The sequence below is a fragment of the Oncorhynchus nerka genome, linkage group LG10 (assembly GCF_034236695.1).
Source record: "Oncorhynchus nerka isolate Pitt River linkage group LG10, Oner_Uvic_2.0, whole genome shotgun sequence".
Classification (NCBI taxonomy): Eukaryota; Metazoa; Chordata; class Actinopteri; order Salmoniformes; family Salmonidae; genus Oncorhynchus; species Oncorhynchus nerka.
Window position 1 is genome coordinate 8,663,302 of NC_088405.1, and position 121,896 is coordinate 8,785,197.

General features: G+C 43.4%; 2 protein-coding genes, 1 long non-coding RNA gene and 2 pseudogenes across 6 annotated transcripts; 2 read left to right on the forward strand and 3 right to left on the reverse strand.

The window, feature by feature from the left end:
* Positions 1 to 29,633: 29,633 nt before the first annotated feature.
* LOC115115424 (E3 ubiquitin-protein ligase TRIM39) lies at positions 29,634 to 35,871 on the reverse strand. The gene is made up of 7 exons (XM_065022961.1): positions 35,457 to 35,871; positions 34,225 to 34,320; positions 32,115 to 32,348; positions 31,992 to 32,014; positions 31,473 to 31,591; positions 30,704 to 30,964; positions 29,634 to 30,233 (listed from the first exon to the last, which is right to left on the reverse strand). Exons 1-7 carry the CDS (start codon positions 35,868 to 35,870, stop codon positions 29,959 to 29,961), a joined length of 1,422 nt encoding a protein of 473 aa, XP_064879033.1. The 5' UTR covers position 35,871; the 3' UTR covers positions 29,634 to 29,958.
* A 260-nt stretch (positions 35,872 to 36,131) lies between these two features.
* LOC115120058 (cytochrome P450 4F3) lies at positions 36,132 to 71,518 on the reverse strand. Of its 4 annotated transcripts, XM_065022960.1 has the most exons (14): positions 71,309 to 71,346; positions 69,832 to 70,069; positions 68,011 to 68,155; positions 64,213 to 64,266; positions 63,516 to 63,643; positions 62,383 to 62,504; positions 56,612 to 56,758; positions 56,240 to 56,448; positions 55,347 to 55,476; positions 51,038 to 51,171; positions 48,522 to 48,586; positions 48,324 to 48,406; positions 48,050 to 48,143; positions 36,132 to 36,217 (listed from the first exon to the last, which is right to left on the reverse strand). In XM_065022960.1, the coding sequence occupies exons 1-14, from the start codon at positions 71,329 to 71,331 to the stop codon at positions 36,209 to 36,211; spliced, it is 1,581 nt and encodes a 526-aa protein (XP_064879032.1). In that variant the 5' UTR covers positions 71,332 to 71,346; the 3' UTR covers positions 36,132 to 36,208. The 4 variants fall into 4 exon arrangements, with proteins under 4 accessions (XP_064879032.1, XP_064879031.1, XP_064879029.1 ...); XM_065022959.1 differs by lacking the exons at positions 36,132 to 36,217; positions 71,309 to 71,346 and adding an exon at positions 71,413 to 71,518 and having other exon boundaries at positions 45,912 to 48,143; XM_065022957.1 differs by lacking the exon at positions 36,132 to 36,217 and having other exon boundaries at positions 45,912 to 48,143.
* A 7,152-nt stretch (positions 71,519 to 78,670) lies between these two features.
* LOC115127137 (myosin heavy chain, fast skeletal muscle-like) lies at positions 78,671 to 99,585 on the reverse strand (annotated as a pseudogene).
* Positions 99,586 to 113,896: 14,311 nt separating this feature from the next.
* Positions 113,897 to 114,359, forward strand: LOC135573546 (uncharacterized). The gene is made up of 3 exons (XR_010464775.1): positions 113,897 to 113,962; positions 114,046 to 114,132; positions 114,248 to 114,359. It is a non-coding gene; the product is annotated as an uncharacterized LOC135573546 (long non-coding RNA).
* A 946-nt stretch (positions 114,360 to 115,305) lies between these two features.
* On the forward strand, positions 115,306 to 121,038 carry LOC135573614 (myosin heavy chain, fast skeletal muscle-like; annotated as a pseudogene).
* Positions 121,039 to 121,896: the final 858 nt, after the last annotated feature.

The following is a 121,896-nucleotide window of genomic DNA, read 5'->3' on the forward strand; positions in this document are numbered from 1 at the left end:
GAAAGGTTTCACATCCTCCATCACTCTGCTCTGAAAGGTTACACACCCTCCATCACTCTGCTCTGCTCTGAAAGGTTACACACCCTCCATCACTCTGCTCTGAAATGTTACACACCCTCCCTCACTCTGCTCTGCTCTGAAACGGTCCCTCCAACCCTCCCTCACTCTGCTGAAAGGTTACACACCCTCCCTCACTCTGCTCTGAAAGGTTACACACCCTCCCTCACTCTGCTCTGAAAAGGTTACACACCCTCCATCACTCTTCTCTCCTCACTCTGCTCTGAAAGGTTACACACCCTCCCTCACTCTGCTCTGAAAGGTTACACACCCTCCATCACTCCCATCACTCTGCTCTGAAAGGTTACACACCCTCCATCTGCTCTCCTCTGCTCTGAAAGGTTACACACCTTCCATCACTCTGCTCTGAAAGGTTACACACCCTCCATCACTCACTCTGCTCTGAAAGGTTACACACCCCCATCACTCCCTACTGCTCTGAAAGGTTACACACCCTCCTCACTCTGCTCTGCTCTGAAAGGTTACACACCCTCCCTCACTCACTCTGCTCTGAAAGGTTACACACCCTCCATCACTCACTCTGCTCTGAAAGGTTACACACTCCTCACTCTGAAAGGTACTCTGCTCTGAAAGGTTACACACCCTCCCTCACTCTGCTCTCTGAAAGGTTACACACCTCCCTCACTCTGCTCTGAAAGGTTACACACCCTCCCTCACTCTGCTCTGCTCTGAAAGGTTACACACCCTCCATCACTCTGCTCTGAAAGGTTACACACCCTCCATCACTCTGCTCTGAAAGGTTACACACCTCCCTCACTCTGCTCTGAAAGGTTACACACCTCCCTCACTCTGCTCTGAAAGGTTACACACCCCACACTCTGCTCTGAAAAGGTTACACACCTCCCATCACTCTGCTCTGAAAGGTTACACACCCTCCATCACCTCTGCTCTGAAAGGTTACTGCTCCCTCTGCTCTGAAATGTTACACACCTCCCTCACTCTGCTCTGAAAGGTTACACACCTCCCTCACTCTGCTCTGAAAGGTTACACACCCTCCATCACTCTGCTCTGAAAGGTTACACACCCTCCATCACTCTGCTCTGAAAGGTCACTCTCCCTCACTCTGCTCTGAAAGGTTACACACCCTCCATCACTCTGCTCTGAAAGGTTACACACCCTCCCTCACTCTGCTCTGAAAGGTTACACACCCTCCATCACTCTGCTCTGAAAGGTTACACACTCCATCACTCTACTCTGCTCTGAAAGGTTACACACCCTCTCTCCCTCTGCTCTGGACCTCCCTCACTCTGCTCTGAAAGGTTACACACCCTCCTCACTCTGCTCTGAAAGGTTACACACCCTCCATCACTCTGCTCTGAAAGGTTTCCATCACTCTGCTCCATCACTCTGCTCTGAAAGGTTACACTGAAACTCTGCTTGAAAGGTTACACACCCTCTCTCCCTCTGCTCTGAAAGGTACCCTCCTCACTCTGCTCTGAAAGGTTACACACCCTCTCTCCCTCTGCTCTGAAAGGTACCTCCTCACTCTGCTCTGAAAGGTTACACACCCCTCCCTCACTCTGCTCTGAAAGGTTACACACCTCCCTCACTCTGCTCTGAAAGGTTACACACCCTCCATCACTCTGCTCTGAAAGGTTACACCCTCCATCACTCTGCTCTGAAAGGTTTCACATCCTCCATCACTCTGCTCTGAAAGGTTACACACCCTCCATCACTCTACTGCTCTGAAAGGTTACACACCCTCCATCACTCTGTTCTGCTCTGAAAGGTTACACCTCTTCCATCACTCTGCTCTGAAAGGTTACACACCCTCCATCACTCTACTCTGCTCTGAAAGGTTACACACCTGCTCTGAAAGGTCCCTCCTCACTCTGCTCTGAAAGTTACACACTCCTCCTCACTCCATCACTCTGCTCTGAAAGGTTACTGCTCACTCTGCTCTGAAAGGTTACACACCTCCATCACTCTGCTCTGAAAGGTTACACACCCTCCCTCACTCTGCTCTGAAAGGTTACACACCCTCCTCACTCTGCTCTGAAAGGTTACACACGTTCCCCTCACTCTGCTCTGAAAGGTTACACACCCTCCCTCACTCTGCTCTGAAAGGTTACACACCCTCACCTCCCTCTCTGCTCTGAAAGGTTACACACCATCACTCTGCTCTGAAAGGTTACATCCCTCCCACTCTGCTCTGAAAGGTTACACACCCTCCCTCACTCTGCTCTGAAAGGTTACCCTCCCTCACTCTGCTCTGAAAGGTTACACACCCCATCCTCCATCACTCCCTCCTGCTCTGAAAAGGTTACACCCTCCCTGAAAGGTCACACCCGCTCCTCTCTGCTTGAAAGGTTACACACCCTCCCTCACTCTGCTCTGTTACACACCCTCCATCACTCTGCTCTACTGCTCTCTGAAAGGTTACACACCCTCCATCACTCTCTGCTCTGAAAGGTCCCCCTCCCTCACTCTGCTCTGAAAGGTTACACACCCTCCCTCACTCTGCTCTGAAAGGTTACACACCCGCCCTCACTCTGCTCTGCTCTAAAAGGTTACACACCCTCCATCACTCTGCTCTGAAAGGTTTCACATCCTCCATCACTCTGCTCTGAAAGGTTTCACATCCTCCATCACTCTGCTCTGAAAGGTTACACACCCTCCATCAATCTACTCTGCTCTGAAAGGTTACACACCCTCCATCACTCTACTCTGCTCTGAAAGGTTACACACCCTCCATCACTCTACTCTGCTCTGAAAGGTTACACACACTCCATCACTCTACTCTGCTCTGAAATGTTACACACCCTCCCTCACTCTGCTCTGCTCTGAAATGTTACACCCTCCCTCCCTCACTCTGCGAAAGGTACCACTCCTCACTCTGCTCTGAAAGGTTACACACCCTCCATCCTCCCTCTGCTCTGAAAGGTTACACACCCCACCTCTGCTCTGAAAGGTTACCTCCCACTCTGCTCTGAAGGTTTACACTCTGCTCTGCTCTAAAGGTTACACACCTCCATCACTCTGCTCTGAAAGGTTACACACCCTCCCTCACTCTGCTCTGAAAGGTTACATCCATCACTCTGCTCTGAAAGGTTACACACCCTCCATCACTCTGCTCTGAAATGGTTACACACCCTCCATCACTCTGCTCTGAAAGGTTTGCACACCATCACTGCTCTGAAAGGTTACACACCCTCCATCACTCTACTGCTCTGAAAGGTTACAACCCCATCTCTCCTCTGCTCTGAAAGGTACACCTCCTCACTCTGCTCTGAAAGGTTACATCCTCTCACTCTGCTCTGAAAGGTACCCCTCCTCACTCTGCTCTGAAAGGTTACCATCCTCCATCACTCTGCTCTGAAACTCTGGTTACACACCCTCCATCACTCTGCTCTGAAAGGTTACACACCCTCCCTCCTCTGCTCTGAAAGGTTACTCCTCCTCACTCTGCTCTGAAAGTGAAACCCCCTCACTCTGCTCTGAAAGGTTACACACCCTCCTCACTCTGCTCTGAAAAGGTTACACACCCTCCATCACTCTGAAAGGTTACACACCCTCCATCACTCTGCTCTGAAAGGTTACACACCCTCCCTCACTCTGCTCTGAAAGGTTACACACCCTCCATCACTCTGCTCTGAAAGGTTACACACCCTCCATCACTCTACTCTGCTCTGAAAGGTTACACCCTCCACTCACTCTGCTCTGAAATGTTACACACCCTCCTCACTCTGCTCTGAAAGGTTACACACCTCCTCTGCTCTGAAAGGTCACTCTGCTCTGAAAGGTTACACACCCTCCCTCACTCTGCTCTGCTCCTAAAAGGTTACACACCTCCATCACTCTGCTCTGAAAGGTTACACACCCTCCATCACTCTGCTCTGAAAGGTTACACACCTCCATCACTCTGCTCTGAAAGGTTACACACCCTCCTCACTCTGCTCTGAAAGGTTACACACCCTCCACTCAAAGGTTCTGCTCACTCTCTGAAAGGTTACACACCCTCCATCACTGAAGGTTACGCTCCTCACTTTCAAAGGTTACACACCATCACTCTGCTCTGAAAGGTTCCACCCTCCCTCACTCTGCTCTGAAAGGTTACACATCCTCCATCACTGCTCTGAAAGGTTACACACCTCCTCACTCTGCTCTGAAAGGTTACACATCCTCCCTCACTCTGCTCTGAAAGCTCCTCACTCTGCTCTGAAATGTTACACACCTCCATCATCACTCTGCTCTGAAAGGTTACACACCCTCCCTCCTCTGCTCTGAAAGGTTACCCTCCCTCACTCTGCTCTGAAAGGTTACACATCCTCCATCACTCTGCTCTGAAAGGTTACACACCCGCCCATCACTCTGCTCTGCTCTAAAGGTTACACACCCTCCATCTGCTCTGAAAGGTTCACATCCTCCATCTGCTGCTCTGAAAGGTTTCACACCTCCTCCATCACTCTGCTCTGAAAGGTTACACACCTCCATCACTCTGCTCTGAAAGGTTACACACCCTCCATCACTCTGCTCTGAAAGGTTACACACCCTCCCTCTGCTCTGAAAGGTTACACACTCCATCACTCTGCTCTGAAAGGTTACACACACTCCATCACTCTACTCTGCTCTGCACTCTCCCTCTGAAAGGTTACACACTCCATCCTCTCCTCACTCTGCTCTGCTCTGAAAGGTTACACACCTCCCTCCCTCTGCTCTGAAAGGTACCTCCCTCACTCTGCTCTGAAAGGTTACACACCCTCCCTCACTCTGCTCTGAAAAGGTTACACACCCTCCATCACTCTGCTCTGAAAGGTTACACACCTCCATCACTCTGCTCTGAAAGGTACATCCTCCATCACTCTGCTCTGAAAGGTTACACACCCTCCATCACTCTACTCTGCTCTGAAAGGTTACACCCTCCACTCCCTCTGCTCTGAAAGGTTACACACTGCTGCTCTGCTCTGAAAGGTTACACACCCTCCATCACTCTGCTCTGAAAGGTTACACACCCTCCATCACTCTCTCTGCTCTGAAAGGTTACACACCCTCCCTCCTCTGCTCTGAAAGGTACCCCTCCTCACTCTGCTTTGAAGGTTTACACCCTCACTCTGCTCTGAAAAGGTTACAAACCCTCCATCACTCTGCTCTGAAAGGTTACACACCTCCCTCACTCTGCTCTGAAAGGTTACATCCTCCATCACTCTGCTCTGAAAGGTGCTCTGCTCTGAAAGGTTACACACCCTCCCTCACTCTGCTCTGAAAGGTTACCACCTCCCTCACTCTGCTCTGAAAGGTTACCCTCCCTCACTCTGCTCTGCTCCATCACTCTGAAAGGTTACACACCCTCCATCACTCTGCTCTGAAAGGTTACACACCCTCCATCACTCTGCTCTGAAAGGTTACACACCTCCATCACTCTGCTCTGAAAGGTTACACACCCTCCATCACTCTGCTCTGCTCTGAAAGGTTACACACCCTCCCTCACTCTGCTCTGCTCTGAAATGTTACACACGTTCCATCACTCTGCTCTGAAAGGTTACACACCCTCCTCCCTCTGCTCTGAAAGGTACCCCTCCCTCACTCTGCTCTGAAAGGTTACACACCCTCCATCACTCTGCTCTGAAAGGTTTCACCCTCCTCACTCTGCTCTGAAAGGTTACACACCCTCCATCACTCTACTCTGCTCTGAAAGGTTACACACCCTCCCTCCTCTGAAAGGTACCTCCCTCACTCTGCTCTGAAAGGTTACACACGCTCCCTCACTCTGCTCTGAAAGGTGCTCTCTGCTCTGCTCTAAAAGCTCTGCTCTGAAAGGTTACACACCCTCCATCACTCTGCTCTGAAAGGTTTCACATCCTCCATCACTCTGCTCTGAAAGGTTACACCCTCCATCACTCTACTCTGCTCTGAAAGGTTACACACCCTCCATCACTCTACTCTGCTCTGAAAGGTTACACACCCTCCCTCACTCTGCTCTGAAAGGTTACACACCCTCCTCCTCTGCTGCTCTGAAAGGTTACACACCCGCCCTCACTCTGCTCTGCTCTGAAAGGTTACACACCTCCATCACTCTGCTCTGAGGTTTCACATCCATCATCACTCTGCTCTGAAAGGTTACACATCCTCCATCACTCTACTCTGAAAGGTTACACACCTCTGCTCTCTGCTCTGAAAGGTTACACACCTCCATCACTCTGCTCTGCTCTGAAAGGTTACACACCTCCTCACTCTGCTCTGAAATTTACACCCCCTCTGCTCTGAAAAGGTTACAAACCCTCCTCCTCTGCTGCTCACTCTGCTTGAAAGGTTACACACCCTCCTCTGCTCTGCTCTGAAAAGGTTACACACCCTCCATCACTCTGCTCTGAAAGGTTACACACCCTCCATCAAAGGTCTGCACACCCTCCATCTCTGCTCTGAAAGGTTTGACCCTCCATCACTCTGCTCTGAAAGGTTACACACCTCCATCCTCTGCTCTGAAAGGTTACACACCCTCCATCACTCACTCTGCTCTGAAAGGTTACACACCTCCTCACTCTGCTCTGAAAGGTTACACACCCTCCATCCCTCTGCTCTGAAAAGGTTACACACCCTCCATCACTCTACTCTGCTCTGAAAGGTTACACACCCTCCATCCTCTGCTCTGAAAGGTTACACACCCTCCATCACTCTGCCTCTGCTCTGAAAGGTTACACACCCTCCATCACTCTGCTCTGAAAGGTTACACACCTCCCTCACTCCTCTGCTCTGAAAGGTTACCCTCCATCACTCTGCTCTGAAAGGTTACACACCCTCCATCACTCTGCTCTGAAAAGGTTACACCCTCCATCACTCTGCTCTGAAAGGTTACACACCCTCCCTCACTCTGCTCTGAAAGGTTACACACATCCTCCATCTCTGCTCTGAAAGGTTACACACCCTGCTCCTCTGCTCTGAAAAGGTTACACACCTCCTCACTCTGCTCTGAAAGGTTCCTCCCTCACTCTGCTCTGAAAAGGTTACACACCCCCCTCACTCTGCTCTGAAAGGTTACACACCCTCCTCACTCTGCTCTGAAAGGTTACACACCCTCCATCACTCTGCTCTGAAAGGTTACACACCTCCCTCCTCTGCTCTGAAAGGTACACCCATCACTCTGCTCTGAAAGGTTACACCCCCCATCTGCTCTGAAAAGGTACTCTGCTCTGCTCTGAAAGGTTACACACCCTCCCTCCCTCTGCTCTGAAAGGTACCCTCCCTCACTCTGCTCTGAAAGGTTACACACCCTCCATCACTCTGCTCTGAACACACCCTCCCTCACTCTGCTCTGGAAAGGTTACACACCCTCCATCACTCTGCTCTGAAAGGTTACACACCTCCCTCACTCTGCTCTGCTCTGCTCCCTCACTCTGCTCTGAAAGGTTACACACCTCCCTCACTCTGCTCTAAAGGTTACCTCCCTCACTCTGCTCTGAAAGGTTACACACCTCCATCACTCTGCTCTGAAAAAGGTTACACACCCTCCCATCACTCTGCTCTGAAAGGTTACACACCCTCCATCACTCTGCTCTGAAAGGTTACACACCCTCCATCACTCTGCTCTGAAAGGTTACACACCCTCCATCACTGCTTGCTCTGAAAGGTTACACACCCCCCTCACTCTGCTCTGAAAGGTTACTCCCATCACTCTGCTCTGAAAGGTTCTCACCCTCCATCCTCCTACTCTGCTCTGAAAGGTTACACACCCTCCCTCACTCTGCTGCTGGTTACACCTCTCCATCACTCTGCTCTGAAAGGTTACACACCCTCCCTCACTCTGCTCTGAAAGGTTACACACCCTCCTCCTCTACTCTGCTCTGAAAGGTTACCACTCCATCACTCTGCTCTGAAAGGTTACACACCTCCATCACTCTGCTCTGAAAGGTTACACACCCTCCATCACTCTGCTCTGAAAGGTTACACACCTCCATCACTCTGCTCTGAAAGGTTACACACCCTCCATCACTCTGTTCTGCTCTGAAAGGTTACACACCCTCCTCACTCTACTCTGCTCTGAAAGGTTACACACCCTCCCTCACTCTGCTCTGAAAGGTTACACACCCTCCCTCACTCTACTCTGGCTCTGAAAGGTTACACCCCTCCCTCCTCTGCTCTGCTCTGAAAGGTTACACCCTCACCTCTGCTCTGAAAGGCTCCCTCACTCTGCTCTGAAAAGGTTACACACCTCCATCACTCTGCTCTGAAAGGTTACACTCACTCTGCTCTGAAAGGTTACACACGTTCCATCACTCTGCTCTGAAAGGTTACCCTCCCACTCAATCTGCTCTGAAAGGTTACACACCTCTCCCTCACTCTGCTCTGAAATGTTACACACCCTCCCTCACTCTGCTCTGAAAGGTTACACACGTCCATCACTCTACTCTGAAAGGTTACACCCCTCCATCACTCTGCTCTGAAAGGTTACACATCTTCCATCACTGCTCTGACCCTCCCTCACTCTGCTCTGAAAGGTTACACCCTCCCTCCCTCTGCTCTGAAAGGTACCCTCCCTCACTCTGCTCTGAAAGGTTACACACCTCCCTCACTCTGCTCTGCTCTGAAAGGTTACACACCCTCCATCACTCTGCTCTGAAAGGTTACACCCCTCCATCACTCTGCTCTGAAAGGTTTCACATCCTCCATGACTCTGCTCTGAAAGGTTACACACCTCCATCACTCTACTCTGCTCTGAAAGGTTACACACCCTCCATCACTCTGCTCTGCTCTGAAAGGTTACAAGGTCTTCCATCACTCTGCTCTGAAAAGGTTACACACCCTCCATCACTCTGCTCTGAAAAGGTTACTATGCTCTGAAACCCTCCCTCACTCTCTGCTCTGAAAGGTTACACTCCCTCACTCTGCTCTGAAAGGTTACACCCTCCCTCACTCTGCTCTGAAAGGTTACACACCCCTCCATCTGCTCTGAAAGATACCCTCCTCACTCTGCTCTGAAAGGTTACACATCCTCCATCCCACTCTGCTCTGAAAGGTACCCTCCCTCACTCTGCTCTGAAAGGTTACACACCCCACTCTACTCTGCTCTGAAAGGTTACACCTCCCTCCCTCTGCTCTGAAAGTTACACCTCCCTCACTCTGCTCTGAAAGGTTACACCTCCCTCACTCTGCTCTGCTCTGAAAGGTTACACACCCTCCATCACTCTCTGCATCACACCCTCCCTCCTCTGCTCTGAAAGGTTACACACCCTCCCTCACTCTGCTCTGCTCTGAAAGGTTACACACCCTCCATCACTCTGCTCTGAAAGGTTACCCTCCCTCACTCTGCTCTGAAAAGGTTACTCCTCCATCACTCTGCTTGAAAGGTTACCTCCCTCACTCTGCTCTGAAAGGTTACACACCTCCATCACTCTGCTCTGAAAGGTTACTCCCTCACTCTGCTCTGAAAGGTTACACCCTCCCTCACCTCTCACTCTGAAAGGTTACACACCCTCCCTCACTCTGCTCTGAAAGGTTACACACCCTCCATCACTCTACTCTGCTCTGAACCCTCCCTCACTCTGTCTGAAAGGTTACACCCTCCTCACTCTGCTCTGAAAGGTTACACACCTCCATCACTCTGCTCTGAAAGGTTACACCCTCCCTCCATCACTCTGCTCTGAAAGGTTACACCCTCCTCTCCTCACTCTGCTCTGAAAGGTTACACACTCCTCTCACTCCCTCCTCACTCTGCTCTGAAAAGGTTACACACTCTGAAAGGTTACACCCTCCCTCACTCTGCTCTGAAAGGTTACACCCTCCATCACTCTGCTCTGAAAGGTTACACACCCATCCCTCTACTCTGCTCTGAAAGGTTACACACCCTCCTCACTCTGAAAGGTTACACACCCCTCCATCACTCTGCTCTGAAAAGGTTACACACCCTCCATCCCTCTGCTTGAAAAGGTTACACTCTGAAAGGTTACTCCCTCCTCTGCTCTGAAAGGTTACACACCCATCCTCTGCTCTGAAAGGTTACACACCCTCCATCACTCTGCTCTGAAAGGTTACACACCCTCCATCACTCTGCTCTGAAAGGTTACCCTCCATCACTCTGCTCTGAAAGGTTACACACCCTCCATCACTCTACTCTGCTCCTCCCTCACTCTGCTCTGCTCTGAAAGGTTACACACCCTCCCTCACTCTGCTCTGAAAGGTTACACACCCTCCATCACTCTACTCTGCTCTGAAAGGTTACACACCCTCCCTCACTCTGCTCTGAAAGGTTACCCTCCCTCACTCTGCTCTGAAAGGTTACACACTCCTCTCCCTCTGCTCACTCTGCTCCTGAAAGGTTACACACCCTCCATCACTCTGCTCTCACATACTCTGCTCTGAAAGGTTACACACCCTCCCTCACTCTGCTCTGAAAGGTTACACACCCTCCCTCACTGCTCTGAAATGTTACACCCTCCCTCCTGCTCTGAAAGGTTACACACCCTCCCTCACTCTGCTCTGAAAGGTTACACACCCTCCCTCACTCTGCTCTGAAAGGTTACACACCCTCCTCTGCTCTGAAAGGTCACTCTGCTCTGAAAGGTTACACACCCCCCTCACTCTGCTCTGAAAGGTTACACACCCTCCTCACTCACTCTGCTCTGAAAGGTTACACACCCTCCATCACTCTACTCTGCTCTGGTTACACACCCTCCATCACTCTACTCTGCTCTGAAAGGTTACACATCCCTCCCTCACTCTGCTCTGAAAGGTTACACACCCTCCATCACTCTGCTCTGAAAGGTTACACACCCTCCATCACTCCTGCTCTGAAAGGTTACACACCCTCCATCACTCTGAAAGGTTACACACCCTCCATCACTCTGCTCTGAAAGGTTACACACCCTCCATCAATCTGCTCTGAAAGGTTACACACCTCTGCTCTGAAAGGTTACACACCCTCCCTCTGCTCTGAAAGGTTACACACCCTCCCTCACTCTGCTCTGAAAGGTCACTCCCTCACTCTGCTCTGAAAGGTTACACACCCTCCATCACTCTGCTCTGAAAGGTTACACACCCTCCTCTGCTCACACCCTCTACTCTGCTCTGAAAGGTTTCACATCCTCCATCACTCTGCTCTGAAAGGTTACACACCCTCCATCACTCTACTCTGCTCTGAAAGGTTACACACCCTCCATCACTCTACTCTGCTCTGAAAGGTTACACACCTCCATCACTCTACTCTGCTCTGAAAGGTTACACACCCTCCATCACTCTGCTCTGAAAGGTTACACACCCTCCATCACTCTACTCTGCTCTGAAAGGTTACACACCCTCCCTCCCTCTGCTCTGAAAGGTTACCCTCCCTCTGCTCTGAAAGGTTACTCTCACTCTGCTCTGAAAGGTTACACACCCTCCCTCACTCTGCTCTGAAAGGTTACACCCTCCATCACTCTGCTCTGAAAACCACACACCCTCCATCACTCTACTCTGCTCTGAAAGGTTACACACCCTCCCTCCCTCTGCTCTGAACAGGTGAAGGTTACCCTCCATCACTCTGCTCTGAACATTGTTACACACCCTCCCTCACTCTGCTCTGCTCTAAAGGTTACACACCCTCCATCATCTATCTGCTCTGAAAGGTATACAAAGCACACTCCCTCACCTCTGAAAACATACAATCCCTCACATCTGCTACTCTGCTCTGAAAGGTTACACACCCTCCCTCCCTCTGCTCTGAAAGGTTACCTCCTCACTCTGCTCTGAATGTTTACATCAATAATCTCTCTGCTCTGAAAGGTTACACACCCTCCATCATTATCTCTGCTCTGAAAGGTTAATGATCCCTCACTCTGCCTAGATTAGACTCTGCTCTGAAAGGTTACACCATCCTCCATGAAGAGGTTACAGTCTCTTATCTATTTAAATTGAAAGGTTACACACCCTCCATCACTCTACTCTGCTCTGAAAGGTTACACACCTCCATCACTCTATTCTGCTCCTGAAAGGTTACACATCCTCCATCACTTAGCTCTGAAAGGTTACACACCCTCCTCCCAGACTGCTCTAATTATCTATTCACTCTGCTCTGAAAGGTTACACACCCTCCACTGAAATGTTACACACCCTCCATCTGCTTGCTAGAACCCAGAGAGAAAGGTTACACACCCTCCCTCACTCTGCTCTGAAAGGTTACACACCCTCCATAATCTACTCTGCTCTGAAAGGTTCACACCCTTAGAACCTCACTCTGCTCTGAAAGGTTAGAACACGGAGAGAGAGAGTCATAATTACTCTGCTCTGAAAGGTTACACACCTCCCTCCCTCTGCTCTGAAAGGTACCCTCCCTCACTCTGCTCTGAAAGGTTACACACCCATCCTCACTCTGCTCTGAAAGGTTACACACCCTCCCTCCCTCTGCTCTGAAAGGTACCCTCCTCACTCTGCTCTGAAAGGTTACACACCCTCATCCCTCACTCTGCTCTGAAAGGTTACACACCCTCCCTCACTCTGCTCTGCTCTGAAAAGGTTACACACCCTCCATCACACCCTCCATCACTCTGCTCTGAAAGGTTACACACCCTCCATTACTCTACTCTTCTGAAATGTTACACACCTCTCACTCTACTCTGAATTGAAAAGGTTACACACCCTCCATCACTCTACTCTGCTCTGAAAGGTTACACACCCTCCATCACTCTACTCTGCTCTGAAATGTTACACACCCTCCATCACTCTGCTCTGCTCTGAAAGGTTACACACCCTCCATCACTCTACTCTGCTCTGAAATTTTACACACCCTCCATCAATCTGCTCTGAAAGGTTACACATCCTCCATCACTCTGCTCTGAAAGGTTACACATCTTCGCTCACTCTGCTCTGAAAGGTTACACACCGTCCCTCACTCTGCTCTGAAAGGTTACACACCCTCCCTAACTCTGCTCTGAAAGGTTACACACCCTCCCTCACTCTGCTCTGAAATGTTACACACCCTCCCTCACTCTGCTCTGAAAGGTTACACACCCTCCATCACTCTGCTCTGAAATGTTACACATCCTCCATCACTCTGCTCTGAAAGGTTACACACCCTCCCTCACTCTGCTCTGAAAGGTTACACACCATCCATCACTCTACTCTGCTCTGAAAGGTTACACACCCGCCATCACTCTGCTCTGAAAAGTTACACATCCTCCCTCACTCTGCTCTGAAAGGTTACACACCCTCCATCACTCTACTCTGCCCTGAAAGGTTACACACCCTCCCTCACTCTGCTCTGAAAGGTTACACACCCTCCCTCACTCTGCTCTGAAAGTTTACACACCCTCCCTCACTCTGCTCTGAAAGGTTACACACCCTCCCTCCCTCTGCTCTGAAAGGTTACACCCCCCCCCTCCCTCTGCTCTGAAAGGTTACACCCCCCTCCCTCTGCTCTGAAAGGTTACACACCCTCCCTCACTCTTCTCTGAAAGGTTACACACCCTCCCTCACTCTGCTCTGAAAACCACTGACACGAAACCACAACAGATCCAATTGCTTTATATGTCTTTATGTTCGTTCATATGGACAAGCTGTGGACAGGTGATAGGTTTTAAAACAGTTGTATGTTTCATGTTAACATTGCTACAGTACTTTAGACCTGCCTAACTACAATCATGTGTTTGTGCAAAGATTCTCCTGAAAGCATGGGACAGGCAAACAATACAGTGTATATCAAACGTTACAAAAGCATTTTATACTGTACCCTGTCACAGAAAACATATAATGCATCACATTGCTACTGTTAAATGAACTTCGTGCAAATCGCATGGAGGTCATACAAGCCCTGCATTCATACCCTCTAATGTAAAGACTAAAGGTATTTTATAGCATGTTTACATTGCTGCACAAGTCAATAATGATCTATTTAAATTAGAACACAGAGAGAGTCAGTAATTATCTAGTTAGATTATAACACAGAGAGAGAGTCAGTAATTATCTATTTAAATTAGAACACGGAGAGTGAGAGAGAGTCAGTAATTATCTATTTAGATTAGAACCCAGAGAGAGAGAGTCAGTAATTATTAGAACACAGAGAGAGTCAGTTTCTATTTAGATTAGAACACAGAGAGAGAGAGTCAGTAATTATCTATTTAGATTAGAACACAGAGAGAGAGAGTCAGTAATTATCTATTTAGATTAGAACACAGAGAGAGAGTCAGTAATTATCTATTTAGATTAGAACACAGAGAGAGAGTCAGTAATTATCTATTTAGATTAGAACACGGAGAGTGAGAGTCAGTAATGATCTATTTAGATTAGAACCCAGAGAGAGAGAGTCAGTAATGATCTATTTAGATTAGAACACAGAGAGTGAGAGTCAGTAATGATCTATTTAAATTAGAACCCAGAGAGAGAGTCAGTAATGATCTATTTAAATTAGAACCCAGAGAGAGAGTCAGTAATTATCTATTTAAATTAGAACACAGAGAGAGAGAGTCAGTAATTATCTATTTAGATTAGAACACAGAGAGAGAGAGTCAGTAATTATCTATTTAGATTAGAACACAGAGAGAGAGTCAGTAATTATCTATTTAGATTAGAACACAGAGAGAGAGAGTCAGTAATTATCTATTTAGATTAGAACACCAGAGAGAGAGCCGTTATCTATTTAAATTAGAGAGAGAGTCAGTAATTATCTATTTAGATTAGAACACAGAGAGAGAGAGAGTAATTATCTATTTAGATTAGAACACAGAGAGAGAGAGTCAGTAATTATCTATTTAGATTAGAACACAGAGAGAGAGAGTCAGTAATTATCTATTTAGATTAGAACACAGAGAGAGAGTCAGTAATTATCTATTTAGATTAGAACCCAGAGAGAGAGTCAGTAATTATCTATTTAGATTAGAACACGGAGAGTGAGAGTCAGTAATTATCTATTTAGATTAGAACCCAGAGAGAGAGAGTCAGTAATTATCTAGTTAGATTAGAACACAGAGAGAGAGTCAGTAATTATCTATTTAAATTAGAACACGGAGAGAGAGAGAGTCAGTAATTATCTAGTTAGATTAGAACACAGAGAGAGAGAGTCAGTAATTATCTATTTAGATTAGAACACAGAGAGAGAGAGAGTCAGTAATTATCTATTTAAATTAGAACACAGAGAGAGAGTCAGTAATTATCTAGTTAGATTAGAACACAGAGAGAGAGTCAGTAATTATCTATTTAGATTAGAACACAGAGAGAGAGAGAGTCAGTAATTATCTATTTAAATTAGAACACAGAGAGAGTGAGTAATTATCTAGTTAGATTAGAACACAGAGAGAGAGTCAGTAATTGTCTATTTAGATTAGAACACAGAGAGAGAGTCAGTAATTATATATTTAGATTAGAACACAGAGAGAGAGAGTCAGTAATTATATATTTAGATTAGAACACAGAGAGAGAGTCAGTAATTATCTATTTAGATTAGAACCCACAGAGAGAGAGTCAGTAATTATCTATTTAGATTAGAACCCAGAGAGAGAGAGTCAGTAATTATCTATTTAGATTAGAACACAGAGAGAAAGAGTCAGTAATTATCTATTTAGATTAGAACACAGAGAGAGTCAGTAATTATCTATTTAGATTAGAACACAGAGAGAGTCAGTAATTATCTATTTAGATTAGAACCCAGAGAGAGAGAGTCAGTAATGATCTATTTAGATTAGAACACAGAGAGAGAGAGTCAGTAATGATCTATTTAGATTAGAACCCAGAGAGAGAGTCAGTAATTATCTATTTAGATTAGAACACAGAGAGAGAGAGAGTCAGTAATGATCTATTTAGATTAGAACACAGAGAGAGAGAGTCAGTAATTATCTATTTAGATTAGAACCCAGAGAGAGAGAGTCAGTAATTATCTATTTAGATTAGAACACAGAGAGAGTCAGTAATTATCTATTTAGATTAGAACACAGAGAGAGAGAGTCAGTAATTATCTATTTAGATTAGAACACAGAGAGAGAGAGTCAGTAATTATCTATTTAGATTAGAACACAGAGAGAGAGTCAGTAATGATCTATTTAGATTAGAACACAGAGAGAGAGAGTCAGTAATTATCTATTTAGATTAGAACACAGAGAGAGTCAGTAGATCTATTTAGATTAGAACCAGAGAGAGTCAGTAATGATCTATTTAGATTAGAACACAGAGAGAGAGAGTCAGTAATTATCTATTTAGATTAGAACACAGAGAGAGAGAGTCAGTAATGATCTATTTAGATTAGAACACAGAGAGAGTCAGTAATTATCTATTTAGATTAGAACACAGAGAGAGTCAGTAATTATCTATTTAGATTAGAACACAGAGAGAGTCAGTAATTATCTATTTAGATTAGAACACAGAGAGAGAGAGAGAACACAGAGAGAGTCAGTAATTATCTATTTAGATTAGAACACAGAGAGAGAGTCAGTAATTATCTATTTAGATTAGAACACGGAGAGAGAGAGTCAGTAATTATCTATTTAGATTAGAACACAGAGAGAGAGAGTCAGTAATTATCTATTTAGATTAGAACACAGAGAGAGTCAGTAATGATCTATTTAGATTAGAACACATAGAGAGTCAGTAATGATCTATTTAGATTAGAACACATAGAGAGTCAGTAATGATCTATTTAGATTAGAACACAGAGAGAGTCAGTAATTATCTATTTAGATTAGAACACAGAGAGAGAGTCAGTAATTATCTATTTAGATTAGAACACAGAGAGAGAGTCAGTAATGATCTATTTAGATTAGAACACAGAGAGAGAGAGTCAGTAATTATCTATTTAGATTAGAACACAGAGAGAGAGTCAGTAATTATCTATTTAGATTAGAACACAGAGAGAGAGAGTCAGTAATTATCTATTTAGATTAGAACACAGAGAGAGAGAGTCAGTAATGATCTATTTAACCCAGAGAGAAAGTACAGATTAGAACCCAGAGAGAGAGTCAGTAATTATCTATTTAAATTAGAACACAGAGAGAGAGTCAGTAATTATCTATTTAGATTAGAACACGGAGAGAGAGAGAGTCAGTAATGATCTATTTAGATTAGAACCCAGAGAGAGAGTCAGTAATTATCTAGTTAGATTAGAACACAGAGAGAGAGAGTCAGTAATGATCTATTTAGATTAGAACCCAGAGAGAGAGAGTCAGTAATTATCTAGTTAGATTAGAACACAGAGAGAGAGAGTCAGTAATGATCTATTTAGATTAGAACACAGAGAGAGAGTAATTATCTAGAGATCACAGAGTCAGTAATTATCTATTTAGATTAGAACACAGAGAGAGAGAGTCAGTAATGATCTATTTAGATTAGAACCCAGAGAGAGAGAGTCAGTAATTATCTAGTTAGATTAGAACACAGAGAGAGAGAGTCAGTAATGATCTATTTAGATTAGAACCCAGAGAGAGAGAGTCAGTAATGATCTATTTAGATTAGAACCCAGAGAGAGAGAGTCAGTAATTATCTATTTAGATTAGAACACGGAGAGAGAGAGAGTCAGTAATTATCTATTTAGATTAGAACACAGAGAGAGTCAGTAATGATCTATTTCAATTAGAACCCAGAGAGAGAGTCAGTAATTATCTAGTTAGATTAGAACACAGAGAGAGAGTCAGTAATTATCTATTTAGATTAGAACACAGAGAGAGAGAGTCAGTAATGATCTATTTAGATTAGAACACAGAGAGAGTCAGTAATTATCTATTTAGATTAGAACAGAGAGAGTCAGTAATTATCTATTTAGATTAGAACACAGAGAGAGTCAGTAATTATCTATTTAGATTAGAACACAGAGAGAGTCAGTAATTATCTATTTAGATTAGAACACACAGAGAGAGAGTCAGTAATTATCTATTTAGATTAGAACACAGAGAGAGTCAGTAATTATCTATTTAGATTAGAACACAGAGAGAGTCAGTAATTATCTATTTAGATTAGAACACAGAGAGAGAGTCAGTAATTATCTATTTAGATTAGAACACGGAGAGAGAGAGTCAGTTATGATCTATTTAGATTAGAACACAGAGAGAGAGAGTCAGTAATTGTCAATTTAAATTAGAACACAGAGAGAGAGAGTCAGTAATTATCTATTTAGATTAGAACCCAGAGAGAGAGAGTCAGTAATGATCTATTTAGATTAGAAAACAGAGAGAGAGAGTCAGTAATGATCTAGTTAGATTAGAAAACAGAGAGAGAGAGTCAGTAATTATCTATTTAAATTAGAACACAGAGAGAGAGTCAGTAATGATCTATTTAGATTAGAAAACAGAGAGAGAGAGTCAGTAATTATCTATTTAAATTAGAACCCAGAGAGAGAGTCAGTAATGATCTATTTAGATTAGAACACAGAGAGAGAGAGTCAGTAATGATCTATTTAGATTAGAACCCAGAGAGAGAGTCAGTAATTATCTATTTAGATTAGAACACAGAGAGAGAGAGTCAGTAATTATCTATTTAGATTAGAACACAGAGAGAGAGTCAGTAATTATCTATTTAGATTAGAACACAGAGAGAGAGAGTCAGTAATTATCTATTTAGATTAGAACACAGAGAGAGAGAGTCAGTAATTATCTATTTAGATTAGAACACAGAGAGAGTCAGTAATTATCTATTTAGATTAGAACACACAGAGAGAGAGTCAGTAATTATCTATTTAGATTAGAACACAGAGAGAGAGAGTCAGTAATTATCTATTTAAATTAGAACACAGAGAGAGTCAGTAATGATCTAGTTAGATTAGAAAACAGAGAGAGAGAGTCAGTAATTATCTATTTAAATTAGAACCCAGAGAGAGAGAGTCAGTAATTATCTATTTAGATTAGAACACAGAGAGAGAGAGTCAGTAATTATCTATTTAAATTAGAACACAGAGATAGAAAGTCAGTAATTATCTATTTAAATTAGAACACAGAGAGAGTCAGTAATGATCTATTTAGATTAGAACACAGAGAGAGAGAGTCAGTAATTATCTATTTAAATTAGAACACAGAGAGAGAAAGTCAGTAATTATCTATTTAGATTAGAACCCAGAGAGAGAGAGTCAGTAATGATCTATTTAGATTAGAACACACAGAGAGAGAGAGTCAGTAATTATCTATTTAAATTAGAACCCAGAGAGAGAGAGTCAGTTATGATCTATTTAGATTAGAACACAGAGAGAGAGAGAGTCAGTAATTATCTATTTAGATTAGAACACAGAGAGAGAGAGTCAGTAATTATCTATTTAGATTAGAACACGGAGAGAGAGTCAGTAATTATCTATTTAAATTAGAACCCAGAGAGAGAGAGTCAGTAATTATCTATTTAGATTAGAACACAGAGAGAGAGAGAGTCAGTAATGATCTATTTAGATTAGAACCCAGAGAGAGAGTCAGTAATTATCTATTTAGATTAGAACCCAGAGAGAGAGTCAGTAATTATCTATTTAGATTAGAACCGGAGAGAGAGAGAGTCAGTAATGATCTATTTAGATTAGAACACAGAGAGAGAGAGTCAGTAATTATCTATTTAGATTAGAACCCAGAGAGAGAGAGAGTCAGTAATGATCTATTTAGATTAGAACACGGAGAGAGAGAGTCAGTAATTATCTATTTAGATTAGAACCCAGAGAGAGAGAGTCAGTAATGATCTATTTAGATTAGAACCCAGAGAGAGAGAGTAATGATCTATTTAGATTAGAACACGGAGAGAGAGAGTCAGTAATGATCTATTTAGATTAGAACACAGAGAGAGAGAGTCAGTAATGATCTATTTAGATTAGAACACAGAGAGAGAGAGTCAGTTATGATCTATTTAGATTAGAACACGGAGAGAGAGAGTCAGTAATGATCTATTTAGATTAGAACACAGAGAGAGAGAGTCAGTTATGATCTATTTAGATTAGAACACAGAGAGAGAGTCAGTAATTATCTATTTAGATTAGAACAGAGAGAGAGAGTCAGTTATGATCTATTTAGATTAGAACACAGAGAGAGAGTCAGTAATGATCTATTTAGATTAGAACACAGAGAGAGAGAGTCAGTAATGATCTATTTAGATTAGAACACGGAGAGAGAGAGTCAGTAATGATCTATTTAGATTAGAACACAGAGAGAGAGAGTCAGTAATGATCTATTTAGATTAGAACACAGAGAGAGAGAGTCAGTAATGATCTATTTAGATTAGAACACAGAGAGAGAGTCAGTAATGATCTATTTAGATTAGAACACAGAGAGAGAGAGTCAGTAATGATCTATTTAGATTAGAACACAGAGAGAGAGAGTCAGTAATTATCTATTTAGATTAGAACACAGAGAGAGAGAGTCAGTAATGATCTATTTAGATTAGAACACAGAGAGAGAGAGTCAGTTATGATCTATTTAGATTAGAACACAGAGAGAGTCAGTAATGATCTATTTAGATTAGAACCCAGAGAGAGAGTCAGTAATTATCTATTTAGATTAGAACACAGAGAGAGAGAGTCAGTAATGATCTATTTAGATTAGAACACGGAGAGAGAGAGAGTCAGTAATGATCTATTTAGATTAGAACACGGAGAGAGAGAGTCAGTAGTAATGATCTATTTAGATTAGAACCCAGAGAGAGAGAGAGTCAGTAATTATCTATTTAGATTAGAACCCAGAGAGAGAGAGTCAGTAAATATCTATTTAGATTAGAACACGGAGAGAGAGAGAGTCAGTAAATATCTATTTAGATTAGAACACGGAGAGAGAGAGTCAGTAAATATCTATTTAGATTAGAACACAGAGAGAGTCAGTAATGATCTATTTAGATTAGAACCCAGAGAGAGAGAGAGTCAGTAATTATCTATTTAGATTAGAACCCAGAGAGAGAGAGAGTCAGTAATTATCTATTTAGATTAGAACACAGAGAGAGTCAGTAATGATCTATTTAGATTAGAACCCAGAGAGAGAGAGAGTCAGTAATTATCTATTTAGATTAGAACACGGAGAGAGAGAGAGAGTCAGTAAATATCTATTTAGATTAGAACACGGAGAGAGAGAGTCAGTAAATATCTATTTAGATTAGAACACGGAGAGAGAGAGAGTCAGTAATTATCTATTTAGATTAGAACCCAGAGAGAGAGTCAGTAATTATCTATTTAGATTAGAACCCAGAGAGAGAGTCAGTAAATATCTATTTAGATTAGAACACGGAGAGAGAGAGTCAGTAATTATCTATTTAGATTAGAACCCAGAGAGAGAGTCAGTAAATATCTATTTAGATTAGAACACGGAGAGAGAGAGAGTCCGTAATGATCTATTTAGATTAGAACCCAGAGAGAGTGTCCGTAATGATCTATTTAGATTAGAACCCAGAGAGAGAGAGTCCGTAATTATCTATTTAGATTAGAACCCAGAGAGAGAGTCAGTAAATATCTATTTAGATTAGAACACGGAGAGAGAGAGAGTCAGTAATTATCTATTTAGATTAGAACCCAGAGAGAGAGTCCGTAATGATCTATTTAGATTAGAACCCAGAGAGAGAGAGTCCGTAATTATCTATTTAGATTAGAACCCAGAGAGAGAGTCAGTAAATATCTATTTAGATTAGAACACGGAGAGAGAGAGAGTCAGTAATTATCTAGTTAGATTAGAACACAGAGAGAGAGAGTCAGTAATGATCTATTTAGATTAGAACACAGAGAGAGTCAGTAATGATCTATTTCAATTAGAACCCAGAGAGAGAGTCCGTAATTATCTATTTAGATTAGAACACGGAGAGAGAGAGAGTCAGTAATGATCTATTTAGATTAGAACACAGAGAGAGAGAGAGTCAGTAATTATCTATTTATATTAGAACCCAGAGAGAGAGAGAGTCAGTAATGATCTATTTAGATTAGAACCCAGAGAGAGAGAGTCAGTAATGATCTAGTTAGATTAGAACACAGAGAGAGAGAGTCAGTAATGATCTATTTCAATTAGAACACAGAGAGAGAGAGTCAGTAATGATCTATTTAGATTAGAACACACAGAGAGAGAGAGTCAGTAATGATCTAGTTAGATTAGAACACAGAGAGAGAGAGTCAGTAATGATCTATTTCAATTAGAACACAGAGAGAGAGAGTCGGTAATGATCTATTTAGATTAGAACACAGAGAGAGAGAGTCAGTAATTATCTATTTAGATTAGAACACAGAGAGAGAGAGAGTCAGTAATGATCTATTTAGATTAGAACACAGAGAGAGAGTCAGTAATGATCTAGTTAGATTAGAACACAGAGAGAGAGAGTCAGTAATTATCTATTTAGATTAGAACACACAGAGAGAGAGAGTCAGTAATGATCTATTTAGATTAGAACACAGAGAGAGAGTCAGTAAATATCTATTTAGATTAGAACACAGAGAGAGTCAGTAATGATCTATTTAGATTAGAACCCAGAGAGAGAGAGAGTCAGTAATTATCTATTTAGATTAGAACCCAGAGAGAGAGAGTCAGTAATTATCTATTTAGATTAGAACACAGAGAGAGTCAGTAATGATCTATTTAGATTAGAACCCAGAGAGAGAGAGAGTCAGTAATTATCTATTTAGATTAGAACACGGAGAGAGAGAGAGAGTCAGTAAATATCTATTTAGATTAGAACACGGAGAGAGAGAGTCAGTAAATATCTATTTAGATTAGAACACGGAGAGAGAGAGTCAGTAATTATCTATTTAGATTAGAACCCAGAGAGAGAGTCAGTAATTATCTATTTAGATTAGAACCCAGAGAGAGAGTCAGTAAATATCTATTTAGATTAGAACACAGAGAGAGAGTCAGTAATTATCTATTTAGATTAGAACCCAGAGAGAGAGTCAGTAAATATCTATTTAGATTAGAACACGGAGAGAGAGAGAGTCCGTAATGATCTATTTAGATTAGAACCCAGAGAGAGTGTCCGTAATGATCTATTTAGATTAGAACCCAGAGAGAGAGAGTCCGTAATTATCTATTTAGATTAGAACCCAGAGAGAGAGTCAGTAAATATCTATTTAGATTAGAACACGGAGAGAGAGAGTCAGTAATTATCTATTTAGATTAGAACCCAGAGAGAGAGTCCGTAATGATCTATTTAGATTAGAACCCAGAGAGAGAGAGTCAGTAATTATCTATTTAGATTAGAACCCAGAGAGAGAGTCAGTAAATATCTATTTAGATTAGAACACGGAGAGAGAGAGAGTCAGTAATTATCTAGTTAGATTAGAACACAGAGAGAGAGAGTCAGTAATGATCTATTTAGATTAGAACACAGAGAGAGTCAGTAATGATCTATTTCAATTAGAACCCAGAGAGAGAGTCCGTAATTATCTATTTAGATTAGAACACGGAGAGAGAGAGAGTCAGTAATGATCTATTTAGATTAGAACACAGAGAGAGAGAGAGTCAGTAATTATCTATTTATATTAGAACCCAGAGAGAGAGAGAGTCAGTAATGATCTATTTAGATTAGAACCCAGAGAGAGAGAGTCAGTAATGATCTAGTTAGATTAGAACACAGAGAGAGAGAGTCAGTAATGATCTATTTCAATTAGAACACAGAGAGAGAGAGTCAGTAATGATCTATTTAGATTAGAACACACAGAGAGAGAGAGTCAGTAATGATCTAGTTAGATTAGAACACAGAGAGAGAGAGTCAGTAATGATCTATTTCAATTAGAACACAGAGAGAGAGAGTCGGTAATGATCTATTTAGATTAGAACACAGAGAGAGAGAGTCAGTAATTATCTATTTAGATTAGAACACAGAGAGAGAGTCAGTAATGATCTAGTTAGATTAGAACACAGAGAGAGAGAGTCAGTAATTATCTATTTAGATTAGAACACAGAGAGAGAGAGAGTCAGTAATGATCTATTTAGATTAGAACACAGAGAGAGAGTCAGTAATGATCTATTTAGATTAGAACACAGAGAGAGAGAGTCAGTAATGATCTAGTTAGATTAGAACACAGAGAGAGAGAGTCAGTAATGATCTATTTCAATTAGAACACAGAGAGAGAGAGTCAGTAATGATCTATTTAGATTAGAACACAGAGAGAGAGTGTCAGTAATTATCTATTTAGATTAGAACACGGAGAGAGAGAGAGTCAGTAATGATCTAGTTAGATTAGAACACAGAGAGAGAGAGTCAGTAATTATCTATTTAGATTAGAACACAGAGAGAGAGAGAGTCAGTAATTATCTATTTAGATTAGAACACAGAGAGAGTCAGTAATGATCTATTTCAATTAGAACCCAGAGAGAGAGTCCGTAATTATCTAGTTAGATTAGAACACAGAGAGAGAGAGAGAGTCAGTAATGATCTATTTAGATTAGAACACAGAGAGAGAGAGAGTCAGTAATTATCTATTTAGATTAGAACACAGAGAGAGAGAGAGTCAGTAATTATCTATTTAGATTAGAACACAGAGAGAGAGAGTCAGTAATGATCTATTTAGATTAGAACCCAGAGAGAGAGAGAGAGTCAGTAATGATCTATTTAGATTAGAACACAGAGAGAGAGAGAGTCAGTAATTATCTATTTAGATTAGAACACAGAGAGAGAGAATCAGTAATTATCTATTTAGATTAGAACACAGAGAGAGAGAGAGTCAGTAATTATCTATTTAGATTAGAACACGGAGAGAGAGAGAGTCAGTAATTATCTATTTAGATTAGAACACAGAGAGAGTCAGTAATGATCTATTTCAATTAGAACCCAGAGAGAGAGTCCGTAATTATCTAGTTAGATTAGAACACACAGAGAGAGAGAGAGTCAGTAATGATCTATTTAGATTAGAACACAGAGAGAGAGAGAGTCAGTAATTATCTATTTAGATTAGAACACAGAGAGAGAGAGAGTCAGTAATTATCTATTTAGATTAGAACACAGAGAGAGAGAGTCAGTAATGATCTATTTAGATTAGAACCCAGAGAGAGAGAGAGTCAGTAATGATCTATTTAGATTAGAACACAGAGAGAGAGAGAGTCAGTAATTATCTATTTAGATTAGAACACAGAGAGAGAGTCAGTAATTATCTATTTAGATTAGAACACAGAGAGAGAGAGAGTCAGTAATTATCTATTTAGATTAGAACACGGAGAGAGAGAGAGTCAGTAATTATCTATTTAGATTAGAACACAGAGAGAGTCAGTAATGATCTATTTCAATTAGAACCCAGAGAGAGAGTCCGTAATTATCTAGTTAGATTAGAACACAGAGAGAGAGAGTCAGTAATTATCTATTTAGATTAGAACACGGAGAGAGAGAGAGTCAGTAATTATCTATTTAGATTAGAACACAGAGAGAGTCAGTAATGATCTATTTAAATTAGAACACAGAGAGAGAGAGAGTCAGTAATTATCTATTTAGATTAGAACACAGAGAGAGAGAGTCAGTAATTATCTATTTAGATTAGAACACGGAGAGAGAGAGAGAGTCAGTAATTATCTATTTAGATTAGAACACAGAGAGAGTCAGTAATGATCTATTTAAATTAGAACACAGAGAGAGAGAGTCAGTAATTATCTATTTAGATTAGAACACAAAGAGAGAGAGTCAGTAATGATCTATTTAGATTAGAACCCAGAGAGAGAGAGAGTCAGTAATTATCTATTTAGATTAGAACACAGAGAGAGAGAGTCAGTAATGATCTATTTAGATTAGAACACGGAGAGAGAGAGAGTCAGTAATGATCTATTTAGATTAGAACACGGAGAGAGAGAGAGTCAGTAATGATCTATTTAGATTAGAACCCAGAGAGAGAGTCAGTAATTATCTATTTAGATTAGAACACAGAGAGAGTCAGTAATTATCTATTTAGATTAGAACACAGAGAGAGAGTCAGTAATGATCTATTTAGATTAGAACCCAGAGAGAGAGAGAGTCAGTAATTATCTATTTAGATTAGAACCCAGAGAGAGAGAGTCAGTAAATATCTATTTAGATTAGAACACGGAGAGAGAGAGAGTCAGTAAATATCTATTTAGATTAGAACACGGAGAGAGAGAGTCAGTAAATATCTATTTAGATTAGAACACAGAGAGAGTCAGTAATGATCTATTTAGATTAGAACCCAGAGAGAGAGAGAGTCAGTAATTATCTATTTAGATTAGAACCCAGAGAGAGAGTCAGTAAATATCTATTTAGATTAGAACACGGAGAGAGAGAGTCAGTAATTATCTATTTAGATTAGAACCCAGAGAGAGAGTCAGTAAATATCTATTTAGATTAGAACACGGAGAGAGAGAGAGTCCGTAATGATCTATTTAGATTAGAACCCAGAGAGAGTGTCCGTAATGATCTATTTAGATTAGAACCCAGAGAGAGAGAGTCCGTAATTATCTATTTAGATTAGAACCCAGAGAGAGAGTCAGTAAATATCTATTTAGATTAGAACACGGGGAGAGAGAGAGTCAGTAATTATCTATTTAGATTAGAACACAGAGAGAGAGAGTCAGTAATGATCTATTTAGATTAGAACCCAGAGAGAGAGAGTCAGTAATGATCTATTTAGATTAGAACCCAGAGAGAGAGTCAGTAATTATCTATTTAGATTAGAACCCAGAGAGAGAGTCAGTAAATATCTATTTAGATTAGAACACGGAGAGAGAGAGAGTCAGTAATGATCTATTTAGATTAGAACCCAGAGAGAGTCAGTAATGATCTATTTAGATTAGAACCCAGAGAGAGAGAGTCCGTAATTATCTATTTAGATTAGAACCCAGAGAGAGTCAGTAAATATCTATTTAGATTAGAACACAGAGAGAGAGAGAGTCAGTAATTATCTATTTAGATTAGAACACAGAGAGAGAGAGTCAGTAATGATCTATTTAGATTAGAACCCAGAGAGAGAGTCAGTAATGATCTATTTAAATTAGAACCCAGAGAGAGAGAGTCAGTAATTATCTATTTAGATTAGAACACAGAGAGAGAGAGTCAGTAATTATCTATTTAGATTAGAACACAGAGAGAGAGAGTCAGTAATGATCTATTTAGATTAGAACACAGAGAGAGAGTAATGATCTAGTTAATTAGAACCAATGATCTATTTCTATTTAGATTAGAACACAGAGAGAGAGAGTCAGTAATTATCTATTTAGATTAGAACACAGAGAGAGAGAGAGTCAGTAATTATCTATTTAGATTAGAACACAGAGAGAGAGAGTCAGTAATTATCTATTTAGATTAGAACCCAGAGAGAGAGAGTCAGTAATGATCTATTTAGATTAGAACACAGAGAGAGAGAGTCAGTAATTATCTATTTAGATTAGAACACAGAGAGAGAGAGTCAGTAATGATCTATTTAGATTAGAACACAGAGAGAGAGAGTCAGTAATTATCTATTTAGATTAGAACACAGAGAGAGAGAGTCAGTAATTATCTATTTAGATTAGAACACAGAGAGAGAGAGTCAGTAATTATCTATTTAGATTAGAACACAGAGAGAGAGTCAGTAATGATCTATTTAGATTAGAACACAGAGAGAGAGAGTCAGTAATGATCTATTTAAATTAGAACCCAGAGAGAGAGTCAGTAATTATCTATTTAGATTAGAACACAGAGAGAGAGAGTCAGTAATTATCTATTTAGATTAGAACACAGAGAGAGAGAGTCAGTAATTATCTAGTTAGATTAGAACACAGAGAGAGAGAGTCAGTAATTATCTATTTAGATTAGAACACAGAGAGAGAGAGTCAGTAATTATCTATTTAGATTAGAACACAGAGAGAGAGAGATCTAGTTAGATTAGAACCCAGAGAGAGAGTCAGTAATTATCTATTTAGATTAGAACACAGAGAGAGAGAGAGTCAGTAATGATCTATTTAGATTAGAACACAGAGAGAGAGAGTCAGTAATTATCTATTTAGATTAGAACACAGAGAGAGAGAGTCAGTAATGATCTATTTAGATTAGAACACAGAGAGAGAGAGTCAGTAATGATCTATTTAGATTAGAACACAGAGAGAGAGAGAGTCAGTAATGATCTATTTAGATTAGAACACAGAGAGAGAGAGTCAGTAATTATCTATTTAGATTAGAACACAGAGAGAGAGAGAGAGTAATTATCTATTTAGATTAGAACACAGAGAGAGAGAGAGTCAGTAATTATCTATTTAGATTAGAACACAGAGAGAGAGAGTCAGTAATTATCTATTTAGATTAGAACACAGAGAGAGAGAGTCAGTAATTATCTATTTAGATTAGAACACAGAGAGAGAGAGAGTCAGTAATTATCTATTTAGATTAGAACACAGAGAGAGAGAGAGTCAGTAATTATCTATTTAGATTAGAACACAGAGAGAGAGAGTCAGTAATGATCTATTTAGATTAGAACACAGAGAGAGAGAGTCAGTAATGATCTATTTAGATTAGAACACAGAGAGAGAGAGAGTCAGTAATGATCTATTTAGATTAGAACACAGAGAGAGAGAGTCATGTAATTTCAATTAGATCTAATTTCTAGATTAGAACACAGAGAGAGAGAGTCAGTAATTATCTATTTAGATTAGAACACAGAGAGAGAGAGTCAGTAATGATCTATTTAGATTAGAACACAGAGAGAGTCAGTAATTATCTATTTAGATTAGAACACAGAGAGAGAGAGAGTCAGTAATTATCTATTTAGATTAGAACACAGAGAGAGAGAGAGTCAGTAATTATCTATTTAGATTAGAACACAGAGAGAGAGAGAGTCAGTAATTATCTATTTAGATTAGAACACAGAGAGAGAGAGAGAACACAGAGAGAGAGAGTCAGTAATTATCTATTTAGATTAGAACACAGAGAGAGAGAGAGTCAGTAATGATCTATTTAGATTAGAACCCAGAGAGAGAGAGAGTCAGTAATTATCTATTTAGATTAGAACACGGAGAGAGAGAGAGTCAGTAATTATCTATTTCAATTAGAACACAGAGAGAGAGTCAGTAATGATCTATTTCAATTAGAACCCAGAGAGAGAGTCAGTAATGATCTATTTAGATTAGAACACGGAGAGAGAGAGAGTCAGTAATTATCTATTTAAATTAGAACACAGAGAGAGAGAGAGTCAGTAATTATCTAGTTAGATTAGAACACAGAGAGAGAGTCAGTAATTATCTATTTAGATTAGAACACGGAGAGAGAGAGAGTCAGTAATTGTCTATTTAAATTAGAACACAGAGAGAGAGAGTCAGTAATTATCTATTTAGATTAGAACACAGAGAGAGAGAGTCAGTAATTATCTATTTAAATTAGAACACAGAGAGAGAGTCAGTAATGATCTATTTAAATTAGAACACAGAGAGAGTCAGTAATTATCTAGTTAGATTAGAACACAGAGAGAGAGAGTCAGTAATTATATATTTAGATTAGAACACAGAGAGAGAATCAGTAATTATCCATTTAGATTAGAACACAGAGAGAGAGAGAGTCAGTAATTATCTATTTAAATTAGAACACAGAGAGAGAGAGTCAGTAATGATCTATTTAAATTAGAACACAGAGAGAGAGAGAGTCAGTAATTATCTATTTAGATTAGAACACAGCGAGAGTCAGTAATGATCTATTTAGATTAGAACCCAGAGAGAGAGAGTCAGTAATTATCTATTTAGATTAGAACACGGAGAGAGAGAGTCAGTAATTATCTATTTAAATTAGAACACAGAGAGAGAGTCAGTAATGATCTATTTAAATTAGAACACAGAGAGAGAGAGTCAGTAATTATCCATTTAGATTAGAACACAGCGAGAGTCAGTAATTATCTATTTAAATTAGAACACAGCGAGAGAGAGTCAGTAATGATCTATTTAAATTAGAACACAGAGAGAGAGAATCAGTAATTATCTATTTAAATTAGAACACAAAGAGACAGAAAACAGTCAGGTAGCTGCATAAAAAAAGTGACTATTTCAAAATGCCTTTGCTGCAGTAAAGGTGCATCCACTTTAAAGCTAATGTTTTTACCTGTTCTGCAGCAACAGCTTTTTAATGTCCCTTAACTATAGGTTTACCAAATCAGCTCTTAATGAATGAACCAAGCTACTCCGCTGAAACTGACACCTTCCCTGCTGAGATCCTCAGAGGATGCCTCTTGCAGGTGTTGGAGAAGTAAGGGAACACTCTCTGGGTGAACTTGTGTTGGAACTTGTAGATGAGCGTGTTGTCTGAGGCATCGGAGAAGATCACCCTGCCTCTGTCCCAGTCCAGCTGCACTCTGACCTCCTGGGGCCTTCTCTTCAGGACCAGGGGGGTGGCGGTGGCCGTGCGGGCGCGGTATTCACCTCCATAGTAGGAGATGGTCCACAGGCCCCTCTCTAGAATAGAATGCAATAGAATAGAATGGAATAGAATAGAATGCAATAAAATAGAATGGAATAGAATGGAATGCAATAAAATAGAATTGAATAGAATGGAATAGAATGGAATAGAGTAGAATGGAATAGAATAGAATGGAATAGAATAGAATAGAATGGAATAGAGTAGAATGGAATAGAATAGAATGGAATAGAATAGAATAGATTATACATGTATTTTATTTATTTAACCTTTATTTAACTAGGCAAGTTAGTTAAGAACAAATTCTTATTTACAATGACGGCCTACTTCAGCCAAACCAATAGATACTTTATTGTCCATTTGAGAAAAGGTTTCTTTTTGCAGAAGTTAACCGCCACACATTCACAACGATTGGCACAGGGTCAGCCACAGAGCAGCGCCTCTGGACAGAGAGTTGTTTTTGTGTTGTTGAAGTTATGTGCCTTGCTCAATGCCACAATGGCAGTACCTGGGCTCGGGGTGAACCACTCCTTCCTCGAGACTGTCTCCCGTGCCACGCCCACGGCCCACTCGCTGTTCACGCCCACCTCCACGTCCCAGGTGTGTCGTCCGGAGTTGAAGCCCTCGGAACCCAGGACACACTCATAGTAACAGAACCTCTCTGGGTTGTCAGGGAGTCGCTCCTCCTCCTCTGTGTACCGCAGGCTGGTCAGATCATCAGACAGAGACAGGCAGACATTAGCCGTGTTGGGGTCCAGAGTCACAGGAGCTGGATGTGAGGGGAGGGAGGAGAGAGAGAGACAGAGACATTAGTCGTGTTGGGGTCCAGAGTCACAGGAGCTGGATGTGAGGGGAGGGGAGGGAGGAGAGAGAGAGACAGGCAGACATTAGCCGTGTTGGGGTCCAGAGTCACAGGAGCTGGATGTGAGGAGAGAGAGAGAGAGAGAGAGAGAGAGAGAGAGAGAGAGAGAGAGAGAGAGAGAGAGACAGAGGGAGAGAATGATTGATTGAGACAGAGAGAGAGAGAATGATTGATTGAGACAGAGAGAGAGAGAGAGAGAATGATTGATTCAGAGAGAGAGAGAGAGAATGATTGATTGATGATTGATTGAGACAGAGAGATGATTGAGACAGAGAGAGAGAGAGAATTATTGATTGAGACAGAGAGAGAGAGAATGATTGATTGAGACAGAGAGTACATTGAGTTATCATTCCTACTGTACTCAAAACACATTATCTGCACATGTATTGTGGTCTTATGGTCTCCCTCTACTCACTGTATGTAATGAAGTCCTGCATCCTCTCCCAGACTCTGTAGTTGAGACAGCCCAGGTGTTTGGCCACGTCCAGCAGAGCTCCTGTCACCTCCTCTGGCTCCTGTACTGTCACCTGAGTCCTGTCAGAAGAAGGTTCATGTGTCAACAGGTTTACAAAATGTATAATCGCTTGTGACAGACAGACAGAGGTAGCCCATGCGAAATTTGGTTATACGTGAGATTTGGTTGTAGCTGAGATTAGGTTCAAAATTAGATTAGGTTGTAGCTGAGATTAGGTTGTAGGTGAGATTAGGTTGTTGGTGAGATTAGGTTATAGGTGAGATTAGGTTATAGGTGAGATGAGGTTATAGGTGCTGAGATTAGGTTATAGGTGAGATTAGGTTATAGGTGAGATTAGGTTAGAGGTGAGATGAGGTTATAGGTGAGATTAGGTTAGAGGTGAGATTAGGTTAGAGGTTATAGGTGCTGAGATTACAAGATGCACAACTATGAAGGAAAAGAATAGAGCAACACACCCACCTCTCAGAGGTCCTCTTGAAGTTCTAATGGAAAATATGACGTCTTACTTGAAAGGCAAACGATAATATCCTTATATTACAACCTCTTTTCATACCGTGATCTCGTTCTCTGATGAGTCCGTACCTTGAGGAAGGTTATGTCATCACCAGTGTCCATGGCCTCCGCCGTCACCTCAATGGCCTCAGATAGAGAGTTGATCTGGTCTGTTGTTCTGTCTATCCTGTCCCTCACCCCCTGGGTCTTCTCCTGCTCCTCTTCCTTCAGAGCAGAGATCACAGCAGCTTCCTCGTCTCGGAGGAACTGGTGCAGCTTCTCAAACTGCTGCTGGACCAGGCGCTCGGTCTGCTGTGCCTGGCTCTGCAGGGGTAAACGGGGATAGGGGACGACGGGATAAAGAAGGAATGAAAGGAGGAGATGTAGGAGATGGAGGGAATATCAGAATCCCAATGACATCTCTATCAATACTTTAGCAGTTTATCAAGTGGGATTAGGAGCTCAGGAACTGATGTCAATGATAATGTACTGGATCTACTGTCTGATATCAATGATAATGTACTTCGACTGGATCTACTGTCTGATATCAATGATAATGTACTTCGACTGGATCTATTGTCTGATATCAATGATAATGTACTTCGACTAGATCTACTGTCTGATATCAATGATAATGTACTTCGACTAGATCTACTGTCTGATATCAATGATAATGTACTTCGACTGGATCTATTGTCTGATATCAATGATAATGTACTTCGACTGGATCTACTGTCTGATATCAACGATAATGTACTTCTACTGTATGATATTGATAATGTACTTTGACTGAATCTACTGTTTTAACATCAATCCCAGTTATTGTGCTGTTACCATTTCACAGTCCTGATGGGAGTATATTTGATCAATGGTACGACACAGAACTAGTCACATTCAAACCCAGAAATTATCCATCGTTCTGTCTATCGGATGGATCTGACGCCTTCTGACCCCTCCTAACCTTGATGTGTTCAGCCTGACCCCTCCTAACCTTGATGTGTTCAGCCCTTCTGACCCCTCCTAACCTTGATGTGTTCAGCCTGACCCCTCCTAACCTTGATGTGTTTAGCTGACCCCTCCTAACCTTGATGTGTTCAGCTGACCCCTCCTAACCTTGATGTGTTCAGCCTGACCCCTCCTAACCTTTATGTGTTCATCCCTTCTGACCCCTCCTAACCTTGATGTGTTCAGCCCTTCTGACCCCTCCTAACCTTGATGTGTTCAGCCTGACCCCTCCTAACCTTGATGTGTTCAGCCTGACCCCTCCTAACCTTGATGTGTTCAGCCTGACCCCTCCTAACCTTGATGTGTTCAGCTGACCCCTCCTAACCTTGATGTGTTCAGCCTGACCCCTCCTAACCTTGATGTGTTCAGCCTGACCCCTCCTAACCTTGATGTGTTCAGCCTTTTGACCCCTCCTAACCTTGATGTGTTCAGCCTGACCCCTCCTAACCTTGATGTGTTCAGCTGACCCCTCCTAACCTTGATGTGTTCAGCTGACCCCTCCTAACCTTGATGTGTTCAGCTGACCCCTCCTAACCTTGATGTGTTCAGCTGACCCCTCCTAACCTTGATGTGTTCAGCCTGACCCCTCCTAACCTTTATGTGTTCATCCCTTCTGACCCCTCCTAACCTTGATGTGTTCAGCCCTTCTGACCCCTCCTAACCTTGATGTGTTCAGCCTGACCCCTCCTAACCTTGATGTGTTCAGCCCCTTGATGTGTTCAGCTGACCCCTCCTAACCTTGATGTGTTCAGCCTGACCCCTCCTAACCTTGATGTGTTCAGCCTGACCCCTCCTAACCTTGATGTGTTCAGCCTTTTGACCCCTCCTAACCTTGATGTGTTCAGCCTGACCCCTCCTAACCTTGATGTGTTCAGCTGACCCCTCCTAACCTTGATGTGTTCAGCTGACCCCTCCTAACCTTGATGTGTTCAGCTGACCCCTCCTAACCTTGATGTGTTCAGCTGACCCCTCCTAACCTTGATGTGTTCAGCTGACCCCTCCTAACCTTGATGTGTTCAGCCTGACCCCTCCTAACCTTGATGTGTTCAGCCCTTCTGACCCCTCCTAACCTTGATGTGTTCAGCTGACCCCTCCTAACCTTGATGTGTTCAGCCCTTCTGACCCCTCCTAACCTTGGTGTGTTCAGCCTTTTGACCCCTCCTAACCTTGATGTGTTCAGCTGACCCCTCCTAACCTTGATGTGTTCAGCTGACTCCTCACAGGTCTGTTTGACAGTGTTCAGAGCCTCCAGCTTCTCTTGTAGAGGTCTCAGGGCAGACGTCAGCTCCCTCTGGGGTCAGAGGTCAGTGGTTAGAGAGAGGTCGGGGTGAGTCAACATACACATACGTGTGACAGTGATCAACCAAAGATTATCTCCATCTCACTTGGTTTGGGTTTCTAACAACCACGTCAGATCAGTTGTACTGTAGGGGAGAGTGGGGTAAGTTGAGCCAAAGGGGTAAGATGAGCCAACCTTGTTTCTAGGAATCATACACAAAATATATAATTTTACAAAATATTTAGGAAGAGGTCATAATTTCATGGCGTCTGTGAAGGAAGAAACCACGTGGAAAAAGTGATAAGAAAGAGGTCCAAAAAAACGTGGTTTCAATGATGTTTGTATCTAAACCAAAGTAGATAATATTAAGTGTTCTATACATCAGTTGGGGTCTCTATCAGCTTCAATATGAGGTCCTAAACCTAGCATGAAAGTGCATCCTTGTAGCTGTGTGGACTAATATAGTCCAAATGTTTTCCTTGTGGTAAATTGAGCCAATGGTTGGGCCAATGGTTGAGCCAATGGTTGAGCCAATGGTTGAGCCAATGGTTGAGCCAATGGTTGAGCCAATGGTTCAGCCAATGACAATTTGAGCAAATTGAAGTGTTTTCTTCCCAGGCATAATCCAAGACATTATCTCTGGCATTATCTCTGGGATATGAGGTAACAACAGGGCCTGGCCCATGTTAAAAGTGTTTTAAAAAGTACAAAGTGTTTCTTAGGTGTTAAGCCTGAGTTCAAAGATGCTTAAAATGTTTTTTTTTTTTTAAGTGATTGTGATTTGGGAAATAAAAATTGACATGTAGTTGACAAGGTAGTGGTAAAATTTAATTCAGTTCAGAAATTTGTAGGCGGCCTATCTTACCCTGTCCCGGGCTCAACTAACCTCAACTTAGTTCATACACCGTAAGGTGTGACAAGAGGCAACTTTTCTTTTGGACAAGCTATATTTTGAAAACTGTAATGTTTACATGAATTCTGATTATATTCATGGAGCCGTGTTGGTTGGGAGTGTTGGGATGGTGTGCGGCTGGACTGGGTTTCCCCCGAGGAGCAGTTGTAGTTATGTCACAGTTGGCCACTGAACTATAGCTCTGCGTTTGTGGACTCTGAGTATCTGTGTAGGTAGTCAGTCACAACATTCTCACCTTGCAGTCGTGAACAGCCTCCTCCGTGGGACAACACTCGTGGTCGTCGTGCTCCTCGCTCTGACACGCCACACACACCATCTCCTTGTCCTCCACACAATACAACGTCAGCCTCTCCCCATGCAGAGGACACAGCTCCCTGTCCCCGTCCTCTACACCTCCATCCCTGGCCCGCCGTGGCTGCCCTTGGAACAGGGAGTCCAGCAGTCTCTTCAGGACGCAGTCCAGCAGGTCTCTGCCATAGCAGATGGTACAGCCCCCCTGGCCCAGCTCGCCCTCACACAGCCCCAGGCAGGCCTCACACAGGCTGTGGCCACACGGCAGGACCAGGGGCCCTGCTCCCTGACAGCCCGGGCACACAGCCTCTTCCCTGGGGAGAGAGGGCTCATCACCCCTTTGCTGCTCAGACGCCATGGAAACAGATTGATCTCTCCTTGATCACTGGATATTTGACAGGTGCCTCTTGCGATAGTATTATGGTCTGTTGCTCTGCTACTCTCTGCAGCCGCTTGCTTAATATTTAATGCGTAGCAGTGATTACACAATCACTGGTGCTGTTTGGCCACAACAGGAAACCCCCCTGGTGGCTATTTATAGTCAGGTGTTGCTGTTTTTAGACAGACGGACGGACAGCTCTCAATGGCTCGTCTTAGAAACACGACCCTTAAACGGAAGCTTCAAAATGTTTCAGCTCCGTGTTCATCCTTTTCCAGCACCACCTCAACATCAACATCTGGGTAAACGGTGTGTTTCTATGTGTTCTAGTAAACCAGATAGAGGAAGAGACAGCGTAGAAGAGACAGCGTAGAAGAGACAGCGTATTCGGAAAGTTTTCAGACTTTTTACCATGTTTTTTTATGTTATAGTTTAACAACAAAATGTCTTCATAAAATCTACACACAATATATAAAATAAAATAAATTAAAAATAAAATAAATATATATATTTAATATATATATATATATAATATTATAATAGAATCTACACACAATACCCCCATAATGACAGAGTGAAAATTGGTTTTTCAGAAAATGTATTAAAAACATAAATACCTTTTATTTATATAAGTATTCAGACCCTTTGCTATGAGAATCGAATTTGAGCTCATGTGCATCCTGTTTCCATTGGTCATCCTTGAGATGTTTCTACAACTTGATTGGAGTCCACCTGGGGTAAATTCATTTGATTGGACATGATTTGGAAAGGTACACACCTGTCTATATAAGGTCCTACAGTTGACGGTGCATGTCAGAGCAAAAACCAAGCCATGAGGTCGAAGGAATTGTCCTTAGAGCTACAAAACAGGGTTGTGTCAAGGCACAGATCTGGAGAAGGGTACCAAAACATTTCTGCAGCATTGAAGGTCCCCAAGAACACAGTGGCCTCCATTATTCTTAAATGGAAGACGTTTGGAACCACCAAGACTCTTCCTAGAGCTGGCCACCCGGCCAAACTAAGCAATGGGGGGGAGAAGGGCCTTGGTCAGGGAGGTGACCAAGAACCCAATGGTCACTCTGACAAAGCTCCAGACTTCCTCTGTAGAGATGGGAGAATCTTCCAGAAGGACAACCATCTCTGCAGCTGTCCACCAAAGGCATTTATGGTAGAGTGGCCAGACGGAAGCCACTCCTCAGGAAAAGCACAAGACAGCCCGCTTGGAGTTTGTCAAAAGGCACCAAAAGGACTCTCAGACCATGAGAAACAAGAATCTCTGGCCTGATGAAACCAAGATTGAACTCTTTGGCCTAAATGCCAAGCTTCACGTCTGGAGGAAACCTGGCACCATCCCTACGGTGAAGCATGGTGGTGGCAGCATCATGCTGTGGGGATGTTTTTCAGCGGCAGGGACTGGGAGACTAGTCAGGATTGAAGAAAAGATGAACAGAGCAAAGCACAGAGAGATCCTTGATGAAAACTGCAACAGACACTCAAACTAGACAGTTTTATCTCCATCTCTTCATTCAAAGACTCAATCATGGACACTCTTACTGACAGTTGTGGCTGCTTTGTGTGATGTATTGTTGTCCCTTCCTTCTTGTCCTTTGTGCTGTTGTCTGTGCCCAATAATGTTTGTACCAAGTTTTGTGCTGCCTCCATGTTGTTGTCATGTTGTGTTGCTACCATGCTGTGTTGTCATGTGTTGCTACCATGTTGTGTTGCTACCATGTTGTGTTGTCATGTGTTGCTACCATGTTGTGTTGCTACCATGTTGTGTTGTCATGTGTTGCTGCCATGTTGTGTTGCTACCATGCTGTGTTGTCATGTGTTGCTGCCATGCTGTGTTGTCATGTTGTGTTGCTACCATGTTGTGTTGTCATGTGTTGCTACCATGTTGTGTTGTCATGTTGCTGCCATGCTGTGTTGTCATGTTGTGTTGCTACCATGTTGTGTTGTCATGTGTTGCTGCCATGCTGTGTTGTCATGTTGTGTTGCTACCATGTTGTGTTGTCATGTGTTGCTACCATGTTGTGTTGTTGTGTTGCTACCATGTTGTGTTGTCATGTGTTGCTGCCATGCTGTGTTGTCATGTTGTGTTGCTACCATGTTGTGTTGTCATGTGTTGCTGCCATGCTGTGTTGTCGTCTTAGGTCTCTCTTTATGTAGTGTTGTGTTGTCATGTGTTGCTGCCATGGTCATGTCTCTTTATGTAGTGTTGTGTTGTCATGTGTTAGGTCTCTGCTTTATGTAGTGCTGTGTTGTCGTCTTAGGTCTTATGTAGTGTTGTCATTGTTGCTCTCTTTGTAGTGTGTGTTGTCGTCTTAGGTCTCTCTTTATGTAGTGTTGTGTTGTCGTCTTAGGTCTCTCTTTATGTAGTGTTGTGTTGTCGTCTTAGGTCTCTCTTTATGTAGTGTTGTGTTGTCGTCTTAGGTCTCTCTTTATGTAGTGTTGTGTTGTCGTCTTAGTCTCTCTTATGTAGTGTTGTGTTGTCTCTTAGGTCTCTTTATGTAGTGTTGTGTTGTCGTCTTAGGTCTCTCTTTATGTAGTGTTGTGTTGTCGTCTTAGGTCTCTCTTTATGTAGTGTTGTGTTGTCGTCTTAGGTCTCTCTTTATGTAGTGTTGTGTTGTCGTTTAGGTCTCTCTTTATGTAGTGTTGTGTTGTCGTTTAGGTCTCTCTTTATGTAGTGTTGTGTTGTCGTCTTAGGTCTCTCTTTATGTAGTGTTGTGTTGTCGTTTTAGGTCTCTCTTTATGTAGTGTTGTGTTGTCTCTTAGGTCTCTCTTTATGTAGTGTTGTGTTGTCGTCTTAGGTCTCTCTTTATGTAGTGTTGTGTTGTCGTCTTAGGTCTCTCTTTATGTAGTGTTGTGTTGTCGTCTTAGGTCTCTCTTTATGTAGTGTTGTGTTGTCGTCTTAGGTCTCTCTTTATGTAGTGTTGTGTTGTCGTCTTAGGTCTCTCTTTATGTAGTGTTGTGTTGTCGTCTTAGGTCTCTCTTTATGTAGTGTTGTGTTGTCGTCTTAGGTCTCTCTTTATGTAGTGTTGTGTTGTTGGTCTCTCTTTATGTCTTCTCTCTTTATGTAGTGTTGTGTTGTCGTCTTAGGTCTCTCTTTATGTAGTGTTGTGTTGTCGTCTTAGGTCTCTCTTTATGTAGTGTTGTGTTGTCGTCTTAGGTCTCTCTTTATGTAGTGTTGTGTTGTCGTCTTAGGTCTCTCTTTATGTAGTGTTGTGTTGTCGTCTTAGGTCTCTCTTTATGTAGTGTTGTGTTTGTCGTCTTAGGTCTCTCTTTATGTAGTGCTGTGTTGTCGTCTTAGGTCTCTCTTTATGTAGTGTTGTGTTGTCGTCTTAGGTCTCTCTTTATGTAGTGTTGTGTTGTCGTCTTAGGTCTCTCTTTATGTAGTGTTGTGTTGTCGTCTTAGGTCTCTCTTTATGTAGTGTTGTGTTGTCGTCTTAGGTCTCTCTTTATGTAGTGTTGTGTTGTCGTCTTAGGTCTCTCTTTATGTAGTGTTGTGTTGTCGTCTCTCTCTTTAGGTCTTGTGTTGTCTTTTAGGTCTCTCTTTATGTAGTGTTGTGTTGTCGTCTTAGGTCTCTCTTTATGTAGTGTTGTGTTGTCGTCTTAGGTCTCTCTTTATGTAGTGTTGTGTTGTCGTCTTAGGTCTCTCTTTATGTAGTGTTGTGTTGTCGTCTTAGGTCTCTCTTTATGTAGTGTTGTGTTGTCGTCTTAGGTCTCTCTTTATGTAGTGTTGTGTTGTCGTCTTAGGTCTCTCTTTATGTAGTGTTGTGTTGTCGTCTTAGGTCTCTCTTTATGTAGTGTTGTGTTGTCGTCTTAGGTCTCTCTTTATGTAGTGTTGTGTTGTCGTCTTAGGTCTCTCTTTATGTAGTGCTGTGTTGTCGTCTTAGGTCTCTCTTTATGTAGTGCTGTGTTGTTGTCTTTAGGTCTCTCTTTATGTAGTGTTGTGTTGTCTCTTAGGTCTCTCTTTATGTAGTGTTGTGTTGTCGTCTTAGGTCTCTCTTTATGTAGTGTTGTTGTTGGTCTCTCTTTATGTCTTTAGGTCTCTCTTTATGTAGTGTTGTGTTGTCGTCTTAGGTCTCTCTTTATGTAGTGTTGTGTTGTCGTCTTAGGTCTCTCTTTATGTAGTGTTGTGTTGTCGTCTTAGGTCTCTCTTTATGTAGTGTTGTGTTGTCGTCTTAGGTCTCTCTTTATGTAGTGTTGTGTTGTCGTCTTAGGTCTCTCTTTATGTAGTGTTGTGTTGTCGTCTTAGGTCTCTCTTTATGTAGTGTTGTGTTGTCGTCTTAGGTCTCTCTTTATGTAGTGTTGTGTTGTCGTCTTAGGTCTCTCTTTATGTAGTGTTGTGTTGTCGTCTTAGGTCTCTCTTTATGTAGTGTTGTCTCTCTTGTGGTGATGTGTGTTTTGTCCTATAATTTAATGTATTTATTCTAAATGTTTAATCCCCGTCCCTGCAGGAGGCCTTCTGGTAGGCCTAGGCTACCTGCTCTAACCACTAGGCTACCTGCTCTAACCACTAGGCTACCTGCTCTAACCACTAGGCTACCTGCTCTAACCACTAGGCTACCTGCTCTAACCACTAGGCTACCTGCTCTAACCACTAGGCTACCTGCTCTAACCACTAGGCTACCTGCTCTAACCACTAGGCTACCTGCTCTAACCACTAGGCTACCTGCTCTAACCACTAGGCTACCTGCTCTAACCACTAGGCTACCTGCTCTAACCACTAGGCTACCTGCTCTCAGGAGGCCTTCTGGTAGGCCTAGGCTACCTGCTCTAACCACTAGGCTACCTGTTCTAACCACTAGGCTACCTGCTCTAACCACTAGGCTACCTGCTCTAACCACTAGGCTACCTGCTCTAACCACTAGGCTACCTGCTCTAACCACTAGGCTACCTGCTCTAACCACTAGGCTACCTGCTCTAACCACTAGGCTACCTGCTCTAACCACTAGGCTACCTGCTCTAACCACTAGGCTACCTGCTCTAACCACTAGGCTACCTGCTCTAACCACTAGGCTACCTGCTCTAACCACTAGGCTACCTGCTCTAACCACTAGGCTACCTGCTCTCAGGAGGCCTTCTGGTAGGCCTAGGCTACCTGCTCTAACCACTAGGCTACCTGCTCTAACCACTAGGCTACCTGCTCTAACCACTAGGCTACCTGCTCTCAGGAGGCCTTCTGGTAGGCTACCTGCTCTAACCACTAGGCTACCTGCTCTAACCACTAGGCTACCTGCTCTAACCACTAGGCTACCTGCTCTAACCACTAGGCCTTCTGGCAGGCCTACTAGGCTACCTGCTAACCACTAACCACTAGGCTACCTGCTCTAACCACTAGGCTACCTGCTCTAACCACTAGGCTACCTGCTCTAGGAGGCCACCTAGGCTACCTGCTCTAACCACTAGGCTACCTGTTCTAACCACTAGGCTACCTGCTCTAACCACTAGGCTACCTGCTCTAACCACTAGGCTACCTGCTCTAACCACTAGGCTACCTGCTCTAACCACTAGGCTACCTGCTCTAACCACTAGGCTACCTGCTCTCAGGAGGCCTTCTGGTAGGCCCTCATTGTAAACAACAATTTGTTCTTAACTGACTTAACTAGTTAAGAAAGGTTAAGTATCAAATATGGGTTACCTGCCTTGTTCAGGGGCAGAAGGACAGATTTTTACCTTGTCAGCTTGGGGATTCGATGCAGCAACCTTTCGGTAACTGGCCCAACGCTCTAACCACTAGGCTACCTGCTCTAACCACTAGGCTACCTGCTCTAACCACTAGGCTACCTGCTCTAACCACTAGGCTACCTGGCTCTAACCACTAGGCTACCTGCTCCAACCACTAGGCTACCTGCTCTAACCACTAGGCTACCTGCTCTAACCACTAGGCTACCTGCTCTAACCACTAGGCTACCTGCTCTAACCACTAGGCTACCTGCTCTAACCACTAGGCTACCTGGCTCTAACCACTAGGCTACCTGCTCTAACCACTAGGCTACCTGCTCTAACCACTAGGCTACCTGCTCTAACCACTAGGCTACCTTCTCTAACCACTAGGCTACCTGCTCTAACCACTAGGCTACCTGCTCTAACCACTAGGCTACCTGCTCTAACCACTAGGCTACCTGCTCTAACCACTAGGCTACCTGCTCTAACCACTAGGCTACCTGCTCTAACCACTAGGCTACCTGCTCTAACCACTAGGCTACCTGCTCTAACCACTAGGCTACCTGCTCTAACCACTAGGCTACCTGCTCTAACCACTAGGCTACCTGCTCTAACCACTAGGCTACCTGGTTCTAACCACTAGGCTACCTGGTTCTAACCACTAGGCTACCTGCTCTAACCACTAGGCTACCTGCTCTAACCACTAGGCTACCATCTCTAACCACTAGGCTACCTGGTTCTAACCACTAGGCTACCTGGTTCTAACCACTAGGCTACCTGCTCTAACCACTAGGCTACCTGCTCTAACCACTAGGCTACCATCTCTAACCACTAGGCTACCTGGTTCTAACCACTAGGCTACCTGGTTCTAACCACTAGGCTACCTGCTCTAACCACTAGGCTACCTGCTCTAACCACTAGGCTACCTGCCTCTAACCACTAGGCTACCTGGTTCTAACCACTAGGCTACCTGGTTCTAACCACTAGGCTACCTGCTCTAACCACTAGGCTACCTGCTCTAACCACTAGGCTACCTGCTCTAACCACTAGGCTACCTGGTTCTAACCACTAGGCTACCTGGTTCTAACCACTAGGCTACCTGGTTCTAACCACTAGGCTACCTGCTCTAACCACTAGGCTACCTGCTCTAACCACTAGGCTACCATCTCTAACCACTAGGCTACCTGGTTCTAACCACTAGGCTACCTGGTTCTAACCACTAGGCTACCTGCTCTAACCACTAGGCTACCTGCTCTAACCACTAGGCTACCTGCTCTAACCACTAGGCTACCTGGTTCTAACCACTAGGCTACCTGCTCTAACCACTAGGCTACCTGCCGCCCCAGTATCCACCGCTGTGTTGATGAGAGTGTTTGGGTTGAGATATGTGCTCTGCAACCCATTTCTACCCAGAGGTCTCCCTGGTAAACTGCCATTGACACTGTAATTGTATCATGTAACACTGGCAAATACCTGGTATATTGGACAACTTATTAAAGGAGGGAAATCTATTATTCAAAAAAGAGTAAAGCCAGATCAGAGCAGAGGCTTCTGGTCCACATGCTATCAGCAGTGTTTGGGTTGAGTACTCATCAACGCTAGCAGTACTCATCAACATGGTACTCAAACGCTAGCACTGTAGTACTCATCAACGCTGGCAAAGTACTCATATTGGTACAACGCTAGCAGTACTCATCAAAAAAATAACAATGCAGTCACCCAAAAAAATAGCTTACATCAACATTCACCGCTTGAGCACAGTACTCATCAACGCTAGCAGTACTCATCAACGCTAGCACAGTACTCATCAACGCTAGCACAGTACTCATCAACGCTAGCAGTACTCATCAACGCTATGTTTATTGAATCCCAAAATAACAATGCACTCATCACTGCATTGAGTAAAATAGCTTATGTTCACAGTACATTCACCGTCATTGAGATGTTTCTCACCTACATTCACCGTGCATTGAGATGTTTCTACATGTATTTATGTTCACATACAGTCAGTAGTTTATTGAATCCGACACATTCACCGTGCACTACTGCCAAAAAAACATGTTTCTAATGTATTTATGTTCACATACAGTCAGTAGGCCGACCTACATTCACCGTGCATTGAGATGTTTCTACATGTATTTATGTTCACATACAGTCAGTAGGCCGACCTACATTCACCGTGCATTGAGATGTTTCTACATGTATTTATGTTCACATACAGTCAGTAGTAGGAGATGTTTCTACATGTATTTATGTTCACATACAGTCAGTAGGCCTACATTCACCGTGCATTGAGATGTTTCTACATGTATTTATGTTCACATACAGTCAGTAGGCCGACCTACATTCACCGTGCATTGAGATGTTTCTACATGTATGTTCATACAGTCAGTCACACATTCACATTGTGTTTCAGTATTTATGTTCACATACAGTCAGTAGGCCGACCTACATTCACCGTGCATTGAGATGTTTCTACATGTATTTATGTTCTAATACATCTGACATACACTGAGCGGACAAAACATTAGGAACACCCTCTTCCTGATATTGAGTTGCACCTCCCCCTTTTGGCCTCAGAACAGCTTCAGATGTTTGTGCATGGACTCTACAAAGTGTCGAAAGTGTTCTACAGGGATGCTGACCCATTTCACACTTTAGCAGACGCTCTTATCCAGAGCGACTTGAGTTAAGTGGCTTGCTCAAGGGCACATCGACAGATTTTTTCCCCCCCTAGTCTGTTAGGGGATTCAAACCAGTGACCTTTCAGTTACTGACCCAACGTTCTTAAGTGCTAGGCTACCTACAGTAGCACCCTATACTTGCCCCAGTTGTTCTCAAGTTGGCTGGATGTCCTTTAGGTGGTGGAACATTCTTGACACACACGGGAAACTGTTGAGCATGAAAACCCCAGCAGTGTTGCACTTATTGACACAAACCGGTGCGCCTGGAACGTTATGGGCGGTAGGTGTTAAGGGCGGGACGTAGGGGGGCTGGCCTGCCCTACCTACCTACGTCCTTGCCCGTCCAAATAAAATATAGAAATATTGATAATTTATTTGACCAAGACGCGCGCCGACAGAAATACGCATCAATCTCAGATAAAGCATTCGAGCGAGCGAAAAAGCATCCCTCTGTCTCCGTATGTGATGCTGTCTGGACAAAAGGAGCATGACATGTAGTACCTTTTCCTGCCAGATATTATCAGATACATGGTCTACACCTAAGGAAACAGAGGGGCGCTGTTTCTCTCGCTCGTTTCAGTATAGATGATTTGGCGAAGCGAGAGGGCTCACTCTCGCCAAAATAAATCCTGAATTAACCCAATGCGTTTCTATGGGCATGATATGCAAGACCTCTAAGCTTGTAGCCTGCATTCCCGCCTTTGGGACGACTTACATTGTTAGAACGGACACTTCAACGTCTCGTCACATATAGTTATCTCTGGTTTCAGCCACTTGCGAATTAGAAAGGAAAGTTAGCACGGTGTTCAAATGCTGGCTTCCCCTAAAGTAAATGATGTTTTCATCAACATTAAACAATTACTCCTGTCTCAATAAAATAATTCTAAATACTTTACCAGAGAGCTAAACTTAGCCACAGAGCATCATAAGCGGCAGGTAGCCTGGGGGATAGAGTGTTGGGCCAGTAACCGAAAAGTTGCTAGATCGAATCCCCAGAGCTGACAAAGTAAACATCTGTTCTTCTACCTCTGAACAAGGCAGTTAACCCACTGTTCCTAGGCCAGTTAACCCACTGTTCCTAGACCAGTTAACCCACTGTTCCTAGACCAGTTAACCCACTGTTCCTAGACCAGTTAACCCACTGTTCCTAGGCCGTCATTGTAAATAAGATTTTGTTCTTAACTAGTTAAATACAAATAGCTATGGATTGTTTGCCTATTCCTATTTGGGAAACCAGCCATTTGGGCAGCGCGCATGGCAATAGACCTCGCTGATTATTGAGTTGTGGCTGTCAGTAAAAAACATCTCACATGTGTGAAGATAATGTGTCTCGAGACTAATTTAAAAATGTTGCAACAAGAAGTAGGGGAGGGATGTGTCGCGAAGATATGGGCGTCTCTCTCCAGAATGCACACTCTCAGCTCTACAGAATGTCCCCCCTGTGGTCTCCTGACAATTATTGCACATTCATTGTTGTGAATTGTTTGCTCTTCGATTGTTTGTTTTGTTCAATTCTCCATCATATATGTAACCAGTAGGCATAGTAGATGTACCGTTCATCCCGTCATTTGGTTACATTTCTGTTAATGCATGTATTTACAGTCATTTCCTGTTCTCCTTCCTGACGTGGAAAAACGTTGTTTGCAGAGTTCACAACCTGATACACTTGTGAGAAACAACAAGTACGGGTTTATTTTATATCCATCTGAGAGAGCAATGAGCATGTATGTGGTTTCTCTGTCCTGATAACGTTGAGTCATAGCTCAAGTCAAGACAGATGGAAAGGGAGGCTGAGTAGAGCGATTCATGAGAACCTGCATTTTCATCAGGATATTTTGCTATTTTCATTTTGTCGGCTTTAGGCCTATGTATTTTATTGTTTTCATTTGTCAGCTTTAGGACTATGTATTCTATTGTTTTCATTTGTCGGCTTTAGGACTATGTATTCTATTGTTTTCATTTGTCAGCTTTAGGACTATGTATTCTATTGTTTTCATTTGTCGGCTTTAGGACTATGTATTCTATTGTTTTCATTTGTCGGCTTTAGGACTATGTATTCTATTGTTTTCATTTGTCGGCTTTAGGACTATGTATTCTATTGTTTTCATTTGTCGGCTTTAGGACTATGTATTCTATTGTTTTCATTTGTCGGCTTTAGGACTATGTATTCTATTGTTTTCATTTGTCGGCTTTAGGCCTATGTATTCTATTGTTTTCATTTGTCGGCTTTAGGCCTATGTATTCTATTGTTTTCATTTGTCGGCTTTAGGACTATGTATTCTATTGTTTTCATTTGTCGGCTTTAGGACTATGTATTCTATTGTTTTCATTTGTCGGCTTTAGGACTATGTATTCTATTGTTTTCATTTGTCGGCTTTAGGACTATGTATTCTATTGTTTTCATTTGTCGGCTTTAGGCCTATGTATTCTATTGTTTTCATTTGTCGGCTTTAGGACTATGTATTCTATTGTTTTCATTTGTCGGCTTTAGGACTATGTATTCTATTGTTTATTAGTAGGCTTTAGGCCTATGTATTCTATTGTTTATTTTGTAGGCTTTAGGCCTATGTATTCTATTGTTTATTAGTAGGCTTCAGGCCTATGTATTCTGTTGTTTTTATTAGTAGGCTTTAGGCCTATGTATTCTATTGTTTATTAGTAGGCTTCAGGCCTATGTATTCTGTTGTTTTTATTAGTAGGCTTCAGGCCTATGTATTCTATTGTTTATTAGTAGGCTTCAGGCCTATGTATTCTGTTGTTTTTATTAGTAGGCTTCAGGCCTATGTATTCTATTGTTTATTAGTAGGCTTCAGGCCTATGTATTCTGTTGTTTTTATTAGTAGGCTTTAGGCCTATGTATTCTATTGTTTTCATTTGTCGGCTTTAGGACTATGTATTCTATTGTTTTCATTTGTCAGCTTTAGGCCTATGTATTTGATTGTTTATTAGTAGGCTTTAGGCCTATGTATTCTATTGTTTATTTTGTAGGCTTTAGGCCTATGTATTCTATTGTTTATTAGTAGGCTTTAGGCCTATGTATTCTATTGTTTATTTTGTAGGCTTTAGGCCTATGTATTTTATTGTTTATTAGTAGGCTTTAGGACTATGTATTCTATTGTTTATTAGTAGGCTTTAGGCCTATGTATTCTATTGTTTATTAGTAGGCTTCAGGCCTATGTATTCTGTTGTTTTTATTAGTAGGCTTCAGGCCTATGTATTCTATTGTTTATTAGTAGGCTTTAGGCCTATGTATTCTATTGTTTATTAGTAGGCTTTAGGCCTATGTATTCTATTGTTTATTAGAAGGCTTTAGGACTATGTATTCTATTGTTTATTAGTAGGCTTTAGGACTATGTATTCTATTGTTTATTAGTAGGCTTTAGGCCTATGTATTCTATTGTTTATTAGTGGGCTTTAGGCCTATGTATTTTATTGTTTATTAGTAGGCTTTAGGCCTATGTATTCTATTGTTTATTAGTAGGCTTTAGGCCTATGTATTCTATTGTTTATTAGTAGGCTTTAGGCCTATGTATTCTGTTGTGTTTATTAGTAGGCTTTAGGCCTATGTATTCTATTGTTTATTAGTAGGCTTTAGGCCTATGTATTTTACTGTGTTAAGGTGTTCTTAACGTTTCGTATACTCAGCGTATGTTTATACAGTAAAATCATAAAATCAGTTTTCTCTATGTCTGATCCATAGAGGAGAGAGGAGTTCAGGGGTTAGTCCTGGGGGGCGTCTAGGGTCTCCAGCGTCAGCCACAGCCCCCCCTCGGCCCTGAGCACCAGCTGGGGTAGCCTCCTCACCTCCACCCCCCCAGGGGTCAAACGGAACCTCCTCAAGGTCAGCGCCACCACCACACGCAGCTCCGCCATGGCAAACTTCTGACCTATACAGTTCCTATAGCACAGAATGATCGGTGATGGTTGATACTGTATCATCATAGCCTGGTCTCCGGATCTGTTTGTACTGTCATGCCATGCACAAACAGATCGGGGAACAGGTTCTAAACATTGGGCTATGTTATGCCTGGGCTGTGATGCTAATGTGTATAAAGATAATGTCAATTAGAATCCACACCTAGGTCCTGAAGAGAAAGGTATGAAGGCATGGGATGAACGGTCCTTTGAGTTCTCAGGGTCGAAGCGCATGGGGTTGTAGACCTGGAGAGAAGAAGATTGAAATGCCATCAGACTAAAGTGACTGTCAGCGGCACTGTGAGAGGATATTAAGGAGCTCGTCAGAGCCCTGAGTGTCGATGGAGTAAACTGTACTAACGTCTGGGTCAGGCCAGATCTCAGGGTTGTGATGGGTCCCATAGATGCTCACCAGACAGATGCTACCTGAAGTGGAAAAAGACATTAGTATTAGAAACGCAAAGGCTCCGCCCACCTGAAGATCTGTCTTCTTCAGCTATCTATTTCCTGTGTTTACGTTGCCTTTCCGTTTAGTCTATAAGAACGCTAAAGCTTCGTCAGGGATTTAACGCACGTACAGTACCAGTCAAAAGTTTGGACACACCTACTCATTCCGGGGTTTTTCTCTTTGCATATTTGAGCTGTTCTTGCCTTAATATGGACTTGGTCTTTTACCAAATAGGGCAATCTTCTGTATACCACCCCTACCTTGTCACAACACAACTGATTGGCTCAAACGCATTAATGAAAGAAATTCCACAAATTAACTTTTTACAAGGCACACCTGTTAATTTAAATGCATTCCAGGTGACTAGCTCATGAAGCTGGTTGAGAGAATGCCAAGCGTGTGCAAAACTGTCATCAAGGCAAAGGGTGGCAACTTTGAAGAAACTCAAATATAATATATATTTTGATTTGTTTAACACTTTTTTGGTTACTACATGATTCCATATGTGTTATTTCATAGTGTTGATGTCTTCACTCTATTCTACAATGTAGAAAATTGTAAAAATAAAGAAAAGCCCTTGAATGAGTAGATGTGTCCAAACCTTTGACTGGTATTGTATGTCACAAGAAAGAGAATACATTTTTCGTGGAATTTAAAAAAGTTGAAATGTTCACAAATTAGATCTGCTGAAATGAAAGCAACTTCTGAAAATGAACACCTGGATTGTTTCAGTAAAGCATGTTTAGATAGGTGTAATCTAGACCCAAGAGTGTTGATTTCTAATCAGAGTGTATCCTGCTATCGACACATTTGTTGAATTATGCAACAGAAAGTGACAACAACAGTAAGTCATGAGGCAGTTTAGACAGAGCAGGTAGGGTAGACAGAGCAGGTAGGGTAGACAGAGCAGGTAGTCTAGACAGGGCAGGTAGGGTAGACAGAGCAGGCAGGGTAAACAGAGCAGGTAGGGTAGATAGAGCAGGTAGGGTAGACAGAGCAGGTAGTCGAGACAGGGCAGGTAGGGTAGACAGAGCAGGTAGGGTAGACAGAGCAGGTAGTCTAGACAGGGCAGGTAGGGTAGACAGAGCAGGCAGGGTAAACAGAGCAGGTAGGGTAGATAGAGCAGGTAGGGTAGACAGATCAGGTAGGGTAGACAGAGCAGGCAGGGTAACCAGAGCAAGAAGTCTAGACAGAGCAGGTAGGGTAGACAGAGCAGGCAGGGTAGACAGAGCAGGTAGGGTAGACAGAGCAGGAAGTCTAGACAGAGCAGGCAGGGTAGACAGAGCAGGTAGGGTAGACAGAGCAGGTAGTCTAGACAGAGCAGGTAGACTAGACAGAGAAGGCAGGGTAGACAGAGCAGGTAGTCTAGACAGAGCAAGCAGTCTAGACAGAGCAGTCAGGGTAGACAGAGCAGGTAGTCTAGACAGAGCAGGCAGGGTAGACAGAGCAGGTAGGGTAGACAGAGCAGGTAGTCTAGACAGAGCAGGTAGTCTAGACAGAGCAGGTAGGGGAGACAGAGCAGGTAGTCTAGACAGAGCAGGTAGGGTAGACAGAGCAGGTAGTCTAGACAGAGCAGGTAGTCTAGACAGAGCAGGTAGGGGAGACTGAGAAGGTAGGGTAGAGACAGCAGGTAGTCTAGACAGAGCAGGCAGGGTAGACAAAGCAGGCAGGGTAGACAGAGCAGGTAGTCTAGACAGAGCAGGTAGACTAGACAGAGAAGGCAGGGTAGACAGAGCAGGTAGTCTAGACAGAGCAAGCAGTCTAGACAGAGCAGTCAGGGTAGACAGAGCAGGTAGGGTAGACAGAGCAGGTAGTCTAGACAGAGCAGGCAGGGTAGACAGAGCAGGTAGTCTAGACAGAGCAGGTAGGGTAGACAGAGCAGGTAGTCTAGACAGAGCAGGTAGTCTAGACAGAGCAGGTAGGGGAGACTGAGAAGGTAGGGTAGACAGAGCAGGTAGTCTAGACAGAGCAGGTAGTCTAGACAGAGCAGGTAGGGGAGACTGAGAAAGAGTTTGGTGGTTGCAGCTCTGTTCCTCCCCTTTCTGTTAATGTATTTAAATATGCAAATATACCCAAATACACCCTGTGGTACGACCCGTCCCCCTCACCCTGTGGTATGACCCGTCCCCCTCCCCTCACCCTGTGGTATGACCCGTCCCCCTCCCCTCACCCTGTGGTATGACCCGTCCCCTTCCCCTCACCCTGTGGTATGACCCGTCCCCCTCCCCTCACCCTGTGGTATGACCCGTCCCCCTCCCCTCACCCTGTGGTATGACCCGTCCCCTTCCCCTCACCCTGTGGTATGACCCGTCCCCCTCCCCTCACCCTGTGGTATGACCCGTCCCCCTCACCCTGTGGTATGACCCGTCCCCCTCACCCTGTGGTATGACCCGTCCCCCTCACCCTGTGGTATGACCCGTCCCCCTCACCCTGTGGTATGACCCGTCCACCTGGCACCGTCATGTCCTTCGTGTATCGTCTGGTGACAGCAGACACGGGGGAGTGCAGTCTCAGAGACTCTTTAATACACATGGTGGTGAAGGGGAGGCTGCTCAGGTCCTCCCTGCAGAAACACAACACACCAGTCACTATTTTATGGATCATTCACACATACAGAAAGGACTGGTCTGTTTTGAGTGTCTTGGCCCACAGAGATCCCCAGACTACTCTTATTAACGTGGTATCCTCTCTGTGGTAATTGTGTAGTCTAGAGCGATTTTCTAGGTTAGCTAGCCAGCTATTGTCGTTCTTTCAACGCAACGTAACGTAATCAACACTGCTAGCTAGCCAGCTAGCCCCCGAATAGCAGCACTGTAGAAACTATTACACTCAACGGAACGACTTGATTAGTGTAGTGTCAACAACGTAGCCACTGCCAGCTAGCCTACAAAGTCAACAACGCAGCCACTGCCAGCTAGCCTACTTCAGCAGTACTGTATCATTTTAATCATTTTAGTCAATAAGATTCTTGCTACGTAAGCTCAACTTTCTGAACATTCGAGACGTGTAGTCCACTTGTCATTCCAATCTCCTTTGCATTAGCGTAGCCTCTTCTGTAGCCTGTCAACTATGTGTCTGTCTATCCCTGTTCTCTCCTCTCTGCACAGACCATACAAACGCTCCACACCGCGTGGCCGCGGCCACCCTAATCTGGTGGTCCCAGCGCGCACGACCCACGTGGAGTTCCAGGTCTCCGGTAGCCTCTGGAACTGCCGATCTGCGGCCAACAAGGCAGAGTTCATCTCAGCCTATGCCTCCCTCCAGTCCCTCGACTTCTTGGCACTGACGGAAACATGGATCACCACAGATAACACTGCTACTCCTACTGCTCTCTCTTCGTCCGCCCACGTGTTCTCGCACACCCCGAGAGCTTCTGGTCAGCGGGGTGGTGGCACCGGGATCCTCATCTCTCCCAAGTGGTCCTCTCTTTCTCCCCTTACCCATCTGTCTATCGCCTCCTTTGAATTCCATGCTGTCACAGTTACCAGCCCTTTCAAGCTTAACATCCTTATCATTTATCGCCCTCCAGGTTCCCTCGGAGAGTTCATCAATGAGCTTGATGCCTTGACAAGCTCCTTTCCTGAGGACGGCTCACCTCTCACAGTTCTGGGCGACTTTAACCTCCCCACGTCTACCTTTGACTCATTCCTCTCTGCCTCCTTCTTTCCACTCCTCTCCTCTTTTGACCTCTCCCTCTCACCTTCCCCCCTACTCACAAGGCAGGCAATACGCTCGACCTCATCTTTACTAGATGCTGTTCTTCCACTAACCTCATTGCAACTCCCCTCCAAGTCTCCGACCACTACCTTGTATCCTTTTCCCTCTCGCTCTCATCCAACACTTCCCACACTGCCCCTACTCGGATGGTATCGCGCCGTCCCAACCTTCGCTCTCTCTCCCCCGCTACTCTCTCCTCTTCCATCCTATCATCTCTTCCCTCTGCTCAAACCTTCTCCAACCTACCTCCTGATTCTGCCTCCTCAACCCTCCTCTCCTCCCTTTCTGCATCCTTTGACTCTCTATGTCCCCTATCCTCCAGGCCGGCTCGGTCCTCCCCCCCGCTCCGTGGCTCGACGACTCATTGCGAGCTCACAGAACAGGGCTCCGGGCAGCCGAGCGGAAATGGAGGAAAACTCGCCTCCCCTGCGGACCTGGCATCCTTTCACTCCCTCCTCTCTACATTTTCCTCTTCTGTCTCTGCTGCTAAAGCCACTTTCTACCACTCTAAATTCCAAGCATCTGCCTCTAACCCTAGGAAGCTCTTTGCCACCTTCTCCTCCCTCCTGAATCCTCCTCCCCCCCTCCCTCTCTGCAGATGACTTCGTCAACCATTTTGAAAAGAAGGTCGACGACATCCGATCCTCGTTTGCTAAGTCAAACGACACCGCTGGTTCTGCTCACACTGCCCTACCCTGTGCTCTGACCTCTTTCTCCCTCTCTCTCCAGATGAAATCTCGCGTCTTGTGATGGCCGGCCGCCCAACAACCTGCCCGCTTGACCCTATCCCCTCCTCTCTTCTCCAGACCATTTCCGGAGACCTTCTCCCTTACCTCACCTCGCTCATCAACTCATCCCTGACCGCTGGCTACGTCCCTTCCGTCTTCAAGAGAGCGAGAGTTGCACCCCTTCTGAAAAAACCTACACTCGATCCCTCCGATGTCAACAACTACAGACCAGTATCCCTTCTTTCTTTTCTCTCCAAAACTCTTGAACGTGCCGTCCTTGGCCAGCTCTCCCGCTATCTCTCTCAGAATGACCTTCTTGATCCAAATCAGTCAGGTTTCAAGACTAGTCATTCAACTGAGACTGCTCTTCTCTGTATCACGGAGGCGCTCCGCACTGCTAAAGCTAACTCTCTCTCCTCTGCGCTCATCCTTCTAGACCTATCGGCTGCCTTCGATACTGTGAACCATCAGATCCTCCTCTCCACCCTCTCCGAGTTGGGCATCTCCGGCGCGGCCCACGCTTGGATTGCGTCCTACCTGACAGGTCGCTCCTACCAGGTGGCGTGGCGAGAATCCGTCTCCTCACCACGTGCTCTCACCACTGGTGTCCCCCAGGGCTCTGTTCTAGGCCCTCTCCTATTCTCGCTATACACCAAGTCACTTGGCTCTGTCATAACCTCACATGGTCTCTCCTATCATTGCTATGCAGACGACACACAATTAATCTTCTCCTTTCCCCCTTCTGATGACCAGGTGGCGAATCGCATCTCTGCATGTCTGGCAGACATATCAGTGTGGATGACGGATCACCACCTCAAGCTGAACCTCGGCAAGACGGAGCTGCTCTTCCTCCCGGGGAAGGACTGCCCGTTCCATGATCTCGCCATCACGGTTGACAACTCCATTGTGTCCTCCTCCCAGAGCGCTAAGAACCTTGGCGTGATCCTGGACAACACCCTGTCGTTCTCAACTAACATCAAGGAGGTGGCCCATTCCTGTAGGTTCATGCTCTACAACATCCGCAGAGTACGACCCTGCCTCACACAGGAAGCGGCGCAGGTCCTAATCCAGGCACTTGTCATCTCCCGTCTGGATTACTGCAACTCGCTGTTGGCTGGGCTCCCTGCCTGTGCCATTAAACCCCTACAACTCATCCAGAACGCCGCAGCCCGTCTTGTGTTCAACCTTCCCAAGTTCTCTCACGTCACCCCGCTCCTCCGCTCTCTCCACTGGCTTCCAGTTGAAGCTCGCATCCGCTACAAGACCATGGTGCTTGCCTACGGAGCTGTGAGGGGAACGGCACCTCAGTACCTCCAGGCTCTGATCAGGCCCTACACCCAAACAAGGGCACTGCGTTCATCCACCTCTGGCCTGCTCGCCTCCCTACCACTGAGGAAGTACAGTTCCCGCTCAGCCCAGTCAAAACTGTTCGCTGCTCTGGCCCCCCAATGGTGGAACAAACTCCCTCACGACGCCAGGACAGCGGAGTCAATCACCACCTTCCGGAGACACCTGAAACCCCACCTCTTTAAGGAATACCTAGGATAGGATAAAGTAATCCTTCTCACCCCCCCTTAAAAGATTTAGATGCACTATTGTAAAGTGGCTGTTCCACTGGATGTCATAAGGTGAATGCACCAATTTGTAAGTCGCTCTGGATAAGAGCGTCTGCTAAATGACTTAAATGTAATGTAAATGTGGTTTTGGGAGTCTTGGCCCACAGAGATCCAAGACTACTCTTATTAACGTGGTATCTTCTCTGTGGTTTTGAGTGTCTTGGCCCACAGAGATCCAAGACTACTCTTATTAACGTGGTATCTTCTCCTTGTATCATATAAAGAACTAAACCGATGAGAACACGTTCCTGCCATGTTGAGATGAAGAGAGGATGGAACTTTTCATTATTACAAATGTGACCTATTTGAGAAAGGCCTGTGGTATGAACCGTCCCCCTCCCCTCACCCTGTGGTATGACCCGTCCCCCTCCCCTCACCCTGTGGTATGACCCGTCCCCCTGCCCTCACCCTGTGGTATGACCCGTCCCCCTCCCCTCACCCTGTGGTATGACCCGTCCCCCTGCCCTCACCCTGTGGTATGACCCGTCCCCCTCCCCTCACCCTGTGGTATGACCCGTCCCCCTCCCCTCACCCTGTGGTATGACCCGTCCCCCTCCCCTCACCCTGTGGTATGACCCGTCCCCCTCACCCTGTGGTATGACCCATCCCCCTGACAGAAACAAAGACAGGCAAGCAGACAGACAGACTGACGGACGGACAGACAGACAGGCGCTGACCAGTCTAAGTCCTCTGTCTTTCGGTCTTGTAGCAGGTCGTTGACCTCGGCTCTACAGCGGTCCTGGTGGTCCTGATGCTGAGACAGGTTATACAGAACCCAGCTGATCCCGCTGGCCGTGGTGTCATGACCTGAGAGAGAATAAAGTCTCAAAGTGGTTTATGATAGAATATACTGCCAGGCTAAATACAGTAGTTTATGATAGGATATACTGTCAAGGTAAATACAGTAGTTTATGATAGGATATACTGCCAGGGTAAATACAGTAGTTTATGATAGGATATACTGCCAGGGTAAATACAGTAGTTTATGATAGGATATACTGCCAGGCTAAATACAGTAGTTTATGATAGGATATACTGTCAAGGTAAATACAGTAGTTTATGATAGGATATACTGCCAGGCTAAATACAGTAGTTTATGATAGGATATACTGTCAAGGTAAATACAGTAGTTTATGATAGGATATACTGCCAGGCTAAATACAGTAGTTTATGATAGGATATACTGTCAAGGTAAATACAGTAGTTTATGATAGGATATACTGCCAGGCTAAATACAGTAGTTTATGATAGGATATACTGTCAAGGTAAATACAGTAGTTTATGATAGGATATACTGCCAGGGTAAATACAGTAGTTTATGATAGGATATACTGCCAAGGTAAATACAGTAGTTTATGATAGGATATACTGCCAGCGTAAATACAGTAGTTTATGATAGGATATACTGCCAGGGTAAATACAGTAGTTTATGATAGGATATACTGCCAGGGTGAATACAGTAGTTTATGATAGGATATACTGCCAGCGTAAATACAGTAGTTTATGATAGGATATACTGCCAGCGTAAATACAGTAAAGGATTGGGTGAATCTTAACACTCGAGGATCACCTCCAAACATGAAAGTGTCTGCCTCTGCTTTTATCTCCTCATCTGTGAGACCATGACCATCCTCATCCTTTGACAGCAGTAACAAATCAATGAAGTCTGCTACTCTTTTCTTCTTCTTCTCCTCCCCTCCTGTGGTGTCAGTGTGGCTCTCTGGCTCCCCCCGGTGGAGAAGCTGTGCTCTGCGCTCCTGTACAACAGTCCTGGTGAACCTGTGTATAGGGTTGTAAGAACTTGAGTTACTTTCTGAAAATTCCAAAGTATTCCAGAAATCCTGTTTGGAGGAATCTTGGATTTCCAGCTTCCAGGTATCTTCCAAAAGGAATTTCAGGAAAACCTTGGAATTTCAGGGAAATGTTCAGCCAATCTTCTTACCCGTGTACTACACTACAGGCCTGTTTGAAGCGCTGTCCCTCTGGGGACCTCCAGTACAGACAGTCCCAGTGGTGCAGGATACGTCCTCTCCGCTCGATCACCAGGGTGCTCAGCTCAAATATGGCTGCTATGTACTCACTGGAACTCCTGGACGAAAGGAAAGGAGCCAACAGACAGGGTTAGATAGAGGAGGGAGGATGGAGACAGGGTTAGATAGAGGAGGGAGGATGGAGACAGGGTTAGATGGAGGATGGAGACAGGGTTAGATAGAGGATGGAGACAGGGTTAGATAGAGGAGGGAGGATGGAGACAGGGTTAGATAGAGGAGGGAGGATGGAGACAGGGTTAGATAGAGGAGGGAGGATGGAGACAGGGTTAGATAGAGGAGGGAGGATGGAGACAGGGTTAGATAGAGGAGGGAGGATGGAGACAGGGTTAGATAGAGGAGGGAGGATGGAGACAGGGTTAGATAGAGGAGGGAGGAGACAGGGTTAGAGGAGGGAGGAGACAGGGTTAGAGGAGGGAGGAGACAGGGTTAGATAGAGGAGGGAGGAGACAGGGTTAGATAGAGGAGGGAGGAGACAGGGTTAGATAGAGGAGGGAGGAGACAGGGTTAGATAGAGGAGGGAGGAGACAGGGTTAGATAGAGGAGGGAGGATGGAGACAGGGTTAGATAGAGGAGGGAGGACACAGGGTTAGATAGAGGAGGGAGGACACAGGGTTAGATAGAGGAGGGAGGATGGAGACAGGGTTAGATAGAGGAGGGAGGACACAGGGTTAGATAGAGGAGGGAGGATGGAGACAGGGTTAGATAGAGGAGGGAGGATGGAGACAGGGTTAGATAGAGGAGGGAGGATGGAGACAGGGTTAGATAGAGGAGGGAGGATGGAGACAGGGTTAGATAGAGGAGGGAGGATGGAGACAGGGTTAGATAGAGGAGGGAGGTAGAGACAGGGTTAGATAGAGGAGGGAGGGTGGAGACAGGGTTAGATAGAGGAGGGTAGAGGGGTTACTGGGCTCTTGTCTCAGTATCAGAGGTAGAAGGTTATTGGGCTCTTGTCTCAGTAACAGAGGTAGAAGGTTACTGGGCTCTTGTCTCAGTATCAGAGGAGAAGGTTACTGGGCTCTTGTCTCAGTAACAGAGGTAGAAGGTTATTGGGCTCTTGTTTCAGTAACAGAGGTAGAAAGTTATTGGGCTCTTGTTTCAGTATCAGAGGTAGAAGGTTATTGGGCTCTTGTCTCAGTCAGTAACAGAGGTAGAAGGTTACTGGGCTCTTGTCTCAGTAACAGAGGTAGAAGGTTACTGGGCTCTTGTCTCAGTCAGTATCAGAGGTAGAAGGTTATTGGGCTCTTGTCTCAGTAACAGAGGTAGAAGGTTATTGGGCTCTTGTTTCAGTAACAGAGGTAGAAGGTTATTGGGCTCTTGTTTCAGTATCAGAGGTAGAAGGTTATTGGGCTCTTGTCTCAGTAACAGAGGTAGAAGGTAGAAGGTTATTGGGCTCTTGTCTCAGTTATTGGGCTCTTGTTTCAGTAACAGAGGTAGAAGGTTATTGGGCTCTTGTTTCAGTATCAGAGGTAGAAGGTTATTGGGCTCTTGTCTCAGTATCAGAGGTAGAAGGTTACTGGGCTCTTGTTTCAGTCAGTATCAGAGGTAGAAAGTTACTGGGCTCTTGTCTCAGTATCAGAGGTAGAAGGTTACTGGGCTCTTGTCTCAGTATCAGAGGTAGAAGGTTACTGGGCGCTTGTCTCAGTAACAGGGGTAGAAGGTTACTGGGCTCTTGTCTCAGTAACAGAGGTAGAAGGTTACTGGGCTCTTGTCTCAGTATCAGAGGTAGAAGGTTATTGGGCTCTTGTCTCAGTCAGTATCAGAGGTAGAAGGTTACTGGGCTCTTGTCTCAGTATCAGAGGTAGAAGGTTACTGGGCTCTTGTCTCAGTATCAGAGGTAGAAGGTTACTGGGCTCTTGTCTCAGTATCAGAGGTAGAAGGTTACTGGGCTCTTGTCTCAGTAACAGAGGTAGAAGGTTACTGGGCTCTTGTTTCAGTAACAGAGGTAGAAGGTTACTGGGCTCTTGTCTCAGTCAGTAACAGAGGTAGAAGGTTACTGGGCTCTTGTCTCAGTAACAGAGGTAGAAGGTTACTGGGCTCTTGTCTCAGTCAGTAACAGAGGTAGAAGGTTACTGGGCTCTTGTCTCAGTCAGTATCAGAGGTAGAAGGTTACTGGGCTCTTGTCTCAGTCAGTAACAGAGGTAGAAGGTTACTGGGCTCTTGTCTCAGTCAGTAACAGAGGTAGAAGGTTACTGGGCTCTTGTCTCAGTAACAGAGGTAGAAGGTTACTGGGCTCTTGTCTCAGTCAGTAACAGAGGTAGAAGGTTACTGGACTCTTGTCTCAGTCAGTAACAGAGGTAGAAGGTTACTGGACTCTTGTCTCAGTCAGTAACAGAGGTAGAAGGTTACTGGACTCTTGTCTCAGTCAGTAACAGAGGTAGAAGGTTACTGGACTCTTGTCTCAGTCAGTAACAGAGGTAGAAGGTTACTGGACTCTTGTCTCAGTCAGTAACAGAGGTAGAAGGTTACTGGACTCTTGTCTCAGTCAGTAACAGAGGTAGAAGGTTACTGGACTCTTGTCTCAGTCAGTAACAGAGGTAGAAGGTTACTGGACTCTTGTCTCAGTCAGTAACAGAGGTAGAAGGTTACTGGACTCTTGTCTCAGTCAGTAACAGAGGTAGAAGGTTACTGGGCTCTTGTCTCAGTAACAGAGGTAGAAGGCTACTGGGCTCTTGTCTCAGTATCAGAGGTAGAAGGTTACTGGGCTCTTGTCTCAGTCAGTATCAGAGGTAGAAGGTTACTGGGCTCTTGTCTCAGTAACAGAGGTAGAAGGTTACTGGGCTCTTGTCTCAGTATCAGAGGTAGAAGGTTATTGGGCTCTTGTCTCAGTCAGTGTCAGAGGTAGAAGGTTACTGGGCTCTTGTCTCAGTATCAGAGGTAGAAGGTTACTGGGCTCTTGTCTCAGTATCAGAGGAGAAGGTTACTGGGCTCTTGTCTCAGTATCAGAGGTAGAAGGTTATTGGGCTCTTGTCTCAGTAACAGAGGTAGAAGGTTACTGGGCTCTTGTCTCAGTATCAGAGGTAGAAGGTTACTGGGCTCTTGTCTCAGTAACAGAGGTAGAAGGTTACTGGGCTCTTGTCTCAGTCAGTAACAGAGGTAGAAGGTTATTGGGCTCTTGTCTCAGTAACAGAGGTAGAAGGTTATTGGGCTCTTGTCTCAGTAACAGAGGTAGAAGGTTACTGGGCTCTTGTTTCAGTCAGTAACAGAGGTAGAAGGTTATTGGGCTCTTGTTTCAGTATCAGAGGTAGAAGGTTACTGGGCTCTTGTCTCAGTATCAGAGGTAGAAGGTTACTGGACTCTTGTCTCAGTATCAGAGGTAGAAGGTTACTGGGCTCTTGTTTCAGTAACAGAGGTAGAAGGTTACTGGGCTCTTGTCTCAGTAACAGAGGTAGAAGGTTACTGGGCTCTTGTCTCAGTATCAGAGGTAGAAGGTTACTGGGCTCTTGTCTCAGTAACAGAGGTAGAAGGTTATTGGGCTCTTGTCTCAGTCAGTATCAGAGGTAGAAGGTTACTGGGCTCTTGTCTCAGTATCAGAGGTAGAAGGTTACTGGGCTCTTGTCTCAGTATCAGAGGTAGAAGGTTACTGGGCTCTTGTCTCAGTATCAGAGGTAGAAGGTTACTGGGCTCTTGTCTCAGTATCAGAGGTAGAAGGTTACTGGGCTCTTGTCTCAGTCAGTAACAGAGGTAGAAGGTTACTGGGCTCTTGTCTCAGTATCAGAGGTAGAAGGTTACTGGGTTCTTGTCTCAGTATCAGAGGTAGAAGGTTACTGGGTTCTTGTTTCAGTATCAGAGGTAGAAGGTTACTGGGTTCTTGTTTCAGTCAGTATCAGAGGTAGAAGGTTACTGGACTCTTGTCTCAGTATCAGAGGTAGAAGGTTACTGGGTTCTTGTTTCAGTCAGTGTCAGAGGTAGAAGGTTACTGGGCTCTTGTCTCAGTAACAGAGGTAGAAGGTTACTGGGCTCTTGTCTCAGTATCAGAGGTAGAAGGTTATTGGGCTCTTGTCTCAGTCAGTGTCAGAGGTAGAAGGTTACTGGGCTCTTGTCTCAGTATCAGAGGTAGAAGGTTACTGGGCTCTTGTCTCAGTATCAGAGGAGAAGGTTACTGGGCTCTTGTCTCAGTATCAGAGGTAGAAGGTTATTGGGCTCTTGTCTCAGTAACAGAGGTAGAAGGTTACTGGGCTCTTGTTTCAGTAACAGAGGTAGAAGGTTATTGGACTCTTGTCTCAGTAACAGAGGTAGAAGGTTACTGGGCTCTTGTCTCAGTCAGTAACAGAGGTAGAAGGTTACTGGGCTCTTGTCTCAGTAACAGAGGTAGAAGGTTACTGGGCTCTTGTCTCAGTCAGTAACAGAGGTAGAAGGTTACTGGGCTCTTGTCTCAGTCAGTAACAGAGGTAGAAGGTTACTGGGCTCTTGTCTCAGTAACAGAGGTAGAAGGTTACTGGGCTCTTGTCTCAGTCAGTAACAGAGGTAGAAGGTTACTGGGCTCTTGTCTCAGTCAGTAACAGAGGTAGAAGGTTACTGGACTCTTGTCTCAGTCAGTAACAGAGGTAGAAGGTTACTGGACTCTTGTCTCAGTCAGTAACAGAGGTAGAAGGTTACTGGGCTCTTGTCTCAGTCAGTAACAGAGGTAGAAGGTTACTGGGCTCTTGTCTCAGTAACAGAGGTAGAAGGTTACTGGGCTCTTGTCTCAGTCAGTATCAGAGGTAGAAGGTTACTGGGCTCTTGTCTCAGTAACAGAGGTAGAAGGTTACTGGGCTCTTGTCTCAGTAACAGAGGTAGAAGGTTACTGGGCTCTTGTCTCAGTATCAGAGGTAGAAGGTTACTGGGCTCTTGTCTCAGTATCAGAGGTAGAAGGTTACTGGGCTCTTGTCTCAGTATCAGAGGTAGAAGGTTACTGGGCTCTTGTCTCAGTAACAGAGGTAGAAGGTTACTGGGCTCTTGTCTCAGTCAGTATCAGAGGTAGAAGGTTACTGGGCTCTTGTCTCAGTCAGTATCAGAGGTAGAAGGTTACTGGGCTCTTGTCTCAGTATCAGAGGTAGAAGGTTACTGGGCTCTTGTCTCAGTCAGTATCAGAGGTAGAAGGTTACTGGGCTCTTGTCTCAGTAACAGAGGTAGAAGGTTATTGGGCTCTTGTCTCAGTAACAGAGGTAGAAGGTTATTGGGCTCTTGTCTCAGTATCAGAGGTAGAAGGTTACTGGGCTCTTGTTTCAGTATCAGAGGTAGAAGGTTATTGGGCTCTTGTCTCAGTAACAGAGGTAGAAGGTTACTGGGCTCTTGTCTCAGTATCAGAGGTAGAAGGTTACTGGGCTCTTGTCTCAGTATCAGAGGTAGAAGGTTACTGGGCTCTTGTCTCAGTAACAGAGGTAGAAGGTTACTGGGCTCTTGTCTCAGTATCAGAGGTAGAAGGTTACTGGGCTCTTGTCTCAGTATCAGAGGTAGAAGGTTACTGGGCTCTTGTCTCAGTATCAGAGGTAGAAGATTATTGGGCTCTTGTTTCAGTCAGTATCAGAGGTAGAAGGTTACTGGACTCTTGTCTCAGTAACAGAGGTAGAAGGTTACTGGACTCTTGTCTCAGTATCAGAGGTAGAAGGTTACTGGACTCTTGTCTCAGTATCAGAGGTAGAAGGTTATTGGACTCTTGTAATATTAAACATAGACTACTCACTCCTGGCAGTTGCTGTTGTAGCTGAAGGTACATCTGAGCAGACTGTCCAGAGTCATCAGGCTGATGTGATTGAACATGTCCTGGCGGCTCTCTCCCTCGGCCACCAGGCGGCGCCACTTAGACTGATACCAACCAACAGGGGAGAGACCATAGAGTTAATTAGAGGAGTCATCTTTGTATCTGTCCTATTAAGGTGTCTGTGACAGCCTCAGTAACACTGCCCGTTCTATCTCCATTTTGAAGTAGTCCATTTTCTTATTTCTTAGTGTTTTTAAAAATCCTAAAGCTATTATTGGTGATTTTACAGCCACCTGCAGTGCTGGAGTCCTGAATCATATCTTGTGTCATTTATTTATTTTGGCCACTAGATGGCAGTGATATAACTTAAAGCCATTTACAAACACTGCAACCAGGCGACAATGCTCTGATATTTGGCTGATCACTTAAAACCCATAGGAATCCCCATCAAGTTGACTTCTTTAAAATGGTGGAATCACTCAATGGCAATGTACATGCTAAAGTGGGTTATGTCCATAACAAGTCCTCCAACTAACTCTATGGGAGATATTTGTGTTGCCTACCTCACCACATCGCCACACTACCTCTTACATTCTTACACCAGAGGAGGCTGGTGGGAGGAGCTATAGGAGGACGGGCTCATTGTAATGGCTGGAATTGAACCGATATAGCTCCTCCCACCAGCCACCTCTGTCTGACACACTGTATCTGAAACCTAATAATCTGAAACCCAACCAAAACAAAAAAGCAAATGCATCAAACTAATTTGATGTAGTCATTGCGTGCTATGAATACGGGACCAAATACTTCACTTTTTGCTAGTTCGCTCCCCTAAAATGGGAGGTCTATGTGCAAAAACTGCTGTAATTTCTAAACGCTTCACCCGATATGGATCCAAAGTTTTCAAGTATAGAGCTAAAATAAGTTTTAAAAAATACTTCACTGTCCCAATAATTACGGAGGGCAGATTAAAAACAGAGAAGCTGATGCAAAAAAATAAACTTGTAAACTGTACTACTTGTTTCTCTAACATATTTAATGGGCCAAATGAGTGGATTTCTTGATTGCTACTTAAATGAACCCACGTAGTGGCTGCTGTTGCTCCATAGACTCACATGCATGATGTCGGAGGAGTGGTTGAAGATCTTCACATAGTTCTTGAGGATGTCGAAGTGGAATGCAGGAGTGAGTAGACGTCTACGACGAGACCAGTCCTCTCCGTTACTCAGGAGAAGACTCTGTCCTGCATGACAATATTACTGTAACTGTGACCAGGATAGAGGATCTGAGAGTACTGTATATAGTATAGGAAATATTACTGTGACTGTCACTAGGACAGAGGATCCTAAAGTACTGTATATAGTATAGGAAATATTACTGTAACTTTGACCAGGACAGAGGATCCTAAAGTACTGTATATAGTATAGGAAATATTACTGTGACTGTCACTAGGACAGAGGATCCTAAAGTACTGTATATAGTATAGGAAATATTACTGTGACTGTCACTAGGACAGAGGATCCTAAAGTACTGTATATAGTATAGGAAATATTACTGTGACTGTCACTAGGACAGAGGATCCTAAAGTACTGTATATAATATAGGAAATATTACTGTGACTGTCACTAGGACAGAGGATCCTAAAGTACTGTATATAGTATAGAAAATATTACTGTGACTGTCACTAGGACAGAGGATCCTAAAGTACTGTATATAGTATAGGAAATATTACTGTGACTGTGAGAGAGGATTTGATTTGAGAGTGTATTGTATGGATAAAGTAAATGAAAGGTGTTCATGTTTTGTACTTACCCAGCCATGGTCTCAGGAACCCATAGAAAAGCTCATCTTTGACTGTGATGGAAGCTGCAAGGATGGAAAAAATGGTGAAGGCGATTCAGAAAAATAGTCACTGTAGGTCTACTTGCTAAGGAGAAAAGCAGACAGCATGGCACCAGGAAGTAGAGGTGCAGAGGGTGCGGCAGCACCACCTGGTGGTGAGATGGTAAAACCATGCGAGGGGGTTATTTTTTCCGCAAGCCTTTTTCTCATGACAAATTAACTAAACTTTAAACACACTGGTTAGCTAGCACACTAGAGCCAGTAGCACAATGGACAACCAAATCACATGTTTAGACCTATCTTCTCTGTCTAAACCGACAAACATTTAACCATAATTGAGATGTGAGGTAGCCTATCTAATTTGCAAAATGAAGACCTACAAGAGTCAATATATAACCAATTCTAAATGACACGGTAGCCGTTAGGGTGGTTATAACCTATTGCAAATGACACATTGGCCATTAGGGTGGTTATAACCTATTCTAAATGACACAGTAGCCATTAGGGTGGTTATAACCTATTCTAAATGACAAACTAGCAGTTAGGGGGGGTTATAACCTATTTTAAATGACACAGTAGCCATTAGGGGGTTATAACCTATTGTAAATGACACATTGGCCTTTAGGGTCATTATAACCTATTCTAAATGACACAGTAGCCATTAGGGTGGTTATAACCTATTCTAAATGACAAACTAGCAGTTAGGGGGGGTTATAACCTATTTTAAATGACACAGTAGCCATTAGGGGGGTTATAACCTATTGTAAATGACACATTGGCCTTTAGGGTCATTATAACCTATTCTAAATGACACAGTAGCCATTAGGGTGGTTATAACCTATTCTAAATGACAAACTAGCAGTTATGGGGGTTATAACCTATTTTAAATGACACAGTAGCCATTAGGGGGGTTATAACATATTCTAAATGACACACTAGCAGTTCGTAAAAAAGCCTAAACTAGACGAGAAGCATCTTTTATTCCGAAACTTTAGCTCGTGATTGGAACACATATTTCCCTACTTTAATCAATCAGTACATTTTGAATAAGGCTGTTGTGACTTGGCAAAAAAATGTAGCTTGTCTTGTTTGTGTATCCCATCAGTGTGTTTTTGTAGGCAGTCATGTCTGTAGGCCTAATGGGAGCTTGGGTGAGCAGGACGGGAGTGTGTTTGGGAGCTTGGGTGAGCAGGACGGGAGTGTGTATAGGAGCTTGGGTGAGCAGGACTGTTAATAGGAGCTTTGAAGGAAGTGTGTTAGGAGCTTGGGTGAAAAGGACGGGAGTGTGTATAGGAGCTTGGGTGAGCAGGATCAGGGTGTGTATAGGAGCTTGGGTGAGCAGGACGGGAGTGTGTATAGGAGCTTGGGTGAGCAGGACGGGAGTGTGTATAGGAGCTTGGGTGAGCAGGACGGGAGTGTGTATAGGAGCTTGGGTGAGCAGGACGGGAGTGTGTATGGGAGCTTGGGTGAGCAGGACGGGAGTGTGTGTGGGAGCTTGGGTGAGCAGGACGGGAGTGTGTATAGGAGCTTGGGTGAGCAGGACGGGAGTGTGTATAGGAGCTTGGGTGAGCAGGACGGGAGTGTGTATAGGAGCTTGGGTGAGCAGGACGGGAGTGTGTATGGGAGCTTGGGTGAGCAGGACGGGAGTGTGTATAGGAGCTTGGGTGAGCAGGACGGGAGTGTGTATAGGAGCTTGGGTGAGCAGGACGGGAGTGTGTATGGGAGCTTGGGTGAGCAGGACGGGAGTGTGTATAGGGAGCTTGGGTGAGCAGGACGGGAGTGTGTGTGGGAGCTTGGGTGAGCAGGACGGGAGTGTGTGTGGGAGCTTGGGTGAGCAGGACGGGAGTGTGTTTGGGAGCTTGGGTGAGCAGGACGGGAGTGTGTATGGGAGCTTGGGTGAGCAGGACGGGAGTGTGTGTGGGAGCTTGGGTGAGCAGGACGGGAGTGTGTTTGGGAGCTTGGGTGAGCAGGAGCTTGGGTGAGCAGGACGGGAGTGTGTATAGGAGCTTGGGTGAGCAGGACGGGAGTGTGTATAGGAGCTTGGGTGAGCAGGACGGGAGTGTGTATGGGAGCTTGGGTGAGCAGGACGGGAGTGTGTGTGGGAGCTTGGGTGAGTGTGTATAGGAGCTTGGGTGAGCAGGACGGGAGTGTGTATAGGAGCTTGGGTGAGCAGGACGGGAGTGTGTATAGGAGCTTGGGTGAGCAGGACGGGAGTGTGTATAGGAGCTTGGGTGAGCAGGACGGGAGTGTGTATAGGAGCTTGGGTGAGCAGGACGGGAGTGTGTATAGGAGCTTGGGTGAGCAGGACGGGAGTGTGTATAGCTTGGGTGAGCTTGGGTGAGCAGGACGGGAGTGTGTATAGGAGCTTGGGTGAGCAGGACGGGAGTGTGTATAGGAGCTTGGGTGAGCAGGATGGGAGTGTGTATAGGAGCTTGGGTGAGCAGGACGGGAGTGTGTATAGGAGCTTGGGTGAGCAGGATGGGAGTGTGTATAGGAGCGATCAGCACCCCCCCCCCCCAAAAAAAACATCTTGCTGCAGCTACGACAGACAGCCTATTAGTCTATGGGCCAGTGGGAAAATGTATCCACTTTAGGGTGACAAAGCTTTGATGGTATTCAATTGTTCTCCACAAGCCCCATGATCAAATGAATATATAACCTCTCCAACTAAAATGATGTTTTCACACATTTACATACAGTATCTTGTTGAATACGAGTCTAAAATATTTGAAGGCTGATTAAAGAACGTTGAAGAGAAGTTAGAATGTTCACATGCTCGTTGAAAATGACTGGTTCAAACAGCAACGGATCCATCCTATTGGATGGATGTTATGTTAAAAACCACGGGATTGGTCCATTTTTTGGGGGGCCGTTGTATCTAATGATTTACCATTGAAACCAGAGTGTTTCAAATAGCAGAACAACATGTTTGTTTTTAGGGAAGTTGGTCACAGAAATAAAGATATCTATATCTGGTACCATGTTGTTTTTATAGTTGACACGATACTCTGCTGCATATTAACACCCAGCATGCTGACAGGGAAGGTGTGATCTGTAAGATACCACAAACAGACAACTTAAGTAGTACTTGAAAGTATTTTTGTTTTTCACTTCAGTACTTCACACCCTTGTCACGTGGTAACAGAGCACATCCCTATACTGCCCATTCTGTCTCCTTGCACCACCACATGAATACGTGTTTAACATATGAACCCCCCCCCTCAAGGTGGCCCCACAGACATGTCATTAACCAATCCCAATTGTTTCATACCTTATATAGTGTTGTATCATCAAGTTTATAATATATCAAATTGAGTTAGTATGAGAAGATTGTTCCCTGACAACACAAAACTAGATTTCATTACCTCAGTCTATGACCCCTAACTAACTGCATAAGGGGTCATAACATATAATGTAGTGATGGCCACATTTAGCTATCTCTGATAAGTGTTATTGATATCGAAATATTACCCACAGACATGGGTGGACCTTACTGAAAATTGTTGTTAGACTTTGCCAGCCCAAAGTAGACAAATGTGTGAAATGTGGCCCTCTGGTCCATGGACTAAATGAAGTGGTATTCTGTATACAGGGCACACTGTTCATTAGGGCACACAAAGTAAAAAACGTTTTGAAACATTTAGCAATGGGAAATGAAAATGAGCACTTCTTATTGGACAATTCCAGTTAGTCCCTCCCGGGTTACAGTTGGTTTTCGTCAGTTAGGTGCCCTAATGAACATGAGCCAGGAGTGAAAGATGTATGTACCTGGTGCCAGCAGCAGAGGCTTGATGTAGTCAGGGTGGAAGAGTCGTACCAGGGAGTAGAAGGGGCCCAGAAACCAGGAGCAGGAGTGGCTGTAGGTTCTTACCAACTGATCCACCACCTGCAGGCCCTCCTCCGTGCTCCGCATCTACACACACACACCACACACACACATGTAGGTAGAAACACACACACACGTAGGTAGAAACACACACACACACACACCACACACACACCCACACACACACGTAGGTAGAAACACACACACACGTAGGTAGAAACACATGCGCACACGCAGACACACACACACATTTTGGTTCCTCCAGCATTGGGACATTTGAAGGTAATGTTTCATGGTGTACTATTGCTGAAACCAAACTTCCATGTGCAATATCCAGTCACGGGTGTCACAAAAACCCACTGCTGAAACAACTGCAGGACTGATACAAAGCTACTCCTTTCTAGCCGCAGGCTGGGGGATAGTGGTGTGGAACGAGTGGCCAATGAAGACTTTACAAGGAGATGTTTTGTACTGTAAAGGGCAGGACGACTGGAGCTGTAAAAACACACTCGTTTTCAGTGTTGACAACTAGAGCTGTAAAAACAGACTCGTTTTCAGTGTTGACAACTGGAGCTGTAAAAACAGACTCGTTTTCAGTGTTGACAACTAGAGCTGTAAAAACAGACTCGTTTTCAGTGTTGACAACTAGAGCTGTAAAAACAGACTCGTTTTCAGTGTTGACAACTAGAGCTGTAAAAACAGACTTGTTTTCAGTGTTGACAACTAGAGCTGTAAAAACAGACTCGTTTTCACTGAGCTTTACTCGTTTTCAGTGTTGACAACTGGAGTTGTAAAACAGACTTGTTTTCAGTGTTGACAACTAGTGTTGACAACTGGAGCTGTAAAAACAGACTGTAAAACAGAGCTGTAAAAACAGACACGTTTAAAAACACACTTTTTTCAGTGTTGACAACTAGAGCTGTAAAACAGACTGTGTTGACAACTAGAGCTGTAAAAACAGACTCGTTTTCAGTGTTGACAACTTGTAAAAACAGACTCGTTTTTCAGTGTTGACAACTGGAGCTGTAAAAACTGACTTTTTTCAGTGTTGACAACTAGAGCTGTAAAAACAGACTTTTTCAGTGTTGACAACTTGTTTTCAGTGTTGACAACTAGAGCTGTAAAAACAGACTCGTTTTCAGTGTTGACAACTAGAGCTGTAAAAACAGACTCGTTTTCAGTGTTGACAACTGGAGCTGTAAAAACAGACTCGTTTTCAGTGTTGACAACTGGAGCTGTAAAAGACTGACTTTAGTTTTCAGTGTTGACAACTAGAGCTGTAAAAACAGACTCGTTTTCAGTGTTGACAACTAGAGTTGTAAAAGACAGACTTTAGTTTTCAGTGTTGACAACTGGACTTGTAAAAGACTGACTTTAGTTTTCAGTGTTTGTGGTGCAACACTTACAGTAGCTTACCCTTCTGAACAACAGGAAGAACCTTTTCCTGTAAACAAAGCACTGTTGCCTAACAGTCAGCTTCACTAGCCTAATACAAAATGGTGGTCACTGAGACTTAAAACATCCACTGAATTCACAACAACAACAAAAACATTTCCTTTCCCTGGAGCAACATACATTTAAATTAATATTGGATCAGTTTATTGGATTATTTTGGATTATTAACCAAAGTCAAAATGTTTCATCTCAACATGCAGGTTGTAGTGTAGGGGTTAATGTCCTATCAATTCCATCCATTAATTCAGTCTGTATACACACACACACACACACACACACACACACACACACACAGTCTGTTTTCTCACCTCTCCCAGGTGTCCCATCAGCCAGTTTTGTGTGGGGGGTTTACTGAAGCACCGGAGACGTCTGGTGAACTGTGCATGGCTCCACAGCAGACACACGACACGGAGGGACAGGAGGAGGAGGACAACCAGAGCAGAGAGCTGGAGGAGAACAAAGAGGGAGCAGAGAGGAGACAGGAGACGACCCAGACCCAGGAGTCCATCTAGCAGACGATCCAGCACGGCATCAATAACAGCCATCCTGCATAGAAACAATACCATCAACCTTAAATCAAATAAAGCTATTCTACTCTATTCTATTCTACTGTTTTCTATTCTACTCTACTGTTTTCTATTCTACTCTACTGTTTTCTATTCTACTCTACTGTTTTCTATTCTACTCTACTGTTTTCTACTCTACTCTACTCTACTGTTTTCTACTCTACTCTACTGTTTTCTATTCTACTCTATTCTATTCTACTCTAGTCTAATCCATCCTGTATGATAGAGAGTAGAGACACAACAAGGGTTGAGAACACATAGAAAAACGTCCCGCTTGGTCAACAGAAACCGCAGCTCTTCAACACAATGCATCTCAACTGATGTAACTCAACTACTGTGCTCATAGACTGTGAAGTAGGCCTACACAGTGCAAAGAGAATCCAATTCTATATCACTTGAATCAGTGAATAACAATATATCCTAAACCAACTCAGTACGCTCGGTATGATGGCTTTTCTCGCTTCAACACAAAGACTGACACCTAATTATAGCTGGTCGTCTGCTCACACAGATACTTGCCTTTCTTAGAAGATCTGACTGGCTTGCTTTAGCTCCTCTCGTGCATTGAGACAGTCTCACCCTTTCAACATCTCTTTATCTTCATCTCTTCCACCACACACTGGCTCAACACACAACAGGAACCTACAACAGGAACCTACAACATGCTCTAACCCTATGGGCCCTGGTCAAAAGTAGTGCACTAGAAAGGGTGTCATTTGGGAGACAGACACCATGCGGGTGTTGATATTTTAAAGGATGTGTTGCGCTGTACGGTTATATTATACAGTTATATTGCATACTGTAGGCATGTAGGCTATTTTCTTCCCACTCCTTAAAACTACAACTCCCATATAGCCTACTCCGTGATTCTCCACCGCTCTTCCACATTCTGATACCCAGAGGCATCATTTTTTATCATAGCCCAAAGGTGGTTTTTCAATTCTTCCAATGTTACATGACTTTGCCAATCAACTTATTCTTAACAAATCTGAATAAGTGTTTAATGTTTCTGTATCAATAATAAAACATTGCTTTGGGGTCATCTTAATTCCACCTATAGTAATTTCATGAATATAGACTTTATTTCAATCTCGGTTTCTCTGGATGTCCTGCCTGCTCCCGCTCTTCCCTCCAGGCTCCCCAGCATTACGCACTCCAGCCACCATCATCACCGACACCTGCCTTCCCCCGTCATGCGCATCACGATTATTGGACTCACCTGGACTCAATCACCTCTGTCATTCCCTCCCCTATGTCTGTCTGTTCCCCGCTTCAGCATTCGTGTTCGTGTGTCTCTGTATACCCGTGCGCTGACGCTGTTACCTGTCTGTTCCGAATAAACGTTCAACTCCCCGTATCTGCTTCTCATCTCCAGCGTCGGTCCTTACAGAATGTTGAAGCCACCAAACGAAGCATCCGGGAGTGCTTGCTTTCCGGTTGGTGGTGACGTCGGGGGGGGATGTATAAGCCAGCGCGCTGGGCTGTCACGCCCTAGTTGGCTTGAGAGGTTTCTTACCACGGTTGGCTCGGAAGGCGCCCATCCCATGTCAGTCCTCAGGATCGTTGCTACGCCTCCACCGGTGTTGTGCCCCCCACCGCCAGAATTCGCCCCCTCACGCGGACGTGCACACACTCAAATCTTCATTGTTGCAACTTTCTGGCTAGTTGAGATTTCTGCTCTTCACTCCGTTGTCCGTTCCCATTTCACTGATCTTAGTAGCAGAAAGCAGGTTTTATTTGTGTTCTTCAAGGCAGCTGTCAGTGATCCCGTTAGGCTGCATTTCATACATTTTTTTGTGGCGGTTTGATCGCGGGGGAGGCACAAGTAATGTCTGCAGTTTTGGGTTTGGCTATTTTGTTTTAAGTTTATTAGTCTATAAAGCTCTTTGCCAAAATTCGTAATCTCGCCCATGTCTAATTTGACTAGTAGTTCTGAAATGTTTATTGCTTTCCTACATTGGACTCCCTCTGTTTAATATAACATGTACTTTGATGAATTTCTGCTGCCTATCCTGATGAATTTTGTTCTATAGAAAGCATTTGACTGTGTGCCACAGAAAGTATGACTCTGGTGACACAATTAAGTTAATTATTGGGGGTTTGATAAGGCCATCTATATTCTTTGTAGCTGTTTACATACCACCACAGTCAGAGGCACTAAGACAGCATTGAATGAGCTGTATTCTACCATAAGCAAACAAGAAAACACTCACCCAGAGGAGGCACTTCTAGTAGCCGGGGACTTTAATGCAGGGAAACTTAAATCAGTTTTACCAAATTTCTATCAGCATGTTAAATGTGCAACCAGAGGGAAAAGAACTCTGGACCACCTATACTCCACACACAGAGATGCACACAAAGCTCTCCCTCGCCCTCCATTTGGCAAATCTGACCATAATTCCTGATTCCTGCTTACAAGTAAAAATGAAAGCAGGAAGCACCAGTGACTAGATCAATAAAAAAGTGGTCAGAGGAAGCAGATGCTAAGCTACAGGACTGTTTTGCAGCACAGACTGGAATATGTTCCGGGATTCCTCTGATGGCATTGAGGAGTACACCACATCTGTCGTTGGCTTCATCAATAAGTGCATCAATGACGTCCTCCCCACAGTGACCTACATACCCCAACCAGAAGCCATGGATTACAGGCAGCATTGGCACTGAGCTAAAGGCTAGAGCTTCCACTTTCAAAGAGCGGGACTCTAACCTGGAAGCTTATAAGAAATCCCGACGAACCATCAAACAGGCAAAGCGCCAATACAGGAATAAGATCGAGTCATACTATACCGGCTATGAAGCTCATCGGATGTGGCAGGACTTGCAAACCATTACAGACTACAAAGGGAAGTACAGCCGAGAGCTGCCCAGTGACACAAGCCTACCGGGTGAGCTAAACTACCTCTATGCTCGCTTCGAGACAAATAACACTGAAACATGCATGAGAGCACTAGCTGTACCGGAAGACTGTGATCACGCTCTCCGCAGCCAATGTGAGTAAGACCTTTAGACAGGTCAACATTCACAAGGGCCAGACCGATTACCAGGATGTGTACTGCGAGCATGGGCTGACCAAATAGCAAGTGTCTTCACTGACATGTTCAACCTCTCCCTGTCCGAGTCTGTAATACCAACATGTTTCAAGCAGACCACCATAGTGCCTGTGCCCAAGAACACTAAGGTAACCTGCCTAAATGACTAACGACCCGTAGCACTCACGTCTGTAGCCATGATGTTCTTTGAAAGGCTGGTTATGGCTCACATCAACACCATCATCCCAGAAACCCTATATCCACTCCAATTTGCATACCGCCCAAACAGATCCACAGATGATGCCATCTCTATTGCACTCCACACTGCCCTTTTCCACCTGGACAAAAGGAACACCTATGTGAGAATGCTATTCATTGATTACAGCTCAGCGTTCAACACCATAGTGCCCTCAAAGCTCATCACTAAGCTCATCACTAAGCTAAAGACCCTGGGACTAAACACATCCCTCTGCAACTGGATCCAGGACATCCTGACGGGTTGCCCCCAGGTAGAAAAAGGTAAGTAACAACACATTCGCCACGCTGATCCTCAACACAGGGGCCCCTCAAGGGTGCGTGCTCAGCCCCCTCCTTTACTCCCTGTTCACTCCAACACCATAATTCAAATTGCAGATGACACAACAGTGGTAGGCCTGATCACCGACAACGACGAGACAGCCTATAGGGAGGAGGTCCGAGACCTGGCCGTGTGGTGCCAGGACAACAACCCCTCCCTCAACGTGATCAAGACAAAGGAGATGATTGTGGACTACAGGAAAAGGAGGGCCAAACAGGTCACCATTCACATCGATGGGGCTATATTGGAGCAGGTTGAGAGCTGTTCCTTGGTGTTCCTTGGTGTCCACATCACCAACAAATGATCATGGTCCAAACACACCAAGACAGCCGTGAAAAGGGCACAACAAAGCCTATTCCCCACCAGGAGACTGAAAAGATTTGTCCTGGGTCCTCAGATCCTCAAAAAGTTCTACAGCTGCACCATTGAGAGCATCCTGACTGGTATGGCAACTGCTCAGCCTCCAACCGCAAGGCACTACAGAGGGTAGTCAAAGACTCCAGACACCCCAGTCATAGATCTTCTCTCATCTACCGCATGGCAAGTGGTACTGGAGTGCCAACTCTAGGTCCAAAAGGCTTCTTCACAGCTTCTACCCCCAAGCCATCAGACTCCTGAACAGCCAATCAAATGGCTACACAGACTATTTGCATTGCCCCCCCCCCCCTTTTACGCTGCTGCTACTCTCTGTTATTATCTATGCATAGTCACTTAAATAACTCTACCTACATGTACATATTACCTCAACTAACCGGTGTCCCCGCACATTGGCCAGGTCGCAGTTGCAAATGAGAACTTGTTCTCAACTAGCCTACCTGGTTAAATAAAGGTGTTCTCAACTAGCCTACCTGGTTAAATAAAGGTGTTCTCAACTAGCCTACCTGGTTAAATAAAGGTGTTCTCAACTAGCCTACCTGGTTAAATAAAGGTGTTCTCAACTAGCCTACCTGGTTAAATAAAGGTGTTCTCAACTAGCCTACCTGGTTAAATAAAGGTGTTCTCAACTGGCCTACCTGGTTAAATAAAGGTGTTCTCAACTGGCCTACCTGGTTAAATAAAGGTGTTCTCAACTAGCCTACCTGGTTAAATAAAGGTGTTCTCAACTAGCCTACCTGGTTAAATAAAGGTGTTCTCAACTAGCCTACCTGGTTAAATAAAGGTGTTCTCAACTAGCCTACCTGGTTAAATAAAGGTGTTCTCAACTAGCCTACCTGGTTAAATAAAGGTGTTCTCAACTGGCCTACCTGGTTAAATAAAGGTGTTCTCAACTGGCCTACCTGGTTAAATAAAGGTGTTCTCAACTAGCCTACCTGGTTAAATAAAGGTGTTCTCAACTAGCCTACCTGGTTAAATAAAGGTGTTCTCAACTGGCCTACCTGGTTAAATAAAGGTGTTCTCAACTAGCCTACCTGGTTAAATAAAGGTGTTCTCAACTGGCCTACCTGGTTAAATAAAGGTGTTCTCAACTAGCCTACCTGGTTAAATAAAGGTGTTCTCAACTAGCCTACCTGGTTAAATAAAGGTGTTCTCAACTAGCCTACCTGGTTAAATAAAGGTGTTCTCAACTAGCCTACCTGGTTAAATAAAGGTGTTCTCAACTAGCCTACCTGGTTAAATAAAGGTGTTCTCAACTAGCCTACCTGGTTAAATAAAGGTGTTCTCAACTAGCCTACCTGGTTAAATAAAGGTGTTCTCAACTAGCCTACCTGGTTAAATAAAGGTGTTCTCAACTAGCCTACCTGGTTAAATAAAGGTGTTCTCAACTGGCCTACCTGGTTAAATAAAGGTGTTCTCAACTGGCCTACCTGGTTAAATAAAGGTGTTCTCAACTAGCCTACCTGGTTAAATAAAGGTGTTCTCAACTAGCCTACCTGGTTAAATAAAGGTGTTCTCAACTGGCCTACCTGGTTAAATAAAGGTGTTCTCAACTAGCCTACCTGGTTAAATAAAGGTGTTCTCAACTAGCCTACCTGGTTAAATAAAGGTGTTCTCAACTAGCCTACCTGGTTAAATAAAGGTGTTCTCAACTGGCCTACCTGGTTAAATAAAGGTGTTCTCAACTGGCCTACCTGGTTAAATAAAGGTGTTCTCAACTAGCCTACCTGGTTAAATAAAGGTGTTCTCAACTAGCCTACCTGGTTAAATAAAGGTGTTCTCAACTAGCCTACCTGGTTAAATAAAGGTGTTCTCAACTAGCCTACCTGGTTAAATAAAGGTGTTCTCAACTAGCCTACCTGGTTAAATAAAGGTGTTCTCAACTAGCCTACCTGGTTAAATAAAGGTGTTCTCAACTAGCCTACCTGGTTAAATAAAGGTGTTCTCAACTAGCCTACCTGGTTAAATAAAGGTGTTCTCAACTAGCCTACCTGGTTAAATAAAGGTGTTCTCAACTGGCCTACCTGGTTAAATAAAGGTGTTCTCAACTAGCCTACCTGGTTAAATAAAGGTGTTCTCAACTGGCCTACCTGGTTAAATAAAGGTGTTCTCAACTAGCCTACCTGGTTAAATAAAGGTGTTCTCAACTAGCCTACCTGGTTAAATAAAGGTGTTCTCAACTAGCCTACCTGGTTAAATAAAGGTGTTCTCAACTAGCCTACCTGGTTAAATAAAGGTGTTCTCAACTAGCCTACCTGGTTAAATAAAGGTGTTCTCAACTAGCCTACCTGGTTAAATAAAGGTGTTCTCAACTAGCCTACCTCGTTAAATAAAGGTGTTCTCAACTGGCCTACCTGGTTAAATAAAGGTGTTCTCAACTAGCCTACCTGGTTAAATAAAGGTGTTCTCAACTAGCCTACCTGGTTAAATAAAGGTGTTCTCAACTAGCCTACCTCGTTAAATAAAGGTGTTCTCAACTAGCCTACCTGGTTAAATAAAGGTGTTCTCAACTAGCCTACCTGGTTAAATAAAGGTGTTCTCAACTGGCCTACCTGGTTAAATAAAGGTGTTCTCAACTAGCCTACCTGGTTAAATAAAGGTGTTCTCAACTAGCCTACCTGGTTAAATAAAGGTGAAATAAAAAACATTAAAATAAATAAACATTGACTCTGTACCGGTAGCCCCTGTATAAAGCCTCCACATTGACTCTGTACCGGTAGCCCCTGTATAAAGCCTCCACATTGACTCTGTACCGGTAGCCCCTGTATATAGCCTCCACATTGACTCTGTACCGGTAGCCCCTGTATAAAGCCTCGCTACAGTTATTTTACTAGTGATCTTTAATTATTTGTTACTTTTATTTTTCATATTTTAATTAACACTTATTTTTCTTAACTGCATTGTCTTAAGGATCCGCCCCTTTTTTACATTTTCGCCTAAAATGATATACCCAAATCTAACTGCCTGTAGCTCAGCACCTGAAGCAAGAATATGCATATTCTTGCTTGTGGAAAAGTGAAATTAATGTAGGAGAATATAACATATTAGATCTGGTAAAAGAGATCTGGTAATGTAGGAGAATATAACACATTAGATCTGGTAATGTAGGAGAATATAACACATTAGATCTGGTAATGTAGGAGAATATAACACATTAGATCTGGTAATGTAGGAGAATATAACACATTAGATCTGGTAATGTAGTAGAATATAACACATTAGATCTGGTAATGTAGTAGAATATAACACATTAGATCTGGTAAAAGAGATCTGGTAATGTAGGAGAATATAACACATTAGATCTGGTAATGTAGGAGAATATAACACATTAGATCTGGTAAAAGAATATAACACAGAGATCTGGTAATGTAGGAGAATATAACACATTAGATCTGTAGTATAACACATTAGATCTGGTAATGTAGAGAATATAACACATTAGATCTGGTAAAAGAGATCTGGTAATGTAGGAGAATATAACACATTAGATCTGGTAATGTAGGAGAATATAACACATTAGATCTGGTAAAAGAGATCTGGTAATGTAGGAGAATATAACACATTAGATCTGGTAATGTAGGAGAATATAACACATTAGATCTGGTAAAAGAGATCTGGTAATGTAGGAGAATATAACACATTAGATCTGGTAATGTAGGAGAATATAACACATTAGATCTGGTAATGTAGGAGAATATAACACATTAGATCTGGTAATGTAGGAGAATATAACACAGTAGATCTGGTAATGTAGGAGAATATAACACATTAGATCTGGTAATGTAGTAGAATATAACACATTAGATCTGGTAATGTAGGAGAATATTACACATTAGATCTGGTAATGTAGGAGAATATAACACATTAGATCTGGTAATGTAGGAGAATATAACACATTAGATCTGGTAATGTAGGAGAATATAACACATTAGATCTGGTAATTTCCGTAATTTCACCACTAGAGGGCTGGGGTGAAACACTAATCATTATGGAACTTTTGTATTTCTGACAAAAATCGGATATTCAAATTTTCTAATGATAAATCGGTATCCCAATTGTCAGTGTTTATCCATTTATGTGCATCTGGGTTTTAGTTAACCCAGAACTAAAATCTTGTGTAATTGAGTCAGAGGCACGATTACCATTTATAAATGTTTACATTGTCTGTCCACACCAGGTTATTGTATGCATAATCTGTGACAAAATTCGAATGCAGTTGTCTCTGGAGAACTTGTTCTAAGAATTTCCCCTCAATCTCCCAAAAATGTTTTTGCTCAATTAGTTACCATGGTTACGCATATATTCCTCCCATTTGTTTCTTTTCAAAACATTCCAATTTGGGCGTGTCCATATAGGTCAGTTCCCCAGAGTGTAAAAGGTTATACCTATAACTATAATTTATGATGTAATCAATCCTTGCATCCACAGCTCTGTTCATGAATTTGAAAGTGATTACATTTCTCCAGCCTCAATCCTCAGCTCTTAACCTAAACAAGTGTTGTGGTTTGAATCCCAGATTGCTCCTTTAGTTAAAGTACAGTATTTTTATGGTATGAAAAATGCTGTTTTCTGATAAATAAGTCCACAGTCACAAAGGAAGTGTATGTAGGCCGACATGTTTTTAATCAATACTCAACATTTCACCATGAAAATCATATTTTATGAAACACAGGAAATTGACAAGACTTTGGTCTTGTTTATTCAGATTCTTTTCCCTGTAAGAAGAAAGAAATAACAGAATGGATCAGAATTAATAATGAACATGATAAATATATCAACACTTGGTAATAACAGAATGGATCAGTATTAATAATGAACATGATAAATATATCAACACTTGGAAATAACAGAATGGATCAGTATTAATAATGAACATGATAAATATATCAACACTTGGTAATAACAGAATGGATCAGTATTAATAATGAACATGATAAATATATCAACACTTGGTAATAACAGAATGGATCAGTATTAATAATGAACATGATAAATATATCAACACTTGGTAATAACAGAATGGATCAGTATTAATAATGAACATGATAAATATATCAACACTTGGTAATAACAGAATGGATCAGTATTAATAATGAACATGATAAATATATCAACACTTGGTAATAACAGAATGGATCAGTATTAATAATGAACATGATAAATATATCAACACTTGGTAATAACAGAATGGATCAGTATTAATAATGAACATGATAAATATATCAACACTTGGTAATAACAGAATGGATCAGTATTAATAATGAACATGATAAATATAACAACACTTGGTAATAACAGAATGCATCAAGTATTTAAGACTCTGTACTCAGCTTGATTTTTGATTAACCTTTTATAAAGAAAAATGTATTTTAACCTGTCCTGAAAATGTTATCTCAGAGATCTTAAATAGATTTGAGTGATTGTTAAACATCAGTATTGACCTCTGTGAAGAATGAATCATAGGTGGTGTTGATGTGGTCATGTTTGAACATCAGTCAGGTGTAGGTTTAGCAGCAGTTCTGTACCTTTCCAGAGTCACGGGTCTTGGCTCTGAGCTTGTTGACCTGAGTCTCAGCGATGTCAGCACGCTCCTCAGCCTCTTCCAGCTCATTCTGAACCTTCCGGAACTTAGACATGTGCTGGTTGGATGCTTCCTCCTGGGTGAGGAAAAGAGACGAGAGCAAAACATCACTATTGAAAGTTTGGAGCTTCAGGTACCAAATTAATATATATTTTAAAATGTATTTTAACAGGTTTTATTGACAGATGTAGGATAGCATTGTACAGTATATATAGGGAGATAGATGATACAGAAGAGAAGTGAGTGGTGGAACAGAGGATCAATCTGCTGCTTCCAGGGCCATGTGATCCAGGAGAGTCAGCACCACCTCTCTACTTTAAAATGTTACACATAGGAAGAGTCACTGTGCGTACATTTCTTCAGAAATGACTTGCACTATCAACTGAGTCAATGTTGACGTTGTGCAGTAACAACACTTCAACTAATCTCACAAAATGTTTTGTAATGTCTACTAAGGACTGTAAGCTCTCAGAGGATTTGACTAAGTCTGTGACTCACCGCTTCCTCAGCCTGCCTCTTGTAGGCCTTCACTTTCATCTGCAGCTTATCTACCAGGTCCTGAAGTCTGCCAACGTTCTTCTTATCTTCCTCAGTCTGTGGGAGAAGTTACAAGAATCAATAGTCCATAGTTTAACACACAAACCAGTGTGCTTTAGTGTGTGCAGAATGCACTTTCTCTTACCTGGTAAGTGAGCTCCTTGACTCTGCGCTCATACTTGCGGACTCCCTTGACCGCGTCTACACCTCTTCTCTGCTCGGCCTCCACCTCAGTCTCGAGCTCACGCACCTTTGTGGAAGAAATAAAGGTCGGCATTTATGTGAGGTGGTGAAGTCAGACGTAACAAATCTTTGTAAAACAGGAATGTTCTTCAGCTAGTCGAGGAGGCACAAGTGTGCCTATGTACTTTTACGATTTTAATTAAAGGGGTCTATAATTTTAAAAAACTCATTTTCATTATGTAGGTTGGTTATTGAGAGAACTCATCATTACACAATATCCCTGTGGATAACAGAACTGATTTGGCAGGTCAAACACCTGAGAAAAATCCATTCAGGAAGTTTTTTTTTGTTGGTTTTGTAGTTTTCTATTCAATGCCATTACAGTATCCATTGACTTAGGACTCAATTTGCAGTTCCTATGCCTTCCACTAGATGTCAACAGTCTTTAGAAATGGTTTCAGGCTTGTATTCTTATAAATGAGGGAGTAAGACCAGTCTAAATGAGTGGACCCTGACGTGTCACAGATCTTTTTCATGCGCAATCCCAAGAGAGTGCATTTCTTGTTTACCTTTTATATTGACGACGTTATTGTCCGGTTGAAATATTATAAATCATTTCGGCTAAAAACAACCTGAGGCTTGAATATAAACATTGTTTGACATGTTTCTATGAACTTTACGGATACAATTTGGATTTTTTTGTCTGCCTGTTTTGACTGCGTTTGAGCCTGTGGATTACTGAAGAAAACGTGCAAACAAAACAGATGTTTTTGGATATAAAGAGACTTTATCGAACAAAAGGAACAGTTATTGAGTAAATGAATGTCTTCTGAGTGCCACCATATGAAGATCATCAAAGGTAAGGGATTCATTTTATCTCTATTTCTGAGTTTTGTAATGCTTCTGCTTGGCTGGTTACTGTTTGTAATAATTTGTCAACTGGGCTATGTTCTCAAATAATTGTAAGGTATGCTTTCGCCGTAAAGCATTTTTTTAAATCTGACACCGTGGTTGGATTCATAAGAAGTTAATCTTTAAACCTATGTAAAAAATGTTTTGTTTTCTGAATTTTTATAATGAGTATTTCTGTATTTGAATTTGGCGCTCTGCAATCTCACTGGATGTTGGCTAGATGGGACGCTAGCTTCCCACATACCCTAGAGAGGTTAAATCATTCAACAACTTTTATTAATGCAATTGCAGACAGAAGTTGACAACAGGAACATAGCACGCATGTTTCCGAGTAAGTTCTGCAAAATACTCAAGGGTCCAAGATATTTTATAAAACCTGAAGTCCAGCCTTAGTGACGTCACTGCCTACGTCATTACCTTCTACTCATGAGACCAAGCCAATGCATCCACAGCTACACAAACAAAGAGTTTCAGTGTTATCTAAAAGCTTAGCAGTAAATGTCCACACCCCAATTTGATTTATAATGGAATGTTTGACTAGTCTCTTAACTCTTACACTCCCTGGGGAGTTCTGTGTCTCTGCATCTCTTTTATATTTTATGCTCTTCTCACAGACAGCCTGAACTCACACATTTCTCAGACAGTTTCTTTATAAGAGGCAGAGACTAGAAATGTACTGTGGAACAATATTAAACCTCATAAAGTATATTGTTAATCTGTAGTCTAGGACCCTATAAATGTAAGGAGGGGGTATTATAAACCTATCCTCTTTAACCTCTTCAGTCGACCCTCTACTTTTTTGAACATTTTGTTAAAAATCGCGCAACATTTCAGCGCCCTGCTACTCATGCCAGGAATATAGTACGTTCATATGGTTAGAATGTGTGGATAGGAAACCCTCGGACGTTTTTAAAACTGGTTAAATCACGACTGTGGCTATTACATAACGTGCGTTACATCGGAAAGCGCAGGAAAACCTGATCACAGAAAATGGAAATAAATATCCTTGCGCCACTTCCAGCAATTGTTAACAGTGAGCCGAATTAGATAAGACCGAGCATTCAACTCCCACAGCATCCCCATGTTGTCGAGAGTCTTGTGAATTTAATCATCTTTGATTCTTGGTTGAACCGAAAGAGGGGCACCGCTTACCTCCGGTCTCCGCCCAGATCATTCCGGAAGAGCTCTCTCCTGAAATTTTTTCCAAGACGACAGCTAATGATATTTACATCGCCTACGGATGATTTTTATCGCTTATTAATGTTTACTAATACCTAAAGTAGCATTACAAACGTATTTCGAAGTGTTTTGTGAAAGTTTATCGTCTACTTTTTGAATTTTAAAAAATGACGTTACGTTGTGAAATCGCTGTTTTTTTCGTTTATCACACAGTCTACATATAACGATATCTTGGCTTTATATGGCCCGATTTAATCGAAATAAAGACCCAATAGTGTTTATGGGACATCTAGGAGTGCCAACAAAGAAGATGGTGAAAGGTAATGACTGTTTTCTATTTTATTGTGCGGTTTGTGTAACGCCGAAATGCTAATTATTTTGTTTACGTCCCCTGCTGTGCTTTTCTGTTGTAGTGTATTGGTGCATGCTATCAGATAATAGCTTCTCATGCTGTCGCCGAAAAGCATTTTAAAAATCTGAATTGTTGCCTGGATTCACAACGAGTGTAGCTTTAATTTGATACCCTGCATGTGTATTTTAATGAACTTTTGAGTTTTAACTAATACTATTAGCATTTAGCGTAGCGCATTTGCATTTCCAGAGCTCTAGTTGGGACGCAAGCGTCCCAAGTAGAGGCAACAGGTTAATTAGTCCAACATAAGCATTATTATAATACATCAAACATTTGGTACAGCCCCTATCATAACCCCTAGGTGAACCCCTGACATTCTCATACCTTACTGCTGAAAGACTTTAGCTTATAAAACGTATACAATGTTATTTAAACATCTTCAGAGGGCACTTATTAAACATATATTTTCTTACAAAATACCCAGAATGCCATATTCAAATCTTACCAAAAGTAGATTTCTTTGTGTGAGAATGTTCCACAAATGTTCGTCAAAGTGAGGCATTTTCCCCCAACATACCTTATCTTTATATGATCAAATACACTTCCAGCAATCTGTTTTTCAATCCACCCTGCTGTTAACTCACCCTGGACTCCAGTTTCTGGAGCTGCTTCTTGCCTCCCTTCATGGCCAGATTCTCAGCCTCATCCAGACGGTGCTGCAGGTCCTTGACTGTGACCTCCAGGTTCTTCTTCATCCTCTCCAGGTGAGAGCTGGTGTCCTGCTCCTTCTTCAGCTCCTCGGCCATCATGGCCGCCTGGAATGGTAGTTAGTTTAACTTATGCACCAATCATAAAGCTCCTTTGGGATCTTTGGTGTGGTTAAACCAGCCCAGCGACTGCTGGCCCTTGGGGACAAATCAAGTTGATGTAATTCAAGGACTCACGTCAGTGATGGCCTTCTTGGCCTTCTCCTCTGCATTCCTGGCCTCCTGGACGATGTCGTCCACCTCTCCCTGCACCTGAACCAGGTCAGTCTCCAGCTTCTTCTTGGTGTTCGCAAGGCTGGTGTTCTGAAGGAGGAAACAAGGTGATTTGTTTGACTCTCAAGAGAACTTACACAAGGCTGAAATTATGAAAATCTAAAAGCAAGCACTGTTGAATTCTATATGTGTGTAAACGGTATACTTGGTTGAGTTTCATTAGAAATGGCTTTTGACCCGTACCTGGGAGTGCAGCAGTCCAACACGCTCGCTGGCGTCCACCAGCTCAGTCTCAGCCACTTTGCGGCCTCTCTCTGTCTGCTCCAGAGCAACTCTCAGCTCCTCGATTTCAGCCACCATCAGACCGTTTCTGCGCTCCACCATGGCTGCCTGCTCCTTCATATCTTCTGCGGCTCGGACGGCATCATCAAGGTGCAATTGGGCATCCTGGGGTTCACAATGAATTAGGAATTGTGGAAGTCGGGCAATACAATCGGTGAGAGAAATGTTAATGGGTAAAAATGTCCCTAATATCCCTACCTTTCTACACTCTTAGAATTAGTGGTGACTAGAGGAACCCTGGAGATTCTCAAGGAACCCCTAGAGTTCCTCAAGGAACCATTGCTAGTCAATGGTTCATATTTTCACATTTGGTTAGTTGAGGGGTTCTTGGATAAACCGTTAATTGTTAAATGTAGCAAGGGTTCATGGAGGATCCCTGGAGTGGAGGCATGGCTTAGTAGCGGCATGGCTTTAAGATAGATATTCTTTGGGCCGACCGTTAGAGTAAATTTAATTCCTGTTCATCTGTTCTGTTGTATTGTCATCACATGTTCAGGTTGAACACTGACAGTTTTGTTGCTTCAATGAGGCCAGTGGAGGTGTATGAATTCTTCAAAAGCAAATCCCAAAGTTGGAATAACGTTCTTATTGTATGTAATCAGCAATTAAAAATGATTATATTAAAAAACTCAATATGCAAAAATATTGAAGGAACATTTCAATTTGCAGTATACTAACTTAACATGATGAACAGGAATAACATTTATGCTAATGCTTGACAAAAAATAACCCTCCAATAAGCAGAGGTGTGGACTCGAGTCACATGTCTTGGATTCGAGTCACAAATATGATGACTTGCAACTCAACTTTGACTTTAACACCAATGACTTGTGACTTAACTTGGACTTGAGCCTTTTGACTCGAAGAGCACATTATGACTTGCTTAGGACTCGAAACTCAAGACTTGAAACTTGTCGGTCTTGACTTGAGACTTGACTCGGACTTGCCTGTCTTGACTTTGGATTTGACTCGGACTTGCCTGTCTTGACTTGGGACTTGAGTGCTAAGACTTGAGACTTACTTGTGACTTGTAAAACAATGACTTGGTCCCACCTCTGCCACTAAGCCACGTCTCCAATCTGATAGAATGACACCTCTATAATATATTATTGAAAAGGTTCAAAATTTAACCCCTCCCATCACAAAAAAGATAACAGTTTGAAACTTTACACAGAGGTTTCTCAAAGGTCCGTTTCAGAGGGGTTCCTCTTGGAACCTTTTTCAACTGGGAAGGTTCTGTCGGTGCGGCAACCCAAAAGGTTCTTCCAGGCCCCTTTACTTCAAAGAGTGTACAGTATAATAGTCCAGTCTATTACATTCCTCTGATCTATTATTTTCTACTGATTCACAAACAAATCCCTCCCCATGTTCAGGTTGTTGAGCCTGATGTCCAAGTCCCTTTACCTTGAACTGTCCCTGAACGTTCCTCAGCTGTTTCTGGGACTCAGCAGCCTGCCTGTTGGCGTGGCTCAGCTGAATCTCCATCTCATTCAGGTCTCCCTCCATCTTCTTCTTCACCCTCAGGGCGTCATTCCTGCTCCTGACCTCAGAGTCCAGGGTGCTCTGCATGGAGTCAACCACCCTCTGGCTGTTCCTCTTGATCTGCTCCATCTCCTCGTCCTTCTCAGCGATCTTCCTGTCCACCTCACCCTTGATCTGATTCAGCTCCAGCTGCACACGCAGAATCTTGGATTCTCGTGCTCCAATGTGCCCTGGACAATGAGAAGCAGTCAAGCGAATTGTGCTCAATATATTAGGATGTGTATTCCAGAATTAAATACTGTGTATATGATGACAATATAAACCAATACATGAAGCATTGGATTGTAGTTGGTATAGGCAGACGTAACACTGCTTTTCATATCAAACAGCTGTAGTTTGTACCTCCGCCTCCTCCAGAGCGGTCTGGATCTCAGACTTCTCTGTCTCCACGGTCTTCTTGGCCTTCTCCAACTCATGGATGCTCTTGCCAGTCTCTCCGATCTGCTCAGTCAGGTCAGAGATCTCCTCTGCACACACAAACACACAAGCTGTTTAGACTTGGGAGATTTTCAGTGGATATCACCAATGCACTGAAGTTTATAATGAATCATAATAACAGATAATTAGTTATTGTCTTGCAAATCTAATTGCCACCCCACATCATTGGGTTGTTCAAAGGAATACCAATTACATGTTCCAAAAATATATATATGTTAAAATGTATATAAAAATTCTGAGATTGTGTAATAGCGATTTTGATATAATGTTGATGATTCCAGTCGATTCCATTTTCAAACACTGGTCAAACATCATGCAAAAATAACTGCTGTCAAATGCTCACGTTGCAGGTTCTTGTTCTCTCTCTTCAGAGTCTCCAGATGATCCAGAGCCTCCTCGTAGGAGTTCTTCATCTTGAAGAGTTCAGTGCTCATTGAGCGAGCCTCCTTCTGAGCTCCTTCCAGCTCAGCCTGACCCTCCTCATACTTCTGCTTCCACTCTGCCAGAACCTGGGGGAATCCATGGAGTTTTCATTACAACTCATTGAAAGAGAGTTTTCAATCAGAAATATGCTACAATTATAATACAACTGATCAAATAGCAGACAGAAAATATCACCCTAGAGTGAGGTTTATAAATGTTCACCTTGTCAAAGTTCCTCTGCTTCTTGTCAAGGTTGGCGGCCATGGCGTTGGCTCTCTCAACGTCAATCATGAGGTCCTCCACCTCTCCCTGCAGTCTCTGCTTGGTCTTCTCCAGGGAGGCACACTTTGAGTTGGTCGCCTCAATGGTCTCCTCAGCCTCCTGCAGACGCTGGGCCAGCTTCTTCCTGTTGGACAACAGAGGGTGGTGTCATGGTGAGTAACTTGTTGTGAAACAAATATTGCACTACATATTGAAGTAACATTTTCTCAGATCCCCTACCAGCCTCAACATCCACACCGTTTATTTTAGTTTTTGCTATTGAGTGCAACTCACTTGGCCTCCTCCAGCTCCTCTGTGCGTTGGATGGCATCAGTTTCATACTTAGTCCTCCACTGAGCCACCTCACTGTTGGCCTTGGACATGCCGCGCTGCAGCTCTGCCTTGGCCTCCTGCTCCTCCTCAAACTGCTCTCTCAGGAGATCACAGTCATGGCGGGCAGACTGGACACCATGGGCCAGTGCGTTTTTAGCCTGAGAGAGAAAGAAAGACAAAGAGAGATTAGAGAGGGAGAGTAAAACAGATGACAGTAGGAGTCTCTGAGGGAGGTGTAGAAACAGTCTATGTGTAGATAAAGCTCTAAACTGGAAGGTGGTTCCCATTTAGGATGCCTTACCTTGACCTCCTCCTCAATCAGTCTCTTCAGCTCCTCCACCTGCTGGGTGAAGGCCTGTTTACCTCTGGTCAGCTGAGACACCAGGCCTTCCTTCTCCTCCAGCTGGCGGCCAAACTCACCTGCCGAGAAAGAGGGACATCTTGTTATGGGGAATCTGTTCTCGAAGATTGACATTTTATTTTGAGGAATCGTAGTGCAGAAACTGTGTGGACTGAATTCACAGCCCCCAACACATGTTATTGTGTACTACTGAGGTGAACTATATTGGTTTGTTGTTCATTGTTGGAGGTACCATTTTCTGTAAGGAGTCTGGCCCTCTGTCCGCTGATGTCGTTGACCTGGCGAGCATTCTCATCATTCTTAGTCTTGAGCTCGCTCAGCTGGTCCTCAAGAGTACGGCACATCTTCTCCAGATTGCCCTGTTAGTGAAACATATGGGACTGTCAACTTCAGTTTATTGAATGGTCATTTAGCTGACCATCCTCAACACTGCTTGACCAAAACATCACTACTCACCTTAGCCTTGGCGACAGCCTCCATATTGCTGGAGAGGTCATCAATCTCCATCTTGTACTCGCTCTTCTCCTTCTCCAGCTTCTGCTTGACGCGCTGCAGGTTGTCGATCTGCTCCCCGAGCTCAGCCACACTGTCGGCCTGCTTCTTGCGCAGAGCGGCGGCTGTGGCCTCATGCTGCAGGGTGGACTCTTCAAGATCACGACGCAGCTTCTGGAACTCAGCTTCGCGCTTCTTGTTCATCTCAATCTGAGCAGCAGTGGCGCCTCCGGCCTCCTCCAGTCTCTCGCTGATCTCCTCAAGTTCCCTGGAGAGATCGGCCCTCTGCTTCTCAACCTTGGCCCTGGCAGCACGCTCAGCCTCAATTTCCTCCTCCAGCTCCTCAATACGGGCCTACAACAGGTGGTAAGAGCAGGGGGAATGAACACTACAATACAGTTGAAACAATTGAACCTCACTACATAATAATAGCATGTACTGTATATTTATCATAAATGTGTTTATACATAGCCAGCTACACTAACATATTTACTATATTCATTAGACAGTGTCCCATGCAGGAACCAAACTAACAACGGTAAGAAGCAACATCTTTACACAGATTAGAAGCACCAGCAAGAAGGACCATCTTCCATCTTACTGAGTCATCAGAATCCACCAGGAAGAATGTGTGCTAGTGTAACGGAAGTGAAACGGCTAGCTAGTTAGCGGCGGTGCGCGCTAAATAGTGTTTCAATCTGTGACGTCACTTGCTCTGAGACCTTGAAGTATTTGTTCCCCTTGCTCTGCAAGGACCACGACTTTTGTGGAGCGATGGGTAACGATGCTTCGTGGGTGACTGTTGTTGATGTGTTTAGAGGGTCCCTGGTTCGCGCCCAGGTATGGGCGAGGGGACGGTCTAAAGTTATACTGTTACACTACCAGAAGAAATGCATTGGTTATTTTCCTGTACTGGAGCTTAGATCCTGTCCTGTACCTGGAGTTCCTTGATCTTCTTCTGCAGCTGAGCTCCCAGAGACTGCTCATCCTCTATCTTGCTGAGGAGCTGGGTGGTCTCAAACTCCTTCCTAACAAACACAAACACGTTGATTGTAAAGTTTGTTTAGGTTAGACAGTGTAAAGGGAGCCTAAGCTACCATTCACTTTGCTTTTAAGAATCACATACAAAGACTAATTCATGATTACAAGAATGAGCCAAGAAGAACCATTATGTTGATCAAGAAGGCAGGGAATACTGTAGTCATTTATTTGTGTTTACTTCTTGATTTTCTCATCAGACTGCTGCTTGTCATTCTCCAGGTCCATTATGGACTCCTGGGCCAGTTTCAGATCTCCCTCCAGCTTTCTCTTGGCTCTCTCAAGGTCCATACGGAGCTTCTTCTCTTGCTCCAGAGAACCCTCAAGCTACAAGATATAAACAGAAATGTGTTGGTCAAATCTAAACAACTGTAGATTATATCATCTTGCATAATATCATGGCCAGAATGTCAAACTCCACTCACGTCGTCCACTTGCTGTTCCAGCTTGGTCTTGGCCTTGGTCAGAGTGTTGACTTTGTCCTCCTCTGCCTGCAGGTCGTCCAGTGTCTGCTGGTGGGCCTCTTGGAGGGCTTTCTTCTCCTTGGTCAGCTTGGCAACACTCTCATCCATAGACGCCATCTCCTCTGTCAGGTTTTTAACCTGAAAATGGCCACAACAAACGTAGTTTTTGGTCAATTCACCATAAGTGACGTAGCAGTAACAAGTGGTTAGCAGAACATGCAATGAATATTTTTTTCTACCTTTATTTAACTCTGCAAGTCAGTTAATAACAAATTCTTATTTACAATGATAGCCTAGGAACAGTGGGTTAACTGCCTTGTTCAGGGAAAGAATGACAGATTTTTTACCTTGTCAGCTCTGGGATTCGATCTTGCTAACTTTCAATTACTAGTCCAACACTCTAATAGCCACTTGACTACCTGCCACCCCAGGTATACTCCCATGTGGGGAGTACACCATATTACACTATTTTGTGTCTTCATTTTTACTGCACTCACAAAAAGACGTGAATTACATTTCTGTTTTGAGTTGATTATTCTTTGGATTATTGTTTGGTTGGACTGTCTACAAGACCTTGTTTTCAGTGGCGTGCTTCTCCTTCTCCACTTTGGCCAAGGTGAGCTCCAGGTCATCAATGTCCTTCTTCAGCTCAGAGCACTCATCCTCCAGCTTCCTCTTCTTGGCAGTCAACTCAGCATTCATCTCCTCCTCGTCCTCCAGCCTCTCAGTCGTCTCTTTGAGTTTGGCCTCCAGCTGGATCTTGCTCTTGATGAGCCCCTCACACCTTTCCTCGGCATCGTTCAGATTCTCTGAATCCTGGTTTCAGAACAAGATTTAAAAAATGGTGTTTTCACTTTGTGTATCAAAATATAGACTTCATTTAGTCAAATAAGTCAGAGCAAATCAATTTAAATGTTTTAAATATAACATGGGCAATTTCTTGAGTTAGACACTAACACAATCGCTATGTGACTATGTACTTGTGGGTCTAAATGTGCTCTGATGAGGGTTGTTGCTCACTCACAGATGCGACTTGAAGTGCCAGGTCATTCTTCTCCTGCACCATGGCCACCATCTTCTCCTCCAACTGCTTCTTGGTGGCCAGAGCCTTGGCCAGGTCCGACGTCATCTTCTCATAGTTCTCCTTCATGTTGGCCAGCTCCTTCTCAGTCTCAGCGCTCTGCAGCAGGGGCTTGATCTTGAAGTACAACTTCATCCATGGCCAGGTTTTCACATTCATGAATGAACGGATGTTGTACTGGATGGTGAAGACGGAATCTCTGGTCCACAGAAAGGATAGAGTGACATGGTGAGTGACATGGTGAGTGACATGGTGAGTGACATGGTGAGTGACATGGTGAGTGACATGGTGAGTGACATGGTGAGTGATATGTTTAAAGATTGTTATGAAAATTATGATTAAATGACTGAACAATATTCTCATTTTAAATAGAACTGTAACTAAGTAAACTTATACTCTGTTTTATTATATCTGATTAAAAATATGAGTTCATAAAAAGGGATTGTGTGAACTTTTAAAGTTCCCTTTGTCTCGGTCGAGAGGAAGAGATTCATTTTAGGAGCAATGAAATTACGTCATGTTATTGTATATAAACTGTTGCTCGTGGTAACGTGGCAGCGCGCTCCGAGAATATATTCTGTTACCTATTATTGATAAGACTGGTCTCCGTCTATTTTATGCAAACAAGAATCTTACAAATTCTCATTAAAATAGATTAAGGGAATTCAATTAATGAAAACACATTGGTATAATTAAATTACAGTAACAAAGATCTCCTCCAGTTTTAAAGAGGAGGACTTTAAAACTACATTCTGAGATTTGAAGAATAACAAAACAGGGACCCTGACATGTTTTGTATACAGCTGAGGAATGGGGCTAGGGAAATGAAACCACTCTTACATGTATAGATAGCGCTACATAGGGAATGACTGACAAGTAACCCTAAGATCATGAGGCATTTCATATTATTCCAGAATTAATGGGTAAATATTACTCATTTAAATAACAATTGAACAGCTTGCTAAATCCCAACTTGCTGCTTTAATAGAATATTATAACATGTACCTTCTCATCCTGAACAACTCACAGCATATTCAGTACACAATCATTATACATTACATACAGGAGGCTGACAGAATTGTTTGCCAAGATGTCTACTCTTCCTCACCTCCTCTCCATCATCTTGGTGAACTCTCTCCTCATGAGGAATCCACGGCTGAGAGCCTGGACCATGCCGACCAGAGAGGCCAGCTTCTCATCTCTCATCTCCTCCAGGACACCCAGCAGACCGGCTTTGAAGAACACCTGACACAGGTTGACATGGTCAATTATGGAACCAGACAAGTGGAAAGAGATAGAAAGTATTTTTGCAGTTGTTTTTATTTCTTTACTTAACTTTTGTTCACCTCATAAATTTCTTTTTTTAGAAAGAAATTAGTTTTTGCTTGGGGGTATTTGACTGACCTTGGTGTGTCCAAACTTGTAGTCCTCGTGATTCACATCAATGGACCCAAGCAGCTTCTCAGAAGCCTTCTTGTTGTCCATGAACTGGCCCTCGGGGATGACACTGGCATTCAGTACTTTGTACCTGAATCAGGAGAAATGTCAAGTTGTAATACATTTACATTTACATTTAAGTCATTTAGCAGACGCTCTTATCCAGAGCGACTTACAAATTGGTGATAGGTCGGTTATATTACGTAAAATAATAAGGCTATTCTGATGTTGGGAAAACTCTTTGAGAAGATTAGTGTGTGCGCGCGCGTGCGTGTACCTCTGCTTGAAGTCAGCATAAATGATTCTACTGGGGAAGCCCTTCCTGCAGATCCTGATGCCCTCCAGAACACCATTACACCTGAGCTGGTGGATAACCAGGAAGTTCTCCATCAGACCTGGAAACACAAACCAAGTCTCTTTAAATACTCATAAACAGGTTAAAGACTGGTTTGTTAATATTACTGATACTGTACTGACAAGATGTCATATTTAACTCAACATCTATTGTACCTGGAGTCTTTGACTCGTTGGGGATCAGGCAGCGTACAAAGTGAGGATGAGTGCTCCTCAAGTTGGTCATCAGCTTGCCCAAGTTCTCCTGTAAGAGGGTTACAAACCATGTTCTCAGAAATCATTTCTGATAATCACTACAGCTGAATATCCACATTTTAAAAGCTCACCCTGAACTGGGAGGACACAGTCTGCATGGAACCACCCTTCTTCTTGCCTCCTTTCTTGGTTGTATCTGTTATAATGGAGAAAAGTTCAATATAAATGAGAGAATCTCATGTTAATTTCACACTTATCTTAATGCAAATACTGCCAATGAGATTGTGTAAAATAACACCTATTGTATGAGTAAATTAACCCAGTAAATCACCCTGACAAATTGTGATACATTTAAAGCAGCAATCAGCAGTTGAAAGAATAACAAAATATGCTCCCTGCCCCTGTTTCAATAAAACACAGAGAGATGGTCTGGAGAAACATAACCACTCAAATGTATAAACATATCTATGAATTAAAGGACTGACCATCCATGATATCAAAATGATAGTATTAATAATGTAGTGTTCATCATATTTTGAGGCTGTAAAAGTGCATGTTTCCCTTTACTTTGCTTACAAACATTTAAACAAGCTTATATTTCGGCTTCTGATGGGGTACAACGGCTGAACTAAGCCGATGTTCTTCAAGAAAGTTATGTTCTTCAACAACGAATGGTTACATGTCTTAAGTCCACAAATGGATGTAGCAACTGCAGACTGACCCTTTAAAGAAAATGGGACTGATTTGTAACTAGTTCTTCATGAAGTCTTTTGATGTTCTGCTAGTCTTACCCTCAGGTGGGGCAGCGACATAGAGGGTCGCCATCAGTTTGACTGAAGACTTCCCGTACAGCTGAAGAACTGAGTCATTCAGGGGGTCCTTGTTCTTGTCCAGCCAGCCAGTGATGTTGTAGTCCACAGTGCCGGCGTAGTGAACCAGGGAGAAGTGGGCCTCTGCCTTGCCTTTGGCTGGCTTGGGCTTCTCAAACGCCTTGTTTTTGCCAAGATGCTGGTCATACAGCTTGTTCTTGAAGGAAGTGTCTGAAGCCTTGGGGAACATGCACTCCTCTTCAAGGATGGAGAAGATGCCCAATGGCTTTACGAAAAGAGATGTACATCAAATTAGTGATATTTACATTTAGGATCACATTTATTCTTTTAGCAAATATGCCATTATCAGAGTATCTTCATTTAGTGGCACAATAGGAAACATATTGAGTTCTCAACAGTCAGATGAGTTGTACCATGTGATAATATCTCCATTTGAGCTTTGCTGTTGAGGTCCATTATAATCCTGACAGACAGCTTACCTTCTCAATAAGCTCAATGCAGGCAGCCAAGTCCATGCCGAAGTCAATGAAGGCCCAGACGATTCCCTCCTTCTTGTACTCCTCTTGTTCCAGGACGAACATGGTGTGGTTGAAAAACTGTTGCAGTTTCTCATTGGTGAAGTTGATGCACAGCTGCTCCATGCTGTTGTACTGTTGAAGGAATTTCAGAAGGGATCATTTCATCATCATACAAGGCTGTAATCCCTCTCAATCACAACTAATTGTCTTGTTCTGGTCTCAGACTCACGTCAAAGATCTCAAACCCGGCAATGTCGAGCACACCGATGTAGAACTGCCTTGAATTCTTGGTGTCCAACATCTCGTTGATACGGATGACCATCCACAAGAACATCCTCTCGTAGATGGACTTGGCCAGAGCCGAGACTGAGTTATTAACCTGCAATGATAATACCTCAAATGAATACATGAGATATTGACCATGTCTAGTGACAAGGTGAAAAGAGCTTGGAGAAAACATCATCACTATTCAAAACAAGCAATTCACTCATCACCAAGATATTTCTGGTGCTCAGAAAATGGTAGAAGCTGTGTTTGGCCGCCTTACCTGAGGCACAGTCTGTCCCTTGGTCACATACTTTTTGTGGGTCTAGTTTTGATTTGAACCCACATCCATAATTTTAAATCATTTCTGACCTAAATGATCACTTTGGGGTAGCACAGAGCCTTCAGCATCTCAGCTGAGTTGTATATCAGGCCCAGCAGGTAGCCGATTTTATCAGCCACTGGAGAGAGAACCAACAACAACAGACTCAGAAACACAAGATCACTGGGAATGGGATTCTGATGTCACACTGACAAAATATTGGGTTCTGGGACCAAGTTTTTGTGGGTCTAGGTTTTTTACATATTGTATTTATGAGAACCCTGGGACATCCATAATTTTAAATCTATTTCTGGAGGTTGTAAATTGGTCTCCATAAATGATCTCCTGCCTGGGACTTTGAGGAGGCTCTGTTTACTATTGTATATCTTAGTGGGACTGGGGAATGGGACTAATGTTTACATATTGTATATCTATGAGTGGGACTGGGACTAATGTTTATATATTGTATATCTTTACATATTGTTTACATATTGTATATCTATGAGTGGGACTGGGGGATCTATGAGTGACTAATGGACTGGGACTAATGTTTAGAAATTGTATATCTGAGTGGGACTGGGACTAATGACTGGGACTATGGTGGGACTAATGTTTACATATTGTATATCTATGAGTGGGACTCACCCTCTGTGCCGTCTGGCTCGGCCTGCTCCTCACGCTGCTTCTGCTTGAATTTCAATCTGCCATGGTGCAGTACAGCTCCTGTCAGCTTGTAGATGCTATTTTTCTCATCATTAGTGAAGCCCAGGATTGTAATGGCATCCTGGCATTAGACAGGAAGTACAACAGTGATGAACTGAATGGTAGTTTTCTCACATACAGAACACTACAGTTCTGTTCTCTCACCAGAACAAATGGGATGGATACATTTGACTGGGTTCTCAGATGCACGTGATTACACTTGACCAACACAGGTAGATGACAGCACAAAATACATTTGACACAGTTCCACAGGGACTTAGTGACACTCTCTTGTGGATGTCTTACATGTACAGTATGGGCCTCAAGGTGAAGTGTGAAGGCATGAAGAGTTCCTTGAGGCATATGCCTAACTAACTGTCACTGGACTTTCATAATTCCTATATGTGTTCATTAATTAAATTCACTTAGTCTATTTTATGAGAATTTGTAAGATTCTTATTTGCATAAAATAGACGGAGACCAGTCTTATCAAAATGAGATAATAGTATTTATACTCGGAGCGCGCTGCCATGAAACCACGAAGAACAGTTTATGTACAAAATATGACGTCATAGGTTATAAAATGTCCTTCCTCCTATCGACCAGGACAAAACAGGTTCAATAGTTTATTCCCACCCCCTCATCCCTCGCTCACCCCCTCGCTCACCCCCTCGCTCACCCCCTCATTGCTCGCTCACTCCAGACACACTTATCAAGATTCACTTCTGCAATCTTCACCTTCATCCATCACTATTTAGAAGACAGTTCCAGATAATGGAAAACCCAGGAAAACCCTGCTGCCTTATCTGAACATCCCAGAGCTAAGTTGAGTCGGTTCAACCATAGGTTAACGATCCTTTCTGCTTACTTAAAACCCACAATCCAGTCCTTCCCAACCTGGTTGGAATGGTATTTATTATGTTTAATTACCCCCCGTTTCATGCTACATAATCCCTTCCTTATGAATTAACATTATTAATCAGATATAATAAAACAGAGTAGAGTTTAATTAGTTACAGTTCTATTTAAAATGTAGTTATTGTTTAGTCATTATTCATAAAATTCCTAACACTAACTCAAGGCATTTAGAATCAAACAAACAAATACATGAAAATTCCCAGCTGCCACCAGGTTGGAATTGCACAGTGCATTCAGTGTGTATGGTGGTCCTACCCGTTCCATATATAGAATATGATGATTCAGTGTGTATGGTGGTCCTACCCGTTCCATATATAGAATATGATGATTCAGTGTGTATGGTGGTCCTACCCGTTCCATATATAGAATATGATGATTCAGTGTGTATGGTGGTCCTACCCGTTCCATATATAGAATATGATGATTCAGTGTGTATGGTGGTCCTACCCGTTCCATATATAGAATATGATGATTCAGTGTGTACTGGTCCTTTCCATATATAGAATATGATGATTCTGTGTATGGTGGTCCTACCCGTTCCATATATAGAATATGATGAACTCTTTGTTTGACTCACGTCTGTGGCATCCAGCTCTTCCTTGTCGTTGATGCTGGCCACAGTGATCTGACCCTGACTGCACATGGGGAAGTCGTAGGGGTTGGTGGTGATGAGTGACATTTCTATGGACAACAGAGGATGTCTTGTCAGTTAAATCTCTTAGAATTCTACTGTCCTACCTTTACAGTATCTCTCCTTTACTCAGTAGATGGACTCAAGGATGTAGTATAAAATAAATAGCATCAACTAAGACTCGTGGACTAGTGCACCACAGTCCATTACTTGATAGATATTTCCCAAAGACCTGACCCATATCTAGATGCCTTGTTACCATGGATGTACTCATTGTAATAGTATTTATAATGGAGGTAGGAAACATTCCCCCTGAACCTCTACTTTGGCTCACCAATAATGTCAGGTTTGTGATTGGTCATCATCTGGAAGAAGATGTGGTAACCTCTCTCATCGGGAAGCTGGAAGGACACTCTGGACTTCTCTAGCAGGTCTGAGAGAGAGAGAGAGAGAGAGAGAGAGAGAGAGAGAGAGAGAGAGAGAGAGAGAGAGAGAGAGAGAGAGAGAGAGAGAGAGAGAGAGAGAGAATAAATATGAGATATGATGATATGCTCTCCGAATAAGAATATATGTGAATTTAGGAAATCATTGAGAAACAATGAAAATCAACTCACAGGTCTCAATGTCAGCTTTAGCCAGTTTGCTACCTTGGAAGTGAATTCTAATGAATTTACCCTAAAGTAGAGCATGGGGGTTAGAAAGAGGTTAACTAAATACATCTAACATTTTACTTTGATAGACCCCTTTAAATGTTACAGTTTGTTTGACATCTGTTGATGTCAGAAGGGAAATACTGAAATACATTTGTCCAATATTTCCCAGTATGCCCTTCATACTTACGAAGCGAGACGAGTTGTCGTTCCTCACAGTCTTGGCATTACCGTAAGCCTCCAGCAGAGGGTTAGCAGCAATGATCTGATCCTCAAGAGACCCCTGATTGAGACAAACACAAGTTGCTCAGAAACTGGTTCAATTAGTTATTCTCAATTGCTTGATCACATCCCACCAAATTGAAATGTGTTAGAAAGGTTCAACCTACCTGCATTTTGCCTGGTTCTGCTTCCTTCTTGGCACCAGACACTGCAATGGTGGCAAAGTACTGGATGACACGCTTGGTGTTGACAGTCTTTCCTGCACCGGATTCTCCGCTGGTTAATATGACAGAGAAACAGGGGTTTTAGTCACATGTTTGAATGTCAGATCGACTTTCACTAAGAAATAACATTGAAAAATACACTGTTTTCCGACATAAATTAACAAATATCCCCACTCATCAACTCATTTCTATGCGTAGCCTAATCCATTCATAATGTCATGTATTTTCATCACACCCAAGTGTCCCAACATATTGCAGTAGAAACCCTTTCTCAAGTGAGATTTTAGTAAACAACGTACGTAATCAGGACGGACTGGTTCTCCTGGTCTGCAACAAAACAACATGTTGATTATCATACTCAAGCAACATTATGGGGACATTATTGAATTCATAGCATCATCATGGATTTAATTTTGGAACATTTTCCATTCAAGGCAAGTGAAATCAGATATTACCAGCAAACTGTTCTAACGTAGACTAGAAAACAGTAGATACATCTCTAAAACATATTTTAACTTCCATCCATCCATCCATCCATTCATTAGAGCTCATACCAATCTGCATGAACTGAAAGGCGTTGTCAGAGACGGAGAAGATATGGGGTGGAGCCTCCATCCTCTTCTTCCCTCTGTAGGCGTTAACAACCTCCATGTCGTACACAGGAAGCCACTTGTAGGGGTTCACCGTGGCACAGAACAGCCCAGAGTAGGTCTGGATGAACGAGAATCAATTCAATTAGGGGATGAGAACAATCAGATTGACGTTGTAGGTCTACTGTATTGGTCTGTTTTGGTTTCTACCATGACTTTATGTGTAGTACTGTATGTGTGTGTATGTTTATACAGGTATCTTACATAGATCATCCATGCTGCATAACGCTCTTTGAGGTTATACAACACAGAGGCTTCATTCAGGTAGGTCATCATGGCCATGTCCTCAATCTTGTCGTACTTCGGGGGGTTCATCTGGTAGACGTCTGCTTCCTTGAACTCTTTTCCTGCCTGAAACAGTCAGAAATATAGATTATATGCAGATCAAACTGGGCAGGACTGAATTCTGTTTGCTCATTAAATACAAGTTCAATCTTTACATTTAAAAATAAAATCTGCACACCCCCCATCCAATCCAACTACTTTGTCATCAACCACTCACACACATGGTGATTAGTAACTAGTCAGTACAGAAAATATCATGCTATTTTTAAATCGCAGCGATAAAAAGTATGTGTTTGAAGGTTATATTCTGCTGTTGTTACTTATTTAATTTAGTCTATTGGCATGTTTTGATCATGTTGATGTTTATTTCAAGACATGGAGTAATTTGAATACTTTTTAAATCAGGCTTACCTCCTTAGTGCCGTCCGGATGCGCGACTGTCACAGTACACTTTCCTTCAGTCCTGGCAGTGACCAAACCCTTAAGGTAAAGCTCCTTGGTGTCTGCGACATAGCAGGCGTTCTTTGAATCAAAGGGTGCGGTTTGTGCCTCCATCCTCTCCTTCTCAGGCTTACGGAGGTATATGGCAGCCTTGCCGTAGATTTGCATCTCCGCGTCCGTACTCATGGTGACGGATCACTAGGAAAGAGGCGAAACAAGAAACATGATTGACTCTGTGGTGCTTCCTCCACAGTCAACAGAGTTGTGAGGGGTTTCTCTCACAGAACATTTGTCACTTTTCTTATGAAGACTCAAACTATGTCTCACCTTCTTTTCCCCCTTCTACAGATGAATGTGTACTTCTTGGAGAACCCTGGGAAACATTAGGGTGGTGTGAATACGTACAAGTCTAAAGCATTATCATTTAGCCCCCCGAAGAGGTAGAAAACATTTAGAACTGTATAATTCAACACAATCATTACAGCCTTGGTGTGAATAAGTCTAAAGCATTATCATTTAGCCCCCGGAGAGCCAGAAAACATCATTCAACTCAATCATGACAACCTTGTTCAATTAAACTACAGGTGCAACTGGTAACTTTCATTTCCTGGTGACAACTCACTTAACTACACATTCTGTCAAGAATTCAAATAAATACCCCTGAAAACCCAGTTACATTAGAAACCAACCCCTCAATTTATAAACAGCAGGAGCACAACTTTTGGCAGTAAATAAAAGCTACATGTTTCAAGTAAAAACATTTAAAATGAATTCCAGTTGATTGCATATTGTAAAATCTGACAATGCAGAAATAATGTAAATAACTAAATGCAGAAGTCAACTGAAACAGGCCATTTAGCCACTGCCTCACATGCTGAGTGCTAAGATGACACAAATGTAAACATGTGAAGAGGTGGAGAGTCTTACCACAGAGGAAGAAGGTGTCTGACTTATGGATGCTGGGGTCTCAGCCTGCTTATATCTGGTTGAAACTGACAACCAGGCAAAAGTTAATTATGGACCACTCTGGTAAAGGAAATGGATTGACTGAGAGACCTCTGTATTTCTGTGTCTCACTAGCGCCACCAACTCCCAGGAGAACCACACTCCCATTACATTACTTTTTAATGGAATATTTGTCTCTAAATTGAATTGAGTTAACATCGATAAGAGATAATAATAATTAATAATTAATAATAATTATGACAGTATCAAAAGTTTGCGGTATCAGATTGACTCCAATGTTTCTACCATAGCGCCTCAAATACTGTAATGGAGTTCCTGTTAACCCAATACCACTAAAAACATTTCACAATAATCTGACCTTATTTCATTCAATTTTAGTTACATTCATCTTTATCGGCAACTTAATGTTTTTCTTTGACCGATTGTTTTATACTTTGCTTGCAAACAAATCTGAACTGTCTCCTCAGGTCACCTCATACTTGTGATCTATCATATTAAATACATATTTAAAAGCTGTGTCGTTATTTATCTACAGTATGATCTATTGAAGATGCTGCAGGAGCTTTTTTTTGTCTCACATTTCAGTTGTCTAAAACGGTCCAGGAGGATTCTTCAGGCTTACATAACATCAGTACAGTATTTAAATCATCTTATCCACTCATATTTCTGACAGCCAAGTAGCTGCCTCAAACTTTTATTACACTCTGAGGTAAACGGTTTAGCAGCTGGCTTCTTTAAAACTGCTTTAAAATGACTATATAGTTACTATAAAGTAACAGATTCCTTTCCATTTCCATGACATTTGAATGAATCCTTTACAAATACAGTTTTAATATCTTTCTAACAGACAGCTCTAGCAAATCAAATTGTATTGGTCATATACTGTATACGTGTTCAGCAGATGGGGTTAGCAGATGGTGTTGTTGCTGGTGTAGCGAAATGCTTGTGCTTCTAGTTCCGACAGTGCAACAATATCTAACAAGTAATATCTAACAATTTCACAACATATACCTCAATGCAACTTATGAAGGAGACACCATCAGCAGAGGCATTGCTTTAAATCATTTTAATAAATGTATTTGATCAAGGTCTTCTTTATGGACAGGCATTTCACATTCTTCAAACTCTATCAAATCTTTTGTGTTTCAAAACCTCTGCATTTAATAGTCGTTTAAATGTTCTTTGTGTCTAACGTGGTTCCAGCTATATTAATGTTCAATAGGGTGACGTTCAGACAGAAATGTATTGTGTAGAACAGATATGACTGTCTGTCAGGTAGAATAGAGAATCACGTCAGCTCTATTCAATACATTTCTATCAGCAATGTTCAGAACATTTCACCTGAATACCTCCTGTTTGTTCTGTGTCCACCCAGCACATCAGTACAAGAAGCCCCATAGAGGGCAGCTGCTGGATGCACTAGTTGAGCAGATGCCACTGTTATTAGACACAAGATATTTACTTGGCGTGTTTGTGGGTGGAGAGAACATCAACACCATGCAGACTAAGTGTTTATGAATTCAAAGTTATTTTAATGTGCAAAGATCTGGCATGATATTCGACCTGTGTTTTGGTATCCGAGGGACATAGTGCTGGGGTGGAATAAGAACCTGCACAACCATGTGGATGGGGGCTGTCCAGAACAGGAGTTTCTGGCCTCTGACACACTGTTAACTGCCAGATGTCATTAAACCGTTGAGTAAACTGACATTATAAAACTGTCATTGTACATAGTTAACATATTTTGGCAGGACCTTGGGAGGATCAGACAATAACTCTTGATCTAAGACATTTTAATGGTGCCTTCAACGACTTAGGCTCGCAAAGTAGTTTAATCACCACAGACAGGAGTTTGCCTGAGACAACTGAGACACCCAAGAGGCACTGGCACTTTTAACATGATTCAGTCCATTAAAATGTCAGTCAAAATGTACATCTGGATATGACATGTCACATGCTGTGGCATGGATCCACAGAACAACCAAGCTGGATTCCTTCAGCTCTTATTCAGATCTCAATTATCTCACTGTCCATCTATTATGGTGGCCAACGTCAGCAATGTCAGGACCTCGTGGTCGACCAATAAGGTCTAAATTATGTGCTGTTCTGCCCCGGATCTCTCTGTGGTTCACATTACAGGTTATGAGGTCTTTTCAGCATGCAGTGTGAAGTCAATGGAGGGCTGAATGTAATATTCAACTCAGACATTTACAAGGAGAAACACATGGATCAATTAGCCGTTGTGTTTTTCTATCGAGCTTTACAGATCTTTAGACAAACACACAACCTGTTACAAGAAGTAGTTCCCATGGTGACCCCCCCTGTCAGTGTAGTTCCCATGGTGACCCCCCCTGTCAGTGTAGTTCCCATGGTGACCCCCCTGTCAGTGTAGTTCCCATGGTGACCCCCTGTCAGTGTAGTTCCCATGGTGACCCCCTGTCAGTGTAGTTCCCATGGTGACCCCCTGTCAGTGTAGTTCCCATGATGACCCCCCTGTCAGTGTAGTTCCCATGATGACCCCCTGTCAGTGTAGTTCCCATGGTGACCCCCTCTGTCAGTGTAGTTCCCATGATGACCCCCTGTCAGTGTAGTTCCCATGGTGACCCCCTGTCAGTGTAGTTCCCATGATGACCCCCCTGTCAGTGTAGTTCCCATGGTGACCCCCTGTCAGTGTAGTTCCCATGGTGACCCCCCTGTCAGTGTAGTTCCCATGATGACCCCCTGTCAGTGTAGTTCCCATGGTGACCCCCTGTCAGTGTAGTTCCCATGGTGACCCCCTGTCAGTGTAGTTCCCATGGTGACCCCCCTGTCAGTGTAGTTCCCATGATGACCCCCTGTCAGTGTAGTTCCCATGGTGACCCCCTGTCAGTGTAGTTCCCATGGTGACCCCCTGTAGTTCCCATGGTTCCCATGGTGACCCCCTGTCAGTGTAGTTCCCATGGTGACCCCCTGTCAGTGTAGTTCCCATGGTGACCCCCTGTCAGTGTAGTTCCCATGGTGACCCCCCTGTCAGTGTAGTTCCCATGGTGACCCCCTGTCAGTGGTTCCCATGATGACCCCCTGTCAGTGTAGTTCCCATGACCCCCTGTCAGTGTAGTTCCCATGATGACCCCCTGTCAGTGTAGTTCCCATGATGACCCCCTGTCAGTGTAGTTCCCATGGTGACCCCCTGTCAGTGTAGTTCCCATGATGACCCCCTGTCAGTGTAGTTCCCATGATGACCCCCTGTCAGTGTAGTTCCCATGATGACCCCCTGTCAGTGTAGTTCCCATGGTGACCCCCTGTCAGTGTAGTTCCCATGATGACCCCCTGTCAGTGTAGTTCCCATGATGACCCCCTGTCAGTGTAGTTCCCATGATGACCCCCTGGTGACCCCCTGTCAGTGTAGTTCCCATGATGACCCCCTGTCAGTGTAGTTCCCATGGTGACCCCCTGTCAGTGTAGTTCCCATGGTGACCCCCTGTCAGTGTAGTTCCCATGATGACCCCCTGTCAGTGTAGTTCCCATGGTGACCCCCTGTCAGTGTAGTTCCCATGGTGACCCCCCCTGTCAGTGAACTTCTCCAGCCAATGGCCACGTTCTGAAACTGGGTGTCATAATGACATGCAGACTAAAGTTTTTTTGGAATGTTACCCGCTGACATAGAAATGTCAAAGTATCAAACCCCAACTGCTGAGCTGTTGTTGACACTCCAATTTCATCCCATACAGTCGACAGCAGAGTTGCAAGAAGTACAGACTACCAGAGCAACAGATGAGTTACGAGCCCAATATGGCCATGTTCAGTGTCAGAAATACATCCAGCTTCCACAGCAATCTCTAAGGTAATTTAGCATCGCTTCGTTGCTTTGTTGGCAGATCTGCTGCTATTTGAGCCGTGTTCCAGAGGATACGGCCTCCTTCTTTATGGACTGCCTTATTTTTAGACTCACCAACTTGTTCATGGAATTAGGATCAGTCCACACCCGTCCCCTCTCTCATCCTCCCAGAGCAGGTCAACCTGTACACAGACACAGGGGAAATACTGCCCATTTAATGTTAAAATCCTGTCCGACTCTAACATCTAGCACCTGGAAATAATCACAGTAGGTGAGGCATGTCACACAGAGAACATACAAAAAAATGGGAATCCCACACACATAAGGGTCTGGGGGAGCAGGGGACTCGTCCTAGCCAAGCCTTTAGTAGAGTCTGGGGGAGCAGGGGACTCGTCCTAGCCAAGCCTTTAGTAGAGTCTGGGGGAGCAGGGGACTCGTCCTAGCCAAGCCTTTAGTAGAGTCTGGGGTAGAGTCAGGGGGGACTCGTCCTAGCCAAGCCTTTAGTAGAGTCTGGGGGAGCAGGGGACTCGTCTGGGGGAGCAGGGGACTAGCCAAGCCTTTAGTAGAGTCTGGGGGAGCAGGGGACTCGTCCTAGCCAAGCCTTTAGTAGAGTCTGGGGAGCAGGGGACTCGTCCCTAGCCAAGCCTTTAGTAGAGTCTGGGGGAGGGGACAGGGGACTCGTCCTAGCCAAGCCTTTAGTAGAGTCTGGGGGAGCAGGGGACTCGTCCTAGCCAAGCCTTTAGTAGAGTCTGGGGGAGCAGGGGACTCGTCCTAGCCAAGCCTTTAGTAGAGTCTGGGGGAGCAGGGGACTCGTCCTAGCCAAGCCTTTAGTAGAGTCTGGGGGAGCAGGGGACTCGTCCTAGCCAAGCCTTTAGTAGAGTCTGGGGGAGCAGGGGACTCGTCCTAGCCAAGCCTTTAGTAGAGTCTGGGGGAGCAGGGGACTCGTCCTAGCCAAGCCTTTAGTAGAGTCTGGGGGAGCAGGGGACTCGTCCTAGCCAAGCCTTTAGTAGAGTCTGGGGGAGCAGGGGACTCGTCCTAGCCAAGCCTTTAGTAGAGTCTGGTTGAAGTAAGCCTTTAGTAGAGTCTGGGGGAGCAGGGGACTCGTCCTAGCCAAGCCTTTAGTAGAGTCTGGGGGAGCAGGGGACTCGTCCTAGCCAAGCCTTTAGTAGAGTCTGGGGGAGTCCCTAGCCAAGCCTTTAGTAGAGTCTGGGGGAGCAGGGGACTCGTCCTAGCCAAGCCTTTAGTAGAGTCTGGGGGAGCAGGGGACTCGTCCTAGCCAAGCCTTTAGTAGAGTCAGTGACAGCCCAATCCACTAGACGAGGCCAATGATCAACGTTTACAAGTGAAACACTTCACATCCAGGCACACTATTTGGAAGAATTATTTAAATAATGGTGGAAATGGAAAGTGTTCCTGTCTGCCTGTGAATGAGTTGAATAGAAGGAGTTGAATAGAAGGTGCTGAATAGAAGGAGTTGAATAGAAGGTGTTGAATAGAAGGTGTTGAATAGAAGGTGTTGAATAGAAGGAGTTGAATAGAAGGAGTTGAATAGAAGGAGTTGAATAGAAGGAGTTGAATAGAAGGAGTTGAATAGAAGGAGTTGAACAGTAGGAGTTGAATAGAAGGAGTTGAATAGAAGGAGTTGAACAGAAGGAGTTGAACAGAAGGAGTTGAACATAAGGAGTTGAACATAAGGAGTTGAACAGAAGGAGTTGAACAGAAGGAGTTGAACAGAAGGAGTTGAATAGAAGGAGTTGAGTAGAAGGAGTTAAATAGAAGGTGTTGAATAGAAGGAGTTGAATAGAGGGAGTTGAATAGAATGAGTTGAATAGAATGAGTTGAATAGAAGGAGTTGAATAGAAGGAGTTGAATCAAAGGAGTTGTGAATAGAAGGTTGCCCAGTTTAACTGCTGTTGTGGTAATGTCCTGAACCTCTATGGCAGCTGTTATATTTGTAAAGACTGAAGACCTGATGATAGGATAATAGGATATGTTAAAAATTACTCTTTGAATCAACCTCTAAAAGTGGTGTCAACTGGTTAGAAGTTAATGAATTCGGTTTTAACACTCAACTTCCTTCTCCCCTTTAGTTAACCCTAATATATAACTTTTCCCCTTTAGTTAACCCTAATATATAACTTTTCCCCTTTAGTTCACCCTAATATATAACTTTTCCCCTTTAGTTAACCCTAATATATAACTGTTCCCCTTTAGTTAACCCTAATATATACCTTCTCCCCTTTAGTTAACCCTAATATATAACTTTTCCCCTTTAGTTAACCCTAATATATAACTTCTCCTCTTTAGTTAAGCCTAATATATAACTTTTCCCCTTTAGTTAACCCTAATATATAACTTTTCCCCTTTAGTTAACCCTAATATATAACTTTTCCCCTTTGGTTAACCCTAATATATAACTGTTCCCCTTTAGTTAAACCTAATATATAACTTTTCCCCTTTAGTTAACCCTAATATATACAGTGCCTTGCGAACAATTACTGCTTCGCATACAAGCCAGTGAATTATATGCGTTACAGCTGGATGAGTCAACAGACGTGGCGGGCCTGGCACAGCTCCTGGTATATGTCTGTTACAGCTGGATGAGTCAACAGACGTGGCGGGCCTGGCACAGCTCCTGGTATATGTCTGTTACAGCTGGATGAGTCAACAGGCCTGGCACAGCTCCTGGTATATGTCTGGGGATGAGTCAACAGACATGGCACAGCTCCCGGTATATGTCTGTTACAGCTGGATGAGTCAACAGGCCTGGCACAGCTCCTGGTATATGTCCGTTACGTTTACGGGGGTCAATCAAGGAAAGACGTCCTCTTCTGCAAACCACTCGAAATGAGAACAATATGAGAGGATATTTTTTAAATACTGGGCAGCTTTGTGAAATCAAATGGACTTTTGTAGGTCAAGATGTGTTGGTATCTGTACTGATGGCGCAAAAGCCGCACCTTGGGTCCACTGCATCATCTACCAAGTGGCTCTTGGGTCCACTGCAGCATCTACCAAGAGGCTCTTGGGTCCACTGCAGCATCTACCAAGAGGCTCTTGCTGCCAAGGGAATGCCTGACAGCTTGAAAGATGTTTTGGACACTACAGTGAAAATGGTGAAAACTTTGTCAAAGCAAGGCCCCTGAACTTGTGTATTTTCTGCACTACGCAATGATATGGGCAGCGACCATGTAACGCTTCTACAACAGACAGAAGTGTGCTGGTTATCAAGGGGCAAAGTATTGACAGGTTTTATTTAATTGAGAGACAACTTCAAGTTTTTTTTACTGATCATAATTTCACTTGTCTGACCGCTTATCCTTATCCTTATAAACTTCAATGGGATTAGGGACATCCCAAGGATGCTGGATATCACAGACCATTTTCAAATCAGATTTGAATCACATTCATAGGTGGTTTGAAATCAGAAACAAATCAAATTCATGGTCATGAATAGTTAAACTTGATTAAAAAAAAAAAAAAAATGGATGTCTCTTACGTGTTGGGCGTTAGCTACTCAGTTGACAGTTTGACAAGAAAATGTGCTAGCAAACTAGATTGTATACACTCTAAGGTCGATGTCCCTGCCCCCGATTAAATATAATTAGCATAATTAAAAAACTACCCATCAAAATCTGTCAATTTAATCTAGAAATATCCGGTTCTTTGCCTTGGACGTGTCTCAATCCTGTAGTAGAGGACAACTTTAAAATGTATTTTGTATAGCTAAAGGGTTCCTAAAATTCAAAATGAAATAGCTAAATTAGCCATGGTATGACCATCGTATTAAAACAATTCCATATGTTAGCTTAGTAGAATCCCCGAAAGAGATTCTGGAGGGAAATGGGAGGAGCCTGAAGAATGTCCAAAACAAACAGTTAAATAACCACAGTTAACCTTTCCACCCTGACCTCTGTGAGTCAACATGTAGCATAACTATTCAACACAGTTAACCTCTCCACCCTGACCTCTGTGAGTCAACGTGTAGGGAATGCTTCCTCTGACAGGTGGTTGGCCAGTCTATTTATAGACAAAGTGTGTTAGTGTTTTAGGAAACAGGGATCAATGCAGGACTCAGCAAGGGCTTCTCCATGGGCTGGCTAGACTACGGTGGTGTGTGTGTGTGTGTGTGTCTGTGTGTGCTCTATAGGAAACTGGCAGGGGATCTCCACAGTAGACCCAGGTGTGTGTAGAAGGAAACACAATTAAAAATATTTCAAAATGTTTGTATCTTAAATAGCATGAGCAGTGCACATTTGTACCAGCACGAGAAACTCTATATTTCATGAAATGCATAGCATTACTCCGTGTTTAAATGAAGGAATCAGTGTTTAAATGAACTAGCATGATATTGATTCTTGACTACACCATTCACCACAGATGAAAAGGGGAAACATAAGTATCTTTGCTAACACCCTGCAGTCAGGTTTTCACACCAGTAGACCCGCTAGCTATGTAAACAACTCCTTCTGTGAACACGTGATGATGGTTACAAGGCAGTGCATATTTACATTTGGTAAGATAATATTTTTTAGACATTACCATTGGTGTATTAAAAGGATCAGAGAGTGTGTGAGGAAGTGGAGGCAGCAGGGTAACTGAGGGCTTAGTCGTTGCATAGGGGTGTTTCCAGTATATGGAGTTCGTGCGTGAAAAACACATTATTTCTTGGGGGTGCTGATGGTGATGCGAGACCTATTCATGACGTCCCTTCCGCACCGCCATGACCACCCATTACAGCTGCTCTTAATACGATGTGCAAGTGGTGTCGTCCTGCGTCAAACTTCCGGGTCCTGTCTTTTGAATGGGCTTGATGATTATATCGACTTATTCATGAATATGTGCTCATTTAAGATATACAGCACCAGTCAAAAGTTTCCATTTCCCCCATTATTTAAATCAGTCTTCCAAATAGTGGATGTGAAGTGTTTCACTTGTAAACGTTGATCATTGGCCTCGTCTAGTGGATTGGGCTGTCACTGACTCTACTAAAGGCTTGGCTAGGACGAGTCCCCTGCTCCCCCAGACTCTACTAAAGGCTTGGCTAGGACGAGTCCCCTGCTCCCCCAGACTCTACTAAAGGCTTGGCTAGGACGAGTCCCCTGCTCCCCCAGACTCTACTAAAGGCTTGGCTAGGACGAGTCCCCTGCTCCCCCAGACTCTTATGTGTGTGGGATTCCCAGTTTTATGTATGTTCTCTGTGTGACATGTGTCACCTACTGTGATTATTTCCAGGTGCGAGATGTTCGAGTCGGACAGGATTTTAACATTAAATGGGCAGTATTTCCCCTGTGTCTGTGTACAGGTTGACCTGCTCTGGGAGGATGAGAGAGGGGACGGTATGGACTGATCCTAATTCCATGAACAAGTTGGTGAGTCTAAAAATAAGGCAGTCCATAAAGAAGGAGGCCGTATCCTCTGGAACACGGCTCAAATAGCAGCAGATCTGCCAACAAAGCAACGAAGCGATGCTAAATTACCTTAGAGATTGCTGTGGAAGCTGGATGTATTTCTGACACTGAACATGGCCATATTGGGCTCGTAACTCATCTGTTGCTTTGGTAGACTGTACATCTTGCAACTCTGCTGTCGACTGTATGGGATGAAATTGGACTGTCAACAACAGCTCAGCAGTTGGGGTTTGATACTTTGACATCTCTATGTCAGCGGGTAACATTCCAAAACAACTTTAGTCTGCATGTCATTATGACACCCAGTTTCAGAACGTGGCCATTGGCTGGAGAAGTTCACTGACAGGGGGTCACCATGGGAACTACACTGACAGGGGGTCACCATGGGAACTACACTGACAGGGGGTCACCATGGAAACTACACTGACAGGGGGTCACCATGGGAACTACACTGACAGGGGGTCACCATGGGAACTACACTGACAGGGGGTTCACCATGGGAACTACACTGACAGGGGGTCACCATGGGAACTACACTGACAGGGGGTCACCATGGGAACTAAACTGACAGGGGGGTCACCATGGGAACTACACTGACAGGGGGTCACCATGGGAACTACACTGACAGGGGGGGTCACCATGGGAACTACACTGACAGGGGGGGTCACCATGGGAACTACACTGACAGGGGGGGTCACCATGGGAACTACACTGACAGGGGGGGTCACCATGGGAACTACACTGACAGGGGGTCACCATGGGAACTACACTGACAGGGGGTCACCATGGGAACTACACTGACAGGGGGTCACCATGGGAACTACACTGACAGGGGGGGTCATCATGGGAACTACACTGACAGGGGGGGTCACCATGGGAACTACACTGACAGGGGGGGTCACCATGGAAACTACACTGACAGGGGGGTTAAATTACATTTAACCCTCCATTGACTTCACACTGCGTGCTGAAAAGACCTCATAACCTGTAATGTGGATCACAGAGAGTTCCGGTTCAGAACAACACATTATTTTGACCTTATTGGTCGACCACGAGGTCCTGACATTGCTGACGTTGGCCACCATAATAGATGGACAGTGAGATAATTGAGATCTGAATAAGAGCTGAAGGAATCCAGCTTGGTTGTTCTGTGGATCCATGCCACAGCATGTGACATGTCATATCCAGATGTACATTTTGACTGTGACATTTTAATGGACTGAATCATGTTAAAAGTGCCAGAGCCTCTTGGGTGTCTCAGTTTTGTCTCAGGCAAACTCCTGTCTGTGGTGATTAAACTACTTTGCGAGCCTAAGTCGTTGAAGGCACCATTAAAATGTCTTGGATCAAGAGTTATTGTCTGGTCCTCTCAAGGTCCTGCCAAAATATGTTAACTATGTACAATGACAGTTTTATTATGACAGTTTACTCAACGGTTTAATGACATCTGGCAGTTAACAGTGTCTCAGAAGCCAGAAACTCCTGTTCTGGACAGCCCCCATCCACATGGTGTGCAGGTTCTTATTCCACACCAGCACTATGTCCCTCGGATACCAAAACACAGGTCGAATATCATGCCAGATCTTTGCACATTAAAATAACTTTGAATGTCATAAACTCTTAGTCTGCATGGTGTTGATGTTCTCTCCACCCACAAACACGCCAAGTAAATATCTTGTGTCTAATAACAGGGGCATCTGCTCAACTAGTGCATCCAGCAGCTGCCCTCTATGGGGCTTCTTGTACTGATGTGCTGGGTGGACACTGAACAAACAGGAGGTATTCAGGTGAAATGTTCTGAACATTGCTGATAGAAATGTATTGAATAGAGCTGACGTGATTCTCTATTCTACCTGACAGACAGTCATATCTGTTCTACACAATACATTTCTGTCTGAACGTCACCCTATTGAACATTAATATAGCTGGAACCATGATGATGCTATGAATTCAATAATGTCCCCATAATGTTGCTTGAGTATGATAATCAATATGTTGTTTTGTTGCAGACCAGGAGAACCAGTCCGTCCTGATTACGTACGTTGTTTACTAAAATCTCACTTGAGAAAATGTTTCTACTGCAATATGTTGGGACACTTGGGTGTGATGAAAATACATGACATTATGAATGGATTAGGCTACGCATAGAAATGAGTTGATGAGTGGGGATATTTGTTAATGAGAGAGGTACAGGATAGAGGTACAGGATAGAGGTTCAGGATAGAGGTACAGGATAGAGGTTCAGGATAGAGGTACAGGATAGAGGTACAGGATAGAGGTACAGATAGAGGTACAGGATAGAGGTACAGGATAGAGGTACAGGATAGAGGTACAGGAGAGAGGTACAGGATAGAGGTACAGGATAGAGGTACAGGATAGAGGTACAGGATAGAGGTACAGGATAGAGGTACAGATAGAGGTATAGGATAGAGGTACAGGATAGAGGTACAGGATAGAGGTACAGGATAGAGGTACAGGATAGAGGTACAGGATAGAGGTACAGGATAGAGGTACAGGATAGAGGTACAGATAGAGGTACAGGATAGAGGTACAGGATAGAGGTACAGGATAGAGGTACAGGATAGAGGTACAGATAGAGGTACAGGATAGAGGTACAGGATAGAGGTACAGGATAGAGGTACAGGATAGAGGTACAGGATAGAGGTACAGATAGAGGTACAGGATAGAGGTACAGGATAGAGGTACAGGATAGAGGTACAGGATAGAGGTACAGGATAGAGGTACAGATAGAGGTACAGGATAGAGGTACAGGATAGAGGTACAGGATAGAGGTACAGGATAGAGGTACAGGATAGAGGTACAGGATAGAGGTACAGGATAGAGGTACAGGATAGAGGTACAGGATAGAGGTACAGGATAGAGGTACAGATAGAGGTACAGGATAGAGGTACAGGATAGAGGTACAGGATAGAGGTACAGGATAGAGGTACAGATAGAGGTACAGGATAGAGGTACAGGATAGAGGTACAGGATAGAGGTACAGGATAGAGGTACAGATAGAGGTACAGGATAGAGGTACAGGATAGAGGTACAGATAGAGGTACAGATAGAGGTACAGGATAGAGGTACAGGATAGAGGTACAGGATAGAGGTACAGATAGAGGTACAGATAGAGGTACAGGATAGAGGTACAGGATAGAGGTACAGGATAGAGGTACAGGATAACTGATCCCCCGTCTGTGGAAATCATCGTCCACACCATTAATATGATAGATGTCCAACAAACTGTAACATTTAAAGGGGTCTATCAAAGTAAAATGTTAGATGTATTTAGTTAACCTCTTTCTAACCCCCGTGCTCTACTTTAGGGTAAATTCATTAGAATTCACTTCCAAGGTAGCAAACTGGCTAAAGCTGACATTGAGACCTGTGAGTTGATTTTCATTGTTTCTCAATGATTTCCTAAATTCACATATATTCACATATATATTCAGAGAGCATATCATCATATCATTTAATCTCATATTCTCTCTCTCTCTCTCTCTCTCTCTCTCTCTCTCTCTCTCTCTCTCTCTCTCTCTCTCAGGGGGAATGTTTCCTTCCTCCATTATAAATACTATTACAATGAGTACATCCATGGCAACAAGGCATCTAGATATGGGTCAGGGCTTTGGGAAAGATGTATCAAGTAATGGACTGTGACAAGTGTATGACAAGCTGTATGACCAGCATCTTGGCAAAACCAAAGCGTTTGAGAAGCCCAAGCCAGCCAAAGGCAAGGCAGAGGCCCACTTCTCCCTGGTTCACTACGCCGGCACTGTGGACTACAACATCACTGGCTGGCTGGAGAAGAACAAGGACCCCCTGAACGACTCAGTTCTTCAGCTGTACGGGAAGTCTTCAGTCAAACTGATGGCGACCCTGTATGTCGCTGCCCCACCTGAGGGTAAGACTAGCAGAACATCAAAAGACTTCATGAAGAACTAATTACATATCAGTCCCATATTCTTTAAAGAGTCAGTCTGCAGTTGCTACATCCATTTGTGGACTTAAAAGATATGTACCCATTCATTCTTGAAGAACATAACTTTCTTGAAGAACATCAGCTTAGTTCAGCCGTTGTACCCCATCAGATGCCGAAATATAAGCTTTTACTCGTATGCTTGTAAGCAAAGTAAAGGGAAACATGCACTTTACAGCCTCAAAACATTATTAATACTATCATTTTGATATCATGGATGGTCAGTCCTTTAATACATAGATATGTCTATACATTTGAGTGGTTATGTTTCTCCAGACCATCTCTCTGTGTTTTATCAAAACAGGGGCAGGGAGGATGCTTTGTTATTGGTTCAACTGCTGATTCCTGCTTTAAATGTATCACAATTTGTCAGGGTGATTTACTGGGTTAATGTACTCATACAATAGGTGTTATTTTACACAATCTCATTGGCAGCAGTAAGATGCGTGTGAAGATAACCTGAGATCCTCTCGTTTATAATTATATTGAACTTTTCTCCATTATAACAGATACAACCAAGAAAGGAGGCAAGAAGAAGGGTGGTTCCATGCAGACTGTGTCCTCCCAGTTCAGGGTGAGCTTTTAAAATGTGGATATTCAGCTGTACTGATTATCAGAAATGATTTCTGAGAACATGGTTTGTAACCCTCTTACAAGAGAACTTACATAAGCTGATGACCAACTTGAGGAGCACTCATCCTCACTTTGTACGCTGCCTGATCCCCAACGAGTCAAAGACTCCAGGTACAATAGATGTTGAGTTAAATATGACATCTTGTCAGTACAGTATCAGCAACACCAACAAACCAGTCTTTAACCTGTTTATGAGTATTTAAAGAGACTTGGTTTGTGTTTCCAGGTCTGATGGAGAACTTCCTGGTTATCCACCAGCTCAGGTGTAATGGTGTTCTGGAGGGGATCAGGATCTGCAGGAAGGGCTTCCCCAGTAGAATCATCTATGCTGACTTCAAGCAGAGGTACACACACAAACACACACACACACACACACACACACACACACACACATGCAAACGCACACGCACGCACACACACACATACACACGCACGCGAGCAAGTGCGCACCGGCGCACACGCATACACACACGCACATGCACACACATACACACACACACACATGTATAAAAAAAATACTATTTTCTTCAAAACATTCAAAATATTTTTACCCTTTAGTGTGTGTACTTTACTGTATTTATACTTGGGATATTGTTTTCCACAGGAAAAGTAAAAAACAAAAACACTGGAGGAGATCTTTAAGCATGTCACTCACCATGTCACTCACCATGTCACTCACCCATGTCACTCACCCACGTCACTCACCATGTCACTCACCATGTCACTCACCATGTCACTCACCCACGTCACTCACCCACGTCACTCACCCACGTCACTCACCTTGTCACTCACCACGTCACTCACCACGTCCCTCACCACGTCACTCACCACGTCACTCACCCACGTCACTCACCATGTCACTCACCATGTCACTCACCATGTCACTCACCATGTCACTCACCCACGTCACTCACCCACGTCACTCACCTTGTCACTCACCACGTCACTCACCACGTCCCTCACCACGTCACTCACCACGTCACTCACCCACGTCACTCACCTTGTCACTCACCACGTCACTCACCTTGTCACTCACCACGTCACTCACCACGTCCCTCACCATGTCACTCACCTTGTCACTCACCATGTAACTCACCATGTCACTCACCATGTCCCTCACCATGTCACTCACCATGTAACTCACCATGTCACTCACCATGTCACTCACCATGTCACTCACCATTGTCACTCACCATGTCAATCACCATGTCACTCACCATGTCACTCTATCCTTTCTGTGGACCAGAGATTCCGTCTTCACCATCCAGTACAACATCCGTTCATTCATGAATGTGAAAACCTGGCCATGGATGAAGTTGTACTTCAAGATCAAGCCCCTGCTGCAGGGCGCTGAGACTGAGAAGGAGCTGGCCAACATGAAGGAGAACTATGAGAAGATGACGTCGGACCTGGCCAAGGCTCTGGCCAAGAAGAAGGAGTTGGAGGAGAAGATGGTGGCCATGGTGCAGGAGAAGAATGACCTGGCACTTCAAGTCGCATCTGTGAGTGAGCAACAACCCTCATCAGAGCACATTTAGACACACAAGTACACAGACACTAACACAATCGCTTTGTGGCTAACTCAAGAAAATGCCCATGGTATATATTTATATTTAAAACATTTAAATTGATTTGCTCTGACTTATTTGACTAAATGAAGTCTATATTTTGATACACAAAGTGAAAACACCATTTTTTAAAATTTTGTTCTGAAACCAGGATTCAAAGAATCTGAACGATGCTGAGGAAAGGTGTGAGGGGCTCATCAAGAGCAAGATCCAGCTGGAGGCCAAACTCAAAGAGACGACTGAGAGGCTGGAGGACGAGGAGGAGATGAATGCTGAGTTGACTGCCAAGAAGAGGAAGCTGGAGGATGAGTGCTCTGAGCTGAAGAAGGACATTGATGACCTGGAGCTCACCTTGGCCAAAGTGGAGAAGGAGAAGCACGCCACTGAAAACAAGGTCTTGTAGACAGTCCAACCAAACAATAATCCAAAGAATAATCAACTCAAGACAGAAATGTAATTCAAGTCTTTTTTTGAGTGCAGTAAAAATTAAGACACAAAATAGTGGAATTTCAGTTGTGGTGGACTCCCCACATTCATTACATGTTCTGCTCCCCCCTCGTTTATGATTTCCATTCAGTCCACTGGCATGGAGTACAGCGCCATCTAGTGTTGAATCTATAGTACAGTACTTGTTGACACATTTCTATTATCCATTTAACCACTTATGGTGAAGTGAGCAAAAACTAATTTTGTTGTGGCCGTTTTCAGGTTTAAAACCTGACAGAGGAGATGGCGTCTATGGATGAGAGTGTTGCCAAGCTGACCAAGGAGAAGAAAGCCCTCCAAGAGGCCCACCAGCAGACACTGGACGACCTGCAGGCAGAGGAGGACAAAGTCAACACTCTGACCAAGGCCAAGACCAAGCTGGAACAGCAAGTGGACGACGTGAGTGGAGTTTGACATTCTGGCCATGACAGTATGCCAGATGATTTTATCTTCAGTTGTTTAGATTTGACCAACACATGTCTGTTTATATCTTGTAGCTTGAGGGTTCTGACTACAGTATTCCCTGCTATCTTGATCAACATAATGGTTCTTCTTGACTCATCCTTGTAATCATGAAATAGTCTTTGTATGTGATTCTTAAACGCAAAGTGAATGGTAATGTAGGCTCCCTTTACACTGTCTAACCAAAACAAACGTGTTTGTGTTTGTTAGGAAGGAGTTTGAGACCACCCAGCTCCTCAGCAAGATAGAGGATGAGCAGTCTCTGGGAGCTCAGCTGCAGAAGAAGATCAAGGAACTCCAGGTACAGGACAGGATCTAAGCTCCAGTACAGGAAAATAACTGACACATTTCTTCTGGTAGCACACATTCTTCCTGGTGGATTCTGATGGCTCAGTAAGATGGAAGATGGTGCTTCTTGCTGGTGCTTCTAATCTGTGTAAAGATGTTGCTTCTTACCTTTGTTAGTTTGGTTCCTGCATGGAAACTGTCTAATGAATATAGTAAATATGTTAGTTTAGCTGGTGTAACTGGTGTAACTGGCTATGTATAAACACATTTATGATAAATATATTTTATTTCACCTTTATTTAACCAGGTAGGCTAGTTGAGAACAAGTTCTCATTTGCAACTGCGACCTGGCCAAGATAAAGCATAGCAGTGGGAACAGACAACACAGAGTTACACATGGAGTAAACAATTAACAAGTCAATAACACAGTAGAAAAAGGGGAGTCTATATACATTGTGTGCAAAAGGCATGAGAAGGTAGGCGAATAATTAAAATTTTGCACATTAACACTGGAGTGATAAATGATCAGATGGTCATGTACAGGTAGAGATATTGGTGTGCAAAAGAGCAGAAAAGTAAATAAATAAAAACAGTATGGGGATGAGGTAGGTGAAAATGGGTGGGCTATTTACCAATAGACTATGTACAGCTGCAGCGATCGGTTAGCTGCTCAGATAGCAGATGTTTGAAGTTGGTGAGGGAGATAAAAGTCTCCAACTTCAGCGATTTTTGCAATTCGTTCCAGTCACAGACAGCAGAGAACTGGAACGAAAGGCGGCCAAATGAGGTGTTGGCTTTAGGGATGATCAGTGAGATAAACCTGCTGGAGCGCGTGCTACGGATGGGTGTTGCCATCGTGACCAGTGAACTGCGATAAGGCGGAGCTTTACCTAGCATTGGCTTGTAGATGACCTGGAGCCAGTGGGTCTGGCGACGAATATGTAGCGAGGGCCAGCCGACTAGAGCATACAATATACAGTACATGCTATTATTATGTAGTGAGGTTCAATTGTTTCAACTGTATTGTAGTGTTCATTCCCCCTGCTCTTACCACCTGTTTTAGGCCCGTATTGAGGAGCTGGAGGAGGAAATTGAGACTGAGCGTGCTGCCAGGGCCAAGGTTGAGAAGCAGAGGGCCGATCTCTCCAGGGAACTTGAGGAGATCAGCGAGAGACTGGAGGAGGCCGGAGGCGCCACTGCTGCTCAGATTGAGATGAACAAGAAGCGCGAGGCTGAGTTCCAGAAGCTGCGTCGTGATCTTGAAGAGTCCACCCTGCAGCATGAGGCCACAGCCGCCGCTCTGCGCAAGAAGCAGGCCGACAGTGTGGCTGAGCTCGGGGAGCAGATTGACAACCTGCAACACGTCAAACAGAAGCTGGAGAAGGAGAAGAGTGAGTACAAGATGGAGATTGATGACCTCTCCAGCAACATGGAGGCTGTCGCCAAGGCTAAGGTGAGTAGTGATGTTTTGGTCAAGCAGTGTTGAGGATGGTCAGCTAAATTACCATTCAATAAACTGAAGTTGACAGTCCCATATGTTTCACTAACAGGGCAATCTGGAGAAGATGTGCCGTACTCTTGAGGACCAGCTGAGCGAGATCAAGACTAAGAATGATGAGAATGCTCGCCAGGTCAACGACATCAGCGGACAGAGGGCCAGACTCCTTACAGAAAATGGTACCATCAACAATGAACAACAAACCAATATAGTTCACCTCAGTAGTTTTATTTATTTTTTATTTCACCTTTATTTAACCATGTAGGCTAGTTGAGAACAAGTTCTCATTTGCAACTGCGACCTGGCCAAGATAAAGCATAGCAGTGTAAACAGACAACACAGAGTTACACATGGAGTAAACAATTAACAAGTCAATAACACAGTAGGGAAAAAAAGGGAGTCTATATACATTGTGTGCAAAAGGCATGAGGAGGTAGGCGAATAATTACAATTTTGCAGATTAACACTGGAGTGATAAATGATCAGATGGTCATGTACAGGTAGAGATATTGGTGTGCAAAAGAGCAGAAAAGTAAATAAATAAAAACAGTATGGGGATGAGGTAGGTAAAAATGGGTGGGCTATTTACCGATAGACTATGTACAGCTGCAAGGATCGGTTAGCTGCTCAGATAGCAGATGTTTGAAGTTGGTGAGGGAGATAAAAGTCTCCAACTTCAGCGTGTCGGGGACTGTAAATTCAGTCCACACAGTTTCTGCACTACGATTCCTCAAAATACAATTTCAATCTAGAAAGAATGACTCATTAACAAGAGGTCCCTCTTTCCCTGCAGGTGAGTTTGGCCGCCAGCTGGAGGAGAAGGAAGCCCTGGTGTCTCAGCTGACCAGAGGCAAACAGGCCTTCACCCAGCAGGTGGAGGAGCTGAAGAGACTGATTGAGGAGGAGGTCAAGGTAAGGCATCCTAAATGGAAACTACCTTCCAGTTTAGAGGTTTATCTACACATAGACTGTTTCTACACCTCCCTCAGAGACTTCTACTGTCATCTGTTTTACTCTCCCTCTCTAATCTCTCTTTGTCTTTCTTTCTCTCTCAGGCTAAAAACGCACTGGCCCATGGTGTCCAGTCTGCCCGCCATGACTGTGATCTCCTGAGAGAGCAGTTTGAGGAGGAGCAGGAGGCCAAGGCAGAGCTGCAGCGCGGCATGTCCAAGGCCAACAGTGAGGTGGCTCAGTGGAGGACTAAGTATGAAACTGATGCCATCCAACGCACAGAGGAGCTGGAGGAGGCCAAGTGAGTTGCACTCAATAGCAAAGACTAAAATAAACGGTGTGGATGGTGAGGCTGGTACAGGGATCTGAGAAAATGTTACTTCAATATGTAGTGCAATATTTGAAACTGGTATCATTTCCTATTTATGCTATTTTTATTCCTCCACTGTGGTTTGTTTTGAGCAGGCAGACCAGTTGTATAAGTGAAGCATTTAGAGAGAGGCTTAGTGCTTTTATATTTAATCATGTCAACCCACCCAATTCATATTCATTATATAGACAGGGACGCTTTATTTTGTCTGGATTAGCATCCCAGATAAATCTAAATATGTTTTGCTCATATGATTTGAAAAAAGGAATCATCAGGAGTAGGCAGCTCCATAAGTAAGTGAGTAAACTGAGATATGACTAAGTGTCACGCCCTGACCTTAGTTATCTTAGTTTTCTTTATTATTTGGTTAGGTCAGGGTGTGACTAGGGTGATTTGTGTAGTTTGGCATTGTCTAGGGGTTTTGATTTATTTATGGGGTTTAACTAGTCTATATGTCTATGGTTGCCTAGATTCGTTCTCAATCAGAGGCAGCTGTTTATCGTTGTCTCTGATTGGGGACCATATTTAGGTAGACATATTCAATGGATAGTTTGTGGATTGTTATTCTATGTTTAGTTGCCTGTTTGCAGTAGTTATATAGCTTCACGGTTCGTTTTTTGTTGTTTTGTTCAGTGTTCGTTATTTTCATTAAAATAGTTATGTACGCGGATCACGCTGCGCCTTGGTCTCCTCATTATGACGACCGTGACAGAACAACCCACACTACAAGGACCAAGCAGCGTGAAAAGGAGGAACAGCGCTTAATGGGGAGATGGACCTGGGAAGAAATATAATATGAAGCAGGACCCTGGATACAGCCGGGGGAGTATCGCCGTCCTAAGGAGGAGTTAGAGGCAACGAAAGTGGAACGGGGATACTACGAGTATAAATACCGGAGAATAGAGGAACGGTGACGATATGAAGGTACACGGCTAGCACGGAAGCCCGAGAGGCAGCCGCAAGATTTTTTGGGGGGTGGCACACGAGGAGATTGGCTGAGTCAGGTAGAAGACCTGAGCCAACTCCTGTGCTTACTGTGGGGAGCGTGTTACTGGTCAGGCACCGTGTTATGCGGTAGAGCGCATGGTGTCTCCAGTGCGCTAATCTAGCCCGGTGCGCTCTATTCCAGCTCCTCGGATTGGCCGGGCTAGAATGGGCATCCAGCCAGGAAGGAGGGTGCCGGCTCAGCGCTCCTGGTCTCCAGTGTGCCTCCTTGGACCAGGATATCCTGCGCCGGCTTCGCAAACTGTGTTTCCGGTGAGTCTACCTCAGCCCAGTACGTCCTGTGCCAGCGCCCAAACATTTGCAGGGCAAAAATAAACATCCAGCCAGGACTGGTTGTGTCAGCTCTACACACTGAGATCTCCAGTATGCCTCCACAGTCCAGTACGTAAATCTGGGCTGTCTGGCCCCCAATCTGGAATGCAAACTCCCTCACACAAGTCACTGGAAAATATCAAAACAGTCTGCCCAAACCTTCTACACAAACATCCTGCTAAAACATTCTTTAAGGAAACCTTCTACATAAACATCCTGCTAAAACATTCTGCCCAAACCTTTAGATGCAAACATCCTGCTAAAACAGTCTGCCCAAACCTTCTAACAAACATCCTTGCTAAAACATCTGCCCAAACCTTCTACACAAACATCCTGCTAAAACATTCTGCCCAAACCTTCTACACAAACATCCTGCTAAAACATTCTGCCCAAACCTTCTACACAAACATCCTGCCTGTGCCAGCGCCACAAACATCATTTCTGCAGTCTACACAAACATCCTGCTAAAACAGTCTGCCCAAACCTTCTACACAAACATCCTCCAAAACATTCTGCCCAAACCTTCTACACAAACATCCTGCTAAAACTTGCAGAATGCCCAGACAGGCACTCACTATAGGCAGCACACAAGTCACTGGAAAATATCAAAACAGTCTGCCCAAACCTTCTACACAAACATCCTGCTAAAACAGTCTGCCCAAACCTTCTACACAAACATCCTGCTAAAACAGTCTGCCCAAACCTTCTACACAAACATCCTGCTAAAACATTCTGCCCAAACCTTCTACACAAACATCCTGCTAAAACAGTCTGCCCAAACCTTCTACACAAACATCCTGCTAAAACATTCTGCCCAAACCTTCTACACAAACATCCTGCTAAAACAGTCTGCCCAAACCTTCTACACAAACATCCTGCTAAAACATTCTGCCCAAACCTTCTACACAAACATCCTGCTAAAACATTCTGCCCAA

Coding starts and splice junctions, on each gene's coding strand:
- LOC115115424 (XM_065022961.1), bottom strand. CDS start 35,870: ATGGCGTCTGAGCAGCAAAGGGGTGATGAGCCCTCTCTCCCCAGGGAA. Junction 32,015..32,114: donor ATGACATAACCTTCCTCAAG/GTACGGACTCAT, acceptor ATTTTCCATTAG/AACTTCAAGAGGACCTCTGA. Junction 30,965..31,472: donor GCAGGACTTCATTACATACA/GTGAGTAGAGGG, acceptor CCTCACATCCAG/CTCCTGTGACTCTGGACCCC.
- LOC115120058 (XM_065022957.1), bottom strand. CDS start 71,331: ATGACAGAGGTGATTGAGTCCAG. Junction 64,267..68,010: donor GCCTCTGCTGCTGGCACCAG/GTACATACATCT, acceptor CCATCCTTGCAG/CTTCCATCACAGTCAAAGAT. Junction 62,505..63,515: donor ACTCCTCCGACATCATGCAT/GTGAGTCTATGG, acceptor GGTTGGTATCAG/TCTAAGTGGCGCCGCCTGGT.